The sequence below is a fragment of the Sorex fumeus genome, unplaced genomic scaffold (assembly GCF_029834395.1).
Source record: "Sorex fumeus unplaced genomic scaffold, SorFum_2.1 ptg000036l, whole genome shotgun sequence".
NCBI classification, from domain to species: domain Eukaryota; kingdom Metazoa; phylum Chordata; class Mammalia; order Eulipotyphla; family Soricidae; genus Sorex; species Sorex fumeus.
In genome coordinates, this window is record NW_026606093.1 from 18041 (window position 1) to 160272 (window position 142232).

At 52.9% G+C, this 142232-nt stretch overlaps 1 pseudogene; it reads left to right on the top strand.

Moving 5' to 3' along the window:
- Positions 1 to 4326: 4326 nt before the first annotated feature.
- LOC130027096 (vacuolar protein sorting-associated protein 33A-like) lies at positions 4327 to 104167 on the top strand (annotated as a pseudogene).
- Positions 104168 to 142232: the final 38065 nt, after the last annotated feature.

Sequence of the window (142232 nt, forward strand, 5' to 3'; positions counted from 1 at the left end):
CTAAGTCCTGAAAAGCTCTTCAGGGCTCACTGTCATAAAATACAGATGGTGCTTCCCAGGAAGCTCCTTGTGGGAAAATGTGATGAATTTTCAGTGCAAGGACAGCTATGTTACACACAGATGACAGCATGCTATCCCTGAAACTTCCTGTGGCCAAACACAGGAAATAAAGCAATGGCGATCATACCCAGGGGGTGAGCTCTGCAGGCTTATGTAGGATAACATTGCCACAGGGAGCTTATGTTTATTGGTTACGCCTATCACAGTCACTTCCATTTGTCAGTATTTATCTGCAAACTCTTCTCTGTGCTCTCCTCCCCAATCGGCTAATCACCTTTTCTCCCTAATCAGATTCTGTTAGCTTATAAGGTCAGATCCTTCTAAGAACACTGAACTTGTAAGTTAAGTCTCAAAGCAATGTCCTTTCTGTATGGACACAGGAAGACAGTTAATGTTATGCTTTTGTAACTTGGGAGTTGATTGACTACAAATAATATTTACTCCTGGGCATCTGCTTTCTTGACTTTGTTGCCCTTAGTTCCTGGCACCTCAAAAGCAGGGTCCCAACGAGGGACTGAATGAACTCAGGGCAAGCGGTGAGCTACCCTGGCATCGAAATGGGCCAGGCCAAAGCACTACGATACTCAACTATAAGTTGAGGGCATGACCATGGACAAATGCTGTCATGATCCAAAAGTAAGTAACAGCAAGACTAGGACCCTGCTGGGGCTAGGAAGGCTAGCCTGGCCTGAGGACTGTAATATATATATTTTGAATATATAGTGAATTTATTATTATATATTGAACACATTATTATATATTTATTCTTATATTATGATAATAATATATTATACATTATGTAGTTTTTATTTATATACATTTATATATTATATATTATAATTATTATATATTTATAATTTTGTTATAATTTATTGTTATATATTGTTATATAATATAACAATATTATATCTTGTTATAATTTATTATTACATATTGTTATAATTTATTATATATTAATTATTCAATATTATATATTGAATATATATTACAGAATATATCATGAGATGTCCTCAGGAAGAACCAAACCTTAAGTTTATATCTCTTACTGTGCTCCTCCAGAATGACATTGCTTGAAATATTGAAAGTAGATTTACTACAAATATTTAAGTGGATTACTGAGGAAAGAACACACCCTTGTTGGGATCCCACCCTTGAGTGGATCGCCTAGTCATCCGGAGTCATCTCTTTAGATGAGATTTTATCCTTGAGTTAATCTCCTGGAGGAGTGGCCTTACCTCTCTCTGTTGATTTGTTAAAGTTCAACCCACATCTGTGTCAACCCACCCTGTGTGATTGCTATATAAACTTAGACTGTAAGATCGGAGGGGGCTCGGGCTCCAGGGGGCAGAGTCAGGGATGAGAGGGGCTCAGGTTTGAGAGAGAGAGAGGGCAGCAGCGGAAGGGGAGTCAAGATTGTAATAAACTACAATTGTTACCGACCAGCCTGGCCCTCGTTCCTTCCTTCACCTACCTATCACTGTAGGCCTCCCTGGGGTGGGGGAAGCGGCCAGAGACCACTGAATGTGGGTGGCAAGAGAGAGAGCGCTGTCGGCCTTTTGAAAACACACAAGCAAGTACACGTGCAAGAAACTAAGGCATAAAAAAGCACGTTCTGTGTCTCTAGGCTTGGGTGTGTGCATGTGTGGTTCGTAAATCATTAGCAAATCCATCATGTGTCACACTGACATGTGCCACAAGAGTGCACATACAGGAACACAGCACTGGAGAAAGTATGAAGTAATGGTGCCTGAGACAAGGATGCAGACACGTTTCTGATCTGACACTGTGATAGAGTTGGGCTGTGAGCTGCGAGGGAAAAGCACCGCCACTATACGCCACATGAGCAGTGATGCTCCGTGTGCGTCTGTCAGAAATCAAAACTTAAAATCTTAAGTTCATTCATCAACATATGCGATTTTAAGTTTTAAAATTAAAACTTAAATGCGAGCCACAAAATCTAAATGCACCGATTGCAAAACAAATTCTGAACAAGGCATGCGATACAGACTGTCGGATGTGACGTCCAGCCAAGAGCCACCAGAGGGACACAGAGCCATGACATGCAAAGTAAGTGCTGCAGAGCATGGAACATACTGCCATTTTTTCTCAAAGAGAATGAGTCATGACTTACTCTTGTGTCCAACAGCCTGCTAGGTAAATGGTGATTTCTGCAAATGCATCTTATGGGAGGGTTGAATTTGTGAGAGCATCTGTGTTTGCTTACATCCCGGTCCTCTGTTCATGAGGCCCCTGACCCCATAATTTTTCTCTCTTACTTCTGTCTCTTTCTGAAATCCTCACAGTGTTACTGCTTCAAAGCCTTTTCACCTTTGACTGGTCCCAGGCTACTGGCACCAGAAGAGGGACCTCAACAGTAAGGACGGTCTGATACAGACTCTAAGCAGAAAACCCCAATAAGCTGTGAGGACTCTGAAGGACCGAATCCCTGCTGAAAGAGTGAGTGATACTCCAAGGGTGAGTGTGTTCTGGGGATTTGTTACGCAGGGTAATAATCAGCCAAAGTACTTCCAAAGACGGGGAGTACCTTCCAGTCCTTTGACAAGACTAAGGTATGTTGTCAGAAGGTTTTAAGAACGTTGAAACCAGCAGGAGGAAAATCAGAGGACTAAAGTTTGCAGTGACATAGGGTACTGCACATAGCAGAAACACCATTGTCATAGCAGAAACGCACACAGCTAAAGTGTGGGGCTACTGCTTTAAACGGAAATACAATCCGAACAACTGCGAGTCATGAGGTGAACTTCACGATAAAAGGACGCTGCAACGGTTAAAAGTGTACAGTAATAGTACGTCACAGCAGACTGGACCACTCGGATGGCTTTATATGCAAATAGAGTTGAGCAAGACAATGGATACTACAAAAGGACCGTAGGTCATACCCATCATTTCCCAACAGCAATCTGAGCATCAGGACAATTTCAAAGTCAGTGAATGACACACATTGGTAACAGTGCCTGGTTCTCTCAAGCTCATTGTGCCCCACCAAAAAACACCTGAAATAAGATCATACAGCAATAGAATATGCAAAGCCAACGCAACAGGCAAAGCAATTATGGCAATGCTGCTTAAGGAAGTGCAGACAGGTCCTCTACCTCCTATCATTTCACTAGGAGTCTCAGGAGCTCCACAAGGGGCAGAATTCAACTGTGGGCAAAGAGCTGTACGTGGCTATTCACAGCATCAATGATCAAAGGTGAGTGAATGCAAGACCCTGGGCAGGTGGAGAAAGTGAGATCTACAGAATCTGCACTACAACTCACTCAGCAATGTGAGAATTACATGGAAGTTCTACAGGACAAGAGGAAAAACTTTCAACAAAATCAAAAGGAAAATAAATCCATTTATTCTAGCATGGTTTTGTACTCAAAGCACACATGCACCTACCAGCCCTCAGGGGTAACGCCTGGATCTGGGCTTGGGATTGTGAAGTCAGTGGCAGGGATGAAGTCCCAACCTCCCAAAAGCTGCAGTGTGTGCTGCCTGGACTCTCACTCATTTAAAATCAAGGGTAAAAATACAAAGAAGAAAACACTTCAGCAAGGGGGCACAGCCCTGGCACATCCAAGATCCAGAGCAAAGTCTCTGGCACGTAGGTCCCAACCACAGCAAGGTCATGTGCAAGCCTGGGGGTTCCTGACCTTCCCACTCTGTGCTTCCAGTGGCCAAGAGTGCCCTGGGGCTACCATGGGCCCATCTGCAGCACCTGGAGGGAAGCAGAGGTCCCACACTCCTGCCTTAGGAGGCATTTCTGGACCATACCCCAGGTGGTCAATGCCTGACCCTATGCATATGCTCGGAATTGAACCCCAGTGCTATTCAGAGGACATGTATAAAGGATGAAACTGGGTGATCTGGAGGCCTATGAGACAACCAGCACCCCGTAATGTGTAGGTCTGGTCCCAGAGTACCAGGACTTTAGGGGGAAAAAACTAGAGCCCGGCAACTGTTACGGCCTATTGATGCAAATGGTGGATTTCTTAAAATCTAATCCCTTATCATGATCTATAGTCATGTCAATGAACAACCCAGGAAACAGCTATAGGATGTAAATGAACACACACAGAAGACATGCAGCAAGGTTCTGTACACGACACAGTTTTCGCTGTATAAAGAGACACTTCATTCCTGAATCATACTTAGCCAGTGTAAAAACTGGAAAAGATTAACCATAGTTGAAGGGGACAAAACTTGTCCACGTGATGTGAAAATGAGCATGTGACACACCTGCGCTGTGTGTGATCGGCGATGACTGACCTGCACAGCGCCTCCACTCAGGCACTCTGGAACAGGAAGCTGACAGTGTTGCGGCAGGAGCAGCCACGTGGGTCTCTGGTGGGACATGATGAGCACCAACCCACGCATGCATGCCGGGGTTCTGGAGGCTGGCAGGAAAACCTAGGAAACAGGCCCGCAATGGTGGCTGAAAAACCTGGATGGATATGGTCAGGACACACGTGTGTGTAAGGGCTAGAGTGATGTCTGCAAGTGGTCACTGGCATGATGCCCAGCACACTCCATCTCTGTGGGTTTCTCCTGGAGCCCTCTTGGGGGGGGGGTGGTCACCCAGTGCTCTCAGACCTGGATGCTCCTATGACTGAATCGATCGCTGTGCAGAGGCAGAGCGATGTGTGAGGACATGGGACACGCCACCCTGCACCTGACAGTGAGCGCGAGCCACTGTCTCAGATGGGGGGAGCGACCCTGCAACGCTACAGTCCCTGGCCTGCCACATGCTAAGCCTGTTGCTTCCCACTGACCCTCACTGCAATGCCTTCGATTCGTGGCAACTGTGAATTAACTGAGAATGGACGCAGTCTGGGAAGGAGTGCTCCCTTCTGCAGTCCACGGTCTTTCAGAGCTGCTCCCCTGAGACCCGGCTAGGGCAGGGCAGTGACCGTCTCAGGGTCACCCTGGTCACCACGCCAAAGGGGAGTGAGAGGCCAGCAGGAGTCCTACCTGGAAGCCCAGGCGCTCTGGCCTCATCCTCTGGAGCCCATCCACAGCTCCCAGTGGACACTAGTGAAGAAGCACGCACTGAGTCAGGTGAGGCCCGTGTCTGGGGCCCTGGGAGGGAAGCTGGGGACGCCGGAGGCGAGAAGTGTGAGCTGCAGAGGGGACCGGGGTGGGGGGGGATGCTCGGATCTCGGGGCTGGCATCCAACCATCAACAACAGCAACTCACTGTGATCCAATGCGAAAGGTAAAAATTAAAAGCAAAAAAAGAGCTCGATTTAAAACAATGAAAGGCAGGGGCAGTTCCGGGCAGTGGCGAGGCGGACCGGGCCTCCCTGGGCGCTGAACCGGGCGGGGGCGGGTGTGCGGGGACCCTGCCCCAGCCCTGAGCCTGGCGCCCGCCTGGCCTAGCCACGACCCGTCGGTCCCCGAGGGCCAGGCCCAGCCATGACCCACCCACCCCCGAGGACCAGGCACCCTCCACACACACTGACCCCTGGGGCAGCCTCTGGCAACCCTCACGTGCGCGACTCTTTGCTCTATTTGCTCTTTTCGCAGACTCCACCCTGAGCGCCCCGAGGCAGCTCCCGGGGAGGCCACGCCCACCCACAGCTCAGAGGTGAGGCCACGCCCCCAGGAGCAGCATGGGTGAGGCCACGCCCCCAGGCGGCTCCAGGGCGAGGCCGTGCCCCCAAGCAGCTCAAGGGTGAGGCCACACCCACACGAGGCTTACGGGGCCACGCCCCCACGAGGAGGCTCATGGGGGACCACGCCCCTAGGCAGCTCACGGGGAGGCCACGTCCCCAGGAGGAGCACAGATGAGGCCACGCCCCCAGGCGGCTCAAGGGGAGGCCATGCCCCCAAGCAGCTCAAGGGTGAGGCCACACCCACACGAGGCTTACGGGGCCACGCCCCCACGAGGAGGCTCATGGGGGACCACGCCCCTAGGCAGCTCACGGGGAGGCCACGCCCCCAGGAGGAGCACGGGTGAGGCCACGCCCCCAGGCCACTCAAGAGCGAGGCCACACCCACAGGAGGCTCACAAGGGCCACGCCCTCAGAAGGAGCACCGGTGAGGCCACGCCCCCAGCACTTCAGAGGTGAGGCCGGCCATGCCCCCAGGCTGCCGAGGCCACACCCACACGAGGCTCACGGGGGCCACGCCCCCACGAGGCACCCATGCGAGGTCACGCCCACTGGCGTCTTAAAGATGCGGCCACGCCCCCACGCCCCCAGGACCCCAGGCGGGGGTGGTGGTGGGGGAACAGGGCCCACCCGCTGGAGGCACCCTGGTCTCTACGCCCCCAGGCCCTTGCAATGGAGTCCCCATGGGCGGGGCTGATCCTGGCACGTGGGCGACCCAGTTGAGGTGTTGGACGCCCCCTTGGTCCCCAGGCACCGCTGGGGGAGGGGGGGAAGATTCGGAGTGGAAGCAGCCAATTGAATATAGGGGGTGGGCAGGGGGCTCCCAGACCCCCGGTCACACCCCGCCTCGCTGTCCGTCCCCCGGGCCCTTCCCCCAGTCTCCCACCGCCTCCGCGTGACCCCCGTACTCTGGGCCTGTCGCTGGGACCCCCCCCACTGCACCGAGTGTCTCCGAGCCCCCAGCCGCGGCCATGGTGCCCCCCTGCGCCCCTCTCCTTATCGCTGCTCGGGCGCCGGAGTCCGGCCTGACCCGAACCTCCACCGGGCCGCTGGCCCCAAGCCACCTGCCCATGCCAGGCCCTGGGGATGCGGAGCCCTACCTGGCGCTGGAAAGTCCGAGAGAGCGAGGAAGTCCGAGAGCCAGCAGGAACAAAGAAGTGGGCCTGCAGGCTGTCTTTTTTCCACTCCGGCCGCCCGCCCCCACAGCCCTCCCAGTCCCACTCTGATTGGCCACGTGTTCCCTGGGCGAGGTTTCCATGGACACACCTGGACACACCTGGCCCACATTAGGGAGCTCTCACTGCCCCCGCCCCCGGCCTTGGCAACGCTCCTAGCAACGGACTTGCTCGGTTTCAAGATACAGTCGTCCTATGTGTGTCATTCTGCTAACCGCGTTGCACCGCCCCCCCCCGCCCCCTTTTTTAACAGTGTGGTAAAGGTTCTATGTTAGTACACATCAAATTGTGTTCATTTTTAAGTGCTTCATACTATTCTATGATTTGGCGATCACAAAATGAATGTGGTTATATTCCTATTTATACGTACGTAGATTGCTTTCACATTAAACTTAAAATTATTTTCTAATTTAAACTTCTTACTGTAAGGATTTCTTGTACAAGATTTGGACCAGGGTTTCTCGAAGATACATCAAAATGTATGAGTGGTTATCATTTCAATAGATGAGTTTTGAGAACTCTTCTTTCAAGAAAATGGCACAAAATGAGTCAAAGTAGTTGTTCTAGTTCTTAACTGCAAACCATCTGGTTCCATTCTCAGGTAATCAACCTCACTATAGTTCAGTTTTCCCAGTTAAGTTGTAGAAAAGCTGAATTTGATGATCTCTTGGTCCCTTTGGATCTAAATTTTTTTTTAAAAGTGTACTAACTTTTCAATGAAAAAAATATTCACCTTAGGTTTTAAAAAGCAAAGGGATTACTTGCTGGCTAATAATATGCGTTTACAAATCGCCGAGTATCTGCAATTATTTTATGTATAATAACTGCTGATTATTTAGAACTAAGCAAAGAAAGAGTAAAACATGATCGCTGCCCTTAAAGAACTCTCTGTTTTTTAAAGTGTGTTAATTAACTCTTTACTATGGAAGATTTCTGCTATAATTGAGCCTTACGGTTTCCCTATCCTCTAGTACACAGATTGTGTTAAGTAAATTATGTGGTTTTAGTTTGCATTGCCTTTGAACACCCCTTTTACGGAAATTCTGTCCACCTTATCTGTTTAATACCTTTCATCTGTCTTAAGTCCGCTAATGTGTTATCTATTTTGTGAACCTTATAAAATTTCACCTCCTCCCTTTTCTTTATTCAAAAAAACTAATTTTGCCGAGTCTAGCAAGAGTAAGGAAGTTTCTGGGCTAGGTAGATTCAGCACTGAGAAAAAAAATTCCTCCTGTCAGTGTGCAGTACATTACATATGGATAAGAATTTCAAAGAGTGAGGCTGGAGTGATAGCACAGCAGGTTGGGTGTTTTCCTTGCATATGGTTGACTCCGGTTTGATTCCCAGCATCCCATATGGTTCCCTGAGCACTGTCAGGAGTAGTTCCTGAGTGCACGAGCCAGGAGCAACCCCTGTGCAACACCGGGTGTGACCCAAAAAAGCAAAAAATAAAGAAAAAGAATTTCAAAGAGTAAATAGAAAAAGGACTCCAAGGGAGGAGTGTTGAAGAGGAGGAATGGGTGCTCTTTTATCAACTGGTCCAAGAAAAACTTACTGATGAAGAAGTTGAGTAGAAATCTGAATGGAAAGCTGTACGCCCCTTGGCTTTCTGGGTGAAGTACTATCAGGTCATTGAGAATAGAAAATGCAGGGCTGGGTCTGAAGAGAGAGTACATCGGGTAAGGAACTTGCCTTGCACATGACCAGCCCAGGTTCTATCATCAGCATCCTATATGGTCCCCTGAGCACTGCGAGGGGTGGTTCCTGAGTGCAGAGGCAGGCGTACCCCCAGAGCATCACAAGATGTGGCCCCAAAACAAACAACAAAAGCAGGACTCTATGACAGAGCATACTTGGCATCCTTGAGGAATCTAAAACATAAATAGAGTGGAATGAACGGAGGGAAAGGATAAAGATAAAGTCGGAATTTCTGGCGAGATGGTGGAGGTAGTACAGTACAAATCATTTCCTCCTAGTTTCTGAGCTGCTAATCTGGCATGAATTTTTCACATCACATAGTCATTGGGTGACCTATCTGCATACATACCTGAAAAACTGTTTATGAGACCCAGGCTTCCCTTAAACAAGAGGTGCTTGTTTACATGAGTTGATGAACGTTGGTGGTTTCATGGGAGAACCAACTGCCATTTGCTGAGGATTGTCTTTCTCTTTCCAGTGCCTAAAATGAGCTTGCTTCCAAGGCATTACTTAAATGAAATGAAGAACTGAAGAATAATAATTGATGCAGGACTGGAGCAATAGTACAGCGGGTAGGGCCTTTGCCTTGCATGTAGCCAAGCTGGGTTCAATCTCTGGCATCCCATATGGTCCCCTGAGCACTGCCAGGACTAATTCCTGAGTGCAGAGCCAGGAATAACCCCTGAGCACTGCCAGGTGTGACACCCCCCAAAATAATAATTGGTGCAACAAAACTGCCCCCACCATGGAGGTAACATTTGAACTCAGCTTTTAAAATGAAGACATCCATGAGAAGAGAAGCCCATAAATAACTAATAACCACTCTTAAAAGGCCTCGTCTCCAAACTGAGCTGTGACTGGATAGGAAAGGTATGACTAGATAGTGAAGCTGATAACTAGATAGTAAAGATACCTTTATTTCCTAATTCACCCAGGGATATGTCAAAGATATAAATGGGAGATATTATACAGTATATGTGCTGCCAAAGCGAGCACAAATATAAATATAAGCGAGCATAAATATAAAAGTATAACCTCAAAGCTGGTGATGTGGCTTAATGGTAAACTATAATATACCTTGCATGCAAAAGATCTGGGTTCAGTTCCTTGCACCAAAATTCATATACCCACATAGACGTGTGTGTGTAGAGTATTGAATGTATTACTGTATTTTTCCCTTATTATAGGTTAAGTTTCATTTGGTTCTTCACAAAGCAAATGACAAATCATCAGTTGAAATTAACTCTATAAAATACTAAAAGGGAGTGCTTATTAGATGATACATAGAAAATAATTTCCTAGACTTATTTTAATGGTAAAAATTAAATGAAATAGCCATTCTTTGCCTTTAGTAGACAGCAAGTATCCATAAATGTGATAGATACAAGTAAATGTGGTTTGAATGAATAGGGAGTAGTTAAAATCACATTTTTATCAGGTAAATCTATTCACCTTATGTGTATAATCTTAGCAGGAGTTCGCCTGACTCTGCCATAATAACCACTGAGAGCTTGAAATAACTGTTCTCTAGATTCTCTACTCTTTGCTGTCCATCATGTGAGATTTTTTAAAAAGTTTCCACTCAGCTATTTTTGAAAGTCTCAGAACTTTATTGTTTTTCTGGTTCATTACCGCAAGTGTTCAAAGGGTAATCATGGTTTAGTGGTCAGCAGTCAATGATCATTCCTCTCAGTGCTCAGGGGACCATGCTATATTGGGATGTAACCAAGGCCTCCTGCTTTCAAACCATGTGCTCATATTTAGAGCTGTGTCTCTACCCTCAACCTTTTAAGTCATTTTTGTGGGGCTGGAGTGGTAGTACACCGGGTAGGGCATTGGCACGCAGCTGACCTGAATTGGATCTCCAACATCCTATATGGTCTCCCGAGAACCACCAAGAGTAACCGCTCAGCATTTCCAGATGTGACCCCAAATGTCAAATAAATAAATAAATAAATAAATAATTGATATTATAAATTAATAACAGAGGATCCAGTGGCTTTCAATTTCTCTATCAGACTATTCTTTGAACTCAGAACAAGCCACTCATTGGATGCTTTCGCTGATAGCTCTCTTGGAAATAGGTCAAATTTATGCTCAAGCCAAAATGTGTGCATTCCTTCCAAAACCTGCCCTTTCCTACTCCCATCCAACCATTTGTTCTAGTGAAAATGTATCCACCCCGAAACCTATCTTTTTGAGTGGGTCGAGTAAAAGGACCTTTTAGCAACAGGCCTACAGATAGGAAGATACTGTACCTGTGGCCTAAAAGCAACAACCTTGTCTGCATGTGCACAAGAAGGAGTTTATAGGAAAAGAACAAGGATCAGCCTTGTTCAAGGTGAATGGCTTAACCTCTGCACTATTTCTCTGGTTATTTTAGATTCTCTTGAAGGTAAGGCTGTGGCTTATTTTTCTTTGTACCTTTATTTTTCTTTGTACTTTTGTCCAATATGGAACCTGAAATGTTTTATATATTGATTAAATTTTGGTTGAATATATAAGTTATTATATATTGGATTGAATGATATGGATTGAATATTTATTTAACACAGTTACTGAGCACCTGTCACATCTTAGTGTTGGGGATCCCAGCTCTCTGGCACACTAGAACAAATATATTATTTTATTATTTTTGGTTTGGGGTCACACTTGGCAGTGCTCAGGGGTTACTCGTAGCTCTGTGCTCAGGAAGTACTCCTGGTGTGCTCAGGAGTCCGTACGGGCTGCCAGAGATAGAACCTGGGTCGGTTGCATGAAAGCCAAAGGCCCTCCCCACTGTACTATCACTCCAAACCCCTAGAACAAATATGTTAAAGAAAACACGTATGTTCAAATTTAGTCAAAGATATTCCAATTATTAGCAGATATACCAACTGATGTTTGTCTGTTAAGGGGATCAGCGGGACGATAGGGTAATGGAATGATGGTGCTGAGTTAGAAAATTCTCACATGGAAGATGTCATTGAAATCAATAATGTTTGAATGGTTAGGAAGATGACAAAAGTGAAAAAAGTGTAAACTCGACCTGTCGGTTCGTTATGTAGGTATGCAACCAAGTTAACAGTGCTCTCTATGACAATAAGCTACACATTAGAAGACATGACATGGTGGTTGTTTTTATGTTCTGTAGTGGCTCTGAGTTCAGATGAATAAAGTGATTACTTTTATTATTTTTTAATTTATTTTGTCATTGAACATAATGTTAGACATGGGTTTCCTATAGGTGATGAACCTGAGGTCTGTTCCTTTATGACTGACTTGTTGAGAGTTTTTAGGTTTTTAATTTATTTATTAAATCGCCACGAGATAGTGACACCTTTAATGTTAGAGCTTCAGTCACACAATGATCGAAAACCAATTCCTACACCAGTGTAGCTTTTCCACCACCAGTGTCGCCAATATGTCTCCCGCCACCCCCACTCCACCACACCCCTGCCTCTATGGCAGGTAGTTTCCTTCTTACTTTCTCTCTCTACTTTGGGATATGATGATTTACAATACAATTCCTGAGAGGCCATTATGTTTGGTCCTTGGTCAACTTTTGGCTCACATCGCCTACCCCAAGCGATCCTCCAACCATCACTGACTTGGTGGTCCCTTCTCTATTCCAGCTGCCTTCTCCCAGAGCACTTGAGGCAGGCTTCCAACGACGGACCAATCCCCCTGGCCCTTGTGTGTACTCTCAGTAGCTTGCCAGGCTCTCCGAGAGGGGCGGAGGAATCGAACTCGGGTCGGCCGTGTCGGCCATGTGCAAGGCAAATGCCCTACCCGCTGTGCTATCGAGCACGGCAATAGTGATATTTGTTAATCCTATTTGCAGTGCTGCTTTGTGAATAAAAATCATTTCAACTTATAGATCCCAACATATTAGTTGAGTATTGTATTTATCATTGGAAGGAAATAGATTTGCAGGATCAGAAGTTGTTCTTTACTTACTGAAAAGGGGGAAAGCATAAGCATTGAGGAGAAGACCAGCTGGGCCTGAATTGTATCAATATTTCTATCAACGTCTAAGTCCACCATCTTTTTTGTCTGTTTTTTGTTTGGGGCCATAACTGGCTATGCACTCAGGGTTCACTGCTGACAGGCTGAGGTGTCCATCAAGGGTGCCAGGGATCAAACCTGGGTGAGCCACGGGCAAGCATTTGCCCTACTTGATGTACTATCGCTCCAGCCGCTAAGTCTCCCAGGTTTTGTTTTCTGAATTGTCCAAGGGAAAGTTGTGTTGTGGGTAGTTCTGTTCACTGTTGGAATGATAATCTTCCAAACAATGATCAAGTTAGGGCTAGAGCAATAGTATAGCAGGAAGGGAATTTGCCTCGCACATGGCCAACCCAAGTTCGATTCGCAGCATCTCCTATGGTCCCCTGAGCACCACCAGGAATAATTTGGAGTGCAGAGCCAGGAGTAGCTCCTGAGCAGCACCAGGTGTGACCCCAAAAGTCAAAATAATAATAATAACGGGAAAATAATTGTAAAAAACCCCAATGATGAATTTGGGAGTGAGAACTCAGGTTCATTCTTTAAAAAGCACTGAACATTGCTATTTGTCTTGAATTTTGGGTTGAGTTCATTTAATGAACTTGTTTATTATTTTTAATATGCTTTTTTGGGCAGTCTCCGAAACTCAGGACCTACTCCCAGCCCATTACTTTAGATTTCACTCCTGGTGATAATATGAGGGTTGGAGTACTGGGGATTGAATCCAGAATTACCTCATACTTGAGCAGAGGAAACCTATACTATGTCTCTCTGACCCTCATTTGTTGTAAAAGTGTTAATACATACATGTAAAATATCTAAATAGTCACCGTACATAGAAAACATTCTTTAAATTCTTCTGTTATTGGAAACTGTTACCATTTCTCAATTTATTTTTTCTTTCATCGGGGAAGAACTTCAGGGAGTCTGTAACTGTAAGTTCAGTGTTCTAGATCTCTTGGGTACAGGGTGAACCCAATAATAGTTACCACGTGAAGAGAAGATTCCAGAAGAGGGAAGACCTACTCATCAGATTTCTACACTCTTCTGGACCTTCTGTTGTCATTAGCACAAAAAAAGTGCTACCCTAAAAATTTAGAATTGTGTCCTGGGTTGCTATTGGCCTGACGTCTCTAGGCTGCTCACTTATTCATTAAATATGTGTTGATGCAAAGCATGATTGGTGCTGAAAATACAGTAGTAACCAGAGTAGGCTCAGTGTCACAGCATATGGAATATTCAGTCCAGAGCAGAAGTTGACTGGGTGCGTGGGTGCCTGAAACACGAAGTTCATGTGATTGATCTGTGCAACAGAAACTTAACAACATATGTCATTTACTTATTTAATGAGTAAATGAGTAATTACTTATTTAATTAAGGGCCACACTCAGGGTCCAGGAGCACCACCCTCTGGAAGACTACATAGTGTTGGGTAATCAAACGCACTGATGTGAATAATGCTGGGCACGTACTCTACCTCATGAGCCGTCTTCCCAGCCCTGTCTATTATTTGAGAGAGAGGTTAAGCCACACCTGGCAGTGCTCCGCCTGGCTCTGTGCTCAGAGATCCCTCCTGGCATATGTGGCATGAGGGAGTTGAACCGGGTTGGGCCATGTGCAAGGCAAGTTTCTTAACTCCTGCTCTTTCCATCCCCACCTGCATGTTAGTTTTGATTGAAGGAGCGTTATAAACATGAAGCCAAATTTCTTTTCCTCCTTTTCTTCAAGAAAAAAAACAAAAAAAGATAACTTTTGTAACGTGGTTACCATAGTGTTAGCGCTTTTTAATTCTGAACAAGGTTACTGCACCTTGACTATCCCCAAAGTGCCAAAAAGCCTCCACCACTGGCCTTGTGTGCCTTTGGGTCCTTCTGTCACTTCTACTTTGGCTCTGTTTCTGCCTTACAACCCCCTCCCCCTGCTGCTTGCCGTTCTTACTTTAGAAATCGAAAGCCAAAGATTTGTTATCACTTGATATTGTCTGATCCCTGGTTTTGTTTCTCTACAGATCACAGTTACTGACCCAGACTGCAAGGGGCCTTCCCCAGGTCGTCACTGTAAATTTATGTCTTCTTGTCTGCTTAAATAGGAGCAGTGGGACCTCATGGAGACAACTTGGTAGAAAAGATTCTATCAGAGCTCCCGCAGTTTCCCGGCCACACGAGTGATGGGATGGTCAGCATAGCTGGGCTTACGGCCCTCCAGGCTGAAGACAAGAATCATAACATGGTCACACCGGGCTGTCTGGCACAATCCCAGTGAGTTATCTTCCCCTCATCCTCCTCACTGTTCCTTTTCTTTTTCTCTCCGAGGCTAAGCTTTCCTCTAGAAATGAAACATCAGCCTGCTGGAGAAATTTGATGGATTTCATGTCGGAAAAAAAAGTCACATTTTCTTAACTTTGAAAGAACCATATCCTTTAGCCAACACTGAGCCACAAAGCATGGGGTTTTGCAGCGGTATCATTTAGATGTAATAGAAGCTTGTTCCCAGGGTGAGTCAAGTTAGTGTATAAATCTCCATTTCATAGACAATTTCATATGGGACTGAAGATAGGCTTTCCCTTTCCCCAATGGGCGTTCCTACCCGGCCAAACAACAGCCTACGCAGCTGTGAGATGCTGCCGTCTCTTATCTGCACGTGATACGCTCTGGGGCAGCAGTGGCCAAGTTTCGATCTGTGTGTGTATTTCTTCTCATGGTTAGACAAATCACAGCAAGATGATGGTGTGCTTTCTGTCATGCAGTTTCTAACATAAAAGAACATTTCTCGGCAAGGTTGACAATGAAAAGGTACAGTACTGATCGTCTCCACTTTGTTCTTCAACAATTCCTAGGAGGGGAAAAAATTAATTGGGAGGGGAAAAATATATCTCAGAATATCTGTTTCTCATCTCCATGTTTTTTTAATTTTTGAACAAGACAAGACCTCTGGCGTGATCATGTCAGTGCTTCACAGTAACAGATGCAGTGGGAATTTCCTAAGATGATTGGAATTAGATTTTTCCTCTTAACTTTGTGTTCGTATTTTAAAACTTATTTCCAAAACTCACAGGAAAACAGAATTTTCAACTCTTGAAATTTACAAGGTAGTTTTCTTTTGATTGTTGTTGTTCTGTGTTTGTTTTTTGTGGGGAGAGAGATATTTATTGAGTACCAGGTATGTGGGGAAAAAGACAAACTTCTGTCCCCAGTCTTTTTTTGTTTTTATGTATAATATATATAGATACTTACATATATATGTTTATTTATATATATGTCTATATATATTTTTGCTCGATTTGCTCGAGCGGGCCCAGTAACGTCTCCATTGGAGATTTTGTTGTTACTGTGTTTGGCATATCAAATACATCACGGGTGTATATATATATATATATTTGGTCATACTGCAACTTGAGCTTGACACACACATACCAGCTAAGTGTTCTGCCACTGGGTCACATCCCTGGCACCTTTGTGCGCATGATAAAGAGCACCGGCCATGTGCTCACCGTGGCGGCACTTATTCCAAAACATACACCTCAGAAAGTGTACCGAGAAATAGCTGTGAATAGAAATACTTTTTGCTCGTTAGTGATCCCTTAAAGTGTTAATTATTATTATCTTTATTGAATCACTATGAATTATAGTTACAAAATTATTCAGTATTAAAGTTTCAGGTTTACAATTTTCCAATTCCAACACCAGCCCCTTCTCCAGGTTCTTCTTCCCTCCTCCAGAGTCCCCAGTGTCCTTCCCACTTGTCAGTCTGCCTCTGTGGCAGGCACTTTCCCCTCCACCATTATTCTAGTGTTCCCTTCCCCAACTTATCCCCCTCACCCCTGCTCCACAGTAAGCTTCATGCTGAAGACCACTTCTCCTGCTCTTTGTTTCTCTTGCCTTTGGGCATTTGTTATTCCTATGAAGTTTCTTTATATCCCACGTATGAGAGACCATTCTGAGTTGTCCCTCTCCCTCTTACTAACATCACTCAACATGATAACACTCTGATCCATCCACTTAGCAAATTGCCTGACTCCATCTTTTTCTTATGGTTGCGTAGTATTCCGTTGTGTTCTGTGTATGTGCCACAGCTTCTCTGTCCAGTCATCTGTTCTTGGACACTTGGGTTGTTTTCAGATTTTGGCTATTATGAATAGTGCTACAGTGAACGCAGGGGTGCAGATGTCTGTCTTGCATTGTGCTTTGGACCCTTGGGATGTCTTCCAGGGAGTGGAATTGCTGAGTCATATAAAACTTCAATTGCTAGTCTTTTGAGGAATGTCTTTATTGTCTTCCAAAAAGTCTGGTCCTATGGACATTCCCACCGGCAGTGAATGAAGGCTGCTTTTCCCCACATCCTCTTCAATACTAGGTTTTTGTGTTTGTTTGTTTCTTTTTTTGTTTGATGAGTGTCGGTCTTGCTGCTGTAGGTGTGATAGCTCATTGTTTTGATTTACGTTTCCCTGATTATTGATGATGTAGTGTATTTTTTAAAACATGCATTTTGGCCATATGTATTTCTTCTTTGAGTAACTTCTATTTATTTCTCTTTCTCATTTTTGATAGAATCAGATACATTTTTTCTTGTAGAGTTCTATTAATGCTTTATATGTCCTGGATATTGATCTTTTATCAGATGAGTGATGGGCAAATAATTTCTCAATCTGGGGGCCTTTGTTCTGGTCATTGTTTCCTGTGACGTGCAGAAGCTAATTTTATGTACTAATTTTATATAGTCCCATTTGTTGCGAAAGCACAGTGGGTCGGGCGTTTGCCTTGCACGTGGCTGTCCCTCTCGGAGAGCCCAACATGCCACTGAGAGTATTGCGCTCGCATGGCATATCATATTCGATATTCCATAAACAGCACCAACAAGTCTCACAATGCAGACATTACTGGTGCTCACCCCAGCAAATCAATGAGCAACAGGAGGACAGTGCTACAGTGTTACCATTTGTTTATATTTCGTTTCACTTGCTTGGTCAGTGGCATTTCCTTCTTTAAGTTGCCTCTAGCTTCAATGTCGTGGAGAGTTTCTGCCTGTGTTTTCTTTGTCTTATAGATTCAAGTCTGCTATCAAGGTCTTTGATCCATTTTGATTTGATTTTTGTGCATGACAATTGAAAGAGGTCTGAGTTTATTTATTTATTTTTTTTGCACATGATTGACCAGTTTTCTCAGCACCTTTTTATCAAAGATTAACTAACCATATATATACTCAAGGGTCTGTTTCTGAATTTTCAACCCTATCTCATTGATTTATGGGTCTGTCTTTATTCCAGTGCCATGCTGTTATAATTACTGCTGCTTTGTAGTGCCTTTTGAAGTTGTGCAATGCCTCCCATCTTCTTTTACCCCCAGGTTTACTTTGGCTCTTGGGCAGGGGTTAGAGAGAGAATAAAGTGGTGATTTTTAAGGCTGACTGTGAGTACTACGAGGCTTGAACAGAGCTGTATTCCTGAGTCCAAGCACAGCACCGTACTACCCACTTGATTGATATTATCAGGAGTGTCCCCTGAGCGTTGCTTGGGAGGCTTCTCCACCCCCAAACTCTCAATATGTAAAATAACATTCTTACCTTCAAGGAATGATTTTATCATTGGGGTAGTGATGTTTTGCACACTTTTCACAATAAAAAAGAAAGAAAGAAAGACCCATAATCATGGCTTATGGGTCTGCGCCAGATTATAATTTCTGCAAGTCAAGTGTTAGTTGAATGTGCACTTGGCAGAACTGTGTGAACCTTATGGAAATGGTGGTGCTTGAACTCTTTCCAGGGATTTAGATAAGGAGAGAAAAGATCCTTGAGAGCAATCATGGCCTCCTAAGCCAGGCAACTTCGCTTCACTACCACTGCCATCATCTCCATAAGCACTTCTCAGGACTGAACTGTGTGCCAAGAGCCCTGGCAGTTTACCTTTGGAAATTCATATACGTTTTATAATGACTTAAAAATGTAGGTATTGTTCTTCTCCATCTTGCAGGGGAGGAAACTGAGGCTGGGGTGCATCAACTCACATAGTTAAGAGGATACAGAGCTAGAAATGGAGCCCAAAATCTTGACTACAGAGCCATCTCTCTCAAATTCTAGAGTAGCTCTATAGGAGTCAGAGAAGAGCAAGGCTCATGGGTAGCTATAAAGAGATAATGAGATGGGATGGGGTGAGGCTGGCTCTTCCCTCCCACAGCCCAAAGAGACCCCAGTCACCACCCACAAATGGACCCTCTGGCTACTCAACAAACCGCTTTGGCCATGATACCAGAGACTCAGAAAGAAATCTTGGAACCCAGCGGCTTTTGGCAGAAATCCCTCCAGATCTAATTGTTAAGATTTCAGAAATCCAAAATCGTTATTCATGATCAGCAATAGAAAACAAATTGCCTAATGTTGCCTTTTCCGCAGATGTGAGTACAATCCCAAATAATAATGGTGGGTCTGGTGTCGAAATATTGAATGTAATCAAAATAGAGAGAGAGAGTAATGAAGAAACCATCTGCCACACAGGTAGGGGGAGGATGTGGGCTGGGGGGTATAGTGGGGGTTTTGGTGGTGGTAAATGTGCACTGGTGAAGGGATGGGTGTTTCATCATTGTATGACCGAGACTTAAACCCAAAAGCTTTGTAACTGCTCTCACGATGAGTCAATAAATAACTTTAAAGAGAGAGAGAAATAATGAGATATTAAACAAATATAAAGTTACTGTGTGATTTGATTTTAGGAGTTCTGTCCATTCAGCATAATTATAACATAAACAACAGAAATTATTCATCTTGGCCAATTGCAGCAGAAATGAATATTGCAAATGGAATGGAAACAAAGGAAGATTTTTTTTCCAAAGGAAGGCTTTTAATCAGATTTTGGAAAGGACAACACAGATCCAAGGATTGAGGAACTAAGAACTCAACAAAGGTTTCTCCAAGGCCTGAATATTAGAGAGGCTGCATTTTAGCTGCTCTCTGTGCGGAGTCCTCCATCATCCTTTGAAGATTCAGATTTCAATCAATAAGCTAAGATTGGCCTCTCTTGGGTCTTATGCCCACTCTTTGCCCAGCAGGCTTTGGAATGGTTAAACAAAGGTTTTCATACTAACAAGGTTTCTATACTAATTTAACAAAGGTTCCTATATTAATAAAGGTATATTATAACAAGGGTTTCTATACTAATTTGACCTGTCGTCCCCTTTCAGAAAAAAGAAAAAAATTAATCCATTGCACCCCTGGGAGTACTTGGTGGAGCACGCAGGATCAGGGCCAGTCCAGAATGGCCAGCCAAACTTCATAGTTTTTCAATTATTTTATCAAATAGCCATGAGATAGAGTTACAAGCTTTCATGTTTGCGTTACAATCATAAAATGATCAAACACCCAACCCTCCACCAGTGCACATTCCCCACCACCAATCGCCCCAGTACATCCCCCCTTTCCCACCCTCCCCCTGCCTCCATGGCAGACCGTTTCCCCATACTCTCTCTCTACTTTGGGGCATTATGGTTTGCAATACAAATTCTGACAGGTTATCATGTTTGGTCTTTTATCTACTTTCAGCACACATCTCCCATCCCAACCAATCCCTCTAACCATCATTTTCTTAGTGATTCCTTCTCTATTCCAGCTGCCTTCCCCCTCCGTCTTCCCCACCATGAGGCAGGCTTCCAACTGTGGAGCAATCTTCCTGGCCCTTGTGTCTACTGTCCTTGAGTGTCAGTCTCATGTTATCTTGTTTTATACTCCATAAATGAGTGCAGTCCTTCTATGTCGATACCATTCTTTCTGACTCATTTCACTTAGCATGATACTCTCCATGTCTATCCACTTGTAAGCAGATTTCATGACTTCATCTTCTCCTAACAGCTGCATAGTATTCCATTGTGTAGATGTACCAAAGTTTCTTTAACCAGTCGTCTGTTCTCGGGCATTCAGGTTGTTTCCAGATTTTGGCTATTGTGAACAGTGCTACAATGAATGTATAGGTGCAGATGTCATTACTACTGTGCTTTTTTGCACCCTCGGGATATATTCCCAGAAGTGGTATTGTGGAGTCATACGGAAGCTCAATTTCTAGTTTTTGAAGGAATGTTTGTATTGTTTTCCAGAAAGGCTGGAGCAGTCGGCATTCCCACCAACAGTGAAAGAGCGTCCCTTTTTCCCTACATCCATGCCAGCACTGGTTGCTTTTGCTGTTTAGAATCAAACCTCATCTTATTGCCCACTGTAATTTTCACCAAGTCCAGGAACTTGTTGTATTCTTCTGCCAGTTCATTGGCTTTAGTTACTTCTATTCTACCTATTTGTGAAACTATTCCTTAATTGTCTTTGACCTTCTTATGTATTTAGTTTAGCATAATCACCTTAAGTTCCATCTGCTTTGTCCGAAATGGCACAAATTCATTAGTTTGCCTTTGAGTATATCTAGCCCAGCTTCTTTATACAACCACAGTCATTGGGAATTTAGGTGGAAAATGGGAGTGCTGTATGCTGTTCGACTATGAGGGGGTGCTTATAAAGGTCGCACTTTAGTGAATAGTGAGACTGAAAATCCTGGCTGTAAAATACGAAGAGAAAATGATAAGGAAAAAGTCTGAGGCAGCAATTTGGAGAAAAATGGTAGTTTCTTTGCAGTTGCTTGCAAGGCTGAGGATTATACTTTTTTTTGAAAGAGAAATTGAAATAAATTACAGCTTTCTAAGTATTTCCATCAAAATAACAATTACTTCTATTGTCTCCAACATCATTTCCAGAAGCTTCACAATGAAATGAGTTAGCACGAAAAGTTAGTACAGAAGTGCAAAAACAGACAGGCTCTCTAGCATTAAATATTTTTCCTGCAATGGGATGATCTTTTTAAATAAGTCTAGGGCCAGGACAATAGCCCAAAGGTCTGGAGCACATATTTTGCATGTGGGAGACCGGATACGATTCCCAGCACCCCACGTTCCCCTCAAGAACTCCTGGGAGTGATTCCCAGAGCATCAAGCTGGTGGTAGCCCCTGAACACCAGGTATAATCCACAAACCAATCCAAACAAGAAATAAAAGTACCAGTCCAAAATTGTGGAGTAATAAGGAGGAGTAAGCCTGGTGCATCACCTGGAGTGGCCCTCAAGAAAAAGAACAAACTAACCCTCAGATTCACGCCTCTTTAAAGTGCCCCTCCCCCTCCCCAGGACCCTGAGCTGCAGAAACACCCTTCACCCCTTCACCCCATTGGCTTTGCCATGGGGCCCCAGGGCATGTGTTTGACACAAATGGGCTTTATTTATTGGAAAAGAGCCTCTGTTTGCAGCAATGGGGGAAGTGTGAGAAATTCCTGAGTTTGTTCCTGGCACCTTGGGGTCAGGGAACATGGACCGTGGGGGTGGAAGTACCGATAACCCCGCCCACCGCCCCACGTGGTTTGATGTCTGCAATCTACAAATTCATCTGCTCTTGAAACAGCCCCTGCGCTAAAACACTGCCAAGCAAAGCCTTTGGGCAATTGTACTGGAAGAGCAGAGGAGAGGAGAGTCAGCACAAAGGATGCCTCAGATGGGAATAAAAGTCTAATCCTGGGGCAGAACCCATGGCACTGCGGGGAGGACCCAGCCTTGCCTGAGACTGACCTGGGCTCAATCCCTGGTGTCCCATGTGGTTCCTAAGCTCTGGCAGGAGTAAGCCCTGAGCACAACTAGGTAGGACCCATAAACAGAAGCAAAAAAAAATTTATAAATCAAATATTATTTAGCAATACAGACTTTTGAACCCAGTGGCAGCAGTAGAATCTGCAGTCTTATTACTTCAGTAAGAAGACCGTACGACCAACCAGAAAAGTGACGACCAAAAATTCTGTAGTGACCAGATCTGGAAGGGGAAGAAAATAACCACTTTTTCTGTACACAAATTTTTCTTTCTTTTTTTTTAAATGACATGCTAGGGGCTGGAATGATACTACAACGTACAACAGCCTGGGCGTTTGCATATTTAATCCCCAGCATCCCATATGGTCCCCCATGCACCAGCAGGAGTAATTCCTAAGTGCAGAGCCAGGCGTAACCCCTGAGCTTCGCCGGGTGTGACCCAAAAAGCAAAAAATAAAATAAAATAAAAAAATGAATAACGTGCTAGTGTTATTTTCATTAAAAACTACATATTCCCTTGCATGTAAAAACGTTGTTGTTGTTTTTTTTTTTTTCACTTTTATCACTCTATGGGGCTGGAGTGATATCACAGCGGGAAGGCTCTTGCCTTGCTTTTTGTCTGACTCAGGTGTGATTCCCGCACTCCATATGGTCCCCTGAGCACCGCCAGGAGTGCTCTCTGAGCACAGAGCCAGGAGTAAGCCCCGAACACCGCCAAATGTGCCACCAAACAAAAAGAACTATCTTGTTACAGATTCATTTTCTGCATTTACTGTTACGACTCAGGAGAACAAAAACTTCAACCAGAGTACCAGGAGAAAAAGACATAGTTCCACAGGATGGAAAACATCTTGAACTGAGGTGGAGCAGATAAACCCAGAATTTGAACTTGCTGCAGAAATGCAAACGAAAGTCAGAATGAAAAGGACAAATAGGGGAGCTGCAGGATAGCACAGCGGGCAGGGAACTTGCCTTGTTTGAGGCCAACCCAGGGTCCATCCCCGGCATCCCAGGTGGATCCTCCCCCAGCCAGGAGTGATCCTTGAGCACAACGCCAGGAGTAAGCCCCTCACATCACCAGGTGTGGCCCCAAAACAAAAGAAAAGAAAGAGGCAGATGGGTCTAAGCATATCTGAGCTTTGCTCTGAAGTCTGGGGCCGCAGGGAGCACAGGCTTTGCAGGAGGCAGAGTTCCCTCCCTCCACCCAGCCCCCAGCAAGGAGCCATGAGTATCCCCAAGGCCAGCCCACTGCCAGGCTGCTGAAGATGGAGGACACAAGGAAGGGAAATGTGTTTCCCATGAAATCTACTGTGCTATAATTCCCTGTGACACAGCGCACCCGCCACCCCACCCCACTGTGAGTTCTGGTTGCGGGGAGACCCCCTCCTCTGTACTGTTGAGTGGCGATTGTCGGGGTCTGTTGCACGTCCATGGTTGCCGCCTATCTCAGCTCCTTCCCTCTGCTCATCCTCCCAGCCCCCCAGTGCTGGTCCCAAATGGTCGGTTCATCCCTGGTGCTATTTGCAGGAGACAGCTCCCAAGTTGGGGGCACACAGACACCAGAGTCCCGTCCTCCCCTGCGCTCCCCACAGCGCACATCCCCCCAGAATCATGACTGGTGCCCTGGCTTGAGGAGGCAACTGTCGGTCAGAAGGCGAAGCAGTTTTTTGTTCCATTTTGGTTTTGTTTTTTAAGACACTCGTCTTGGCATGCAACTTAGTACTGGAGCGGTAGCACAGCGGGGTAGGGCGTTTGCCTTGCACGCGGCTGACCCGGGTTCGATTCCCAGCATCCCATATGGTCTCCTGAGCAGCACCAGGAGTAATTCCTTAGAGCAAAGCCAGGAGTAACCCCTGTGCGTTGCCGGGCGTGACCCCCGGCAAAAATAGATACATAAATTTTAAAAAATAAATGACCAATTTAACCACTTGTCCATTTCCCTCTGCTGTCTCATCGCCTCTGCTCCCCGCCCCCCACCCACACCCCGATGTCCCAGGAATGTTTATGCAGCCATCCATGGAAAGTCACTCTTTCAGGGGCCAGGGAAGTCCTAGAACTGGTATGATCTTGTCTTGTACAAAGCTGAACTGGGTTCAATCCCTGGCACCCCATGTGGTACCGTGAGCCCAGAGCCAGGGTAAATCCTGAGCATGGCCAGGTGTGCACCCATCCACCCCGAAGAAAAAAAACTTTCAGTGAATCTAAGGAACAAATGACGACTTTATTTTCTTTGTGTGTGCGAGTAAAAAAATGTAAAACGTGGTCTCAAATATTGAACTGTTTCTTCTCGTTAATCACGGCAAGTTGTGTCCAATTTAGAAATCTGAAGACGACTCTATTGTAGCTAATCTCAGGATCTTAATCGCCAGGTAGAGATTGTAAAGGATCCAGATGTAGGTCTGAGTGTGATGGTAGATAAAGTGCTAAAGGAATTTGCTCTGCTCTCAGGTTGAAAGCCTGGGAAGGGTCTAGGTCAAGATTCCCTGGGTTCATGCAGAAACCGCTGCCTGCCCCCAAGGGCCTTGGTGTCGTGCAGTGCTGATGGCGGAGGCTCTCTCCATCCTGGGCTCCCACACGGAGGCTGCCTCTGAGCGAGGAAGTCAGCTCCACTCACCCAGCCCCTGGGTTTGCTGCGGGTTTTCCCCAGACTGTTGTTATCTCCAGCTTAGCTGCACGCGATGTGTGCCAAAGGCGTGTCTCTGCACTTTGTGAAAGTCAGCGTTTCTCTCGGGAGCTTGTCTCCAAGTTAGGTTTTTGAAAGGTTCAAAACAGGTCCAGCTGCGGAAGACAGGGCCAGTCCTCCCCTGCTCAGACCACTGCTAAAGCCAGAGCAGACGGGGTGGGGGGGGGGGGTGGTCCTGTTCTGCGTCCCCCACTTCCCTGAAGGCCAAGGACAGATACCAGAACCAGAATGTCAGGCGCGGCCTTTGGTCAGGAACTCTGCGGGGCCGGGAGGCAGTCTCCACGGTCCTGAGCTCACTGTGGGTGCTGATGTCTGGCTGTCTCCGCGCTCGCTCGCTGCCGTGCTCACCTCACCCTCTCCTTTCCCTCCCACTCCTGCTTCCTTTGCTCTCTTTGTGTGTCTTTGATGGTAAGACTAAAGAAAGTCTATCCACGTTATAATAAATAAATTTCATATATATTTTTTAGTAAACCAAGTCGTTGTATATATATATTTTTGGCTGCCTTCGTCCCTCTGTGTCTTGCATTTGTTTCGCAAAATACTCTCGACAACATACACAACACACATTCACACACACACATGAGCACTCACCCTTTAAGATCAAGCCACAGCAAAGAACTTCAGTGCCAATTTAGTTCTCCTGGCTGTATTTGCATTTCTCTTCCTGTTTCTAATATTTGGTTCTTGTTATTTGCATTTTGAAAGGTTCCCCAGTAACACTTTAAGGTATTTGCATCATGACTGCGATTTATTTCTTATGTAAGTTGTAAGGAAAGAATCTGGATAGTGTGATCCCTTGGGAAAGGTTTCTGGCCCCGGAGACCTCCCTTCCGGCTCTCCTCCCTCTGCTGTTGCTCAGGACACCAACTCTAAAGCGTGTGGCTTTAAAGGGGCCCATGTATTTGTGACCCGGGCATCGGTAAAGAGGCCCGATGTCCTCTAGCCACTTGTGGCTTGCACGGTAGAAGTCAGAGCTGAGAGGAGACAAAGGGAATTAGCCGTGAGGACTGGTCAGCAGGAGCAGCTGCCGGGGTCTGTTTGGCCGTGTCCATGTAGGGGTCGCCACACATGCCCTGTCATAGACAGCCAGCCGGGAGATTGTGCAATGTTCCAGGCTTGTGTCAGGAACATGCCAAGGAAGCTTCCCTCTCCTCCTGCCTCAGAGCTCATGGCTCAGGCAAGTTGGATAGTCCTGACCAAAGAATGGGGATCTGGGACTGGAGCGACATTCCAGTGTGGAGAGCAGTTGCCTTGCACACGGCCAACTGGGTTTGAGCCTCGGCATCACATATGGTCCCCCTGAGCACTGCCAGGAGTAATTCCTGAGTGCAGAACTAGGAGGAACCCCTGAGATCTCCCGGTATAACCCCCTTCCCCCCAAAAAATCAGAATCTGCTCATCTTCCTTAAACCCCTTCACTTTGAATAAACATTCAAAATCAGATTTTCTAAGTGTGTGTTAGATTTAGAGCAAGGAACTCTTAAAATAATCTTATGGTGGGATCAGTTACCAAATAAGTTTGCTTTGCTTTGCTTTGGAGATGCAGTGCTCTGCTGTCATTCCCACCTCCAGAGACCATGCAGTGGTAGGGACCAACCCAGTTCTCCTGTCTGTGAAGTGTAGACCCCAGCCCATCCCTCAAACACATGCCATAGGAAAGTCAAGATTCCTGACCCACAGGGTTGCATCAGAGATTGCCTTTCCTCTAAAACCCTCTTATTTCCACCTAAACAAGATCCTGTTTCCTAGCGAGGAGTTACTCATGTAATAGCTTAACTGCACCACCCTTTCTGGTGTACGTCCAGCCCTTGGAGTTGAATACAAGAGATCTCTGTTAGTCTCAGATTCTTTTCTTACTACTTAATGATCTGGAGTGTAAGTGTGAGCCACACACTGAGATAAATACACACTTCTCTTTTCATCTCTGTGAGAATTTCCGTTTGCCGTAACCCCATGAGAATTCTGTAATGTGTGTGCGGATATCTTGGATCTCACTAACCAGACATACATTCTGCCATTTCTAACATGGGCCTCAGTCTTCGATTCCTCCTGTCAATTTTTGGAGGGATCCGACCCTCGGAATATGCTCCTCGTTCACCCACTCACCCGGGCACCAGGGAGACTCGGCTTGTTGCTGTAAGTTACGCCTCCTTCACTGTGTCACCTGCCCGCATCACTGGTGCTATGGCCCAGTGCATGTGATCTAAACATGCATGACCCAGTGCCGCAAGGTGGATGGAGGGAGTTCCCATTGGCCCTCCCCACTTCTCCCAGGGCTGCACATTCCCTCCGTCCCCAAGGCACACAGATTTGAACCAGTGAGTAGGACATGAACATCCACAGCTGTCCTGGACCCCGGACTTTAATGAGATCCCCCATTTCACACACACTTCTGTCTCTCTAGAAATATGCATCCCAGGAGCCACACTTCTGTCCCCTCTCATGTCCTTTCCAAGCTGTGGCATTGCCCAGTTTTGACTGGCCATCCGTCCCCGCCCTGTGCTCCCCCACACACGTCCTTTTGTGGTGTAAATGCTCTCTCTCTCTCTCTCTCACACACACACACACACACAGCCATACACGCACCCGTTGGGTTGTATCTATTGTGTCTTTGCTCCTTCTCTGTCTTGCCGCACTCTCTCCCCAGGCCAGGTCCTCCTCCTCCTGCTCTGCAAGCCAGTCCGGAGGAGAGTCTGGCCGAGGGTGTGAGGCCACCCACTCTGTATGTCCTGAGCTCTCATCCTCTACCGGAAACCCATGTTCATCTTTCTGTTCTGGCCTTTTGCGAATTGCCGTTTTGTTTAAAGCAACTCACTTTGGTCCTCTCCAGAGTCTGGATGAAAATCATTCTCTGTTGGATTAGTCGGAACAATCTTTGCCCCTGTTCTGGCTCAGAAAGGTTTCAAAAACAAAATCTCCAAACTTGCTGAAAGTTACTGAAATGACTGAGAATCAATGGATACTCCCAGCATAAAGCCGCTCTGCATGACATTCATATAATTGCTTTGCATGTGTGTGTTTTAATTGTTGTCATAGCTTGGTAATAATTTATTCAAGATATTGCACTTCAACCTGGGATTAGCTGTTTAAAAGAATTATTTGGGGGGGGGGTGTGGGTGCAACAAGTCCTTTTTTTTCTCTTTCTGTTCTCCATCTCCCAAAGTTATTAACTTGTTTCTTTAAATTCAAATGGACAGAATGATACGCAGGTTCTGGCATGTACACATAGTCAAACTTTTTCTCCCTCACAGTCAGTAAAATTTCACTAAACTTCTGCAAGCATCAAAGCCTCGGCCCCTCCCCCTGCAACAGTCCTGGGAGTCGTTGAGCCTCGGTTCTAGGGCAGTAGTGCACTGGCCTCTCTCTGGCTTGATTTCTGGCATTTTGAACTCTTTGGTCTTTTCGAGAATCCGAGTTCATAAGAGACTCCGATGAAGAGAAAGCTTCCCTGCAGAAATCCATCAGTATTACCAATGCTTTGCTCAGGGAGAAGGACGCAGAGCCGGAGAAGCTGAGAAATGAGGTCGAGTCCCGGCCCCACCCACGTGGACCCAAGCCACGCCCATCTCCGCCGGGCCACGCCCACACGGGCCGAGCCACGCCCATCTCTCTGAACCACGCCCACATAGGCCTGAACCACGCCCACCCCTAGGACTGGGGGGGGGCTGGGCGGAACCAAGAGGCGGAACGCCAGACCCCGAAGAGGCACGGGGTCCCCGGCTGCTTCCGGCTTCCGGAGGAGGCGTGACGTCAGGATGTTCACGTGACCCGCGCATCACGTGGCGGCGGGGCTGGGCGGCGCCGAGATCGCACCTGTCCTCCGCGCGCGGGAGACCCTGGACTCCCTGCGCGTTTCCCGGGCGAGTGCGCGGGCAGCGAGGGGAGGGCCGGGGCTGGCAGCAGCCTCTGGAGCCGGGGGCGTCCCCCAGTGCAGCCCGAGAGAGGGGGCGTTGCGCTCCCCGCCCTGCGGCCCGGCCCTGGGAGGGAAACGGGGCGACTCGAGTCCCTCTGGCAGGCCGAGCGCAGCCCCGCGTCCAGGCCCTTCCCGCTGTCCCGCGTGCAGGGTGTAGCGGCCTGCGACCCTGGAGCCACTTTTCCAGCTACCTGCTCCTCCAGGGTCTCCTTGGCAGTTCACTCGCGGGGTCCATGACCCCAGTCTGACCCCAGGACCCTGCAGACACACTCTTTGTGGAGGACAGTGATTGCTTCCGAGGCCAGTCGCGCCCCTTGCCCTGATGCTGTTTTTCTTCAGGCCAGGAATATGAGTGTGTCAGCTGTTGCTAACTGCAAGCTTTGTTTGTCCAGAGTTTGTTTGTCCAAATGGCTGTTGTTTGTTGCTGGCCGTTACTGAAATTCCTTTTACTCAAAGGACGGGATGCTTCTCCCTCCCGCAGGCAGTAGTTTGGGATGAGCATCTCACAGGACCAAATAGCTTGCTTGCACAGTGCTCACTTCTAAAGGTAAAAGTGTTTTGGTTATTTTTTTTTGCAACTGTCATTCTGGACTCTAGCAAGAGTAATATGATGTTCCACTTCTGGAGTAACTGGTGTGCAGAGCTGTCTGGTTTTTAGAATCACTGACGCTTGTATGAGTGGTAAATATTTTATCTTCTGTGGACCTTTTGTTTATTTATTTGAAGGAAAAAACCTTTTATTTGGTGACTTTTAGGAAGAGGACGAGCGGAGAGAGAGTAACATTTCAAGAGAGACCGTGGGCTTCTCCAAAGGCAGAGAGAGCCCCTACACACATCCCAAGATTAGACAGGAAAGCAAAAAAGCCCCCATCTCAAGGAGAGCTGCGGGCACCGCATTGGCTCGGCTACATGGGCACAGGCAGCTCAGGGGCTTGGGCAGCATAGGAGCCTTCAGTGGACCTTTCAAGGGTGGGTGTGCTCCCCCCTCTTCTCGACGGATCGGCATGTCTTCTGATTGTTACTTAATGTGGCTCAAAGTTTTTCAGACACAGGATTGGTTACTTCAGCCTGAATTTATACACCTGACTTTGGGGAATCTAAATTTTTATACTAAAGTGGTTTTGAATTTTATTTGGAGGCTCATGCCAGGCAGTGCTCAGGACTTACTCCTGGCTTTGCACTCAGGATCACTCCTGGCAGTGCTCAGTGGACAGTATGGGGTGCTGGGGATAGAACCCCGGGTCAGCTGAATGCAAAGCAAGCACCTTCCCCGCTCTACTTTCTCCCTGGCCCCGGGTCTCCTGAGCACTGCCCCAGGGCACCTCCTGGTGGTGATTCTTAGCAGTTCGATGATGCTTGGTGCTGTGGTGGCAGGGATATCCCAGGCCACTCCAGTGGCCTCTCTTGGGCTGCACATGGCAATGCTTGAGAGCCTTGTGGTGCCAGGGGGCGAAGTTGGCAGTCATGTGTCAGGCATGTACCTTAACCTCTGCACTCTCCGACTCAACACTAAAGTATACTGTGCTTTGGAGTGGGAGTGTTACAACACCTGAGTTTTTGTTGTTGGTCTGTTTTGTTTGGGCCTCCCCTGGCAGTGCTCAGTCTTACCCCTGGCTCTGCACTCACGATTGACTCCTGGTGGTGTTTGGGGACGGTGTGGGAGGCCAGCAGTCCAACCCAGGTTGGCTGCCTGCAGTGATGCCCAAGTTTGGGTCGGCTGGTAAGTTTTAGGGGTTCTGTTCACCATTTGTATGTGTGCTTTCCTAGGAACATGAGGTGGAGAAAATGTTCACACTCAAAAGAAGCCTCTTGCCAGCAGCCGATGTCAAGAATATCAATTTTTTCGTCAGACCCCGGCTAGAACTGATGGATATAATGGCTGAAAATGTGCTTAGGTATCTCAGAGCTGATGCTGGGTCCATACGGAATCATTCCTCTAGTGGTTTGAGTGCTCATCAGGACACCTTTGCTTGCCAGCGCTTTAGGAAGTGGATCTTTGGACAGATGTGAGAGTGTGTCGGAGGAGAATGGGGGGTCAGGAGCAGGATACTCTGCAGTCAGCCAAGGATAGATCCTCGGAACCCAGTGCGGTCCCCAAGTCTTCCGGGAATGACTTCTGAGTGCATAGCCAGGAGTTATCCCTGAGCACCTGCCGGGGTGGCCCAAAAACTATAAATAGAGAATGGGAAACTTTGTGTATTGGGGCTTGGGGAGACAGGGCAAACCACATAAACCCCCTGTCTCAGGACAGTAGAAAGCTCCGGCCTGTCTCAGTAGGCCCTCCCGTTGATCGTTGATTTGCTCGAGCGGGCCCAGTAATGTCTCCATTGGAGACTTTGTTGTTACTGTGTCTGGCATATCGAATACTCTCGGAAGCTTGCCGGGCTCTCCGAGAGGGGCCGAGGAATCAAACTCGGGTCGGCCATGTTGGCCGCTTGTAAGGCGAACGCCCTACCCGCTGTGCTAGAAGGACCCAAATTTCTTTATAAAAAGAAAAACAGCTAATGGTTCTTTTTCAAGTACTGAATACCATATGCTCAAACTTCATAAGCAAAGTCAGGAGAAGCTGATTAAAATTTAATGCTGCAGCATCTATGGAGGAAGTGCACCAGCCCAGTCTGCATTACGTTTGATCGACGTGGCCCCTAAGGACTTAAAAGCATACGGGGTATTTGAGCAAAATCGGGCACGGTGTGGAGCAACCTTTTATTTTCCTAGAGACATCGCTTGATTAAATAGAAACATTTTTTTCTGCAAGAAACAGATGTCCGTTGCAATAACCCTGAGAGGTTTTTTTTTTTTCCTTTTTTTTGGGTGACACCTGGCAATGCACAGAGGTTACTCCTGGCTCTGTACTCAGGAATTACCCCCGGTGGTGCTCACGGGTCCATATTGGATGCTGGGACATAGGAATCCAACCCGGGTCGGCCCGCATGCAAGGCAAACGCCCTACCCGCTGTGCTGTTGCTCCAGCCCCAACCCTGAGAGTTTTCATGTCCCATTAATGGCCCAAGAGAAACTAACACTGCCCCTTGGCAGAGCACAGGTCAGCGGTTTCCAGAAAAAGCATCAAAATCAAGAGAGCAAGAAAACTAGAATCTTGGGCCGAGTCAGTGGTGGGGGGTAGCTTATAAGCGTCTCTTTACAGCCCACTGTGTGTCAGGCACAGGGAGGGCCCTGGGGAGCAGTCCTCGCCTCGGGGCCTCAGGCTAATGCACGGTCCTTCTCTTGCAGTGAAGACAGATGTGGCCTCATAAGAGATTTCCACATCTTGTTTGTGCCTCAGCGTCGCCTGCTGTGTGAGCAGCGGCTAAAGGACCGGGGCGTCCTGGGCTCCTTCATCCACAGGGAGGAGTACAGCCTGGACCTCATTCCCTTCGACGGGGACCTTCTTTCCATGGAGTCGGAGGGCGCCTTCTGAGTAAGTTCAGTGTTTGCCCTTTGAACTTGACGCTCTTTCTGCCTCGTTTGTGATGGTGACACTGACACTGGCATTTCAGTGATTCCTGGAAGCCTCCAGTTTCTTCCTTTTGGGGAGAGACGGGAGTTGTGCCACACCCAGCAGTGCTCAAGGTTTACTCCTGGTTCTGTGCTCAAGGATCACTCCTGCCCATGCTCGGGGACCATATGTGCTGCCAGGGATAGAACCCAGGTTGGCTGCGTGCAAGACCAGCGCCTTCCCCTGTGCTGTCTCTCGGGCCGCTGCTCCTCTTGCTTATGGAGACCCTCCTGTTTCAACAAATTGGCTTAAAATTGTTAATGCCCTTACTGAATTCTCAAAAATCAATTGTCCTTAAATGTGTTTATTTCTGGTGTTTCTCTGCTGCTGGTCGATGTTTGTCCTTGTGCCCGTCCCACCCTGACTTGACTGTGGCTGGGGAGGAAGCTTCGAGAGTGGAAGGCAGGGCTGCTCCAGCCAGAAATACTCAAGTCTGTCACTGCGTTTTTCCAGTTAGCCATTTGTGAGGGATTTTGTTTTCGTGACCACCTTTCCCCTTGATTGAGTCTTGGCAAGACCTGAAGACTCTAATCTTACATTCTCATTTTCTAGAAATACAATTGCCTCCATTTTTCATTCAAACTCTTGAGGTTCTGCAGTGTGACCTCAGGGCTGGGTGCAGGGTGTGCGGGAGATTCTGTTTCTCCCACACGCCCGTCCCAGCCTGTTTCCTACTGGTTATTTTCAGCACATATTTATTTGTTTGCTTTTCTTTGGTTTTTGCTTGGAGCCTCACCTGGTGATGCTCAGGGATTACTCTTAGGGGTTCTCAGGGATCCATATTTGACTCTTTGATACCAGGGAAGCACCTTCGCACTGAACTACCTATCTGCCCCCCCCCCCCGGAGTTTTTCTTTTTTAAATGTTGTCTTTTTCTGAAAGGTGGTTTTTTGTTTGCAAATATGATTTTAACTATAAGTTAAGAGTTTGATCATAGGCAAATGCTGTCATGATCCAAAAGTAACGACGAGACTAGGACCCTGCTGCTAGGAATAGGAAAGATATCTGGCCTGAGCACTGCAGTCTGAGATCGAGATGGCCCTAGGAGAGCAATTCTATAAGCTCAAAGTATTTCTTACTGTGTCCATACAAAATTATATGTATGCTTATATGTTGGTTGGACAAGGAGAGGAGAAACACGTCCTAGAAGCAGTTTCCCTGTGTGTCCTGACTAGCTTGGATGAGACTGAACTTTCTCCCCTTCAAACTGCCTTCAGTAAATGATTTCAGTATATTGAGGCAGTTTCCCTTAGCTCACAGGAACCTAGCTGGCCTTAGGTATGCAGATCCCAGGTGGTAAGCCAGGCCTGATCTTTGGGATGTAGATGCCTGGCTCCAGGCAGGCTGATGTAGATTTCAAGCTCTAGGGACTGGTCTTTGTTGTGCTAATCCAAGTGCTTGTAGCTTGTAAAAGGTGAGGCCAGGATTCCTGGCCTGCACTTGTAAAGAAACAGTGTGGATATAAAGAAACAATGTATGGTTTGCTGCCTCAATGTTCTTTCTGTAACTCCTTTTGATGACATCATTATATTGCGCCCTTTAGAGGTACTGTGATCTATATAAGGGAGATTTAAGGGCTCTCTGGGGGGACATGTGCATCAGAGAACCTGGGAAGATGGGGCTGAGGACAGAAGCTGAGAGAACAAAGGAGCACATGCTTGAGAGATCCTGGGGCCTCCATGACATACATCTCTTCCCTGTAATAAACTGCTGCTAAGACCAACCAGCCTGGTCCCCGTTTCCTTCCTTCGCCTGACCAACGCCATCCACCTCCCTGGATTGGGAAACGGCCTGAGACCACCGAACGCGGGCAGCGGGAGAGATAGACCACCGGCCCTTTTATTTTTTGTGTGTTTACACATTCAACCAGATGTTTTTCCTATGACATATTATTCACTGTAAATAGGGAAAATTGTGCATGGCTGGAGTTCTGGCAGCCCGAGTGAGACCCCCCGCCCCCAAGTGGGTAACCACCACCTAGAGTGTGTGACCCTCAGCCTCAGCGAGAAAGGGAGGGAAAGGGAAAATAAGTACCGGAATGAAGGGGAAGATGCAAGTGGGAAACACATCAGCTTGATAATGTCCTCTAAAAACGGCGTACCAGGGCCAGAGAGATAGTAAGGTGGGTAGGGCACTTGCCTTGCCCCTGGCCGACACGGGTTCATTCCCTGGCACCCCATATGGTCCTCCAAGCCTCTCCTGGTGTGACCCCCAGTGCTAAGCCAGGGAGTCAGCCTGAACCCGTGCCCAGCCCCAATGCTCCCGGCGCCAATCATGAGGCGGGACTGAGTAAAAATGTGTGTATGTCATATCAGCGAGTTTGGCACTGGGCCCTCGCAAATGCCCTGGGGGCTAAACGGCCCTGTGAAATCCACTGAGAAGAGTAGAACTGGGCTGATAATGCAAAGGTTCACCCCACTCCCAGTTACAGCAGAGCAGATCATGCAGGGTAGACACGTGTTGTTAACGTGTGTGTGTGTGGGAAGCTGGCCCTTTAACTGACCAAGGCCTAAGTGCCTGTATGGTCATCCTGACCTACGGACACCACGGCAGGCACAGCCTGTGCTATGTATGGTCATCTTGACCTACGTGACCCCGCAACAGGCAAAACCAGTGCTATGTATGGTTATCTTGATGTATGGTTATCCTGAGAGAACATCTGTCATGGCTGTCAGTAATAACAAGAAGTAACTATCTCGTGTCTGGTAGGTGATGCATGTAAATTTTATAAATCATATGGACATGGCTCTTTGTGTATCTACCTCATGTCTGGTAAATCATATGGACATGGCCCTTTGTGTAATCACCTCGTGTCTGGTACCAGATACACATAAACCTTGTAATGCATGATAGGTGAAAACAAACCTTCCTAACCATATATGGGCACGACCTTTTGTGTAGCTGCCTCACTAATGGATATATACCCTGATTGCCCCCAATAAAGTCCTGTCCCTTTTTCTCTCTGTTTCTGAGCTGTATTCTGTCTCTTGTGTCTCGTGTTCATTCGGTCGGTCCTTCCCAGCACCTACGGATCCTAGGGCCACCTCCGCAGGCCGGAGAGTGGTCTGGCGGGGCCCCCCGCATGTGTGTGTGTGTGTGTGTGTGTGAGAGAGAGAGAGAGAGAGAGAGAGAGAGAGAGAGAGAGAGAGAGAGAGAGAGAGAAACATCTGGCGATGCTCAGAGGTTACTCCTGGCACTCTAGTAGCCTGGCATTGGTCACTATCGCTCTGGCCTCTGTTGTTAGCACTGTAGCACTGTCCTCCCATTGTTCATCGATTTGCTGGAACGGGCACCAGTAACGTCTCTATTCTGAGACTTGTTGTTACTGTTTTTGGCACATCGAATATGCCACAGGGAGCTTGCCAGGCTCTGCCATGCGGGGAGGATACTCTCGGTAGCTTGCCGGGCTCTCCGAGAAGGAGGAGGAATCTCACCTGGGTAGGCCATGTGCAAGGTAAACGCCCTACCCGCTGTGCCATCGGCCCCTGTGGTTAACTTCAAAAAAAAATTTTTTAATACAGAATTATGGGTGGTGGGGATATAGCTTAGAGGGCTAGAGCCCCAACATCACCTGGGGAGCCCCGGGTTCAGGACAGGAGGGACCCACACACCACCAGATATGACCCTAGGGGCTTTTAAAGAGGAATTACAAGGGCTGGAGCAATATACATTGGGAGGGCATTTGCCTTGCACGCAGCTGACCCAGGTTCAATCCCCAGCATCCCATATGGTCCCCAAAGCACCACCAGAATAATTCCTGAGTGCAGAGCCTATCCCTTGAGCCTCGCCGGGTGGGAGTTGTTAGAGGTGTCTCTGTAGTAATACGCCGTTTTTAAACATGAATGTTTTGTTTGGGTGCTCGGGGCTGGGCAGGGCCGGGCAGGAGCCGGCTTAGCTGTCCGCAGGCAGACACAGTTCCCGCTCTGAACAGTCACCTGGGCCCCTGAGCAGTTCGAAAGAGGCCCCCTAATGCTTTCCTTCCCCTGCATCATCCTCTGTGGTCTGCTCCAATGCAGAGTTTCCGGTTCTTTTCTGAGGACTCTTTGGACATCCTGACCAGGGTGGCTTAGACTCAAGTGTGAGGCTGCACCCCAGACCTGGAGGAGCCATCCTACGGGGTCTTTGGGGATGTTAGGCTCACTCTGGGCCAGGCTCTCTGGGAGGTCTCCCTCTGCACCCCGCCCCCAGTCTGCACACCTCCACGGTGTTATCTTTTTATTGTTAATTTTTTCAACCGGAGATGCACGGGGGTTACTCCTGGCTGTGCAGTCAGGATTTACTCCTGGCGGTGCTCAGGGGACCATATGGGATGCCGGGATTTGAACCCAGGTTGGCTGCATGAAAGGCAAATGCCCTCCCCGCTGTACTATCATTCCAGCCCCAACACTAGAAGCTTCGACCTGGGGATCCTTGTTCCTTCAGCTCTTTTGCATGGAAGGGCGTGTGTGAGTCAGACCTGAGCGGCTGTGAGCGTTGGGGGGATTCCATGGCATGTGGGGTGTCCGTGAGTTTTCTGAGGCATGTGGGGTGTCCCCTGGTGGGTTCTGCAGGGCAGCTGGGGCTGGGACCCGGGTTAGGCCAGAGACCGGCCTCACGTCCGGTCACCTTCTCTCAGTCCTGTTTGCCGGCTTGCTCTTCTCTTCGAGCTCTTGCTAACTCTGATTTTCCCCCCTGACACATAAAAGTTTCCTCTATCTGGATATTTTGAAGTTGAATGCCAGCATGAGACGGGTGACGAGGCTCGCTGATGACAGTGAATAGATGCCGTTTGCATATGTCCTGTGCCTTCAGGCTGTATATAGTCTTGAACTGTGTCTGCAGCTCCTGAAATTTTCTTTGGAACAGAAGACTGATTTTTATGTAACTTCCTGATAGAATGTCATGCGGTGCTGCCTGAGGGGTAAGGGGTCCTCGGAGTCCTAAGGGGGAAAAATGACCCAAATTGAGGTGCTTCCTGTGTGCCAGTGTCCCATCATGCCACACCTCCCAGGGCTGGTGTTTCCCTGTCCAGAAGATGCTGGACAGACGTGAGCCAAAGCTCTAGCAAGGAGGAAGCATTTGTGCTGCAGGATGAAATAGAACTGCCTTCGGAAACCCCAGCTTTGAGTCCAGCTGACATTTTCAAGAAATACAAAACAGACTTTTTTTTCCCATTTTTAGTACCAGAGCAGATAATCCCCTAAGGTTATTTGCTTCCCTGAGAGATATTTAGCTTACCCTTTCAAGGTTCATTTAGAGCAGATCTTGGCGTTAAATCAGAGTTGGGTGCTAACCGAGTTCAGAGTGTTTGCGTATTTGTGGCCTTCTTTGTCTCTTAAGAGGAGCCGTAGTTACAGGCCTCCAGAGAAAACAAAACACAAGCACCCGCTTCCTCCAGGCTTGGTTCCTCTGGTCTCAACCCCTGGCCACTTGTCTATGCATCGTCCCCAGAGCAGGTGGGGGACAGAGGCAGAGAAGTTCTGAGCAGCCCCTGCATGGTGCTCCCCGAGCAGGGCTCCCCATCTTTGTGGCTTCTGTTGAGGTTCTGAAGTGAATCATCAGGTTCTAGTGACAAATGTCTCATGTATGGCGTGAAACAAAGATGGAGTTTGTGCCATCAGTCCCCGGGGTGGGAGGAGGGAGCGTCGGGTTTTGGGGGTCAGTGGCAGGAGGATGTGACCCATAGCATGTCGGCTTTATCTCGGGTGGGGGAAAATGGATCGTTTGGGGAGGAGTGTGCTTGGGGTACAGATTTGCCGTGTTTTTCTGGATTTCTCTCTCTCTTTTTTTTATTTAGGAGTACTGCTATTTATCCAGCCACTGATTAGCTGATTGAATTGTGCATGAACTCCACCTTACTTTTTTTTCATTTTTTATGATTTTATTTATTGAATCACCATGAGAGCAGTTACAAAGCTTTCAGGTCTAAGTCTTGGTCATACAATGAAACACCCATACCTTCACCAGCGCCCATTTTGCACCACCAACAACCCCAGTATATCCCCATCCCACACCCTCCCCCTACGTGTGGGGCAGATGATTTCCAAATTATTTTCTCTCGACTTTGATCACATTCGATATTTTGACACCAGACCCACAATTATTGTTTGAGATTTTACCCCAACACTCAGATCTACTGAAAAGGCAACAGTAGACAGTTTGTTTTCTATTGCTGGTTATGAATAACCTATGATGTTGTGTGGCTGTAGTAGTGGCCACGTGATTTTGAAATTCCAAATTTGAACACTTCAATCTGGAGGGATTGCTGCCCAAACCTGCTGAGTTCCGAGATTTGCTCCTGAGTCTCTGGCATCCTGGTCATTAAGCAGCTTGATCAGGAGTCAGAGAGGCCATTCATGGACGATGACTTGGGGTCTCGTTGGGACAGGGAGGACAGGACTGGCTCCACCCCCATCCTGTGAGGCCCAACAAGTTTTGTCACTGAGGGCCCAAGCCTGACTGTCCAGTGACCTCTGGAGGATAGCGGCCACCTGGCTGCCAGGGGGAACAGGCCAAGGCATGAACCCATGGGCCCAGCACTGCAGGGACCAGATGCCTTTCTGCCAAAAGCCCCTGGGTTTCGAGATTTGTTTCTGAGTCTCTGGGATCATGGCCATTGAGCAGTTCAACCAGGAAGCAGAGAGGCCATGCCTCGAATGACATAGCTGAGCCGGAGGTGGCTTGTGGGTGTGTTTCCCACATACCTAACTTTGGCTGTTTACTTACTTGGTAAACTTTGCCCCAAGTTTTTGGGGTCTGGCCAAAGGCACAGCAGCAATTTTGGGGTATCTGGAGTCTGAAGGTGCCATCAGGCTGCTGATGCACTCGCCTCACAACTACAGTGTGTTTCGTTTGTTTGTTTGTTTTTAATGTAGGAGTACTGCTATTTATTCAGCCACCGATTAGCTGATTGAATTGGGCTTGAACTCCACCTTACTTTTTTTTGTTTTTCATAATGTTATTTATTTATTTATTTTATTGAATCACCGTGGGAAAAGTTACAAAGCTTTCAGATTTAAGTCTCGGTCATGCAATAATCAAACACCTTTCCCTTCACCCTTCACCAGTGCTCATTTTTCACCACCAAGAACCCCACTATACCCCAGCTCCCACCCACCCAATGCCTGTGAGGCAGATGATTTCTACTTAACACTTCTCTACATTGATTACATTCATTGTTTCGACAAAAGATGCAGATGCACCATGATTGTTTAGAATTTACCCCCCAACAATCAGAATGGCTGAAAAGGCATTGTGAAATACATTGTTTTCTATATAAAGTTTGGAGTTCTGGGGCTGGAGAGATAGCACAGTGGGTAGGGCTTTTGCCTTTGATGTGGCCAACTCGCTTCCAGTCCCAGCATCCATATGGTCCCCTGAGCAATGCAGGAGTAACTCCTGAGTGCAGAGCCAGGAGTCACTCCTGAGTGCAGAGCCAGGAGTAACCCCTGTGAGTGCAGAGCCAGGAATAACCCTTGTGCATCCCCAGGTGTGACCCAAAAAGCCAAAAAAAAAGTTTGGTGTTCCTCCCCTCCAAACACAGGTGTGAGGTGCTGCATTTCGCTGAGCAAGCAGAGAGCTCGGGCCCAGTGGTTGATGCAGATTGCTGGGCCGGGCCGTCGAGCAAGGGAAATTTGGGGATCTCTGGGACCCCTCCTCGGGCCCAGTGCTCTCCGGGGCCCCTAGCTTGGTCGTGTCCTACGAGTTGGGGGTGAGCCTGGCCTTTGTGCTTGCGTTGCGTTTGGATGGGCAGGTGGGGTGTTCAGGGCCCAGCTGCTGACACCTGATCCCGCCCTGGCCAGGTGGGAGGACGGAGATTGGCGGCTGGCCCCGGAGATGCCCAAGGTAACCAGTCAAGGAGATAACCAGAGTCAGTCCCAGTCGAGTTGGGTGATAGGCTGAGATAACGCACCGAGCCACTGAGACAGATCCTGTCTGGGGACGCTCGGGCACCTTGATCCCAGGCCGGCCTGGCCTGGTGGGGGGCGGGGGCGAATGGGCGCCAACCTCGGCATTTCCGTGGCTCGGAGCTTCCGGGCCCTTCCGCTTGCTCTGCTGTTGTTTTGTTTTTGGGTCACACCTCGCCATGCTCCAGGGTCACTCCTGGCTCTGCACTCAGGACTTACTCCTGGAGGTGCTCTGGGGTCCCTATGGGATGCCGGGATTGAACCCGGGTCAGTTGTGTGCAAGGCAAACGCCCACCCCGCTGTACTAGAGTTCTGGCCCCATGGCCCAAAACTTAAAGAAAAATCCTTGCTGGGGTTGCCCTGTCCCTGGCGCCCTGTCAGCCTCGTGGGTCTGCACACGGCTTGTGCGACTGCCTCGAGTGGCCCGTGACAAGGGGCGCCCGCCTGGCCTCCTGCTCCCCAGGGCTGCTCTCTGCCCGGTGCTCCCGGGCCTGCAGCCCTCAACTCCTGCCCTGTGTTCCCTCCTCCTTTCTGTGGTGTCCACCTCCTCTCTCGGTGGCCCTTCTCCTGGGGTCACCCCCCTTCCTGCTTGGTGCTGGGACAGCAGAGCTGCCTGGTTTGTGCCGGCTTTGTGCCAGGTGCACGTGTGACCCCGGGGACTTGGACTCAGGACCTCATGCTTGTGAGGCCATGCTCAAAACCCCCTCTCGGACATTCCTCCCCTCCAAGCTGAAGGAACGGACTTGACCCACGTTCAGGCTCACACCTCTGCTTCCTGCCGAGTCACTGCCAGCTGCTAGCAGGCCAGGACCCGTGTGCCATGCCTGTGTGAAGCAGGGATGTTCTAGGGTGTGAGCCTGCTAGTGCCTTTGTCATGGACACATGTGGTCCCATCACAGGATTTAGGGTCATGTTCCAAACACAGGAGCATGGGGGTGAGGGGGTCGGGGCTTGTTCAGGCCGGAGACTCTACTGGGCTCACACACGGCATTAAGTGCTCAAGTCTCAGGGAGACAGTGAGGCTCAAACACATTTTCTTTTTTTTCTTTTTTTTTTATAATTTATTTATTTATTTATTGAATCACTGTGGGAAAAGTTACAGAGCTTTCAGGTTTAGGTCTCAGTCGTGTAAATATCAAACACATTTCCCTTTACCAATACTTATTTTTAATCACGAACCCCAATAGAACGCCACAACCCACCCCTCCCAATTCCTGTGAGGCAGATGAGTTCTAGTTAACACTCTGTCTACTTTGACTAGATTCATTGTTTCGATAAAAGATGCACCATTATTTTTTAGAGTTTACGACCCCCCCCCCCAAATCAGACATCCTGAAAAAGTGTTCTGAAATGATTTGCTTTCTACAGCTGGGTTTGGATTTCTGCTCTTTTACTTATTAACCCTGGAAATATTTCTATTAAAAGTTAGATAATTAAGAGATTGGTTTCTGTGCTCTGGAGTCGTGGCCGTGCCAGAGAGCCGCTCGTGGGGGGCAACTGGCGACCTCGGTAGGGCGTGAAGCTCAAACACATTTTCTTTAGCGCTGTTTTTTTCTTTTTTTTGGCTTTTTGGGTCGCACTCAGTGATGCTCAGGAATTACTCCTGGCAGTGCTCAGGACTGGTGATCGAATCTTGGTCAGCCGTGAGCAAGGCAAACCCCTCCCCACTGTGCTCTCACTTCAGCCCCTCCTTTCACATCTTTTTGTGTTTTTTCAGAATTGATTGACTTCCTCGTAGCCTTTGCTGTCCCTGACGTTCTCTGTAGAGTCCCTTGTTGCACACTGTGTTTCGTGGGCACCTTGGCATCAAGACTTGGCGCTTGCCTGGTGCATGGCTCACCCCATAGGTCCCCTGAGCACCGCCAGGAGTGATTCCCGAGTGCAGACCCAGGAGTAACCCTGAGCACTGCCGGGTGTCCCAAGAAACAAAAGGAAAGATAGAAAATAGGTATCCTTGCCCGGAAGGGTAGCCCAGGGCCAAGGAGCCTGCCTTGCCTGCGACTGACCCCACCCCACCCTGTACGTCACCCCCACCAGGTCCTGCCAGGATGATCCCCGATGACTGGATCAGAGTCGGCCCTGAGCACCGCCAGGTGTCCCGTCCAGGTGTCCTGTCCAGGTGTCCCGTCCTGAGCCCCCAGGTTAGGTCACTCCGCCCTCCCCACCTCCCCACCACTCCCCCATTCCTGCTCACTCATCCTCGAGGGGACCCGCACTCATTCAGCTTGTGCTCCCATCCGGAGCAGGCCAGGCCATACTCCTCTGTACAGCTCTCAGGCCTTAGTGGGCTGGGCCACTCCCTGGCCACGGTGCGGCAGGTGTTGCTCACAGCACTGGGGTCACAGAGAGCAGGGCTGTCAGGGTCCGGCTCAGGGCCTCTGCCCTGTCGCTCTGCCCCTCCGCCCACCCCCCCCCGCCCACAGATTTTATGGCCCGGCTCCTGAGGAGGGCCCTGGGCACGGTCATTGAGTCCAGGTCCCACTCAGGGGACACCGAATGACCTCAGTTGGAGATCTGTAACTGATAAACATTTGTCAAACGTTTTCTGAAACCACTTTCTCAGGGCCCAGGAGTCCAGAACTGGGCCCCGCAGGGACCAGAGGCACATTGGCCACCTAGTGCTGACGTCTGCAGGGCAGCCCTCCGGAGCCTCAGCCAGACCCTGGCGTCACGAAGGGTGACGCCTGCACCTTTAAGAAGGGCCCATGATGCCCTCCTCCTTGCTGAATTCTCATTCTACCTTGGAACACTCTAGACTCCAAGTGCCATTTTCAGTCTCTGTAGGAGACTGGCACGAGCCTGTTTGGCAGAGATCAGTTCTTTAAGCTGCGAGTGCAGTGTGACACAGGTGAATCTGAGTCTCTGGGCTTTTTCCCCGCGTGCGGTTGGCTTTTTTCTCTTAACAGTTCTTTAGTGTATGATAGTTTTTAATCTGTTGTTCGTTTAAGTTTTTTTAGTAGTTATATATATATTTTGGGGGGGTGGGGTGGGGGTTGGGTGGGGTGGGGTGGGGTGGCCATACCTGGCTGTGCCCAGGGATCACCCTGGCCGGCTAACGTCCCTGTGCTGACGGAGATCGAGCCCAGGACAACTGGATAGAAGGCAAGTGCCCTCCCCACTGTCCTGCCTCTCTGCCCCCTGCGGACTTTTCTATTCAATGTGGAATGACTCTGAAGTCAGTGGGCCCTCATGGGGGGCTGATGAGAAGCAGAGGAGAAGATGTCACTCCCCCGGGACTGGCTGGAGCGCTGGCACTGATGAGCGCGATGAGCCCTGCCAGCCCCACAACGCCCACTAGGCCTTCCCGGGGTCTCGGGCCGGAGTGAGGGGTTGCCCTTTTCAGGGAAAGGGAGTCGAATCTCGACCTCCTCAGGCCCCCGGGCCTTTGTCCTTCTCGCAGAAAAGCATTTCAGGAGATGAGCATGAAGCAGGAACATTTTATTTGGAGACTTTTAGGAAGGGGAAATGAGGGAGGGAGTAACACGCTCGAGAGAGAGTGCGGCTTCTCCAGAGGTGCAGAAAGCCACTGAACACGTTAGGTTGCTAGGTTGCGTTCGGTCCGAAAGTCCACACCTCAGGAGGGGAGAAGCCCGTGACATGACCGACCTCGTAGGCAAGAGCAGTCCCTGGGCTCGGGCACACATGAGCGCCCTCCCTTGGTTCAAGGTGGCTAATCTCAGGTTTTCCCCAGGCTGCCCCTGGTGGGAGTTTCTAGCTACCTAGAGTCCATTGCTAGGGTGGTTGCCAAGGGGGTAGAGTTGAGTGGTCCAAGGTTCTCTTAGAAATTCCTTTCCTGGCCTTTGTTCCTATTCCCTCGGGGGGTCCAGCCTGCTCTGGGCCTCCTAATGTGGGCTAATTTTGACCAGACCTTGGGTCCCGTGCCCTCAGGTGGTCTTTTGGTGGCCATGAAGCTTTTGTTGACTTCCTCAGAGTTCCATTGCCATGGCGACGCTTCCCCCATCCACCTGTCTGCCTCAGTTCTGTGGGTTAAGAAACGGAGTTAATACTGGCTTGTGGTTATCAAACTTGGGCAGCGTCACAAGGAACGAAGGAAACGCCAAAACCTCCTTCGCTCCCCTTTGGCGCAATTTTTTTTTCCTTTTTGGGTCACACCTGGTGATGCACAGGGTTTACTCCTGGGTCTGCACTCAGGAATCAGTCCTGGCAGAGCTCAGGGGACCATATGGGATGCTGGGAATCGAACCTGGGTCGGCCGCGTGCAAGGCAAACGCCCTACCACTGTGCTATCGCTCTCCAGCCCCCCTTTGGCGCAGTCTTGCTGGGCCCTTTTCCCTGGCAGTTCTCAGCCCATAGTAAAAAGTGTGCGTGTTGCTTGCCTTAGCTTCTGTGTGTAACCCTGGCCTCTCACACACACACATACGCACACGCGCACACACAAGACCAGCGATCACTGCTGAGTCGCCTCCCGGCTAGTCAGTGTCTGGACAGGGAGGTGGTCAGTGACACTCGCAGTGCTCAGGGACGATTTCTGGCTCCTGAATGTGTTTGGGGGTGGGTGTGATGCCAGGGAGGGCGTGAGGGTCAGCTGCCCGCAGGGCAAGTACCTGTCCCCTCTGCCCTCTGGCCCCGAATCTGCAGTTGTTTGTTTGTCTGTTTTGGATTGAGTTTTTGCACAGGAATGACACTTGATGGGCTCAGGGGGCTGTGCGGGAGGCTGGGGGTCGCACTCGGGGTGGCGAGTGTCAGACTGGCAGCTCTCTGGGCTCCGGAAGCTGCTGTGGTCGCTCCCCTGAGACAGACTCTCTCCTCTGCTCTTCAGAGATTTATCCCTGAGAACAAGTGTGCCTCAGAAGGCCCCACAGTGGGCTCGACGGTCAGGGCCCAGTAGTGGCCGCGGCAGCGTCTGACCACCTGACCATGAGTCTGCTGAGGCCCAGCGGGCTGAAGGCCCCCACCAAGAACCTCAAGCATGGGAGCTGGGCCCTGAAGGCGCCCTCGGCCAGTAAGTGCGCTCAGCCCGGTCCAGGGGAGACTCATTCCCACCCGGGAACCCCCTCCCGAGTCCTCGCCTGGGAAGTGCTCCCTGAGCTGTAGGCACGTTCATGGCTCTGGGGACAGCTCTCACACACGAGTCTCACGTTGTGTGACTTTAGTGTCACGGCAACTGGTGACAGCTGAGGCGACCAACACGCTCCCTCCTAACTGCTAGCCCCCTCGCCCGGGTTGGGGACAGGCTGAGGGAGGTGGACTCACCTGGACTAAAGGGCCTCATTGCCGGCCGTAGCCACAGGACAGTGGGGAGGGCAACCGGCACCCCATGGGACTCTCCAGCCTCAACCTCACATGAGTGACCCTGAGCGCAGAGCCAGAAATAGGCCCTGAGGACTCGCTGGGGTGCTCCCCCCCTAAAAGTAAAAGAAGATGGGCCAGTGGACACAGCAGAAATAAGACACTGGGTTGGAGCTTTCGCCTGGCTTGCTCCGTAGCATCACGGGGTGTGTCCAAAGATTTCCCCTCAGCTGCCCAGATATGACTGCGGCCTGGGATGCTGCAGTAGGTAGGCACGTCCCCTTCACAGCGGGCCCAGCCAGGCTTCACCACAAGCAGCCCCCAGCATTGACTGGGAGTAGCCCCAAGCACTGCTGGGTGTGCCCCCCCAACCACACTTTAACTGGACCTGGACAGACTCTTCCTGACCCTTCTGACCCTTCTGACCCTTTCTGCTCTTCCAGCGGCTGCTCCCGTTGAGGAGTCCGTGCCGGGGGAGAAAACCCCCAGCGCCCCCTCCTCGGAGACGCAGGAGGAATTTGTGGACGACTTCCAGGTCGGGGAACGAGTCTGGGTGAAGGGGAACAAGCCTGGATTCATCCAGTTCCTCGGGGAGACCCAGTTTGCCCCTGGTCAGTGGGCTGGCATCGTCTTGGACGAGCCCATCGGCAAGAACGACGGCTCGGTGGCGGGTGTGCGCTACTTCCAGTGCGAGCCGCTGAAGGGCATCTTCACCCGGCCATCCAAGCTGAGCAGGAGCTTGCAGGCCGACGATGAGACCAACGGCCTACAGCCAGCGCCTGCTGCCCGGGCCACACCGCACCTGTCGGCCTCCCCGGCCCCTGCCGCCACCCCGAAGGCGCCCCAGCCCTCCGCGAAGGAGGCACCGGCCACCCCTCACATCAGCAACCTGACCAGGACGGCCAGCGAGTCCATCTCCAACCTCTCAGAGGCTGGCTCCCTCAAGAACAGGGAGCAGGAGCTGAAGCTCGGGGACCGGGTGCTGGTGAGTGCCGAGGGCAGCGGTCGTGGGTGGGTGTCCATTCGCCTGTCTGGTCCATCTGCTTTTGCAGACTCGTGGTTTGGGTGGAAGCACGAGCAGCCGGGACGCCTGGTCCTGCAGTTTCCAGTGTGATGGATGCGTGCGGGGATGCTGCCAGTTTTACCAGTTTAGCCAAAACAGGGTGGAGGGGTCATGCCGTGTGGAGGCCGTGTGCTTTGGACGCCTCTGACCCGGGGTTTAAGTCTTGGTCCCATGTACAGTCCCCCAAGCACATCCCGGAGTGATCCCTGAGCACCAAGCCAAGAGTAAGCCCTAAGCACTATGACTGTGACTCAAAAAACAAACCAATGAACGAAGTTGGAAATCGGTTCCATTTCTCTGGTTTGTGATGTTTGTGTTTGGGGCGTCACAGGGCTCATCCCGAGCCGCTCCGGGCCATTCCGTGCGCAAGCCCTGAGCCGTCTCTCCAGACGTGTGTGGTTTGGTGTTTGGGCCACACCTGGCCGTGCTCAGGGCTTCCTCCTGGTGCTGAACTCAGGAATCACTCCTGGTAGGGCTCAGGGGACCATCTGGGGTGTCGGGGATGGACCCTGGGTAGGCCACGGGTAGGGACCCGTCTCCGGAACATTCTCAAAAGTATGTTTTGCTGACTTGATTGCTCGATCTTCAGACTCAGCACCTGCTCTTGTGTTTCTCTGAGCAGCTCCTGGAAGGCCTTTGGTGGGGGCGAGGGGGCACCCCCGTGAGATGAGTTTCTGGTGGGGGTCACCAGGTCCCTGCACGTGGCATCCTCAGTCCACCCCAAGCCCATTCCTCTGCACAGGTCCCCAAAGCAGAGGCGCTTGGCTGTAGACAACTGTTCTCCCCCAGCAGAAGCACTCAATAACGCTTTCAGAACCCGTGGGAAGTGGCCAGGAAATGTCCCCTTGGGGACGTCTGAGACGGGCGGCTCTGACCAGACAGACTGGGGGCTGGCCCAGAGCCAGTGGCTTCCCAGGGACCACAGGGATGGCCACCGCCAGGCCGGTGTCTGAGCGGTGGAGGCAGGAGAGGAGAGCAGTGAGGGGACCCGCCTGCAGGCACAGGGTGGCCCTCGGAAGGTCCTGGAGGGTCACGGTCGGGGTTCGGGGGTGGCCAAAGAGTAACACGGGGAGGGAATTGGAGCTGGAGGAGACACACGGTTTAAAGACTGTTTGGGGGGCTGGAGCAGTAGTACAGCGGAGAGGGCGTTTGCCTTGCACTCAGCAAACCTGGGTTCCCCGGTATCCCATAGGGTCCCCGAAGCATCGCAGGAATGATTCCTGAATGCAGAGCCAGGAGTCACCCCTGAGCATCGCCAGGTGTCAGCCAAAGACCCAAAGAAGAAAAAAGACTTTTTTTTTTAACTTGCATTCACAACCGTCCACACCCGGACACGGGGACACCAGTGTTGTTGGAACAAGGGAGCGGGGACACCGCCACTGGCTTTGCGGTGAATAACTCTGATCAGTTATTTATTTATTGGTGGTGGTGCTCAGGGCTGAGTCCTGGCCCTGTGCTCAGGGACCACATCCGGGCAGGTGTGTGCAAGGCCAATGTCCTGCCCTCTGTGCTGTTCCATCGCTCCATACCTCAGCTACAGCACGCCTTTCAAAAAAAAGTTTTTGAGGGTTTTTTTGGGGGACCACAACCAGCATAAGAGCTGTTTTCTGAAAGAAGAAGGGGGAAAAAAGAAAACCCAAACACTTTATTTGGTCTTTTTCCTAATTCAAGGAAGGTTTGCTTGGCACTCCACGGCCTAACGCAGCTGGGGTCAGGAGGCCGTGGCGAGTGGGGGCTGGCCTCGGGGCACTGAGGCGAAGCTCCCGTGTAGGACTGGCGCCCTCCCGGCTCTCCAAAGGGCCTCCTGCCCTTTGCCCCATTCTTCCCTGCGCACAGGAAGTCCAGGTTCTGCGCCAGCTGGCCCTGATGCTTACGGGACTGACCTCCGAGGAGCCCTTCGAAGGCTCTGACATGGCTGTTCCAGCTTCCAGGCCTGTGGAAGATGGTCCCCTGCCCCCGGCACTCCCTGTCACTGGCAGTGGACAGACTGCCCCCATGCTTGTGCTACTTTGGTTCTCTCTGGAGACTCAGGGACCCTTATTGGGGTCACTGGAAATGCCCAGCTCTGACCTCAAGTCCCGTCTGTGCTCGCAAGTAGGCAGGGGTCGCAGAGCGGGACAGTCAGTCGCTCTGGTCAGTCTTATGGTGTCTCAGAGCGGGAGGTCACTCTGTCCGTCCTGTGGCGTCTCAGAGTCCAACCGTGAAGAGCTTCTCCGGGCTGATGTGCGGTGGTTCTCCTGAACTTGGGAGATCACTTCCCTTCTCTCCAGCTGAGCTCTGACAGAATGTTCTGGAGACAGGCTTGCAGCAGTTTTGGGCAGATGATATTTCCAGGATATAATGTCAGGGTCTTGAGAGACTTGACTGGCTTCCAGCTGTGCTGTTCCAGGAGGCTGCTTCCGGGTCAGGGACGGCATGTTCTGTGCCGATGACCAGCTGTGAGACAGGAACTTTGCAGCCTCTTCTCACCCCAGGGCTGCCACCCCAGCCACCTCTCTCTTGCTGTTTTATTCCTTGTCACACTCACAGTGCCCAGGGCCCACATCTGGCCATGGAGGCTGTGCCAGAGCCTTTGCAGATGGCACTTCAGGACTCACAGAGACAGTCCTGGGTGACGCTGCTACCCCTCGTGCTGCGAGTGACCCCCGACCACGTGAACCCAGTCCTACCCCAGACCCGAAAAAAGAAAACCACGCTCTCGGGCATTATTAGTTGAGGTTCCTCTCTCTCTCTCTCTCTCTCTCTCTCTCTCTCTCTCTTTCTCTCTCTCCTTTCTGTTTCGACTTTTTGGTTTTGGGGCCACTCCTGGCAGTGCTTATGGGTCACTCAGGCTTTGCACTGAGGAATCACTCTTGGCGGGCTAGGGGGACCATCTTGGGTGTTGAGGATTGAACCCAGGTGGCCGCACACAAAGCAAGTGCCCTTCCCCCGGTGCTCTGGCCCTTTTTGTCAGCATTCCCATCAGTGTCCAGCGTTGTGATTCTGTTTTGCTCTGCATCCCAGGGGCCAAGCATCAAGCCAAGGCATAGTGAAGGAGAATTGGAAAATCGAACTCCGCTAAGATATGAGAACAGTCATTTTCCTTTAGCTGGTTTCTGACTGAATTGTTCTCCAGCGGTGGGGTTGCCGGGGCTCCGCTCCCACACCCGCGGGGCAGCGACCCCCTGGCCACACCAGGTGGCTGTCCTGGGTCAGAGATTCCCAGGGGTGTGGTCAGCCAGGCCGCCAGTGACAGCGAGTGGGTGTGAACGCCGCTGCCTTGCATGGACACTGAGCAGCAGCGTCTGCTCACGCCGTAGGGGTTGCGGGGGGAAGTGGCACCTTGACCTTTGGGGTTTCTTAAGGAAATACCTACTCTGAAGCCAGAATGTTCCTTCTCGGGGGTGGGGGCACTGTGCGCAGTCCATGGTGCCTGACCCGCGTCCCTCCGGCAGGTGGGAGGCGTGAAGGCCGGTGTGGTGCGCTTTCTCGGGGAGACGGACTTCGCTAAGGGGAATTGGTGTGGCGTGGAGCTGGACAAGCCGCTGGGCAAGAACGATGGCGCCGTGGCTAGAACGAGGTGGGTCCTCCTGCCCCCCCAGACAGCCTGGGGCAATTCACGGTGCCCGGGAGGTGGTGAGGGGACTGCAGGCCACTTCACTTGGTTCTTAGGCGGGGCCACTTCCGGTGGCACTCGGGAACCCTGCAGGGATGTGGGGACAGCCTGGGGCTCCCACATGCAGCTGTGCTCGGCCCGCAGGAACCCCCCGGCCTGCTGTCGCCCTTCAGATGCCGGGGAGGCTGCTTCGAATCGCCCTTGGTTTGCGCGGTGGGGGTGGGCGGCGTGCGAGGGAGTGTGTGTGTGAATGTATGAATGTGTGTGCTTCGGAGTGTGGATATGTATGTAGGAGGGTGTGTGTATGTGAGCGTGTGAGTGTGGGGCTGTGAGAGTGTTGGTGAGGGCATGAGCATGTGAGTGTTGGTGGGGGTGTGAGCATGTTTGTGAGGGAATGAGAGTGTGTCATTGTTGGTTTGAGAGCGTGCAAGTGTTGGTTGGGTGTGCGTGTGTGTGACTGTGGAGCTGTGGGAGTGTGGGAGTGTTTGTTGGGGTTTGAGTGTGAGTGTGTTTTTGTTGGCGTGTGAGTGTTTGTGAGTGTGGGACGTTGGGAGTGTGGGAGTGTTAGTTGGGGTTTGAGTGTGTGGGAGTGTGGGAATATCGTTTGGGGTGTGAGTGTGTGTGTTAGTTGGGGTGTGCGTGCGTGAGTGTGGGGCTGTGGGAGGGTATGAGTGCTTGTTGGGGTTGAGTGTGTGTGAGTGTGGGGCTGTGGAAATGTGGGTGTGTTTGTTGTGCTGTGAGTGTGTGTATGTTGGGGTGGGAGTGTGAGAGTGTGGGAGTGTTGGTTGGGGTGTGAGTGTGTGTGTTTCTTGGGGTGAGGGAGTGTTTATTGGGGTGAGAGTGTTTGGGAGTGTTGGTTGGGGAGTAAGTGTGTGTTAGTTGGGGTTTGAGTGTGTGTGAGTGTGGGGCTGTGGAAATGTGGGTGTGTTTGTTGTGCTGTGAGTATGTGTGTATGTTGGGGTGGGAGTGTGAGAGTGTGGGAGTGTTGGTTGGGGTGTGAGTGTGTGTGTTTCTTGGGGTGAGTCTGGGAGTGTTTGTTGGGGTGAGAGTGTTTGGGAGTGTTGGTTGGGGTGTAAGTGTGTGTTAGTTGGGGTTTGAGAGTGCGTGAGTGTGGGGCTGTGGGAGGGTATGAGAAATGTGGGAGTGTGTGTTGGGGTGTGAGTGTGTGTATTTGTAGGGGTGGAAGTGTGAGAGTGTGGGAGTGTTGGTTGCGATGTGAGTGTGTGTGTTTCTTGGGGTGAGTCTGGGAGTGTTTGTTGGGGTGTGAGTGTGTGTTGGTTAGGGTGTGAGAGTGTGGGAGTGTTGGTTGTGTGTGAGTGGGTGTTTCTTGGGGAGTGAGTGTGTGTGAGTGTGGGGATGTGGACATGTGGGATTGTTTGTTGGCGTGTGAGTGTGTGGGAGTGTTGGTTGGGGTGTGAGTGTGTGTGTTTGTTGGGGAGTGAGTGTGTATGAGTGTGGGGCTGTGGAAATGTGGGAGTGTTGGTTGGGGTGTGAGTGTGTTTGTTGAGGTGAGTGGGAGTGTGAGAGTGTGGGACTGTTGGTTGGGGTGTGAGAGTGTGGGAGTGTTTGTTGGGGTGGGAGTGTAGGGCTGTGGGAGCGTGTTAGTTTGTGGGGGTGTGAGACTGTGGGACTCAGTGGCCTCCACGGTCGGCGCCTGTCTCTCTTGCCAAAGGTGTTTTTTGTCCCTCCCCTCCTCGTGGTCCGCAGGTACTTCCAGTGTCAGCCCAAGTGTGGCTTGTTTGTTCGCATTCACAAAGTCACCAAGATCGACTTCCCCTCCACGATGCTGGCCAAGGCCAAGGTGGCCCCCGTGAGGCCTGTGATGGCCACCACCCCCGCCAGCCTGAAGCGCCGCCCGTCGGCCTCCTCGCTCAGCTCCGTGAGCTCCGTGGCCTCATCCGTGAGCAGCAGGCCCAGCCACACGGGACTAGTAAGCAGCCCCCTCCCCGCCCTGTGCGATGCTCAGGCCCCCACAGACTCCCAGGCCCCAGGGGCGAGAGGCGGAACAGGACCGGGTGGGCTGAGCAGCTCCGGGGGGCAGGCGAGTGGCTTCCCAGCCACCTCCGGTGACAGGAGCAGGGATGGGCCTTTCCTCCGGTGCTCAGGGCTCAGGCCGCCTTAGGGCTGAAGTGGGGGAGCTGAAGGGGGCATCTGAGGGTCAGAGTGGGGCCCAGAGACTCTGGGGAACGCTTGGCGCTTGGCGTTGCTTGTTTGCTCTCTCCGTCCCTCCCTGCTCCCTCCTGTCCCTCTGCACCCCTGTCGACATGCAGAGGGGCCTCGACTTCTGTCCATTGCGGGGCCGCAAGTCAAAGCTGGGGCCTCGTGGCTTCTCCCCTCACGTCTCTCTGAGTCCTAAACACTAAAGTGTGTCCGAATATGCAAGGGTGTCCTGAGATATTGTCCACAGGGAAACGGGCCCACGATGGAGACGTGTCCCGGGGGGCTGGCTTTGCTGGGGGCTGCGCTTCCTGCCGCCTCCTCTGCTCCCTGCATTGACCCTCGATGCGGAAGAGGAGGGAGTGAGTGTGTGTGCAACGGAAGATACAAAACAGATGACACGGGAACGGGAGCCAGGAGGCCACGCGCCGTGGGCACAGGCCTGGGGCCAGTCCTGTCTTGCTCGACCACCACCAGGTTTCCCTGCCCTGCCTCCATCCTCACGTCCGACTCCTCCTTCCCCTCGCCTCGCCATTTAGGAGGGGAGCAGACTCAGAAGCCCCTCTCCTTCCCTCACGAGCCAGCCCGTTTGTGGAATTCGGTTTTGTTTTTCTGCTTGACTGTGGGCCACACCCTGCAGTGCTTCAAGAGGCCGTTTGCAGTGCTGGGGTTGAGCCGGGGCCTCCCACATCCGAGCAAGAGCCCCACGCCTGAGCCGTATCTCCAGCCTCCCCCTGCTGTCTTGTTTTGTTCTGTTCTGGGGTCACACCTGGCAGAGCCCAGGGCTTTCTCCCACCTCTGTGCTCGGGATTATTCCTGGCGGGCCTCCGGGATTGAGCCTGGGCAGCGCTGGGGCTTCGCTCTCCAGCTCTTTGGCCCCTGCTTTGCATATCTTTACGCAGGGTGGAGCTCACTCCTAAACTGCACATCACCGTTAGCACATATGACAGGACTATAGAATGATTCTGTGTGACTTCATGGAAATATACCTCGACAACATAATTCCATATGTGCACACACAAGCGTTCACACACACACAGAGCCACTCATACATGTACACGTAGTGCATACCGTATATACACAGGCTTATGGGCATATACACACAGGCACGTACATGCATAAACACAACGCACACATGCACACGGGTTTGTGTAGACATGCCCACAGGAACATATATGCATGCATTCATACATGCACACAGGTCCGTGCGTGCCCTGTGGGAGGCCTCCCGGTTCGCTTGTTGGCTGAGTTGCTCTTCTGAGGTACCAGGCTTCCACAGAGGGTCTGGCCTTGCTGGCATGGAGCCTGGGGCCTCACACACCACGCACAGGGCAGAGGCTTTGGCATCAACATCCTGAGTTCAGTTCGTGGCCCCAGCCCCTCAGCACCCGCCTCCCCCCATGCCAGGGGTGCTGCTTTCTCCCTGCTCCGGCGCCTGAACCTCACAGTCTCCATGGTTTGCTTAAAGCCCTTCCCTCCCGTGCTGGTTTCCTCAGGGAGCTGTCTCGGACCCAGGAAGCGCATGCGTCCGGCCTGCCCCGCCCGCTCAGGCCAGGAGGCTCAGGGAACACCGCCGCCCGCCTTTCCTAGTTTTTATTTTTGCTCTTTGGTTTTGGGGCTCACCTGGCAGTGCTCAGGGACTCCAGGCGTGGTGCTTGGGGGCTGCTCCCGGTGGAGGGGGTTTAAGTCCTGGTCTTGGTGGAGACCCCCAAGGCTGTCAAGCTCTTCCCAGCCACCCCTTGAAATCAGAGTTTAGTGCACTTCCCGGCAGCACTGCACATGGCTGGGCCCGAGAGCTCGTGTGCTCCTAGAAATTTTATTTATTTATTATTTGGTTTTGGGGCCACACTCAGGGGTGCTCAGGGCTTTTTCCTGGCTCTCTGCTCTTGGGGTCACTCCTGACGGTGCTGGATCTTGAACCTCTGCAAGCACCTTCCCCCCCCCAAAAAAAAAAAAACTCTTTGGCCCTGGGGAGAGCATTTACTCTGACCAATATACTTTAAGTGTATTGGGGAGTCACGGCCAGATCCTTACGCAGAGGCAAGGATGAGCTGCTCCCCGGACAGAACCAGGTAGCTCGAGAGCTCCCAGCAGGCAAAGCAGCGGTGGACAGCCTGAGCCCTGCTGGGCCCGTCAGTCAGCAGGCAATTGGCAGCAGCTCAGATGATGCAGGGAAGCGGCAAGAGACCCTGCGGCTGGCTCGCAGCAGGGCAATGGGTCAGGGGTGGCCGGGCAGAAGGACCGGACGTCCTCGGCCACCCCCGCCCCAGCCCCCGCCACCGTGTGCCTGAAGAATGAAGACCAGGTCCCGCTGTGTCCCTGCCTGCAGGGGCCGTTGTGCCGCAAGGAAACTGGTCCGCAGAGCGACCATGAGCGACCACGAGCCCAGGACACAACGGACAGGACCCCCGGTCCCCGCGGCCCTCCAGCCCACTCCCCTCCCCTCCTCACTGTCTTTGCCTCTTCTCTCCTTCCCTTTGTGCTTGGTCTTCCCCTGAGCTGCCCTTGCTGTCCTGCTCGCTGGGCGTGAGCCCTCACACATGCTCAACCACCACTTGTTCCTTTTTTTCCTGGACTTTGGCCCACACCCCAGCAATGCTCAGGACTTCCTCCGGGCTCTGCACTCAGGAGTCACTCCTGGTGGGCTCGGGACCCTATGGGGTGGGTACCTGGGATCCAGCTCTGGTCAGCGGCGTGCAAGGCCAGCGCCTTCCCCGCAACTTTACCATTCTAGCCTCTCATCCCCCACTTTCGAAGGCAGATGGCACAGGGGTCTTTTATGGGGTCACACCCAGTGACCCTCAGGGGCACGAGGCCATTCCCAGAGACAAGAGTTTCTGGTTACTGCTATTCAGGCCTGGGGCGGGTGCTGGGGAGAGCGAGGTGAGCTGGAAGGAAGAGGAAGAGAGAAGGGCCAGGCTGCCCTGGGGAGACCCTGACTGACGGACGTGCAAGGCTGAAGATGCTGGAGTCGGCCTCAAGCTCAAGCCAAGGGCTCAGCCTTAAGGAAGCTCAGGCCAGAGCGGGCTGTGGAGGGGGCTGCCTCCGGCTCTGCAGAAGAGTCTCTGGATTCCCACGAGGCCCGTCAGTGGAGCCCAGGTCCCGTCCAAGGATCTTCGGGAAGGTTTCAAGACGCTTCTGCTGAGAGTCGCTGGCCCAAATGCAAGGATGCAGCGCTGCTCCATGTGCTTTGCCGAGGATCACCGCGTGCATGCCCGCGCCCGCCGCCCCCACCCCCTTCACGTCTCTTTTTCCTTTGCAGTTGCCGGAAACTTCCTCCCGCCGCGCCCGCAAGATCTCCGGCACCACCGCCCTCCAGGAGGCGCTGAAGGAGAAGCAGCAGCACATTGAGCAGCTGCTGGCCGAGCGAGACCTGAAGCGGGTGGAGGTGGCCAAGGCCACGAGCCATGTGGGGGAGATAGAGCAGGAGCTGGCCCTGGCTGGGACGGGCACGACCAGGTGACGTCTGTGCAGACGGCAGTGCCGGGTCCGAGAGACGCCTGCGGCAGAGACTGGGCGCGAGCTTGGTGCAGGCGGTGCAGGGAGAGGCCGTGGGTCCCCGTCTGCCGTCGTTGCGGTGGCGTCCGCCACGTGGTTTGATCGCATGCACCTTCTGCTCGCCCCGTGGGGGTTCAGGGAGCGCCGAGTTGTGCCCGCCGGTGCTTTCGTGGTGTGTTTCCCTTCCCGCCTTCCAGAAATGCTGCAGCTGAGGTGGGAGACGCGTTCAGCGTGCCGCGGTGGCAGGTGGCGGTGCCAGCCCAGAGAGGGCTGTCGGGGGCGGGTGAGGACACTCACGCGCAGTTGCCTCCACAGCATGTCCTGGAGCTGGAGGCCAAGATGGACGAGCTGCGGGCCATGCTGGAAGCGAGCGACTGGGAGAAGGTGGAGCTGCTGAACCAGCTGGAGGAGGAGAAGAGGTGAGGCCGTGCCAGGAGCTGGGGGGCTGCCTCGGGTGGGGTGCTCCTGGCCTTCCAGGGCTGTGAGAACCACAAACCAGCGGGTGCCCAGTCCTGAGAGTGGCCTCATTGGGGGGGATGGGGGGTAGCTCACTGGAGCCCAGCCACCCCCGGCCCTCCCTGCTGTGTCCACGTGGACTGGTGTTCAGGAGACATGTGCTGGGTGGCCGGGAACTGTCGTATCCCAGTGGGGCCCTGTGGGAGTCCCTGGGGTTAAGTCCTGGGTGGGAGGAAACCCGCAGCACCCATGGGGCACGGCAGCAGACAGGCAGGGCTCAGGCCAGGCTGCAGACAGACGGACACGGGGTGCCGGCCAAGACCGTCTTCTCAGATGGGCTCCCGGCAGTGTGGTGCCCAGGGTCACTGCCAGTGCACGACTCAGCCTCTCAGCTCCACATGCTGAACTTGCCACGTCCCCTGGGAGCCCCTCCTGCCCCCCCCCCCCCCCGCCGCCCTGGCCCCGAGTCATTTGCTGCTTCTCCCCCAGGGGCTCAGTTGTTGTCCCGATGCGGGGACAGGCGCTGGCTGGGAGGGACTGGCACGCACACCTGGTCAGTCTTTAACCACCTCTGTTAGCTGCGAGGCAGAAAAGGCTGATATGACAGTGCGCCTGGCGTTGGCTCGACAGAGCTTCCTCCTGTAGCCTGCGGGTCCCACCCAGTGCTCGCAGCCGAGGGGACTCGCTGACTTTGTTTTTTTTCTTTTTGGGTCAACCCAGCGATGCTCAGGGGTTACTCCTGCCTCGGCACTCAGGAATTACTCCTGGCATTGCTCAGGGGACCATAATGGGATGCTGGAAATTGAACCCGGGTCGGCCACGTGTAAGACAAATGCCCTGCCCGCTGTACTCTCGCTCTGGCCCTCGCTGACTCTCAGCCCTCCTGTGTGTGGAGGCGGGGGCTGGGTCAGGCGCGCATCTACAGGATGGTGGCCCTCATGGGGGGCAGCAGTGACGCCCCTCACAACTCTCCCTCTCCCCCACAGGAAAGTGGAGGACCTCCAGTTCCGAGTCGAAGAGGAGTCCATCACCAAAGGCGACCTGGAGGTAAAGCCCGGGCAGGTCAAGAGGCTTGCAGGGTGCAGGCAAGGATGCGGGGTGGCCTGGCTGACCCCGCCGGGACCACTTCTGCTGGAGACTCCGAATCAGACAGGGATACCTGGGGTCATGCACCTGGCAGGGCCCGGCGGAGGCACCTCTGCTCCTTGGGGCCAGAGGCTGCTGTTGATGAGCGTTTTTCTCTCGTTCTGACAGTTGGGTCTACGCCTTTGCCTCAGCTTTGATTTTCAGTCGAGCAGCACAAATCAAATCCTTTAGAACCCCAGTTTTTTGGAAGGTATTCCTTAAAACAAGAAGAAGCAAACAGTCAGTTTGCAAAAGAATAATTTCTATTTCTGCTACTTTTCCTTCCTGTTTTAAGTTCATGGAAATTTTGTTTTCCCACCAGGAGGTGAAGGCCCTGCAGGCGGCCTCCGAGAAGCTCGCCAAGGAGAACGAGTGGGGGAGGACCAAGCTGGACCACGCGAACGAGGAGAACACGGACGTGATCGCCCTGTGGAAGTCCAAGCTGAAGACGGCCATCGCCCCACACCAACAGGCCACGGGCGAGCCGAAGGCGTCCGTGAGCCGGGGCGTGGGCGCCGAGGCAGCCGAGCTGACCGAGCTCAAGATGCAGACGGAGAGGCTGCAGTTCGAGTCCCAGCAGGAGGTAGAGAGCCTGAAGGCCCAGCTGGCGGCTGAGCGTGCAGCACATGCCTCTGAGCTGCAGATGCTCAGGTCGCGGCTGGTCAGGACGGCCCAGGAGCAGAAGAACAGCCTGGAGGCCGCGCGGGCCAAGCTCGACCAGACCGAGGACCAGCACCTGGTGGAGATGGAGGACGCCCTGAACAAGCTGCAGGAGGCGGAGACGAAGGTAAAGCACCTGGAGGGGTTGCGGGCCATGTGTATTCAGCAAGCCCAGGCCCTGGCCGACGCCACGGAGCAGCTGGAGGCCACCCAGCAGAAGCTCTTGCAGCTCGATGGGCTCCGGAAGGCCAGTTCCGAGGTAAATTGGAAATGGAGAAGCTCAGGCAGCAGCTCCAGGTGGCTGAGTGGCAGATTCAGGAGTTAGAGAATGCAAAGCGGGCCGCACCGGGCGCCCTCGCCCACTTCCACGCTCGCTCCCTGCATGCTGTGTGTCAGTGTGCTCGCCGCCGTGTTCCGGCTTGGTGCTGACAGGTCTCCCAGTCACGTCCCGTGCGGTTCCCTCTGATGTGACTGAGAACGTGTCGGCACGATTCTGGGACTGTCATTGGTCCCCAGCACCCGGATGCCGTGCTAGCCTTGACCCCGGCTAATCGGGCCCGTCTGGGGTCTTTCTGAAACTGAGAACTCTTCACAAGGCCAGTGAGAAAACAAGATAGGAGCCCCCAAAGCAAACCTCGGCCCCCCCGCCTTGGGCCCCCTGCGTACTCGCCAAGTCCGCCCAGACCCTCAGGCTCGAGTCTGGCCGCAGGGGTCTTTCCCTGACCTTGCTGACCACCTGCTCATGTGACTGGCTTTGCCATCCTGTCCCCGAGGTGCCTCAGTTTCCAGCTGGTGCTCAATGCCTCTGAACCTCTGAGCTCCCTCAGGGCTGGTGACGTGGCCCATCTTGGTATTTCTCATTGCCGGCCCCTCCCTGCCTGCAGCACAAGCACCCGCCCAGCCCTGCAGAGATTTCATCTCTTTCAGCCTCTAAGGGGTGCTTGGGCCAAGTCCGCCTTCCAGCATGGCCTCCTGCTGGCCATGGGCATGGACTCTCATGGTAGCCCTGACCCTGGGGAAGGACAAGACAGTGAGATCTGGGCCAAGCCGAGGAAGCTGCAGTTCTCACCAAGGAGCCCCAAGAAATGCCCTTTTCCTCCTATAAGATTGTGGTGGCAGAGACGCGCCCTCCCAGCCGCCCCCCTCCCACTCCCCTGGCGCTGTGCACTTTGTTGGAGAAACTTCTCTGTTGGCCAAGTTGGAAGGGCTGTGGGATTTGTAGACAGGACTGACAGACATAACAGAAGGACCCAGAGACCCCCGGGAGTTCCTCTCAGGACTCAGGACTCCTTAGCTGGCATTCCAGAAACACCGGCTGAAACAAACGGAATCAATTCCTAGGACACAGCAGGGGATAGTTGACCCACTTTCGCATCAAGATTAGAGGTTCTTCATTTTAAATTTCATATTGAAACCCTTCAAACTTTTAAATTCACAGAACAAGAAACTACAAGAAAGTAAATCTTGGGGGCCAGAGTGATAGTACAGTGGGAAGGGCATTTGCCTTGCACACGGCTTATGTAAGTTTGATCTCCAGCATCCCATAGGGTCACTGTCATTGTCACTGTCCTCCCGTTGTTCATCGATTAGCTCGAGCAGGCCAAAAAAAAAAAAAGATAAACCTTTTCTTCCCTCCCTCCCCCCCCCTTTCTCTTTCTTCCCTGTTTCCTCCCTCCCTCCTTCCTATCCTTAGCCTCCCTCCTCCCTTGCTTGACGTCCTTCTTCCTCGCCAAGCCATGCTCTTGGCTCTGGGGTCCTCCCGCCCAGCAGTTGTGGGGCTTTTCAGCTTGTGGACCAATCTCAGGCTCGCCCAGTGGTGCTGCAGTTCAAACTCGAGCCTGGTGTGTACTCCAGCCCTTTGTGTCGTCTCCCCGCCCCTGGAAAGTCACTCTTTCTCATAGGCTGTCTTATTTTCTGGTCACTCCAAATGTAGGTCTAGAAAACGCCTCTGTTTGAGCCGTTTTCAATAACCACTAGACAGTCATCACAGAACTGACGGCGCCAAGGCCTTGGCTTCGAGAGCTTCAGGCAATCACGCTCACCTCACGCCTCTTCTTCGGGGTTGTGTTGGGTCATGGGCTTCTCATACGTGTTTTCTGTTTTGTTTTCCCCTTCCCGTTCCTGTTCGTCTTTTTGGTCCATTCACTCCATCCTTGTCACTCTGGTAGGCCGATAGCCTGGCCGAGGAGCTGCAGGGGAAGGAGCTAGCGCTCCGTAGTCTTCAGGAGAACTTGAACGAAGTCAGTCGAGTGAAGGAGGCTTTGGAGAAAGAGCTTCGGAGTTTGGTGAGTACCAGGGGAGTCGGACGCTGATCTTTCCCTTGCTGAGGGTAAAGCGAAGCCTCCTCAGGCGAGCTCGGCCCCTGTCGCCTCTGAGGCTCATGAGCGTGTCAGCTAGAAAGCCCCAGGGGCTGCGCGAGCCCCCATTGGGGCAGCAAAGGTAGGTGCGCTGCTCTGTCCGCGCTGTGCCCTCCGCCTCTGCCTGATCAGTGAGTGGCCAGCGATGCTCCCTGAGTGCCGGGCTCCTTCCTCCCCTCAGCAGCGCCTCAGGCTCCTCTCCCGTGCCCCTGCCCCCTCGGCTCTGTCTCCCCTGGCAGCCGGAAGCACTGGGGGCTCACATCAAGGGGAGGGGGTGAGAGACATGCACTGGGAAGGCCACTTTTCTGGAACCTTCCAGACACCTTCCTGCACTGGATCAAGGTGTGTTTTCTGGTTTTCTTTTTAGGATTTTTTTTTTGTGTGTGTGTGTTTGTTTTTTTGTGTGTGTGAGTTTGGGGTAGATTATTTTTGTTTTCTGGTTTTTTTTTGTTCCTGTTGTAATTCTTGTTGTTTTTTGTCTTTTTTTGTCACAGTTGGGGACGTTCAGGGGTCACTCCTGGCTCTGCACTCAGGAAATACTACTGACGGTGCATCCCCTATGGGATGCTGGGGATCAAAGGCGGGTCAGCCTAGTGCAAGACAAACACCCTCCCCACTGGGTGATCGCTCTGGCCCTGGGGTGTGTATATATATATATACATATATATATATATTTTTTGTTGTTGGTGGTGGTGGTGGGGGGGGGGGGACTAGTGCCATGCCTGTCAGTCCTTGGAGGCGACTCCTGGCTTTGTGCTCAGGATATTCCTGTTAGTGCCGGGATTCAAACCAGGGCCAAGTGGCCTTACTCAGTGCTCTCTCTCTCCCAGCCCCCAGATGATCACCATGTTTATTGGGGCTCCCCCCAAACTCGGTGGTACTCCTGGCTCAGGGTCTAACCGGCTGGCTGTTCTCGGGCGCCTGGACCCTGTGCCAGCCCTTCAGCCCCCAATATCTATGTTCTAAGTGCAAGTTCATTTTCATGAACATTGTGTGTGTGTGCTGGTGAGCAGAGCAGAGTCGCCCGTGTGTGTGCGGGTATGTTTCTGTGTTTGTGTGCGTTGTGTGTGTGTGTGTGTGTGTGTGTGCGCGCGCACGTGTGTGTGCTGGGGGCAGGCAGGGGGCCCGTGGCTGACGTTGGCCCCCGGCTCCCCGCAGGAGGAGAAGGTGAACGTGAGCCACAGCCAGTCCCAGGCTCTGTAGGACGACAATGCCAAGTCCACCACGGAGAGCCAGGTGCAGCACGAGGAGGTGCTGCAGGCCCTGCAGAAGCTGCTGCTGCAGGCGGAGGAGAAGCTGCAGGCGGTGCAGGCAGAGAACGGGAGCCTGCTGTGGGAGGTGTCCGAGCTGAAGACGCAAGCTGACAAGGCCAAGGTGTGTGGGCGCAGGGCCGCCGTTTCGGGGTCGGGCTCTGTTGGGGGCCTCGGCCTGCAGCCTCAGACACTTCCTCCGCCCGTTGGCGCCTGTGAGAGCTGGAAGGGGGTTACTCCCGGGGCGCCCGGCAGAGCACATAGAAGCCCAGGGACCCCAGCTTGGGTTGTCTGTTTTGTCTTTAGCTGGCTCGGTAAGTTCAGGCCTTCGTGTTTTCACTTGATTGCTCAAAGGCATTTTTTAGTGTATCAGAGAAATGTTAAGGTTCGAAGCTCAGTGGGGAGAAATAGAGCGGCTGGAACTAGTGCAGTGAGAGGGCACTTGCTGTGCACGTGACCCCCCGGGGGATCCCCAGCATCCCCCAGGGTCCCCCAAGCACCCAGGAGGAAGCCGTGACCTCTGCCGGGTGTGAACCCCAAAACAAAAAGGAAAAAATGTACACACACATATATGTGTGTACATACATAACATGTACATATGTGTACATCTTTATATCCATATAATAAGTGTATTTTAATTCATATGTACATATTTTGATACACTTTTAGTTTTACACGCTTGGTCCCATGTATAGTTTATACATATATGTGTATGCCTATACATATATGTGCTTGTATGTATATGTGTGTGTATACATATCTATAAGCCAATGCAAAGAAAACGGAAGCGAGCTTACATCAGCGGAAACCAGGGCTGCTGAGTGGCGGCCATGGCCCGCGTGTGTGTTGGTGCCCGGCCTCTTTCCACCACGCACCAGAGCCAGGGCTACATCTCCTCTCTGGACCACCTGCACGGCCCAGTTCTGTGGCCAGCAGCCTCGTGTGCATGCTCAGGTCAGTCCCATTCCGGTAACCTGACCGTCAGCGGTCAGCTGCCCAGCGCACGCCAGTAGCCTGCTGTGGCTCATGGCTGCTGAGCTGGACAGAGAAGATAGCCCTTGCTGCAGAAAGTTCTGGAAAGTACATGGAGGTTAAACTATGGTGTGCATTGAGACTCAGAAACGAAAATGCACAACCCGTTGCTGACGGGCAGGGAGAGCAGGTGAGGGAGACCCTGGCCCGTGTGCGGCCACTCCTCCTGGAGCCCCTGGGCCCCTCCCAAATTACTGCAAACACTGCCCTCCCATTGTTCATCGATTTGCTTGAGCGGGCCCACTAATGTCTCCATTTTGAGACTTGTTACTGTGTTTGGCAAGCAAAACCTGTTGGCTTCAGTTTCCAAAGCTTGGTGGATTAGTCAGGATTTTCTATAAAGTGTATAACTTTTGGGACTAAGTCCATTTTCTGCCTCTGTTTGTCCCTGTGAAAATCGTTTGACAACCAGTGGTTGCTTTTCCCTTCCCCTTCTGCACAAAGTTCAAAAACAAAATACTTTTTGTGGTTCTTTGAATTGTACTGAAAACTAGTTTTTTAATGCATCCCTTCTGTGACAGAGTGATGGATTTTATAATAGAAGAATTGAAGTGGGGGGAAAAAATCTTATGCCCCAATGTCAAGATCCAACTGTCCAAACTTCCGGGGAGCTGTCAGGAATAATTTCAGACAGCATTTCAAAAATAAAATCGGCTGATAGTAGAATGGGTAGGGTGCTGCCTTGTACTCGGCCAACCCGGAGTTGATCCCCAGCATCCCGTATGGTGCTCCGGCCCTGCCAGCAGTGATCCCTGAGCACAGATCACTGAGCGAGACCCGAACACCACCAGGTGTGGGGCCCCCATCCACAAAATAGGCAGGTAGATATGTTGAGCCTAAGAAGCTAACTGTGTTTGAGCCTCTCCATCCTGCGAGTGTGTGTGTGTGTGTGTGGGAGTGTGTGTGTGTGTGTGTGAGTGTGTGCGCGTGCGTATACACCGTGTGCAGATAAGACTACTCTGCCATTTTCATTTCTGGTATTTAGGCCGAGTGTAAGAAGGGCCTGGAGGAGAGGGGCCAGCTGGAGGAGCATGTCAAGAAGCTGGTTCTGGAGAACCTATCCCTGGCCAAAGACAAGGACAACATCATCCAGAAGCTGCAGTGCTCCTACGAGGAGCTGGCTCGGGATCAGAAGTCGCTGGTGCAAGAGATCGAGGAGCTCACGGCCGAGAAGAAGTCGGTCCTCGAGAATCAGTCAGCCCTCGAGGCGGCGCTGCAGGAGGCCCGGGACGCGGCCCGCAGCCTGGAGAAGACACACGCCAGCGTGCTGCAGGCCAAGGAGGCGCTCGACGCCGAGCGGCAGGAGGAGTGCCGGCGGCTGGCGGAGGACAGGCTCACGGCACAGCAGGCCCTGGTGCAGGAGCAGGAGGCCCGCACCCAGGAGACCCAGGCGGCCGCCCACGAGGCCAGCCAGCTGCGAGTCCGCCTGGGGCTGCTGGAGCAGGAGGTGGAGGAGCTGCGGGCGCGTGCCCAGGGGCTACAGGCCAAGCACCTGGACCTGCTGGAGGAGAAGGCGCGGTCAGACCAGAAGGTGGCCGAGATCCTGCGGGAGAAGGAGCAGCTGGCCGGCAGTTACTTCCTCCTCCAGAAGGAGGTCAGTCGGCTGGCCCAGACCAGCAGCCACGTCTCGGCCAACCTTCTGGAGGCCCAGAAGGAGAACCGCCTGCTGAGGAAGGACAAGATCAGGCTCGCCGTTAAAATCAGAGAGCTCAAGACGCTGCCAGCATTCACGGTAAAGTGGAGCAGGCCCGACCCCCGTTGGCCCCGGGCACCCCCTTTTAGCGGTTAAGAGGATTGCTCTTCGTCGGAACAAGGAGCGGTGGATCCCCACGGAACCCGTGTGTCACGGGCTGTTTGCTGCGGGCGCAGGGACAGCTCGTCACCACGTGCCTGCTGATCTCTAGGACAAGGCATAAGCTGTGAATAAAACCAAAAAGAACAGTATGTTCATATCCGGGGGGAGTTCTCACGGAAGATTGCACTGTGGCTCTTCAAGACGTAAGGGAAGTCATGAGAGAGGCACTGAATTGTAAAGTAAAGCGGTGTCTTCCGGGGGGACTTTGAGCGGTTGCCCTGAGTCTGCTCACTTGGGACTCGGGGGTGCCCTGTGCCACCAGCAGTGTGCCCGGTGCAGGGCGGCCTGGACTCGAGGGTGCCTGGTGCCGGGCAGGTGTTCTCTCTTCCCAGATCACTCAGGGTTTGCCTTTCTCCCACTCCCACACCGGTGCTCACGGCTCACATCTCCTCTCCTTCCTTTCCCCCCTCCCCCCAATGCTTTCCAACCAGGCCTGCTTAGCTGTCCGCTCATGTCATTTTTATTCTGTGTGAGGAATGGAGGCTCTTGGGAGCACTAAGCTGTTTCGGGGCATCAGTCTTGCCGCTGAGCGGTTTAGACGTGAGTCCCCACGGGGTGAGCGGCACCCAGCGGGGGCCGGAACCCCTGTGGCAGGTTTGTGTGGCATTTCGCGCTGTGCTCTGCCACTGTGGCCAACACCTCCCTGGCCCCCCGGCGTGGCTCAACGAGGTTTCTCTCTCCAGGCTGTGCAGACAGCGGAAGATGCCAGGCATTTTATGGAGCAACTGTCCCAAGAGAAGACAGAGACCCTGGCCTCCCTGGAGGACACCAGGAACACCAATGCAAACTTGCAGAATGAGGTGGGTGATGGTGGTAACCAGGGCGTGTAGGCCCGGCCTCAGCCTTGAGAGAAACCATATCCTGGGCCAGAGTGATAGCACAGCGGGGAGGGCGTTTGACTTACACACGCCAGACCCAGGTTCAATCCCCGGCATCCCAAAAGGTCCCCTGAGCACCGCCAGGAATAATTGGTCCCTGGTTCTCGCATGGGACAGGAGGGGAAGTGTACCCCTGCGTGACCCCTGTATGACCCCTGGGGAGGTGCTGCGCGGAGTGACCACACAGGATCCGGGGGACATGGGGCGGCCTGGCGAGATCACTGAACAGCTGACCACTCCCAGACTGCTCGGAGGAGCAATGAGCCCCGCAGGGACTGGATGCCCCAGTTAGCTCGCCCAGAGCCTGGGCCGGGACAGGAAGAGAAGCCACATGTGTTGACATACGCAGCGTCTCAAGGCTCTTTGATGACCGTGAGAAGGCCAGCCACTGCCCTCTGACCATACAGCCCCACTTTCCTGGGCTCGAGTGACTGCTGACGGCCTGGACTGCTCCTCCCTCGTCAGGAGTGATCCCTGAGAACAGAGCCAGGGCTCAGTCCCCACCCCACCAAACTAACCAAACTAACTACCCACAAAGGTTATAGATAAGCATGTATACATACACAGACATGTACATATGTATATATGCGTGTACGCTTCAAAAGAGTCGGGGAATATCTACCATTTAAGATATCCGAGAATGGGGCCGCAGCTATAGCACAGCAGGTAGGGAGTTTGCCTTGCACATGGCCCACCCAGGTTCCATCCCTGGCATCCTATATGGTCCCCGAAGCACAGCCAGGAGTAATTCCGGAGTGCAGAGCCAGGAGTCACTCCTGAGCAACGCCCGGTTGTGACCCCAAAATCCCCCCTCCCAAATTAATTGATTAATTAAAATAACAAAAGCCAAAAAGAAGGAAGCTGAGGAAGAAGGGACTGTGCTCACCTGGCACCCGTGAGAACCAGGGCCCGGGCACCTGCTGCCAGAACCCCACCCCCACACGCTCCCAGCACAAGAGGTGATGCTTACGGAGTGAAAGGCCCCATGGACAAGGACACATCCCTTCAGTCAAGGGGTCACGTCCTTGCCAGAGCCGAGAAGCCAGACCCCTCCACTGCCCTTACTCCTGCTGCTCTCCCAGAACCTGGGCTTCGGGCTCCCATCAAATTGGCAAATCTTCACTTTGCCAGAGTCGAACACCACTTTGGAGGGCCTCCTTCCCATCAGGAAGGTCCGGTCGCAAATGGAAACGTCCAGCAACATGTGACTGTCCCAGCCACGTTGCGCATGCTCTGGGTGCAGAGCTGGGGGAGTCTGGTCCTCTGGGCCGCCTTCCTGCTTCTTGCTCCTGTCGAGGGAGACAGCTGGGTGGGGTCCTCTGGGGTGTGCACACTTGGCTGCAGACCCCAGTGCCCGCACCTACCATCAGCAGGCTCACGTCTGGCCTGCGGCAGGAGTCAGCCTTGGGGCCTCCTTGATGTCTCTCCTTCCCCAACCCTCTTCCATCACACCCGGGCCAGCAGCGCTTTACAGTTTGAATCCTCTCTGAGGAAGGGGACCATCTGGGTCCCCGTGCCCTGTGGAGTTCCCGCACACCCTCACTTCCTGCACTTCTGTACTTAACAGCCGGTGGCCCTGGACGGCACATGTGGGCTGAAGTGAACTTTACATGTGGGCTGTGGACGTGGACCCTGCATGGGCTTGTTGGGAACTGAACATTTCCATGTTTTTTTTTGTTTTTTTTTTTCAGCTGGAGGAAGAGAGATCTGTGTTTCTTGGCCCAGTGTGGGGGGGCCTGGGCACTCTCAGAGACTCCTCATCAGAACTTGCCCTGAGGGAGAAAAAGAATCAGTCTGTTTTTCTGGTTTTCTTTCTTCTTTCTTTGGGGGCCACACCTGGCGATACTCCGGGCTTCCTCCTGGCTCTGCACTCAGGAATCACTCCTGGCTGCTCTCCGCTGGCCCCTATGGGATGCCAGGGATCAAACCTGGGTTGGCTGCGTGCGAGGCAAGCACCTTTCCCGCTGTGCTATCACTCAGACACAAACCTGCCAGTTTTTAAGTGAAACGTGAAGGTTTGTGCCTACAGTCATACTTGCTTTTGTAAAGTGGAATTTTTGGGGATTTTTTTTTCCCCCATCGATTTTAAAGAAGTGAGTCTGTCTTTGTAGGAGAGGGAAGGCCCTCTTGACTCCCTGTTCTGAGAGGAACCGAGGGGGCCCAGCATCTCCTCGGGTCTTCCCTGGGGCACCCGGGAGATTGTGCTCAGGAAGGGAAAGGGGAGCTCTGGCTGCCTCAAACCTGGGGCGGGGACTGGAACCGGGGCCCAGCCTCCTCTGTGGCAGGCTCCGATGGCTCCCGCAGATGGCTCACCGTCTCACGCTCTCCTTTAACACAGATTGATTTCCTGAATTCCGTGATTGTGGACCTCCAAAGAAAGAATCGAGACCTCAACAATAAAGTGGAGATGATGTCCAAGGCCGCTCTCCAGGAAGGGGGACGACCTCAACAATTGAACAATTACGACAACAACAGTTTCGGCCCGGCCACCCCATTCTCTGCACTGTGCAGAAATCTCCAGCAGTTGATGGATGACATAACAGTCTACTTGTGAAACACCTAAAATAACCAATTTACTGTTTTTATAAGCTTTACTTTTTTTGACTGTGCGTTTAGATGATGTATGATGAGAAATTCAACATTAATTCTTTTGGATTTTCTTATCACAAAAAAATTAAATGAAGGACCTCAACCATCAGAAGTTTATCATCCAGTTTGAATCTATTTTTTTTACTTGAATGTTTTCTAGTTCTGTAAAAAGTGATAAGTAATGTACCATCCAGGCTACATGTATAATAAGAACTTCTATCATTGCATATATGCTTTTGATGTATTTTCCTCTGGAGATTATCAACTGTCTTACAAGTGAAAGATCTGTATCAATTGAAATTTTTAGTAATAACCATTATTGAAATTGTTTCACAAACTATGTAAAGCAGTATTAAAATTTGAGCAAACAAGTGTCCTATATCTACTTTAATAAAATTATTTCTTTTTGCCAGTGATAACTGATTATGCTCAGGTTCATTTATAAAAGAGTTTTGGCTAACAATCAAGAATTATAGAGTCAAATAAGTCAAACAGTTTCTACAATGGAATTCTGATACACCAATTTCTTTTTGTTTCTTTATGTTTGTGCCACACCTGGTGATGTCTTAGGGCTTATTCATGGCTCTGCACTCAGGAATCACTCCTGACAGTGCTTGGGCAGACTATATGGAATGTCAGGGATTGAAGCCAGATTGGCCAAAGCAAATGCCCTACCAGCTGCACTATTGCTCTGGATCTGTAAACCATTTTCTTAAAAGTGTTTATCTTGGGCTAAAGAGATAGTGCAGTGAGTAGGGTACTTGCATGTGGCTGATCTGGGTTCAATGGCAGGAATCCCATCCAGTCATCTGTGCCCTGGCAGGAGCAATGTCTAAGTGCAGAGGCAGGAGTAAACCCTAAGAAGCACTGGGTTGGGGGTATGGTGCCACCAGCAGGTCAGTCTGTACCTGTGAGGCGAGTGCATCAGCAGCCTGATGGCGCCTTCAGACTTCCAGGTACCCCAAATTGCTGCCGTGCGTTTGGCCAGACCCCAAAAACTTGAGGCAGAGTTGACCAAGAAAGTAAACAGGTAAAAGATATGTGGGAGATACACCCACAAACCACCTCCAGTTCAGCTATATAATTGGAGACATGGCCTCTCTGGTTCCTGATTGAACTGCTTAACAGCCATGATCCCAGAGACTCAGAAACAAATCTCAAAACCCAATGGTTTTTGGCAGAGATGTGTCCAGTCCCTGCAGTAGGTTAGAGGTGCTGGGCCACCCCAGGTGGGAATAGATTTCGTGCCCTGGCCTGTTCTCCCTGGCAGCCCACTGGCCGCCATCCTCCAGAGGACACTGGACAATCAGGTTTAGGCCCAAAGTGACGAGACACGTAGAGCCTCATGGGATGGGGGTGGAGCTGGCCCTTTCCTCCCCAACGAGACTCCCAAGTTGTCACCCACAAACGGCCTCTCTGGCTTCTGATCAAGCTGTTTAACGGCCATGATCCCAGAGACTCAGACACAAATCTCAGAATCCAGTGGCTTTTGGCAGAAATGCATCCAGACCCTGCAGTACATTACTGTCGCTGGGCCATTCCAGGGAGGAAAGGGTGCTGTCCCTCCACCTGCTCCCCCTTGGCGGCTCGGTGGCTGCCATCCTCCAGAGGCCACTGGACAGTCAGGTTTGGGCCCTCAGTGATGAGACACGTGGGGCCTCAAGGTATGGGGGTGGGACCAGCCCTTTCCTCCCCATCCCAACAAGACCCCTAGTCGCCGCCCACTAACGGCCTTTGTGGCTCCAATCAAGCTGCTTAACGGCCATGATCCCCGAGACTCAGGAACAAATCTTGGAACCCAGCAGGTTTTGGCAAGAAATCCCTCCAGATTTCATTGTTACAATTTTGGAATTTCAAAATCGCGCAGCCACTACTACAACCACGCAACATCATATGTTATTCATAACCAGGAATAGAAAACAAATTGTCTACTGTTGCCTTTTCAGGAGATCTGAGTGTTGGGGTAAAATCCCAAATAATAATAGTGGATCCGGTGTCAAAATATTGAATGTAATCAAAGTAGAGAGAGAGTAATGTGGAAATCATCTCCTCCACAGGTAAGGGGAGGTGTAGGATGGGGGTATACTAGGGGTTTTGGTGGTGAAGAATGGGCACTGGTGAAGGTACGGGTGTTTCATTGTATGACCAAGACTTAAACCCGAAAGCTTTGTAACTGCTATCATGGTGATTCAATAAATAAAATTATAAAAAATGAAAAAAAGAACCACTGGTGAGGTTTAAAGGTAAAATAAACCCTACACAGGGGGCTGGAGAGATAGCACAGCGGGTAGGACATTTGCCTTGCACACAGTGGACCCGGGTTCAATTCCCAGCATCCCACATGATCCCCTGAGCACCGCCAGGAATAATTCTTGAGTGCAGAGACAGGAGTAACCCCTGTGCATCGCCAGGTGTGACCCAAAAAGCAAAAAAAAAAAAAACCCAAAACAAATAAAACCTTTATTGTATTATTGCAAAGCTTCCTAACCAACGTAGCCTAAAATGAATACCTTCAGTGATTCTCCATAGCTCTTTCACAAGACGAAACTAAAGGGACACCATGCATTGCAAGCACCATCAATCCATAAAATCTGGGAAAGAAACTGGAAGTTGCTATATTATTAACCCAAAATTAACAGATCCAAAGATGTTTATAAGCACCAACTCCTGTACGTTTGACGCACGTGTCCTCAGGTTGATTTTTCTGGAGAAAGAGCTTGAGCAAGACCGTTACTTTTAGCCTACATAATCCCCAATAGCAGCCCTTGACTTTAGAATCTATGGTAGGGAATTCACACGGTCTATACGTGAATCATGGTTACTTTGCAGGATATCCAAATATTACATCGTACTGTGAATATTCTGTAATACTAGGTTGTAACTCAGTAAACTGTAGATTGGAGAGAGAGCCCTGGGGCAAGGCTGATGCCTAGCAAGCAGCAAACCCAGATTCTTTTCCCTGGCACTTCCTATGGTCCCCAGCATCCCCTCCAGGAGTGATGCCTGAGCAGAGCTCGGAGGAGCCTCAGCACTGCTGGATATAGTTCCCGAGTCCCTTCACAAATATAAGTAAGCACCCATTTTGTGGATTATAGTATATATGGTCACGGTCCTCCCGCTTTTCATCGATTTGCTTGAGTGGGTCCAGTAACGTCTCCATCGTGAGACTTGTTACTGTGTTTGGCATATTGAATACATCATGGGTAGCTTTCCAGGCTTTGCCATGTGGGCGAGATACCCTCAGTAGCTTGCCGGGCTCTCCGAGAGGGGCGGAGCGTGCAAGGCAAACGCCCTACCCGCTGTGCTATTGCTCCAGCCCATAATATACATCAGGATCAGGATCAGGATCATCCTGTTGTCCGTCGATTTCCTTGAGCAGGCAACAGTAACGTCTCTTTCTTCCTAGCCCTGAGATTTTAAAAGAGCCATTTCAATGCTCTTTTGGATTAGGAAAATGAGCCCCGTCATGGTTACTGGTATTTGGCATATTGAGTACGACACGGGAAGTTTGCCAGACTCTGCCATGTGGGCAGGATACTTTCAGTTAGCCTGCCGGGTTCTCCAAAGTAAGAACGCAATAATAAGATGTCATTATTCTGGGAGCTGTGTTTTATAGTCTCTGGATTTTGGCCGTTGATGGGACCAACCTGGCGCTGGTGGCAGCTGGTGGGTGTGACGTTTACCTACTGGAAGATGGGGAAGGGGTCTGGGTGGAGAAGGCCCAGTCCCGATCTGAGTAGGCTTGGAGACCTCAGCCCCGGGACCCGCATGCCTGGGTTCCTCTGCCAGTTCTTTCATGCATGAGGCCCGTCCGGACATGTGGAGAGTGGGCCCAGCATGGCCGTGGCTGGCACCAGAGGTCCTCAGCTGCTATGGCTCTGCGTGGGGCGGGGCGGGGCAGGGGGAGAGAAACTCAACCCTCCCCCCTCCAAGGGGCCCCAGTGAGGAGAGCCAGGCGCGGGGGCAGGAGACTCTGCTCAGACAAGAGCTAGATCATCAAGATCAGGCCAGAGCCAGCCCGCCAGCGAGAAGGGCGCCCTCCTGTGGCATCTTGGGAGAACAGCAGCTCAGACACAGGCTAGAGAATCAAGATCAGGCCACGGCCACCCTGCCAGCGAGAAGCGCGCCCTCCCGTGGCAGATTTGGAGAACTGCAACTCAGACACCAGCTGGAAAATTAAGAGCAGGCAAGGGCCACCCCCGCCAGCGAGAAGGCCGCCCTCCCGTGGCAGTTCGGGAGAACTGCAGCTCAGACAAGTGCTGGATCATCAAGGTCTGGCCAGATCACCCCCGCCAGCGAGAAGCGCGCCCTCCCGTGGCAGATTTGGAGAACTGCAACTCAGACAGAAGCTGGATAATTAAAAGCAGGCCAGGGCCACCCCCCCCCAGCGAGAAGGGCGCCCTCCCGTGGCAGTTCGGCGGAACTGCAGCTCAGACAAGAGCTGTATAATCAAGGTCTGGCCAGATCACCCCCGCCAGCGAGAAGCGCGCCCTCCTGTGGCAGCTTTGGAGAACTGCAACTCAGACAGGAGCTGGATAATTAAAAGCAGGCCAGGGCCACCCCCGCCAGCGAGAAGGGCGCCCTCCCGTGGCATTTCGGCAGAACTGCAGCTTACACAAGAGCTGGATCAAATCAAGATCTGATCAGATCACCCCCGCCAGCGAGAAGCGCGCCCTCCTGTGGCAGCTTGGGAGAACTGCAGCTTATTCAAAGGCCGGGGAGTCAAGATCTGGCCAGCCACCCCTGCCTTTGCCCCCAGGTGACCCTGTCTGCCTTGTTTCATCCAGCCCCCCGTGATCTCTTTCTCACCCCCTCACATTTCTCTAACTTTCTTTCAATAAAAACATTTTACTGAAGAATTTTATTGAAAATCTTTTTTCGATAAAAAGACATCAGAATCCTTGCATTATATTGCCGATGTTGCCAGTATCATGGCCATGTTTACCATACAGCCACCAAATTTCACCAAATTTGCCACGTCACCAAGCCCACCAAATTCGTGCCACAGCAAACCAAAACGGAAACGCCCCCCCAAAAAAGCAGTGGCAAATGTTACCAAATTCACCATACCAACACCAGATTCACCATGTTTGTGCCACAGTGTACCAAATTCACCAGATCTGTGTCAAAGCCAAACAAAATCGGAAATATAAAACAGCAGTGCCAAACCTCACCAAATTTTACCACAGTGTGCCAAATTCACCAGATTTGTGCCACGTTCAACCAAAACACAAAGAGCAAAATAGTGGTGCCAAACATCACCACATTTTCCATAACATCACCAAACTTGCCAGATTTGTGCCACAGCCAATCAAAACAGAAATAGCAAAAAATAGCGATGCCAAACTTCACTGAATGTACCAGTTCACCAAATTAACCAGAATTGTGCCACAGCCAACCAAAACAAATACAAAAAACAGCAGAGACAAGCGTCACCAAATTTGCCATAGCATCACCAAAGTCACCGGATTTGTGCCACAGCCAACCAAAACCAAACTACCCCAAAAGCACTAGTGCCAAAGTCACCAAATTTGCCATAGCATTGCCAAATTCACCAAATTTGTGCTACAGTCAAACAAAACGGAAATACCCCCATAATAGCCACGCCAAAAGTCACTAAACTTGCCATATCATCACCAAATTCACCATATCGTCACCAAGAGTCATCGAACTTGTGCATGACTTCATTTCATGCCCGACATCATGATTACCACCACCACCTAAATGACCATGACCAGCCTCAGACCATGATCACCAGATCACCAGCATAATCTGATCGGCAGAGCGTCCCGCCAGTTCTGTCCGCATCACCATGTCACCATCATCACCGCAACTGCATCCCCAACAATGCTGCCATTTTCACCACCAAAGCATCATCACCACAGCACCATGCGACAGCTATTCCTGCCACCATCACCACCTCCACAATCTTTGGCATTGCCATTGCTGCCTCAATAACCGTCACCATTGTCGTTCCACCAGCTCAGCCTATCCCAGTGCCCCCCATGAGTGTGACTGATGTGCTGGGGGTGCCTCCCTCCATGACGAGTTCCGCTGTGCCGAGATGGATGCCTGTGTGTCTGGGACGTCCCTGCCCCCTGCCAGGCATGGGCACTCTGAGCTGAGGGGTGCGGGCAAAGGTCCGTTTTCTTGCTCTTGGGGGCCCGAAAATGGGGCAGCTGCAGGGAGCCAGTTTCTCTGATGATCACTGATGACAGTCCGGTGCTTGCTGGGCTCCAGAACTCTGGGAAGAGAGAGACACACACAGCGAGAGATCACTCACAGGCGTTTTGCTGACAGCTGCGTCCCCTGAGCAGAAATGATAATAATATACATATATACATATATATGAGATTGATATCCAAGGGAAGGAAAATGGGTCCAGGAGGACTGGTCAATGGTTGGAAGCTCCCACAAGCATCGGGGACAGAGGGTAGTTAGGATAGAGTAGGGACCAGTCTGGCAATAATGCTTGGAAATGGTTGGAAATCACTTTGGAGGGGAACTGGGTGTTGAAAGTAGGTAAGGAGATAGACATAATAACCTTTCAATATCTGTATTGTAAACCAAAAGGTGTGTGTGTGAGAGAGATGGGGAGAGAGAAAAGAGGGAGAGAGGGGGTAGAGAGAGAGCACTGCAGAAAGGAGGAGGGAGAGAGAGGTGCCTTGCCTGTCTGGGGGAGTAGGGAGACCGGGAAGATTCGTGGTGAGCAATGTACACTGGTTGAAGGGACAGGTGTTGGGACATGATATGACTGAAATCCAATCATGATCAACTCTGTGTATTTCACTAGGATTGAAAAAATTCACAAAGAAAATAACATTTTAAATAAGACAAAACAAATCTAAGTCAATTGTGAAATTTTGAGCGAGCAGCAGTGCAGTGGGCTGGTGAGCGGTGCTAGCAGAGCCTCACCTGGCAGCTGTGATGGGAGTCAGCTCCCACACTCCAGAAGCTTCTGAAGCTTGGCACCCTCTCCCTGGCCCAAACTGAGCCTTACTCATCAGCGTTCCTTTGGGGGCTGCAGGGGCTGACGCATATGAAGCACATCCCTCCTGCAGGCAAATGCCTTAGTCCCTGTGCTATTGTAAGGCCAGAGATGGAAATGTAAGGGCCGCCTGGGCTAATAGTCATGAAAGAGTTAAGTGGTAGGAAAGCGTTCACCAGAGAACTGTAAAAGCTGTGAAACTAGAGCTGCAAAAGCTGGCTCAAAAGAGTCATAAGGTAGCTCCCACCTACACCCTGCTATGACCTTGTGGCTGGGCCGGATATGGGGACATGTGCTCAGATGTTCCGAAGAAGTTCATCTTGTCAAGTGTCGTGCTGTTCTTGGTAAAGCTGCAGATTGCTGTACTGTCAGATTCCTTTGTTTATTCTTGGTTATAAAACCCCACTGTGCTTTGATTCGGGGCTCTCTGCCTCTGTCCTGTTTTCGGGACATGTAGTGAGCCCCAGCATGCTTGGACAATAAACCCTGTGCGTGTTGCATGAGAAAGTCTCTTGGAGTCTCCTTCACGGGCGGCGATCGTCTCGACCCTAACATTTGGAGGTCCCACCGAGATCTGCTCTGCTGCCCCGGCCGTCTCCAACGGGCTCTTCTCGGGGTAAGTAAGGCGCCCCGAAACTGGGAATCGCCATCGCGTAAGGCCAGGTCCTGACTGGCATGGTGACTGTCGGTGCAAGGCGTGAGCCTTCTCGGACTGTGGCTGACAGTCGTGTCCGGGAGCCACAGGTCACGCCCCCGGGGGCGCCCTGGTGGTGTGGTAAAGGAGCTCTGGGAACGCCTGGATGTCTCCTAGGAGGCGGGTGCTGCGACTTTGTTGCCAGCAAAGTCAGGGAGGCTGCTAATGGTTTAGTTTCAACATGAGTTTCTAGAGTTATAAAATGGGTTCATCTCAGATGTCAGCTTGCTGTAATAGTTTCTGAGAATGGAGAATTTCATGGGAAATTTTACTAACTATATTGTGAGTCAGCATGTCCAGTGCTTGAAAGTACATGCTACTATTTTGATAACTTTATTCCATGCAAAGCCTTGTCACCAGCCCGGATCTCCAGAGAGCTTTGTACACAAGTGTGAAATCCTTAATGTTGCATGATAATCTAGGAGTGTTTTAATCTTTTTCCTGGAAATCAAAATTTTAAGATGTCTTCTGGTTAACTTCCAATGTCAAGTGATCTTTTGCCCAGTGAATACACCTTGTAAGAGCTTTAATTGTGAGCATTTTTAAGACTTTTTGAATAGCTCTAGAACTGATCTAATGCTTCTGAAATAGCACTGCAGAGTACAGTTTTGTTATGTTAAGTGAGATTATTGGTAGCTGTGTCCAAACTTGGGAGATCGTGTTGAACTAAGATCAGTAAAATAAGAGTTCAAACTTGTGGGATGACAGGAATATAGATGTATGTCTTAAGTCAGAAAGATAAATGATGGAGATATCGTCAGTGGGAAAAGGGAAAGGGATCCTGTTAAAGTGAAGATGGTTTTTTACAGGACGGAATGAATGTTAAGGAATGTGCAGAAGGTTAGAGGTTGTCAAACTGTATTGTTATTAGAAAATTTGAATTACACCCGCGGAATTGTTCTAGTGAATTTTTGGTAAGCTCTATGGAAAAGATATTGGACAGATTGGCTAGACTCCTGGTACAGTGCTCTTAGAAAATGGAAGTCAAGGTTTAAACATGATGTCAAATTGTATCCTTTATCGCTACAGATTTGAGCTTCTTTTGACTAGGACCCACAGCAAATGGGTGGATTGCACCTCACCGTGAGTAAGGTGAAATGCTTGCTCTTCTCTTCTTTTATACCTTCAGTATGTTCTTTAATGCTCCATGGCACTATGTTGGTTTGTATGAATCTAGGTAAGTCTTTCCTCTCTGTAATAAGAGTGATCCTTGAGCGCACCGCCAGGAGTAAGCCCCTCACATCACCAGGTGTGGCCCGAAAAGAAAAGAAAGGAAAAGAAAAGAAAAGAAAAGAAAAGAAAAGAAAAGAAAGAGGCAGATGGGCCTAAGCATATCTGAGCTTTGCTCTGAAGTCTGGGGCAGCAGGGAGCACAGGCTTTGCAGGAGGCAGAGTTCCCTCCCTCCACCCAGCCCCCAGCAAGGAGCCAGGAGTATCCCCAAGGCCAGCCCACTGCCAGGCTGCCGAAGATGGAGGACACGAGGAAGGGAAATGTGTTTCCCATGAAATCTACTGTGCTGTAATTCCCTGTGAAACAGAGCACCCGCCACCCCACCCCACTGTGAGTTCTGGTTTCGGGGAGACCCCCTCCTCTGTACTCTTGAGTGGCGATTGTCGGGGTCTGCTGCGCGTCCATGGTTGCCGCCCGTCTCAGCTCCTTCCATCCGCTCATCCTCCCAGCCCCCCAGAGCTGGTCCCAAATGGTCCCAAATGGTCGGTTCATCCATGGTGCTATTTGCAGGAGACAGCTCCCAAGTTGGGGGCACACAGACACCAGAGTCTTGTACACAGCTGAGCTGGGTTCAATCCCTGGCACCCCATGTGGTACCGTGAGCCCAGAGCCAGGGTAAATCCTGAGCATGGCCAGGTGTGCATACTTCCACCCTGAAGAAAAAAAACTTTCAGTGAATCTAAGGAATAAATGATGACTTTATTTTCTTTGTGTGTGCGAGTAAAAAAATTTGAAACGTGATCTCAAATATTAACTTTTTCTTCTCCTTATTCATGGCAAGTTGTGTCTGATTTAGAAATCTGAAGACGACTCTATTGTAGCTAATCCCAGGATCTTAATCGCCAGGTAGAGATTGTAAAGGATCCAGGTGTAGGTCTGAGTGTGATGGTAGATAAAGTGCTAAAAGGAATTTGCTCTGCTCTCAGGTTGAAAGCCTGGGAAGGGTCTAGGTCCAGATTCCCTGGGTTCATGCAGAAACCGCTGCCTGCCCCCAGGGGCCTTGGTGTCGTGCAGTGCTGATGGCGGAGGATCTCTCCATCCTGGGCTCCCACACGGAGGCGCAGAACTGCTGCCTCTGAGCGAGGAAGTCGGCTACACTCACCCAGCCCCTGGGTTTGCTGCGGGTTTTCCCCAGACTGTTGTTATCTCCAGCTTAGCTGCACGCGATGTGTGCCAAAGGTGTGTCTCTGCACTTTGTGAAAGTCAGCGTTTCTCTCGGGAGCTTGTCTCCAAGTTAGGTTTTCAGACAGGCTCAAAACAGGTCCAGCTGCGGAAGGCAGGACCAGTCCTGCCCTGCTCAGACCACTGCTAAAGCCAGAGTGGACGCAGGGGGCGGGGGACTCCTGTTCTGCGTCCCCCACTTCCCTGACAGCCAAGGACAGATACCAGAACCAGAATGTCAGGCGTGGCCTTTGGTCAGGAACTCTGCAGGGCCGGGAGGCAGTCTCCACGGTCCTGAGCTCACTGTGGGTGCTGATGTCTGGCTGTCTCCGCGCTCACACGCTCACACGCTCACACGCTCACATCCAGTTCTCCTGGATGTATTTGCATTTCTCTTCCTGTTTCTAATATTTGGTTCTTGTTATTTGCATTTTGAAAGGTTGCCCAGTAACACTTTAAGGTGTTTGCATCATGACTGATTTATTTCTTATGTAAGTCGTACGGAAAGAATCTAAATAGTGTGATCCCTTGGGAAAGGTTTCTGGCCCCGGAGACCTCCCTTCCGGCTCTCCTCCCTCTGCTGTTGCTCAGGACACCAACTCTAAAGCGTGTGGCTTTAAAGGGGCCCATGTATTTGTGACCCGGGCATCGGTAAAGAGGCCCGATGTCCTCTAGCCACTTGTGGCTTGCACGGTAGAAGTCAGAGCTGAGAGGAGACCAAGGGAATTAGCCGTGAGGACTGGTCAGCAGGAGCAGCTGCCGGGGTGTGTTTGGCCGTGTCCATGTAGGGGTCGCCACACATGCCCTGTCATGGACAGCCGGCTGGGAGATTGTGCAATGTTCCAGGCTTGTGTCAGGAACACGCCAAGGAAGCTGCCCTCTCCTCCTGCCTCAGAGCTCATGGCTCAGGCAAGTTGGATAGTCCTGACCGAAGAATGGGGCTCTGGCACTGGAGCGACATTCCAGCGTGGAGAGCATTTGCCTTGCACACGGCCAACTGGGTTCGATCCTCGTCATCACATATGGTCCCCCTGAGCACTGCCAGGAGTAATTCCTGAGTGCAGAACCAGGAAGAACCCCTGAGATCTCCCGGTATAACCCCCCTTCCCCCCAAAAAATCAGAATCTGCTCATCTTCCTTAAACCCCTTCACTTTGAATAAACATTCAAAATCAGATTTTCTAAGTGTGTGTTAGATTTAGAGCAAGGAACTCTTAAAATAATCTTATGGTGGCATCAGTTACCAAATAAGTTTGTTTTGCTTTGCTTTGGGGACGCAGATGCTCTGCAGTCATTCCCGCCTCCAGAGACCATGCAGTGCTGGGGACCAACCCAGCTCTCCTGTCTGTGAAGTGTAGACCCCAGTCCAGCCCCCAAACACATGCCATAGGAAAGTCAAGATTCCTGACCCACGGGATTGCATCAGAGATTTCCTTTCCTCTAAAACCCTCTTATTTCCACCTAAACAAGATCCTGTTTCCTAGCGAGGAGTTACTCATGTAATAGCTTAACTGCACTGAAGTCCACCCTTTCTGGTGTACGTCCAGCCCTTGGGGTTGAATTCAAGAGATCTCTGTTAGTCTCAGATTCTTTTCTTACTACTTAATGATCTGGAGTGTAAGTGTGAGCCACACACTGAGATAAATACACACTTCTCTTTTCATCTCTGTGAGAATTTCAGTTTGTTGTAAACCCGTGAGAATTCTGTAATGTGTGTGCAGATATCTTGGATCTCACTAACCAGACGTACATTCTGCCATTTCTAATGTGGGCCTCAGTCTCCGATTCCTCCTGTCAGTTTTTGGAGGGATCCGACCCTCGGAACATGCTCCTCGTTCACCCACTCACCCGCGGACCAGGGAGACTCAGCTTGTTGCTGTAAGTTACGCCTCCTTCACTGTGTCACCTGCCCGCATCACTGGTGCTATGGCCCAGTGCATGTGATCTAAACATGCATGACCCAGTGCCGCAAGGTGGATGGAGGGAGTTCCCATTGGCCCTCCCGACTTCTCCCAGGGCTGCAATTCCCTCTGTCTCCAAGGCACACAGATTTGAACCAGTGAGCAGGACATGAACATCCACAGCTGTCCTGGACCCCAGACTTTAATGAGATCCCCCACTTCACACGCACCTCTGTCTCTCTCCAAATATGCATCCCAGGAGCCACACTTCTGTCCCCTCTCATGTCCTTTCCAGGCTGTGGCATTGCCCAGTCTTGACTGGCCGTCCGTCCCCGCCCTGTGCTCCCCCACACACGTCCTTTTGTGGTGTAAATGCTCTCTCTCTCACACACACACTCACACACAGCCACAGACACACCCGTTGGGTTGTATCTATTGTGTCTTTGCTCCTTCTCTGTCTTGCCGCCCTCTCTCCCGAGGCCAGGTCCTCCATCTCCGCCTCTGCAAGCCAGCCTTGAGGCGAGTCTGGCCGTTTAAGAGCAACTCACTTTGGTCCTCTCCAGAGTCTGGATGAAAATCATTCTCTGTTGGATTAGTCTGAACAATCTTTGCCCCTGTTCTGGCTCAGAAAAGTTTCAAAAACACGTTCTCCGAACTTGCTGAAAGTTACTGAAATGACTGAGAACCAATGGATACTCCCAGCATAAAGCCGCTCTGCATGACATTCATATAATTGCTTTGCATGTGTGTGTGATTTAATTGTTGTCATAGCTTGGTAATAATTTATTCAAGAAATAGCACTTCAACCTGGGATTACCTGTTCAAAAGAATTCTTTTTTGGGGGGGGGGGGTGTGTGGGTGCAACAAGTCCTTTTTTTTCTCTTTCTGTTCTCCATCTCCCAAAGTTATTAACTTGTTTCTTTAAATTCAAATGGACAGAATGATACGCAGGTTCTGGCATGTACACATAGTCAAACTTTTTCTCCCTCACAGTCAGTAAAATTTCACTAAACTTCTGCAAGCATCAAAGCCTCGGCCCCTCCCCCTGCAACAGTCCTGGGAGCCAACTGCACTGGCCTCTCTCTGGGTTGATTTCTGGCATTTTGAACTCTTTGGTCTTTTAGAGAATCCGTGTTCATAAGAGACCCCGATAAAGAGAAAGCTTCCCTGCAGAAATCCATCAGTATTACCAGCGCTTTGCTCACAGAGAAGGACACAGAGCTGGAGAAGCTGAGAAATGAGATTGAATCCCGGCCCCGCCCATGTGGACCCGAGCCACGCCCATATCCGCCCAGGCCACGCCTACCTGGGGGCCGAGCCACGCCCATTTCCCTGGACCACGCCCACATTGGCCTGAGCCACGCCCACCCCTAGGGCCTGAGGTGGGTTAGTCGGGGCTGGGCGGAACCAAGAGGCGGAACCCCGGACCCGAAAGAGGCAAGGGGTCCCAGGCCGCTTCCTGCGGAGGCGTGACGTCACGATGTTCACGTGACCCACGCATCACATGGCGGCGGGGCTGGGCGGCTCCGAGGCCGCACCTGTCCTCGCGCTGGAGACCCTGTACTCCCTGCGCGATTCCCGGGCGAGTGCGCGGGCAGCGAGGGGAGGGCCAGGGCTGGCGGCGGCCTCTGGAGCCGGGGGTGCCCCCAGTGCAGCCCGAGAGAGGGGGCGTTGCGCTCCTGCCCTGCGGCCCGGCCCTGGGAGGGAAAACGGGGCGACTCGAGTCCCTCTGGCAGGCCGAGCGCAGCCCCGCGTCCAGGCCCTCCCCGCTGTCCCGCAACAGGACAGGGGCCTGCCCGGCCCTGTGTGGCGACAGGACTCGGGGTTCACCTTCCATGCGAGTCATTGCTTGTCTGGGAGTGGCCTCTCTGCTCCTTCTGTTCCCAGTCAGCAGTGCGGAAGCATTGAGGAAGCGGCTTGGTCACCCCGCCTGAGGGTAGGGGCTGTCTCGGTCACACCCAGGGTCGCTCCTGGCCCTGCGCGGGCGGGGTGGGTCCATCCCAACAGACAGATCCGAGACAGCTCGGAACCAAGGGCCCCACATCCCCCCGTGGATGCTGTATTCACATCTTCTCTCCCGCCCTGAGCCACGACGGCCCCCGAGCCGGCATCCCGGCGGGGGTAGCCACGGCTCTGCTCACCTGAGCTGCTCGCAGGGGCCCTCACTTCGGGTAGTCTGCTCAAGGGACCCCAGAACATGGGCACTCTGGTGTGTGTCATGTGAGCAGTCAGATTGGGTTCGGCGCGCTGAGGGCGTCACCCAGCCCGGGTGGAGTTTGCCAAGGGCCCCGGAGCCCTCACCAAGCCTCTCTGAGGCTTCCTTGTGTGAATATGAGGGACCTTCCAGCCCTCACAGGACGGAGTCTGCTGCTCGTGTCCAACCCCCCCCCCCCCCCCGCACACACACACGGAGCCCCCCGCAGTCAGCTTCATGGAGTAGAGGATGCCAGGGGTCGGGATCTGTGTGCAGGGACGGGCTCATCCGTCTGTCTGTTCACTGTCCCTCTACGTGACAGTCGGCAGCTGAGAGGAAATGCCTGGCGTGACCAGACCTGCCGGGGCTCCCTCAGGGGCTTTGCAGACTCCAGCCCTCAGCTTCCTGTGTTGACTCACGGTTCTGCTGAGCCATGTGGTCCCCAAAGCACCACCAGAATAATTCCTGAGTGCAGAGCCAGGGTATCCCCTGAGCCTCGCCGGGTGGGAGTTGTTTGAGGTGTCTCTGTAGTAATAAACCATTTTTTAAAATGAATGTTTTGTTTGGGTGCTCGGGGCTGGGCAGGGCCGGGCAGGAACCGGCTTTGCTGTCCGCAGGCAGACACAGTTCCAGCTCTGAACAGTCTCCTGAGCCTCTGAGCAGTTTGAAAGATGCCCCCTAATGCTTTCCTTCCCCTGAATCTTCCTCTCTGCTCTGCTCCAATGAGGAATTTCTGGTCCTTTTCTGAGGACTCTTTGGACATCCCGACCAGGATGTTTTGGACTGAAGTGTCCCAGACTTGGAACCCCAGACTTGACAGAGACATCCTACGGGACCTTTGGCGATACTGTGCTCACTCTGGGCCAGGCTCTCTGGGAGGTCTCCCTCTGCACCCCGCCCCCAGTCTGCACCCCTCGTCCTCATGCCTTTGGGGTGCACGCCTGTTGGCCGCTTCCTTAGAAAGGGTCAAAGATTCCACGATGAGGGGCTGGAGCAATAGCACAGCGGGTGGGGCGTTTGCCTTGCATGTGGCCAACCCGGGTTCGATTCCCAGCATCCCATAGGGTCCCCCGAGCACCACTAGGAGTAGTCCCTGAGTGCATGAGCCAGGAGTAACCCCTGTGCATTGCCGGGTGTGACCCAAAAAGGAAAAAAATAAAGAGAGTCCCGCGATGGGCACCAGCAGTGCCGCCACATCAGGTGGAGTGCAGGTGAAGCACGTTGCGTGGTTTCCCTCCTCTGGTCTCTGCACTTGCTGGATGAAGGGATTGAGGCGCAGGAGTGATCTTGAGGCCCCACTGGGGACCGTGTGTGCTCTGTCAGCCCTGCTGAACCGCCCGGCTGGGGGCGCGTACGTGCTCTTCCCTCTTTCTGGGCCAAAGATGTTTCTTTTTGTCTGTGTGTTAAATGGACCTTGTGGCTCTTCTCCGAGACCGTGTCCTCCTGTCCCCTGTGACACTCGCTGCTGTATGTGGGAGAGGCTGCCTGCCCTTCTGCAAGTCCAGCGTGTTCTGCTGTGTGGTCACGTGGGCATGCAGAGGCCAGCCTTTCCTCGCCCGCCCAGCGATGCTTGCCCCCAGTACAGGCGCTGTCTTGGGGCCTCGGTGCTGACTCGCAGAGCCTGTGCCCACGCGCCCGGCCCTCTCCCACAGGAGTGCTACCTGGACAGCGACCAGACGAGCCTGTACCACGCGGCCAAGTACCTGATGACGCTGCAGGCCCTGTACGGGACCATCCCCCAGATCTTCGGGAAGGGCGAGTGCGCCAGGGTGTGCCGGGGCGGGGAGGGGGGCTTCTCTCCTGCGGGTGGAGATTGGGGCTCCACCTCGCAGTGCTCTTGGCTCTGTGCTCGGGCCACCAAACTGAGGCTGTCTGCATGCAAGGCGTGACCCCTGGCCCCTCTGCTGTCTCCCAGCCCTCTTTCCTTTTCTCTTTTCTGTTCTTTATCTTTTCTTTTCCATCCCTACTCTCCCTCCCTCTCTCGCACTCTCCCTCCTCCCACCCTCTCCATACCCAGCAGTGCTCGGGGCTCACTCCTGGCAGGGTTTGAGGGATCGTATGTGGTGCCAGGAATTGAACCTGGGTCAGCCACCTGCAAGGCAAGCATCCTACCCACCATACTGTCTCAGGCCTGTCTTGTTTTATTTTATTGTTCCATTTTTTTCCGTCTTATTTTTAAATTTTGGATTGCCGGGCTCTTTTTAGCTTCATTAAAAAATCCGCCCATTGCTAAAAAGGCTCTGCCTGGTTCTGTACTTTGTTTCCAGCAAGTGGCCAATATGATGATCAGGATGAAGAGAGAGTTTGCAGGAAGCCAGAATTCAGTATTTCCTGTTTTTGATAACCTCTTGTTGCTTGATTGAAATGTGGATTTATTAACGCCCCTTGCGACTCAGCTGACATACGAGGGACTCATCGATGAAATCTATGGCATCCAGAACAGTAAGTGAAGTGACATCAGTTACTAATAGGTTAGCTGAGTAAAATCAATCTCAAAAGTTTTCGAAGGTGCGGCCTTTGTGTGTAAGTCAGAATATTTGAAAATGTCAGGCACTGACTTTCAGCCCAAGGTTAAAGCGAGCTCGAGCCAGGACACCATCGGGGAAACCGAGGCGAAGGCCTTGTGCAGAGGGCCATGCGGTGTGCAGCCCCGCTGCTTGGGGCCGCCCAGGGAGGCGTGAAGAATAGAGTGTTTCTGAGGGGTGCCTGGGTCCAAGGTCAGGGGGGTTTGGCCCCGGATGTTAGATTCTGTAGCATTTCAGATCTGAGTGGGGGCTAGGAAAACTCACGGGGCTAGTGCCAGGCGCACAGCCAGCGCTCAGTTCCATCCACACTCCTGCCTCGTCCAGTGAGCACTGAGCCGGGAGTAGCTCCTGCTGGGATACAGTCTGAGAAGTTTCCCACAGTCTGATTTGTGTCTTTTCTTCAGAACAGGGAGCCCTAGGCCTCACGAGGGGTAATTCCGGCGCCTTCAGGAGTGGCCCTGGTTGTGGGCTGGGGAAACAGCCCTGGGGATGGAGCCCCGGTCTGGAAGGACGGGGATGCAGCTAACTGCATGGGGTCTCTCTGGGGACACAGAGCCCTGCAGCCGCTGAGTGCTGGTCGAGTCCGGACAGTGCTGTCTGTCCAGTGTGCCAAGCTTGTTATTGCAGAGTGGATTGCGATGGCTTGTGTGTGTGTGTGTGTGTGTGTGTGTGTGTGTGTGTGTTTCTGCAGTGGTGAATGTGTGGCTCAGTGATGGCGGCCACGGAAGCAGAGCAGGACCACATGTGGAGGCATTTCCACACAACAACCCGTTTTCCTGCTCTTTAATGATTATGAAGGTGTTTCCGGTTTGTTTTTTACCAGTTGTTCCGAAGGATAACCTCTTAAGTTGTTTCCTTTTGTGGGGACAGTCGTAAGCAGTGCCCAAGGGGCCGTGGGGCTGATCTCGGTGATTTTCTGCTCTGTGGGGCCAGTCTGTGGCCCTGGAGCCACCAGGGCTGTGCCTGGCAGCAACTGGGGGTGATGCCACACACACAGCCCCTCCCCAGACTCCTGCTCCGAGCTGTCCTGGCACGGGAGCACCCTGTGCGAGGGGTCCCCACCTCCTGGTGCTTCTGCAAGTCTCGGGGGATCTGGCAGAGGTGCTGGGGTTGGGGGTGCGGAGGTGTGAGAGATGGGACTCGTGGGGTGCCTCCGGGAGGAAGGAGTTTCAGGAACTCACAGTCTCTTCATATCACACACTTCCTGCTGATCAAACATTTAATTAAGGGAGAGGGCTGGAGTGATAGCAGAGCGGGTAGGGCATTTGCCTTGCACGCGGCTCAGCCCGGGTTCGATTCCCAGCATCCCATATGGTCCCCTGAGCACCACCAGGAGTAATTCCTGAGTGCAGAGCCAGGAGTAATTCCAATGCATCGCTGGGTGTACCCCCCCAAAAGAAACCGTTAAGAGAAATCTGAAAAACAAGGGGAAATTGGGCTTCCCCATAACCCCCCAGCTCTGCGCCCATGGCTGGACCGAGGGCGATGGCAGGCCCGTGCAGGAGCTGCGTGCAGGCTGCCTGGGCCAGCGGCTGCCCCTCTGCTTTGAGCAGGAATGCGAGGTCTTGCTGACCTCATGTATCTCAGCATGTGCTCAGGCCCCGGGTCCCGCGGCCACCGTGGCGTGCTGTCTCCAGACGCTGGCGCCCGGGCTGTTCGGAGGGGCTTAGGATTTGGAAAGCACCGAGAAGTATTTTCCTTCCGTCGGTCCCTTTCTCTCCCCACATTCTCCGATGCAGGAGTTCTTGTTGCTTTATGATTCTCAGCTCCACCCCACAGTGCTCAGGGCCCACACGGGGCAGTGCTCAGAGGAACAGACAGCTGGACTTGAGCGTGTGCTGCCCCCGATGACCCGTCTCTCTGGACCCACAGCAGTGGAGCTGATTGTGTGTAGACACGTCGGGATTTGTGTTGAAACTGGAGATGTTTTTTTGAAAGGAACCAATTTGGAGCTAGAGGCAGAGCAGCAGTTAGGGTGAGTTTGGTCCCCAGGACCGCATATGGTTCCCCCAGTCACTGCCAAGAATAAGCCCAGAGCACAGAGCCAGGAATAAGCCTTGAGCACTGACAGGTGTGGCCCAAATATCAGAGAAAGGAAAAAGAAAGGAAAGAAGCCGTCGGAGCTGTCTCCCGCCCTCATGCACACTTCCATGCTGAGGTGATTCCTGGGATCTTCTTTTTCTTTTTTTTTTCTTTTTCGAAGAGTATCTTGCCTGCACGGCAAAGCCTGGCAAGCTACCCGTGACGTGTTCGATATGCCAAACACAGTAACAAGTCTCAAAATGGAGACGTTACTGGGCCTGCTTGAGCAAAATCGATGAACAATGGAAGGACAGTGACAGGGGTTACACTCGGGAATGCACAGGGGTTACTCCTGGTGCTGCTCTCAGGAGTTACTCCTGGCGGTGCTCAGGGGGCCATATGGGATGCTGGGAATCGAACCAGGGTCTGCCCGGTGCAAGGCAAACACCCTCCCTGCTGTGCTATCACTCCAGCCCCATCCTGGGCTCCTCTTGGCTTGTTGAGATGTCGGTGTAGACTGCATGCACTTGCACGCACCAGCAGGACAGACATTGGGCCGCCCTGGGGCATGTTTCCTCGGGTGGCCCCATCCTGAGTTCGGTTTGGGCTGGCAGTGGCAGGAGGCGGCCCACGGGCCAGGCCAGGGAAGCCGTGCGTGAAAAGTGTGAGCGTCCTCCGCTCGTGCACAACTAGTGACTCAAAGCCCAGTGCTCTCCCCTGACAGGAAGTCTCTGGAGTCTCACTTGGGGTGTCCCCTCCCGTGCAGGTCATGTAAAGTTGCCGCCCAAGAAATTCGCCCCGAAGAGGCAGGGTGACGGGCAGGACCTGCCCACAGAGGCCAAGAAGCTGCCGCTGAACTCAGCTGAGGAGCTCTACGTCGAGATCCGAGACTGCAACTTCAACGCCGTGGGCGCCGTGCTCAGCAAGAAGGCCAAGGTCATCTCGGCCGCCTTTGAGGTGACTGGGGCCTGGGGCCAGGTGGCAGGCGGGCTGCGGGCGCCTGGGGAAAGGTGGTGCCAGGCCCTTTCCTGGTATCAGGTCCTTTGCCAGTCACCGTCCGCACTCCCTGTCCCTCTCTCCTTCCTCCCAGCTGCTGGTGGTAGCGGCATCTCTGCTAGCTCCTGCATCTAGGGAATCCGGGATCATCCCGAGCAGGCTGGGTGATACTGAGAGCACAGTCCCCGGCCCCCAGCTTCCTTAGCACCTCGCGCCCTCCTGCTGCTCTTTATTCTGGGTTCAGCTCACTTTTGAAACCTGAATCAGTAAAATGATAGAAGCTGAATTTTTTAACTCTGGGGAAGTTTTTAAAAATCACTTTTTCCCTTGAAGGATGGATTTCCTGATTTCATCTTTTTTAGGAGTTATCTCCACTGTATCAGTATTTGTATTTGTATTTCTTTGGATTTTGGGGGGGGGAGGGTTTGAGGGTTTGAGGGGAGGCACACCCAGAGGTGCTCAGGGCTAACCCCTGGCTCTGCGCTCAGGGATCACTTCTGGTGGGCTGAGGCAACCCCATGGGATGCTGGGGATCGAACCCAGGCTGGCCGCATGCAAGGCAAGCACCTCGCCACTGTTCTGTCACTCTGACCCCATGGTTGTTGTATTTCTGAAGTTGCTTTTGTTCACTTGGGTTTTGTTCCTCAATTTTTTATTTCCTCACCGTGACTTATAAAGCTATGGATAAGAAGTGTCGGGCATTCACTGTGCCAGCTCCGAGCTCGCCGTGGTGTCCACTTCCCTCCCTTCCCGCTGCCAGTGCTCAGGGCTGGCTCCTGGCAGGCCTCGGGGTTCTGTGGGGAGGCCGGGCACTGAGCAAGCGCCTCCCCCACTGTATAGCTTGGACCCAGGAAACGTTTTACACTTGATTTGCTATTGTTGAGGTCTCAGGCTATACGAGCGTTAGCTTTTGTGGCTTCAAGGCAGTTTGCTGAGCTCCACATCCCTGGCAGGGACCATGCAGTGTCAGGTGTGGCCTGCGTGGGCCCTGGGCTCCCTCCCTGTCCACATGGTCTCCCAGTGCTGCAGGATGTGGCTGTCACAGTCCCTGGACCCACCAATCTGCCTTTTCTATTTTCCTGTGGCTGTGGGATCTGGTTATAGCCTAATTCGTTTTGTGTCCGTTTCTCACACTAAAAATTAATTTGGGGGAGCCGGAGGGATAGCACAACGGGCCAGGCGCTTACCTTGCATGCAGCTGACCTGGGTTCACTCCCCAGCATTCCATGTGGTCCCGGTGCAGGCCAGGAGTGATCCTTGAGCTCCAGGCCAGGAGGAAGCCTGGGGCACTGCCTTGCATGTGATTCAAACGTGCCCTGGGCAACCCAAAGACCTAAACTCTTAGAAATGCACTCTTGGCAGCCAGGGCTGGGGCTGAGGCACAGTGTGTGTGTGTGTGTGTGTGTGTGTGTGTGTGTGTGTGTGTGTGGCCTTGGGTACCTCCCCAGCACTGCTGTGGCTGTGACTGGGGCACGCCCTGTGTGTGTGTGTGTGTGTGTGTGTGTGTGTGTGTGTGTGTGGCCCTGAGTGCTGTCCCCAGTACTGTCGTGACCTTCTCCCCTCCCTCAGGAAAGGCACAACGCCAAGACGGTGGGCGAGATCAAGCAGTTCGTCTCCCAGCTACCCCACATGCAGGCGGCGCGGGGCTCCCTGGCCAACCACACCTCCATCGCCGAGCTCATCCAGGACGTGACGAGTGAGTGCCCTGTCCCGGGCTCAGGCTCAGGGTGTGTCACTGGCTCCCTGCTACTTCTGGGGGCCCCGGCTACTGTTTCACTTGTGCATTGTTCCCTGTGCTAGCCGCTGTGTCCTCGCAGAAATGTTCCGAGTGTGACTGTTGGGTTCTGCGGGGTCAGGTGGTGCAGCAGGGCTCTCCCAGGCTCCGGGTGGCGCCAGCACTGCTTCGCCAGACCTGGCACTACTTGCTGAGTTGGTTTCAGTCGGATGTTGCAAGGAGCTGGAGTTGGAGCGGTACTGCAGTGCCTGGCACACAGCCGGCCCGGGTTGGATCCCGGAGTCCATATGGTCTCCGAAGCCGGCCAGGAGTGATCCCTGAGCACCACCGGGGGTGGCCCCCAAACGAACCAAAGTAAAATGCCCTTGGGAAATTGCTTTAATTAGTGTGAAGGGGGAGCTGCTAGGGCCCAGGCCCCAGGGCTCTGTGTCTAGGCGCACCTCGGGGCACAGGCCGTCGGCCTCACTGTTCTGGAAGGTGCCTTCCCGGTGATGACTTAAACTTGGTGCTTGCTTGCTACTTTGCATGCCTCTGGGAGAAATGAGCATTTCTCCCACTTCTGAGATGCTCGTGTGTTAATTATGTTTCAGCATCTGAAGACTTCTTTGATAAGTTAACCGTGGAGCAGGAGTTTATGTCCGGAATAGACACCGATAAGGTACGTGAACACTAAAACCGTTTTAGCCGATAGTTAACCAGATTGGCAAACAGAACTCGAGGTAGGAAAGGAATCGCTTTGATTCCCGTGTCTGGCCTAAATACCTGCCAGGGCAGTGCAAAATGTGCGGAAAGAGATTCTGCCAAGGGATAGGTTTCTGTTGACCGGGGGTGGTGTGTGTGTGTGTGTGTGTGTGTGTTCCATGGTGTGTGTGTGTGTGTGTGTGTGTGTTCCATTGCTGTTCGCTGTCCTCAGAGAAACAAGACCCAGTGTGTGTGTGTGTGTGTGTGTGTGTGTGTGTGTTCCATTGCTGTTCGCTGTCCTCAGAGAAACAAGACCCAGCCTTGAAGCGGAAAGAGATTCTGCCAAGGGATAGGTTTCTGTTGACCGGGGGTGGTGTGTGTGTGTGTGTGTGTGTGTGTGTGTGTGTGTTCCATTGTGTGTGTGTGTGCATGTGTTCCATTGCTGTTCGCTCTCCTCAGAGAAACAAGACCCAGCCCTGAAGCCCAAGACTATTGAAGCCCATCACGGATAATATAAGAGCGTGGGTTATATGATCGCTTTTCCTGTCTGCCCGTCAATAAATCCCGCATTCTCACTTGCAGCAAGCAAGCGCCCAAATTCCCCACAGTCCCTGCTACTTTACTGATGCTGCTCAGGTGTCGCTGACAAGTGGGACAGTTGCACCCGCCCGCAGCCCCTGGAGCTTAGGTTGTCCAGGGAGTGTGGGCAGGAGCGTGAGCCAATCTCCAGTCTCTCTTTGATCGGGCCTCTGAGGGCCCGGGGACGCCCAGGCCTGCAGGCCCAGTCCCGGTGCTCACGCACAAACCTGCCATGACTCTAGGTCAACAGTTATATCGAGGACTGCATCGCCCAGAAGCATCCACTCATCAAGGTGCTCAGGCTCATTTGCCTGCAGTCGGTGTGCAACAGTGGGCTCAAGCAGAAGGTTCTGGATTATTACAAAAGAGAAATTCTCCAGGTCAGTGTTTCTAAGTGACTCATTTGCCAAGGGAGAAATTTTTTAAAAAAGCAGTTGGTCTTGTTGGGGCTGGAGCGATAGCACAGCGGATAGGGCGTTTGCCTTGCACGTGACTGACCCGGGTTCGATTCCCAGCATCCCATATGGTCCCCTGAGCACCGCCAGGAGTTATTCCTGAGTGCAGAGCCAGGAGTAACCCCTGTGCATCGCCGGGTGAGACCCAAAAAAGCAGTTGGCCTTGCACGTGGCCCACCTGGGCTTGATCCCCAGCATGCATATGGGTCCCCTGAGCCCACCAGCACTGATCCACGCAAATGGGTCCCCTGAGCCCCACCAGCACTGATCCCTGAGCATGGGGGGTGTGCAGAAGCAAACAAAACAAAGGAGACATCTGGAAAACAGCACGGCAGGAGGTGTGGTTGGCCTCCTTTTCCTACTCAGTCATTTGAGTACACTGTCATCTATCTTCCTTACGTTGGGCCCATGCATTCTGATTTAAAGTGAAAATGTGGGGTCCAAAGAGCTCGAAAGGGGCTGGAGCAATAGCAGAGCGGGTAGGGCGTTTGCCTTGCACGCAGCCGACCCTGGTTCAATTCCCAGCATCCCATATGGTTTCCCGAGCACCTCCAGGAGTGATTCCTGAGTGCAAAGCCAGGAGTAACCCCTGAGCATCGCCGGGTGTGACTCGAAAAGAAAAAAAAACAAAAACAAACCAAGAGCTAGAAAGGGGTAAGGCACTTGTCTTGGATGCTGCCGGGTATGACTCAAAAACAGTAGTATCAAAATGAGAGTGAAAATGTTCGCTCCCTCTTCGGAAGTGGGAGATCTAGCAGGCTCCCCAACTTCTCTTGCAGACATACGGCTACGAGCACATCCTGACGTTACAGAACCTGGAGAAGGCCGGGCTGCTGCGGCCCCAGCAGGGGGGCAGGAACAGCTACCCCACCATCCGGAAGACCCTGCGCCTCTGGATGGACAATGTGAATGAGCAGGTGAGCCGAGTCTTCGAGCACACGCAGGCACATGCACGCCATCTAATAGGCGAGCCGAGCCTTCACGCACATGCACGCGCGCCAGCACACACACAGACACGTACATAGACACACACACATTTCCCCAGTGGTGTGGCGTCCTGCTGGTGGGAAGGCGCTGCCCTTGCAGAAGCCAGGACTGAGTGGGGCTTGTTGGGGGACACTTTTTGAAGATGGGGGCTGGGGGTGGGAAGCGGGGGCCCTTGTCCACTTAGGCCTCAGGGCGGGGGAGGCTGGTCTGGGCTCAAGGAAGCCTCTGGTCAGCGAAAAGGCCAGCCTCAAGTAAGAGGATTGGGGACCAACACAACTGACTCACCGTGGGCAGTTGGGGCTGCTGGACTCAGAGTCACTGTCAGAGAGGGGGGGTTTCAGACTGGGGGTCACTGTGATGCTAGGGGCTGTCACTCTCACCCTTGGGAGATTTGGGTGTGGCTGTGCCCTGGGGCCTCGGCCCCTGGAAGAATGCCTGAGAGTAGCTTGGCTGGGCTTAGAGCTCTCCACATTCCCTCCCCCCAGTGGGCCAAGTTTCCATAGGAGAAGTTTCTCACCAAATCGATGAACAGTTTTTCTTCTGTGGGGGTCGGATGGAATCTTTCCCGGGCAGACCATTGAATGTTCGGACCCAGCGGTGCTGGGGTTTGGCCACGCCCCTGCCCTCTGCACGGGCTGCCGGGCACTGGCACCTTCCAGCACACAAGGACACCAAGCAGCTTTCTGAGATTGGTTTGAGACAGAAGGACTCAGGGCCAGGAGAGGTGAGGGCAGAGCCATGCGTCAGCTCTGCACCACCAGGTCTGATGCATAAAGCTGTAGGGGTGGGGGTGGGGGGGAGAGAGAGAAGGAGAGAAGAGAGAGATTGGGAATTGGGTAGAGGGTGGAGATGGCAGGGCTCAGCGGGGTAGGCTGGAGCACACTGTGTTCCTCCCAAAAGTCAAATCCAGGACGGCAGCGTGGAGGACATTTGCCTTTAATGTGGCCGACCCAGGTTGTGTTCCCTGAGTGCAGCACCAGGAGGGAGCCCTGAGCACCGCAGGGTATGGCCTCCGCAAAAAAAAAAAAAAAAAAAAAAAAAAAAAAAAAAAAAAAAGATCCCATGGCCCATTAGGCAGAGAGGAGTTGGTTGACTCCAGGTGTCCCTCTCGAATCCTCCGCAGAACCCCACGGACATCTCGGCTATGCCCCCCTCAGCATGCGGCTGGCCCAGCTGCTCTCCCGGCCTGGTTGGCGCAGAATCGAGGAAGTTCTGCGCATTCTCCCGGGCCCCCACTTCGAGGAGCGCAGCCGCTGTCCACGGGCCTGCAGAAGAAACGTAGGTTTGTGAGTGATTTTGTTTTCGTGACCCGCCTTTCCCCTTGATTGAGTCTTGGCAAGACCTGAAGCCTCTAACCTTACATTCTCATTTTCTAGAAATACAATTGCCTACATTTTTCATTCAAACTCTTGAGGTTCTGCAGTGTGACCTCAGGGCTGGATGCAGGGTGTGCGGGAAATTCTGTTTCTCCCACACGCCCGTCCCAGCCTGTTTCCTACTGGTTATTTTCAGCACATGTTTATTTGTTTGCTTTGCTTTGGTTTTTGCTTGGGGCCTCACCTGGTGATGCTCAGGGATTACTCTTGGGGGTCCTCAGGGGTCCATATTTGACTCTTTGATATCAGGAAAGCACCTTCGCACTGAACTGTCTATCTGGCCCCCCAGAGTTTTTCTTTTTTAAATGTTGTCTTTTTCTGAAAGGTGGTTTCTTGTTTGCAAATATGATTTTATATGTTTTCTTTACTATCTTTATGTCAGGGAGCACTTCTGAAATATTTCTCTTTCAAAGTGTCAGCTTGGCTCTTAGGGGCGCCCGGGCCAGAACTCTGGCTCTTTCTTCTGTGCGGTGAGGTTTCTCCATGCTTAGTCCCTTAAGACAATCTCTGGACCCAAAAGCATTGATTTATGTGAGTTTTCAACCAGATGCTTTTCCTATGACGTACTTTTCACTGGAAATAGGGAAAAGTGGGCATGGCTGGAGCTCTGGCAGGCCGAGTGGAAACCTCCCCCCCCCCAAAGTGGGTAACCACCACCTAGAGTGTGCGACCCTCAGCCTCAGCGAGAAAGGGAGGGAAAGAGAAAATAAATACCGGAATGAAGGGGAAGATGCAAGGGGGAAACACATCAGCTTGATAATGTCCTCTAAAAACGGCGTACCAGGGCCAAAGAGATAGTAAGGTGGGTAGGGCACTTGCCTTGCCCCTGGCAGACCCGGGTTCGTTCCCTGGCACCCCATATGGTCCTCCAAGCCCCTCCTGGTGTGACCCCCAGTGCCAAGCCAGGGAGTCAGCTTGAACCCGTGCATGGCCCCAGCGCTCCTGGTGCCTGTCTGCGCCCTCTGCGCCCTCTGCCATTGGAAGCTTGTGCAGGTGTGTTTGAGACGCGATCGCATTTCCCTGCGTTCTTGGGCGTGTGAGTTGATTTGTGGTACTGCTGCTGTTGGTCTCAAGACTTGACCTTTCGAGAACGCAGGTGCATCACCAGATTTCCAGGCCCCCATTCCCTCAGCATGTTGGTCTCAGCAGCACCTTAAGAGAAAGAACCTGGGGCTCGCTTGGTTTCTGGGCTGCTGTCAACCAGCTCCCCGTGGGTTTGCTCACGTCCCTGGGCTTCGGCCTGTGGAATCCAGAACTTTCCTGGGCTCCCCCGATGGTCTCTCCCCACCCCAGTCTTGGAGCAGGGAAGGGCTTGCATGCCCTTGTGTGGTGATAGGACAGGGGCCTGCCCGACCCTGTGTGGTGACAGGACTTGGGGTTCACCTTCCATGTGAGTCATTGCATGTCTGGGAGAGGCCTCTCTGCTCCTTCTGTTCCCAGTCAGCAGTGCGGAAGCTTTGAGGAAGCGGCTTGGTCACCCCAGCTGAGTATAGGGGCTGTCTCAGTCACACCCAGGGTCGTTCCTAGCCCAGTGCGGGCGGGCTGGGGCCATCCCAACAGGCAGACCCAACACAGGTCGGAACCAAGGGCCCCAGATCCCCCCGTGGATGCTGCATTCACATCTTCTCTCCCGCACTGAGCCACGATGGCCCCCAAGTCAGCATCCCGGCAGGGGTAGCCACGGCTCTGCTCACCTGAGCTGCTCACAGTGGCCCTCACTCCGGGTATTCTGCTCGAGGGACCCCAGAACTTGGGCACCCTGGCGTGTGTCATGTGAGCAGTTAGATTGGGCTCAAGGCGCTGGGGGGCTCCCAAAGAACCACCAGAATAATTCCTGAGTGCAGAGCCTATCCCTTGAGCCTCGCCGGGTGGGAGTTGTTAGAGGTGTCTCTGTAGTAATACGCCGTTTTTAAAAATGAATGTTTTGTTTGGGTGCTCGGGGCTGGGCAGGGCCGGGCAGGAGCCGGCTTAGCTGTCCGCAGGCAGACACAGTTCCCGCTCTGAACAGTCACCTGGGCCCCTGAGCAGTTCGAAAGAGGCCCCCTAATGCTTTCCTTCCCCTGCATCATCCTCTGTGGTCTGCTCCAATGCAGAGTTTCCGGTTCTTTTCTGAGGACTCTTTGGACATCCTGACCAGGGTGGCTTAGACTCAAGTGTGAGGCTGCACCCCAGACCTGGCGGAGCCATCCTACGGGGTCTTTGGGGATGTTATGCTCACTCTGGGCCAGGCTCTCTGGGAGGTCTCCCTCTGCACCCCGCCCCCAGTCTGCACACCTCCACGGTGTTATCTTTTTATTGTTAATTTTTTCACCCGGAGATGCACGGGGGTTACTCCTGGCTGTGCAGTCAGGATTTACTCCTGGCGGTGCTCAGGGGACCATATGGGATGCCAGGATTTGAACCCAGGTTGGCTGCATGCAAGGCAAATGCCCTCCCCGCTGTACTATCGTTCCAGCCCCGACACTAGAAGCTTCGACCTGGGGATCCTTGTTCCTTCAGGTCTTTTGCATGGAAGGGCGGGTGTGAGTCAGTACTCAGCGGCTGTGAGCGTTGGGGGGATTCCATGTCATGTGGGGTGTCCGTGAGTTTTCCGAGGCATGTGGGGTATCCCCTGGCGGCTTCTGCAGGGCAGCTGGGGCTGGGACCCGGGTTAGGCCAGAGACGACCGGCCTCACCTGCGGTCACCTTCTCTCAGTCCTGTTTGCCGGCTTGCTCTTCTCTTCGAGCTCTTGCTAACTCTGATTTTTCCCCCTGACACATAAAAATTTCCTCTATCTGGATATTTTGAAGTTGAATGCCAGCGTAAGGCGGGTGACGGGGCTCGCTGATGACAGTGAATAGATGCCGTTTGCATATGTCCTGTGCGTTCAGGCTGTATATAGTCTTGAACTGTGTCTGCAGCTCCTGAAATTTTGTTTGGAATGGAAGACTGATTTTTATGTAACTTCCTGATAGAATGTCATGTGGCGCTGCCCGAGGGGTAAGGGGTCCTCGGAGTCCTGAGAGGGGAAAATGACCCAAATTGAGGTGCTTCCTGTGTGCCAGTGTCCCATCACGCCACACCTCCCAGGGCTGGTGTTTCCCTGTCCAGAAGACGCTCGACAGACGTGAGCCAAAGCTCTAGCAGGGAGGAAGCATTTGTGCTGCGGGATGAAACAGAACTGCCTTCGGAACCCCCAGCTTTGAGTCAAGCTGACATTTTCAAGAAATACAAAACAGACTTTTTTCCCCCCCCATTTTTAGTGAGAGCAGATAATTCCCTAAGGTTATTTGCTTCCCTGAGAGATATTTAGCTTACCCTTTCAAGGTTCATTTAGAGCAGATCTTGGCGGTAGATCAGAGTTGGGTGCTAACCGAGTTCAGAGTGTTTGCCTATTTGCGGCCTTCTTTGTCTCTTAAGAGGAGCCGTAGTTAGAGGCCTCCAGAGAAAACAAAACACAAGCACCCGCTTCCTCCAGGCTTGGTTCCTCTGGTCTCAAGCCCTGGCCACTTGTCTATGCGTCGTCCCCAGAGCAGGTGGGGGACAGAGGCAGAGAGGGTCTGAGCAGCCTCTGCATGGTGCTCCCCGAGCAGTGCTCCCTATCTTTGTGGCTTCTGTTGAGGGTCTGAAGTGAGTCATCAGGTTCTAGTGACAAATGTCTCATGTATGGCGTGACACAAAGATGGAGTTTGTGCCATCAGTCCCCGGGGTGGGAGGAGGGAGTGTCGGGTTTTGGGGGTCAGTGGCAGGAGGATGTGACCCATAGCATGTCGGCTTTATCTCGGGTGGGGGAAAATGGATCGTTTGGGGAGGAGTGTGCTTGGAGTACAGATTTGCCGTGTTTTTCTGGATTTCTCTCTCTCTCTTTTTTTTTTTTTTATTTAGGAGTACTGCTATTTATCCAGCCACGGATTAGCTGATTGAATTGTGCATGAACTCCACCTAACTTTTTTTTCATTTTTTATGATTTTATTTATTGAATCACCATGAGAGCAGTTACAAAGCTTTCAGGTCTAAGTCTCGGTCATACAATGAAACACCCGTACCTTCACCAGTGCCCATTCTTCACCAACAACAACCCCAATATACCCCCCTCCCCCCCCGCCAGGTCCTGCCAGGATGAGCCCCGATGACTGCATCAGAGTCGGCCCTCAGCCCCTAGGTTAGGTCACTCCGCCCTCCCCTCCTCCCCACCACTCCCCCGTTCCTGCTCACTCATCCTCGAGGGGACCCGCACTCATTCAGCTTGTGCTCCCAGTCGGAGCAGGCCAAGCCATACGCCTCTGTACAGCTCTCAGGCCTTAGTGGGCTTGGCCACTCCCTGGCCACGGTGCGGCAGGTGTTGCTTACAGCACTGGGGTCACAGAGAGCAGGGCTGTCAGGGTCGGGCTCAGGGCCTCTGCCCTGTCGCCCTGCCCCTCGCCCCCCCCTCCCGTCCACAGATTTTGTGGCCCGGCTCCTGAGGAGGGCCCTGGGCACGGTCACTGGGTCCAGGTCCCACTCGGGGGATGCCGAATGACCTCAGCTGGAGATCTGTAACTGCCAAACATTTGTCAAACGTTTTCTGAAACCACTTTCTCAGGGCCCAGGGGTCCAGAACTGGGCCCCGCAGGGACCAGAGGCACATTGGCCAGCTAGTGCTGGCGTCTGCAGGGCAGCCCTCCGGAGCCTCAGCCGGACGCTGGCGTCACGAAGGTGGCGCCTGCCCCTTTAAGAAGGGCCCATGATGCCCTCCTCCTTGCTTAATTCTCATTCTACCTTGGAACGTTCTAGACTCCAAGTGCCATTTTCAGTCTCTGTAGGAGACTGGCACGAGCCTGTTTGTCAGAGCTCAGTTCTCTAAGCTGCGAGTGCAGTGTGACACAGGTGAATCTGAGTCTTAGGGCTTTTTGCCCGCGTGGGGGCGGCTTTTTTCTCTAACAGTTCTTTAGTGTATGATAGTTTTTAATCTTTAGTTTGTTTAAGTTTTTTTAGTAGTTATATATATATTTTTGGGGGTTGGGCTGGGGGTTGGGTGGTGTGGGGTGGGGTGGCCATACCTGGCTGTGCCCAGGGGTCGCCCTGGCCGGCTAACGTCCCTGTGCTGACGGAGATCGAGCCCAGGACAACTGGATAGAAGGCAAGTGCCCTCCCCACTGTCCTGCCTCTCTGCCCCCTGCGGACTTTTCTATTCAATATGGAATGACTCTGAAGTTAGTGGGCCCTCATGGGGGGCTGATGAGAAAGAAGCAGAGGAGAAGATGTCACTCCCCCGGGACTGGTTGGAGCGCTGGCACTGATGAGCGCGACGAGCCCTGCCAGCCCCACGACGCCCACTAGGCCTTCCCGGGGTCTCGGGCCGGAGTGAGGGGTTGCCCTTTTCAGGGAAAGGGAGTCGATCCTCGACCTCCTCAGGCCCCCGGGCCTTTGTCCTTCTCGCAGAAAAGCATTTCAGGAGATGAGCTTGAAGCAGGAACATTTTATTTGGAGGCTTTTAGGAAGGGGAAATGAGGGAGGGAGTAACAGGCTCGAGAGAGAGTGCGGCTTCTCCAGAGGCGCAGAAAGCCACTGAACACGTTAGGTTGCTAGGTTGCGTTTGGTCCGAGAAAGTCCACACCTCAGGAGGGGAGAAGCCCGTGACATGACCGACCTTGTAGGCAAGAGCAGTCCCTGGGCTCGGGCACACATGAGCGCCCTCCCTTGGTTCAAGGTGGCTAATCTCGGGTTTTCCCCAGGCTGCCCCTGGTGGGAGTTTCTAGCTACCTAGAGTCCGTTGCTAGGGTGGTTGCCAAGGGGGTAGAGTTGAGTGGTCCAAGGTCCTCTTAGAAATTCCTTTCCTGGCCTTTGTTCCTATTCCCTCGGGGGGTCCAGCCTGCTCTGGGCCTCCTAATGTGGGTTAATTTTGACCAGACCTTGGGTCCTGTGCCCTCAGGTGGTCTTTTGGTGGCCATGAAGCTTTTGTTGACTTCCTCGGAGTTCCATTGCCATGGCGACGCTTCCCCCATCCACATGTCTGCCTCAGTTCTGTGGGTTAAGAAATGGAGTTAATACTGGCTTGTGGTTATCAAACTTGGACAGCGTCACAGGGAACGAAAGAAACGCCAAAACCTCCTTCGCTCCCCTTTGGCGCAATTTTTTTTTCTTTCTGGGTCACACCTGGTGATGCACAGGATTTACTCCTGGGTCTGCACTCGGGAATCAGTCCTGGCAGTGCTCAGGGGACCATATGGGATGCTGGGAATCGAACCTGGGTCGGCCGTGTGCAAGGCAAATGCCCTACCCACTGTGCTATCGCTCTCCAGCCCCCCTTTGGCGCAGTCTTGCTGGGCCCTTTTCCCTGGCAGTTCTCAGCCCATAGAAAAAAGTGTGTGTGTTGCTTGCCTTAGCTTCTGTGTGTAACCACGGGCCTCTCTCACACACACATACGCACACACGCACACACATGTCCAGTGATCACTGCTGAGTCGCCTCCCGGCTAGTCAGTGTCTGGACGGGGAGGTGGTCAGTGACACTCGCAGTGCTCAGGGACGATTTCTGGCTCCTGAATGTGTTTGGGGGTGGGTGTGATGCCAGGGAGGGCGTGAGGGTCAGCTGCCCGCAGGGCAAGTACCTGTCCCCTCTGCCCTCTGGCCCCGAATCTGCAATTGTTTGCTTGTCTGTTTGGGATTGAGTTTTTGCGCAGGAATGACACTTGGTGGGCTCAGGGGGCTGTGCGGGAGGCTGGGGGTCGCACTCGGGGTGGCGAGTGTCAGACTGGCAGCTCTCTGGGCTCCGGAAGCTGCTGTGGTCGCTTCCCTGAGACAGAATCTCTCCTCTGCTCTTCAGAGATTTATCCCTGAGAACGAGTGCGCCTCAGAAGGCCCCACAGTGGGCTCGATGGTCAGGGCCCGGTAGTGGCCGCGGCAGCATCTGACCACCTGACCATGAGTCTGCTGAGGCCCAGCGGGCTGAAGGCCCCCACCAAGATCCTCAAGCATGGGAGCTGGGCCCTGAAGGCGCCCTCGGCCGGTAAGTGCGCTCAGCCCGGGCCAGGGGAGACTCATTCCCACCCGGGAACCCCCTCCCGAGTCCTCGCCCGGAAAGGGCTCCCTGAGCTGTAGGCACGTTCATGGCTCTGGGGACAGCTCTCACACACAAGTGTCACATTCTGTGACTTTAGTGTCACGGCAACTGGTGTCAGCTGAGGCGACCAACACGCTCCCTCCTAACTGCTAGCCCCCTCGCCCGGGCTTGGGGACAGGCTGAGGGAGGTGGACTCACCTGGATTAAAGGGCCTCATTGCCGGCCGTAGCCACAGGACAGTGGGGAGGGCAACCGGGACCCCATGGGACTCTCCATCCTCAACCTCACATGAGTGACCCTGAGCGCAGAGCCAGAAATAGGCCCTGCGGACTGGCTGGGGTGCTCCCCCGCTAAAAGAAAAAGAAGATGGGCCAGTGGACACAGCAGAAATAAGACACTGGGTTGGAGCTTTCGCCTGGCTTGGTCCCTAGCATCACGGGGTGTGTCCAAAGATTTCCCCTCAGCTGCCCAAATATGACTGCGGCCTGGGATGCTGCAGTAGGTAGGCACATCCCCTTCACAGCGGGCCTGGCCAGGCTTCGCCACAAGCAGCCCCCAGCATTGGCTGGGAGAAGCCCCAAGCACTGCTGGGTGTCCCTCCCCCCACCACCACACTTTAACTGGACCTGGACAGGCCCTTCCTGACCATTCTGACCCTTCTGACCCTTTCTGCTGTTCCAGCTGCTGCTCCCGTTGAGGAGTCCGTGCCTGGGGAGAAAACCCCCAGCGCCCCCTCCTCGGACACGCAGGAGGAGTTTGTGGACGACTTCCAGGTCGGGGAACGAGTCTGGGTGAAGGGGAACACGCCTGGATTCATCCAGTTCCTCGGGGAGACCCAGTTTGCCCCTGGTCAGTGGGCCGGGATCGTGTTGGACGAGCCCATCGGCAAGAACGACGGCTCGGTGGTGGGTGTGCGCTACTTCCAGTGCGAGCCGCTGAAGGGCATCTTCACCCAGCCGTCCAAGCTGAGCAGGAGCTTGCAGGCCGACGATGAGACCAACGGCCTGCAGCCAGCGCCTGCTGCCCGGGTCACACCGCCCCTGTCGGCCTCCCCGGCCCCTGCCGCCGCCCCGAAGGCGCCCCAGCCCTCCACAAAGGAGGCACCGGCCACCACTCACATCAGCAACCTGACCAGGACGGCCAGCGAGTCCATCTCCAACCTCTCGGAGGCTGGCTCCCTCAAGAACGGGGAGCAGGAGCTGAAGCTCGGGGACCGGGTGCTGGTGAGTGCCGATGGCAGCGGTCGCGGGTGGGTGTCCATTCACCTGTCTGGTCCATCAGGTTTTGCAGACTCGCGGTTTGGGTGGAAGGACGAGCAGCCGGGACGCCTGGTCCTGCAGTTTCCAGCGTGATGGATGCGTGCGGGGATGCTGCCAGTTTTACCAGTTTAGCCAAAACAGGATGGAGGGGTCATGCCGTGGGGAGGCCGCGTGCTTTGCACGCCTCTGACCCGGGGTTTAAGTCTTGGTCCCATGTACAGTCTCCCATGCACATCCCGTAGTGATCCCTGAGCACCAAGCCAGAAGTAAGCCCTGAGCACTCTGACTGTGACTCAGAAAACAAACCAACGAACAAATTTGGAAATCGGTTCCATTTCTCTGGTTTGTGATGTTTGTGTTTGGGGCGTCACAGGGCTCACCCCGAGCCGCTCGGGCCATTCCGTGCCCGGCTGTGCGCAAGCCCTGAGCCGTCTCTCCAAACGTGTGTGGTTTGGTGTTTGGGCCACACCTGGCCGTGCTCAGGGCTTCCTCCTGGTGGTGAACTCAGGGATCACTCTTGGTAGGGTTCAGTGGACCATCTGGGGTGTCGAGGATGGACCCTGAGTAGGCCACGGGTCGGGTCCCGTCTCCCGAACATTCTCAAGAGTATGTTTTGCTGTCTTGGTTGCTTGATCTTCAGACACAGCACCTGCTCTTGTGTTTCTCTGAGCAGCTACTGGAAGGTGGGGGCGAGGGGGCACCCCCATGAGATGAGTTTCTGGTGGGGGTCACCAGGTCCCTGCACATGGCATCCTCAGTCCACCCCAAGCCCATTCCTCTGCACAGGTTCCCAAAGCAGAGGCGCTTGGCTGTAGACAACTGTTCTCCCCCAGCAGAAGCACTCAATAACTCTTTCAGAACCCGTGGGAAGCGGCCAGGAAAAGTCCCCTTGGGCATGTCTGAGGCGGGCGGCTCTGGACAGACTGGGGGATGGCCCGGAGCCAGTGGCTTCCCGGGGACCACAGGGATGGCCACCGCCAGGCCAGTGTCCGAGCTGTGGAGGCCGGAGAGGAGAGCAGTGAGGTGACCCGCCTGCAGGCACAGGGTGGCCCTCGGAGAGTCCTGGAGGGTCACGGTCGGGGTTCGGGGATGGCCAAAGAATAACACGGGGAGGGAATTGGAGCTGGAGGAGACTCACGGTTTAAAGACTGGGGGGCTGGAGCAGTAGTACAGCAGAGAGGGCGTTTGCCTTGCACTCAGCAAACCTGGGTTCCCCGGTATCCCATAGGGTCCCCCAAGCATCGCAGGAATGATTCCTGAGTGTAGAGCCAGGAGTCACCCCTGAGCATCGCCAGGTGTGAGCCAAAGACCCAAAGAAGAAAAAAGACTTTTTTTTTTTAACTTGCTTTCACAACCGTCCACACCCGGACACAGGGACACCATGTCGTTGGAACAAGGGAGCGGGGACACCGCCACTGGCTCTGTGGTGAATAACTCTGATCAGTTATTCATTTATTGGTGGTCGTGCTGAGGGCTGAGTCCTGGCCCTGTGCTCAGGGACCACATCTGGGCAGGTGTGTGCAAGGCCAACGCCCTGCCCACTGTGCTGTTCCATCGCTCCATACCTCAGCTAGAGCACGCCTTTCAAAAAAAAGTTTTTGAGGGTTTTTTGGGGGAACCACAACCAGCATAATGGCTGTTTTCTGAAAGAAGAAGGGGGAAAAAAGAAAACCCAAACACTTTCTTTGGTCTTTTTCCTAATTCAAGGAAGGTTTGCTTGGCGCTCCATGGCCTAACGCAGCCGTGGTCAGGAGGCCGTGGCGAGTGGGGGCTGGCCTTGGGGCACTGAGGCGAAGCTCCTGTGCAGGGCTGGCGCCCTCCCGGCTCTCCAAAGGCCCTCCTGCCCTTTGCCCCATTCTTCCCTGCGCACAGGAAGTCTAGGTTCTGCGCCAGCTGGCCCCGATGTTTACGGGACTGACCTCCGAGGAGCCCTTCGAAGGCTCTGACATGGCTGTTCCAGGATTAGGCCTGTGGAAGACGGTCCCCTGCCCCTGGCACTCCCCATCCCTGGCAGTGGACAGGTTGCCCCCATGCTTGTGCTACTTTGGTTCTCTTTGGAGACTCAGGGACCCTCATTGGGGTCACTGGAAATGCCCAGCTCTGACCTCAAGTCCCGTCTGTGCTCGCAAGTAGGCAGGGGTCGCAGAGCGGGACAGTCAGTCTCTCTGGTCAGTCTTATGGTGTCTCAGAGCGGGAGGTCACTCTGTCCGTCCTGTGGCGTCTCAGAGTCCAACCGTGAAGAGCTTCTCCGGGCTGATGTGCGGTGGTTCTCCTGACCTTGGGAGATCACTTCCCTTCTCTCCAGCTGAGCTCTGACAGAATGTTCTGGAGACAGGCTTGCAGCAGTTTTGGGCAGATGATATTTCCAGGTTATGACGCCAGGGTCTTGAGAGAATTGACTGGCTTCCAGTTGTCCTGTTAGAGGAGGCTGTTTCCGGGTCGGGGACGGCATGTTTTGTGCCAAATTCTTCGCCGATGACCAGCTGTGAGACAGGAACTTTGCAGCCTCTTCTCAGCCCAGGGCCGCCACCCCAGCCCCCTGTCTCTTGTTCTTTTATTCCTTGTCACACTCACAGTGCCCAGGGCCCACGCCTGGCCACGGAGGCTGTGCCAGGGCCTTTGCAGATGGCACTTCAGGACTCGCAGAGACAGTCCTGGGTGACGCTGCTACCCCTCGTGCTGCGAGTGACCCCCTAGCACGTGAACCCAGTCCTACCCCAGACCCGAAAAAAGAAAACTGCGCTCTCGGGCATTATTAGTTGAGGTTTCTCTCTCTCTCTCTCTCTCTCTCTCTCTCTCTCTCTCCTTTCTGTTTTGACTTTTTGGTTTTGGGGTCACTCAGGCTTTGCACTCAGGAATCAGTCTTGGCGGGCTAGGGGGACCATCTTGGGTGCTGAGGATTGAACCCAGGGTGGCCACACACAAAGCAAGTGCCCTTCTCCTGTGCTCCAGCCCTATTTGTCAGCATTCCCGTCAGTGTCCAACGCTGTGATTCTGCTTTGCTCTGCGTCCCAGGGGCCAAGCATGAAGCCAAGGCATAGTGAAGGAGAACTGGAAAATGGAAGTCCGCTAAGATATGAGAACAGTCATTTTCCTTTAGCTGGTTTCTGGCTTAATTGTTCTCCAGCGGTGGGGTTGCCACGGCTCCGCTCCCACACCCACGGGGCAGCGACCCCCTCGCCACACCAGGTGGCTGGCCTGGGTCAGAGATTCCTGGGGGTGTGGTCAGCCAGGCCACCGGTGTCAGCGAGTGGGTGTGAACACCGCTGCCTTGCATGGACACTGAGCAGCAGCGTCTGCTCACGCTGTAGGGGTTGCGGGGGGAAGTGGCACCTTGACCTTTGGGGTTTCTTCCGGAAATCCCTACTCTGAAGCCAGAATGTTCCTTTGCGGGGGTGGGGGCGCTGTGCGCAGTCCAGGGTGCCTGACCCGCGTCCCTCCGGCAGGTGGGAGGCGTGAAGGCCGTTGTGGTGCGCTTCCTCGGGGAGATGGACTTCGCCAAGGGGGATTGGTGTGGCGTGGAGCTGGACAAGCCGCTGGGCAAGAACGATGGCGCCGTGGCCGGAACGAGGTGGGTCCTCCTGCCCCCCCCAGACAGCCTGGGGCAATGCACGGTGCCCGGGCGGCGCTGAGGGGACTGCAGGCCACTTCACTTGGTTCTTAGGCGGGGCCACTTCCGGTGGCACTTGGGGACCCTGCAGGGATGTGGGGACAGCCTGGGGCTCCCACATGCAGCTGTGCTCGGCCCGCAGGAACCCCCCGGGCCTGCTGTCGCCCTTCAGATGCCGGGGAGGCTGCTTGGAATCGCCCCTGGTTTGCACGGTGGGGGTGGGCGGCGTGCGAGGGAGTGTGTGTATGAATGTTTGAATGTGTGTGCTTCGGAGTGTGGATATGTATGTATGAGGGTGTGTGTATGTGAGCGTGTGAGTGTGGGGCTGTGAGAGTGTTGGTGAGGGCATGAGCATGTAAGTGTTGGTGGGGGTGTGAGCATGTTTGTGAGGGAATGAGAGCGTGTCATTGTTGGTTTGAGAGCGTGCAAGTGTTGGTTGGGGTGTGCGTGTGTGTGACTGGGGCTGTGGGAGTGTGGGAGTGTTGGTTGGGGTGTGAGTGTGAGTGTATTTTTGTTGGGGTGTGAGTGTGGGGCTGAGGAAATGTGGGAGTATTTGTTAGGGTGTGGATATGTATGTATGAGGGGTGTGTATATGAGTGTGTGACTGTGGGACTGTGGGAGTGTTGGTTGGGATGTGAGTGTGAGTGTGTGTTTTAGGGGGTGTGTTTGTGAGTGTGGGACATTGGGAATGTGGGAGTGTTGGTTGGGGTGTGAGTGTGTGTGAGTGTGGGACTGTGGAAATGTGGGAGTGTTTGTTGTGGTGTGTGTGTTTGTTGGGGTGGGAGAGTGAGAGTGTGGGAATGTTGGTTGGGTTGTGAATGTGTGTGCTTCTTGGGGTGAGTGTGGGAGTGTTTGTTGGGGAGTGAGTGTGAGTGACTGGGGCTGTGGACATGTGGGAGTGTTTTTTGGGGTGTGAGTGTGTGTTTTTTGGGGTGGGAGTGTGAGAGTTTGGGAGTGTTGGTTGGGGGCTGAGTGTGTACTTGTTGGGGTGTGAGTGTGTGAGAGTGTTGGTTGAGGTGTAAGTGTGAGTGTGTGTTGGTTGGGGTGTGAGTGGGAGTTTTGGTTGGGGGTGTGAGTGTGTGTGTTTGTTGGGTGAGAGTGTTTGTGAGTGTGGTGCTGTGGGAGGGTATGATGTTTGTTGGGGAGTGAGTATGTGTGAGTGTGGGGCTGTAGAAATGTGGGAGTCTTTGTTGTGGTGTGTGTGTTTGTTGGGGTGGGAGTGTGAGAGTGTGGGAATGTTGGTTGGGTTGTGAGTGTGTGTGTTTCTTGGGGTGAGTGTGGGAGTGTTTGTTGGGATGTGAGTATGTGTTTGTTGGGGTGTGAGTGTGTGTTGGGGTGTGAGTGTGTGGGAGTGTTGGTTGGGGTATGAGTGTGAGTTTGTGTTGGTTGGGGTGTGAGTGTGTGTTTGTTGGGTGAGAGTGTGTGTGGGGGGGCTGTGTGAGGGTATGATGTTTGTTGGGGAGTGAGTGTGTGTGAGTGTGGGGCTGTGGAAATGTGGGAGTGTTGGTTGGGGTGTGAGTGTGTTTGTTGGGGTGAGTGGGAGTGTGAGAGTATGGGACTGTTGGTTGGGGTGTGAGAGTGTGGGAGTGTTTGTTGGGGTGTGAGTGTGTGGGAGTGTGGGGCTGTGGGAGCGTGTTAGTCTGTGGGCGTGTGAGACTGTGGGACTCAGTGGACGCCTCGGTCGGCGCCTATCTCTCTTGCCAAAGGGGTCTTTTGTCCCCCCCTCCTCGTTGTCGCAGGTACTTCCAGTGTCAGCCCAAGTACGGCTTGTTTGCTCCCATTCACAAAGTCACCAAGATCGGCTTCCCCTCCACGACGCCGGCCAAGGCCAAGGCGGCCCCCGCGAGGCGTGTGATGGCCACCACCCCCGCCAGCCTGAAGCGCCGCCCGTCGGCCTCCTTGCTCAGCTCCGTGAGCTCCGTGGCCTCATCCGTGAGCAGCAGGCTCAGCCGCGTGGGACTAGTAAGAAGCTCCCCCCACCCCGCGCGGTGCTCGGGCCCCCACAGACTCCCACGGCCCCAGGGGCGAGAGGCGGAGCAGGACTGGGTGGGCTGAGCAGCTCCGGGGGGGCAGGCGAGTGGCTTCCCAGCCACCACCGGTGACAGGAGCAGGGATGGGCCTTTCCTCGGGTGCTCAGGGCTCAGGCCGCCTTAGGGCTGAAGTGGGGGAGCTGAAGGGGGCGTCGGAGGGTCAGAGCGGGAACCAGAGACTCTGGGGAACACTTGGCGCTTGGCGTTGCTTGTTTGCTCTCTCCGTCCCTCCCTGCTCCCTCCTGTCCCTCTGCACCCCTGTCGACATGCAGAGGGGCCTCGACTTCTGTCCATTGCGGGGCCGCAAGTCAAAGCTGGGGCCTCGTGGCTTCTCCCCTCACGTCTCTCTGAGTCCTAAACACTAAAGTGTGTCCGAATATGCAAGGGTGTCCTGAGATATTGTCCACAGGGAAACGGGCCCACGATGGAGATGTGTCCCAGGGGGCTGGCTTTGCTGGGGGCTGCGCTTCCTGCCGCCCCCTCTGCTCCGTGCCTTGACCCTCGATGCGGAAGAGGAGGGAGTGAGTGTGTGTGCAACGGAAGATACAAAACAGATGACGCGGGAACGGGAGCCAGGAGGCCACGCGCCGTGGGCACAGGCCTGAGGCCAGTCCTGTCTTGCTTGACCACCTCCAGGTTTCCCTGCCCTGCCTCCATCCTCACATCCGACTCCTCCTTCCCCTCGACTCGCCATTCAGGAGGGGAGCAGACTCAGAAGCCCCTCTCCTTCCCTCGCGAGCCAGCCCATTTGTGGAATTCGGTTTTGTTTTTCTGCTTGACTGTGGGCCACACCCTGCAGTGCTTCAAGAGGCCGTTTGCAGTGCTGGGGTTGAGCCGGGGCCTCCCACATCCGAGCAAGAGCCCCACGCCTGAGCCGTATCTCCAGCCTCCCCCTCACTGTCTTGTTTTGTTCTGTTCTGGGGTCACACCTGGCAGAGCCCAGGGCTTTCTCTCGTTTCTGTGCTCGGGATTATTCCTGGCGGCCTCCGGGATTGAGCCTGGGCAGCGCTGGGGCTTCGCTCTCCAGCCCTTTGGCCCCTGCCTTGCATATCTTTACGCAGGGTGGAGCTCACCCCTACACTGCACATCACCGTTAGCACATATGACAGGAATATAGAATGAGTCTGTGTGGCTTCATGGAAGTATACCTCCACAACGTAATTCCATACGTGCACACACAAGCGTTCACACACACAGCGACTCATACATGTACACGTAGTGCATACCGTATGTACACAGGCTTATGGGTGTATACACACAGGCACGCACCTGCATAGACACAATGCGCGTGTGCACACAGGTGTGTGTAGACATGCCCAGAGGAACGTACGTGCATGCATACATACATGCACACAGGTCCGGGCGTGCCCTGTGGGAGCCTCCCGGTTCGCTTGTTGGCTGAGTTGCTCTCTGAGGTACCAGGCTCCCACACAGGGTCTGGCCTTGCTGGCATGGAGCCTGGGGCCTCACACACCACGCACAGGGCAGAGGCTTTGGCATCAACATCCTGAGTTCAGTTCGTGGCCCCCACCTTGCCCAGCCCCTCAGCGCCCGCCTCCCCCCATGCCAGGGGTGCTGATTTCTCTCTGCTCCGGCGCCTGAACTCACAGTCTCGTTCGTCTCCACGGTTGGCTGAAAGAAGCCGTTCGCTCCCAGGCTGGTTTCCTCAGGGAGCTGTCTCGGGCCCAGGAAGCGCATGCGTGCCCCACTGCTCAGGCCAGGAGGCTCAGGGAACACCGCCGCCCGCCTTTCCTAGTTTTTATTTTTGCTCTTTGGTTTTGGGGCTCACCTGGCAGTGCTCAGGGACTCCAGGCGTGGTGCTTGGGGGCTGCTCCTGGTGGAGGGGGTTTGAGCCCAGGTCTTGTTGGAGACCCCCAAGGCTGTCAAGCTCTTCCCAGCCACCCCTTGAAATCAGAGTTGAGTGCACTTCCCGACAGCACTGCACATGGCTGGGCCCGAGAGCTCGTGTGCTCCTAGAAATTTTATTTATTTATTATTTGGTTTTGGGGCCACACTCAGGGGTGCTCAGGGCTTATTCCTGGCTCTCTGCAGGGGGGTGGTGTCACTCCTGACGTTGCTGGATCTTGAACCTCTGAAAGTACCTTCCCCCACCCCCCCCACCCCACAATAGACTCTTTGGCCCTGGGGAGAGCATTTAGTAAGTAAAGCAAGTAAAGGCCCTCCCGTTGATCATCGATTTGCTCGAGTGGGCCCAGTAATGTCTCCATTGGAAACTTTATTGTTACTGTGTCTGGCATATCGAATACTCTCGGTAGCTTGCCGGGCTTTTAATCTGACCAATATACTTTAAGTGTATTGGGAAGTCACGGCCAGATCCTTACGCAGAGGCAAGGATGAGCTGCTCCCCGGACAGAACCAGGAAGCTCGAGAGCTCCCAGCAGGCAAAGCAGCAGTGGACAGCCTGGGCCCTGCTGGGCCCGTCGGTCAGGAGGCAATTGGCAGCAGCTCAGATGACGCAGGGAAGTGGCAAGAGCAGGGCGATGGGTCAGGCATGGCCGGGCAGAAGGAGCGGATGTCCTCGGCCACCCCCGCCCCAGCCCCCGCCACCGTGTGCCTGAAGAATGAAGACCAAGTCCCGCTGTGTCCCCGCCTGCAGGGGCCGTTGTGCCGCAAGGAAACTGGGTCTGCAGAGCGACCATGAGCGACCACGAGCCCAGGACAGAACGGACAGGACCCCCGGTCCCCGCGGCCCTCCAGCCCACCCCCTCCCCTCCTCACTGTCTTTGCCTCTTCTCTCCTTCCCTTTGTGCTTGGTCTTCCCCTGAGCTGCCCTTGCGGTCCTGCTCGCTGGGCGTGAGCCCTCACACATGCTCACCCACCACTTGTTCCTTTTTTTCCTGGATTTTGGGCCACACCCCAGCAATGCTCAGGACTTCCTCCGGGCTCTGCACTCAGGACTCACTCCTGGTGGGCTCGGGAACCTATGGGGTGGGTATCTGGGATCCAGCTCGGGTCAGCGACCTGCAAGGCCAGCGCCTTCCCCGCAACTTTACCATTCTAGCCTCTCATCCCCCACTTTCGAAGGCAGATGGCACAGGGGTTTTTTATGGGGTCACACCTAATGACCCTCAGGGGCACGGGGCCATTCCCAGAGACAAGAGTCTCTGGTTAGTGCTATTCAGGCCTGGGGCGGGTGCTGGGGAGAGCGAGGTGAGCTGGAAGGAAGAGGAAGAGAGAAGGGCCAGGCTGCCCTGGGAGACCCAGACGGACCTGCAAGGCTGAAGATGCTGGAGCCGGCCTCAAGCTCATGCCAAGGGCTCAGCCTTAAGGAAGCTCAAGCCAGAGTGGGCTGTGGAGGGGGCTGCCTCCGGCTCTCCAGAAGAGTCTCTGGATTCCCACTAAGCCGGTCAGTGGAGCTCAGGTCCTGTCCAAGGATCTTCGGGAAGGTTTCAAGATGCTTCTGCTAAGAGTCGCTGGCCCATATGCACGGATGCAGCGCTGCTCCATCTGCTTTGCTGAGGATAGCCGTGTGCATGCCCGCGTCCGCCACCCCCACCCCCTTCACGTCTCTTTTTCCTTTGCAGTTGCCAGAAACCTCCTCTCGCTATGCCTGCAAGATCTCCAGCACCACTGCCCTCCAAGAGGCACTGAAGGAGAAGCAGCAGCACATTCAGCAGCTGCTGGCCCAGCGGGACCTGGAGAGGGTGGAGGTGGCCAAGGCCACGAGCCATGTGGGGGTGATAGAGCAGGAGCTGGCCCTGGCCGGGACGGGCACGACCAGGTGACGTCTGTGCAGACGGCAGTGCCGGGGCCAAGAGACGCTTGCAGCAAATGCTGGGTGCGACCTTGGTGCAGGCGGTGCAGGGAGAGGCCGTGGGTCCCCGTCTGCCGTCGTTGCGGTGGCATCCGGCGCGTGGTTTGATCGCATGCACCTTCTTCTTGCCCCGTGGGGGTTCAGGGAGCGCCGAGTTATCCCCGCCGGTGCTTTTGTGGTGTGGTTCCCCCCCGGCCTTCCAGAAACGCTGCAGCTTAGGTGGGAGACTCGTTCAGTATGCCGCGGTGGCAGGTGGCGGTGCCAGCCCACAGAGGGCTGTCGAGGGCGGGCGAGGACACTCACGCGCAGTTGCCTCCACAGCACGTCCTGGAGCTAGGGGCCAAGATGGACAAGCAGCGGGCCATGCTGGAAGCGAGCGACCGGGAGAAGGTGGAGCTGCTGAACCAGCTGGAGGAGGAGAAGAGGTGAGGCCGTGCCCCAAGCTGGGGAACTGCCTCGGGCGGGGCGCGCCGGCCTTCCAGGGCTGTGAGAACCAGAAACCACCGGGTGCCCAGTCCTGAGCGTGGCCTCATGGGGAGGAATGGGGGGAGCTCACTGGAGCCCAGGTACCCCCGGCCCTCACTGCTGTGTCCACGTGGACTGGTGTTCAGGAGACATGTGCTGGGTGGCTGGGAACTGTCGTATCCCAGTGGGGCCCTGTGGGAGTCCCTGGGGTTAATCCTGGGCGGGAGGAAACCCACAGCACCCATGGGGCACGGCAGCAGACAGGCAGGGCTCAGGCCAGGCTGCAGACAGACGGACACGGGGTGCCGGCCAAGACGGTCTTCTCAGATGGGCTCCCGGCAGTGTGGTGCCCAGGGGCACTGCCAGTACCCGGCTCAGCTCCTCAGCTGCACATGCCAAACACTCCACGTCCCCTGGGAGCCCCTCCTGCCCCCCCAGCCCTGAGTCGTTTGCTGCTTCTCCCCCAGGGGCTCCGTTGTTGTCCCGATGTGGGGACAGGAGCTGGCTGACAGGAACTAGTATGCGTCCCGGGTCAGTCTTTAATGACCTCTGTTAGCTGCGAGGCAGAAAAGGCTGATATGACACTGCACCTGGTGTTGGCTCGAAAGAGCTTCCTCCTGTAGCCTGCGGGTCCCACCCAGTGCTCGCAGCCGAGGGGACTCACCGACTTTCTTTTTTTTCTTTTTGGGTCAACCCAGCGATGCTCAGGGGTTACTCCTGCCTCGGCACTCAGGAATTACTCCTGGCATTGCTCAGGGGACCATAATGGGATGCTGGAAATTGAACCCGGGTCGGCCACGTGCAAGACAAATGCCCTGCCCGCTGTACTCTCGCTCTGGCCCTCGCTGACTCTCTCAGCCCTCCTGTGTGTGGAGGCGGGGGCTGGGTCAGGCGCGCATCTACAGGATGGTGGCCCTCATGGGGGGCAGCAGTGACGCCCCTCACAACTCTCCCTCTCCCCCACAGGAAAGTGGAGGACCTCCAGTTCCGAGTCGAAGAGGAGTCCATCACCAAAGGCGACCTGGAGGTAAAGCCCGGGCAGGTCCCAGAGGCTTGCAGGGTGCAGGCAAGGATGCGGGGTGGCCTGGCCGACCCCGCCGGGACCACTTCTGCTGGAGACTCCGAATCAGACAGGGATACCTGGGATCATGCACCTGGCAGGGCCCGGCTGAGGCACCTCTGCTCCTTGGGGCTGGAGGCTGCTCTTGATGAGCGTTTTTCTCTCGTTCTGACAGTTGGGTCTACGAGTTTGCCTCAGCTTTGATTTTCAGTCGAGCAGCACAAATCAAATCCTTTAGAACCCCAGTTTTTTGAAGGTATTCCTTAAAACAAGAAGAAGCAAACAGTTTGCAAAAGAATAATTTCTGTTTCTGCTTCTTTTCCTTCCTGTTTTAAGCTCATGGAAATTTTGTTTTCCCACCAGAAGGAGGTGAAGGAAGGCCCTGCAGGCGGCCTCCGAGAAGCTCGCCAAGGAGAGCGAGTGGCTGAGGACCAAGCTGGACCATGCCAACAAGGAGAACGCGGACGTGATCGCCCTGTGGAAGTCCAAGCTGGAGACGGCCATCGCCCCGCACCAACAGGCCATGGGCGAGCCGAAGGCGGCAGTGAGCCGGGGCGTGGACGCCAAGGCGGCCGAGCTGGCCGAGCTCAAGATGCAGATGGAGAGGCTACAGTTCGAGTCCCAGCAGGAGGTAGAGAGCCTGAAGGCCCAGCTGGCGGCTGAGCGTGCAGCGCACGCCTTTGAGCTGCAGACGCTCAGGTCGCGGCTGGTCAGGATGGCCCAGGAGCAGAAGAACAGCCTGGAGGCCGCGCGGGCCAAGCTCGACCAGACCAAGGACCAGCACCTGGTGGAGATGGAGGACGCCCTGAACAAGCTGCAGGAGGCGGAGACGAAGGTAAAGCACCTGGAGGGGTTGCGGGCCATGTGTAGTCAGCAAGCCCCAGGCGCTGGCCAACGCCACGGCACAGCTGGAGGCCACCCAGCAGAAGCTCTTGCAGTTCGATGGGCTCTGGAAGGCCAGTTCCGAAGGTAAATTGGAAATGGAGAAGCTCAGGCAGCAGCTCCAGGTGACTGAGCGGCAGATTCAGGAGTTAGAGAATGCAAAGCGGGCCGAGAGCGGCAGGTTGGTACCCGGGCGCCCTCGCCCTCTTCCACGCTCGCTCCCTGCATGCTGTGTCTCTGTGTACTTGCCGCCGTGTTCCGGCTTGGTGCTGACAGGTCTCCCGGTCACGTCCCGTGCGGTTCCCTCTGATGGGACTGAGAACGTGTCGGCACGATTCTGGGCGGTCATTGGTCCCCAGCACCCAGATGCCGTGCAAGCCTTGGCCCCGGCTAATCGGGCCCGTCTGGGGTCTTTCTGAAAAAGAGAACTCTTCACAAGGCCAGTGAGAAAACAAGATAGGAGCCCCCAAAGCAAACCTCGGCCCCCCCGCCTTGGGCCCCCTGCGTACTCGCCGAGTCTGCCCAGACCCTTGGGCTCGAGGGTGGCCGCAGGGGTCTTTCCCTGACCTTGCTGACCACCTGCTCGTGTGACTGCTTTGCTGTCCTCTCCCCGAGGTGCCTCAGTTTCCAGCTGGTGCTCAATGCCTCTGAACCTCTGAGCTCCCTCAGGGCTGGTGACGTGGCCCATCTTGGTATTTCTCATTGCCGACCCCTCCCTGCCTGCAGCACAAGCCCCAGCCCAGCCCTGCAGAGATTTCAGCCCTTTCAGCTTCTAAGGGGTGCTTGGGCCAAGTCCGCCTTCCAGCATGGCCTCCTGCTGGCCACGGGCATGGACTCTCATGGTAGCCCTCACCCTGGGGAAGGACAAGACAGTGAGATCTGGGCCAAGCCGAGGAAGCTGCAGTTCTCACCAAGGGGCCCCGAGAAATGCCCTTTTCCTCCTATAGGATTGTGGTGGCAGAGACGCGCCCTCCCAGCCGCCCCCCTCCCACCCCCCTGGCGCTAGGCGCTTTGTTGGAGAAACTTCTCTGTTGGCCAAGTTGGAAGGGCTGTGGGATTTGTAGACAGGACTGACAGACATAACAGAAGGACCCAGAGACCCCCGGGAGTTCCTCTCAGGACTCAGGACTCCTTAGCTGGCATTCCAGAAACAAATGGAATCAATTCCTAGGACACAGCAGGGGATAGTTGACCCACTTGTTCGCATCAAGATGTAACAAACGTCCAGTTCTGGTGACTGCTGTCTAGTGGATTAGAGGTTCTTGGATTTAAATTTCATATTGAAACACCTCAGACTTTTAAAGTCACAGACAAGAAACTACAAGAAAGTAAATCTTGGGGGCCAGAGTGATAGTACAGTGGGAAGGGCATTTGCCTTGCACACGGCCTAAGTGAGTTCGATCTCCAGCATCCCATAGGGTCACTGTCATTGTCACTGTCCTCCCGTTGTTCATCGATTAGCTCGAGCGGGCCAAAAAAAAAAAAAAGATAACCTGTTCTTCCCTCCTTCCCCTCCCTTTCCCTTTCTTCCCTGTTTCCTCCCTCCCTCCTTCGTATCCTTAGCCTCCCTCCTCCCTTGCTTACGTCCTTCTTCCTCGCCAAGCCATGCTCTCGGCTCTGGGGTCCTCCCGCCCAGCAGTAGTGGGTCTTTTCAGCTTGTGGACCGATCTCAGGCTCGCCCAGTGGTGCTGCAGTTCCAACTCGGGCCTGGTGTGTACTCCAGCCCTTTGTGCCGTCTCCCCACCCCTGGAAAGTCAGTCTTTCTCATAGGCTTTCTTATTTTCTGGTCGCTCCAAATTTAGGTCTAGAAAACGCCTCTGTTTGAGCCGTTTTCAGTAACCACTAGACAGTCATCACCAGAACTGATGGCCCCAAGGCCTTGGCTTCGAGAGCTTCAGGCAATCGCGCTCACCTCACGCCTCTGTTCTTTGGGGTTGTGTTGGGTCATGGGCTTCTCATACGTGTTTTCTGTTTTGTTTTCCCCTTCCTGTTTCTGTTCGTCCCCTTGGTCCATTCACTCCATCCTTGTGACTCTGGTAGGCCGATAGCCTGGCCAAGGAGCTGCAGGGGAAGGAGCTAGCGCTTCGTCGTCTTCAGGAGAACTTGAACGAAGCCGGCCAAGTGAAGGAGGCTTTGGAGAAAGAGCTTTGGAGTTTGGTGAGTACCAGGGGAGTCGGACGCTGATCTTCACCTTGCTGAGGGCAAAGCGAAGCCTCCTCAGGCGAGCTCGGCCCTATCGCCTCTGAGGCTCACGAGCGTGTCAGCTAGAAAGCCCCAGGGGCTGCGCGAGCCCCCATTGGGGCAGCAAAGGTAGGTGCGCTGCTCTGTCCGCGCTGTGCCCTCCGCCTCTGCCTGATCAGTGAGTGGCCAGCGATGCTCCCTGAGTGCCGGGCTCCTTCCTCCCCTCAGCAGCGCCTCAGGCTCCTCTCCCGTGCCCCCTGCTCCCTCGGCTCTGTCTCCCCTACCAGCCGGGAGCACTGGGGGCTCACAGCAAGGGGAGGGGGTGAGAGACATGCGCTGGGAAGGCCGCTTTTCTGGAACCTTCCAGACACCTTCCTGCACTGGATCAAAGTGTGTTTTCTGGTTTTCTTTTTAGGATTTGTGTGTGTGTGTGTTTGTTTGTTTGTGTCTTGGGTTTTTTAGTATTCAGCTGTGCTGAGACCTTCACCTGGTGGCCCTCAGGGGACCACGTGGAATGCTGGGTATTGAACCTGGGTTGGGCACATACAAAGCAAAACACCTAAAGTATCTGGTTGTTTTTGTTTTTGTTTTCTTTTTTGGCTTTTTGGGTCACACCTGGTGATGCTCAGAGGTTACTCCTAGCTCTGCACTCAGGAATTTCTCCTGGCAGAGCTTGGGGGACTACATGGGATTCCGGGGATTGAACCTGGGTCAGCCACGTGCAAGGCAAACGCCCTCCCCACTGTCCCATCACTCCGGCGCTGGACCTTGATGAACTGGGCCTTTCCATTGAGACAGTACTGACGGGGTCCCGTCAGGACCCGAGACTGAGCCCTGAAGGAGCCATTCAGAACCCTGCGGGAGGTTTCCAAGGGAATCGTCCTTGCCGGGGCAGCATGGGCCCAGCACACGCAGCATCACAGTCTATCTGTGTATGCTCGAGAACATGTGTACACACGTGTGTCCACAGCCATGCACACACCCCAGTATACACACATGGGCTTCTGTCATGTGCAGACTCATACATGTCCTTGGACATGCAAGCAAATACATACATACTTGCACAACTCACTCGTGTTTGCCAGGCAGGTACACACTGGGCATTGATAGCTGAGTTTGGGGTGGATTATTTTTGTTTTCTGGGTTTTTTGTTCTTGTTGTTCTTGTTTTTTGTCTTTTTGGGTCACAGCTGGGGACATTCAGGGGTCAATCCTGGCTCTGCACTCAGGAATTACTACTGATGGTGCATCCCCCTATGGGATGCTGGGGATCAAAGGCGGGTCAGCCTTGTGCAAGACAAACACCCTCCCCGCTGGGCTATTGCTCTGCCCCTGGGGTGTGTGTATATATATATATATATATATATATATATATATTTTTTTTTTTTTGGTGGTGGTGGTGGGGGACTAGTGCCATGCCTGTCAGTCCTTGGAGGCGACTCCTGGCTTTGTGCTCAGGATATTTCTGTTAGTGCCGGGATTCAGACCGGGGCCAAGTGGCATTACTCAGTGCTTTCTCTCTCCCAGCCCCCAGATGATCACCATGTTTATTGGGGCTCCCCCCAAACTCGGTGATACTCCTGGCTCAGGGTCTAACCGTCTGGCTGTTCTCGGGCACCTGGACCCTGTGCCAGCCCTTCAGCCCCAATATCTATGTTCTAAGTGCAAGTTCATTTTCATGAACATTGTGTGTGTGCTGTTGAGCAGAGCAGAGTCGCCATGTGTGTGCGGGTATGTTTGTTTGTGTGCGTTGTGTGTGTGTGTGTGTGTGTGCGCGCGCGCGCATGTGTGCGCGTGTGTGCTGGGGGCAGGCAGGGGGCCTGTGGCTGATGATGGCCCCCGGCTCCCCGCAGGGGGAGAAGGTGGACGTGAGCCGCAGCCAGTTCCAGGCTCTGCAGGCCGAGCACGCCAAGTCCACCACGGAGAGCCAGGCGCAGCACGAGGAGGCGCTGCAGGCCCTGCAGAAGCTGCGGCTGCAGGCGGAGAAGCTGCAGGCGGTGCAGGCGGAGAACGGGAGCCTGCTGCGGGAGGTGGCCGAGCTGAAGACGCAAGCCGACGAGGCCAAGGTGTGTGGGCGCAGGGGCCTCGGCCTGCAGCCTCAGACACTTCCTCCGCCCGTGGGCGCCTGTGAGAGCCGGAAGGGGGTTGCTCCCGGGGCGCCCGGCAGAGCACATAGAAGCCCAGGGACCCCAGCTTAGGTTGTCTGTTTTGTCTTTAGCTGGCTCGGTAAGTTCAGGCCTTCGTGTTTTCACTTGATTGCTCAAAGGCATTTTTTAGTGTATCAGAGAAATGTTAAGGTTCGAAGCTCAGTGGGGAGAAATAGAGCGGCTGGAACTAGTGCAGTGAGAGGGCACTTGCTGTGCACGTGATCCCCCGGGGGATCCCCAGCATCCCCCAGGGTCCCCCAAGCACCCAGGAGGAAGCCGTGACCTCTGCCGGGTGTGAACCCCAAAACAAGAAGGAAAATAATGTACACACACATATATGTGTGTACATACATAACATGTACATATGTGTACATCTTTATATCCATATAATAAGTGTATTTTAATTCATATGTACATATTTTGATACATTTTTAGTTTTACACGCTTGGTCCCATGTATAGTTTATACATATATGTGCTTGTATGTATATACATATCTATAAGCCAATGGAAAGAAAACGGAAGCGAGCTTACATCAGAGGAAACCAGGGCTGCTGAGTGGCAGCCATGGCCCGCGTGTGTGTTGGTGCCCGGCCTCTTTCCACCACGCACCAGAGCCAGGGCTACGTCTCCTCTCTGGACCACCTGCACGGCCCAGTTCTGTGGCCAGCAGCCTCGTGTGCATGCTCAGGTCAGTCCCATTCCAGTAACCTGACCGTCAGCGGTCAGCTGCCCAGCACATGCCAGTAGCCTGCTGCGGCTCATGGCTCTGGAGCTGGACAGAGAAGATAGCCCTTGCTGCAGAAAGTTCTGGAAAGTACATGGCGGTTAAACTATGGTGTGCATTGAGACTCAGAAACGAAGACGCACAACCCGTTGCTGACGGGCAGGGAGAGCAGGTGAGGGAGACCCTGGCCCGTGTGCGGCCACTCCTCCTGGAGCCCCTGGGCCCCTCCCAAATTACTGCAAACACTGCCTCCCATTGCTCATCGATTTGCTCGAGCGGGCCCACTAATGTCTCCATTTTGAGACTTGTTGTTACTCTGTTTGGCAAGCAAAACCTGTTGGCTTCAGTCTCCAAAGCTGGTGGATTAGTCTGGATTTTCTATAAAGTGTAAAACTTTTGGGACTAAGTCCATTTCCTGCCTCTGTTTGTCCCTGTGAAAATCGTTTGGCAAGTAGTGGTTGCTTTTCCCTTCCCCTCCTGCACAAAGTTCAAAAACAAAATACTTTTTGTAGTTCTTTGAATTGTACTGAAAACTAGTTTTTTAATGCATTCCTTCTATGACAGAGTGATGGATTTTATAATAGAAGAATTGAAGTGGGGGGAAAAAATCTTATGCCCCAATGTCAAGATCCAACTGTCCAAACTTCTGGGAAGCTGTCAGGAATAATTTCAGATGGCATTTCAAAAATAAAATTGGCTGCTAGTAGAATGGGTAGGGTACAGCCTTGTACTCGGCCAACCCAGGGTTGATCCCCAGCATCCCGTATGGTCCTCCGGCCCTGCCAGCAGTGATCCCTGAGCACAGAACACTGAGCGAGACCCGAACATCACCAGGTGTGGGACCCCCATCCACAAAATAGGCAGGTAGTTATGTTGACCCTAAGAAGCTAACTGTGTTAAAGCCTCTCCATCCTGCGTGTGTGTGTGCGTGTGTGAGTGTGTGTGTGTGTGTGTGCGCGCGCGTATACACGCGTGTGCAGGTAAGACTACTCTGCCATTTTCATTTCTGGTATCTAGGCCACATTACATGCTTGGCTTGCTTGTGCCTGCTTGATCTCATTCTTGTTTCCATTCTTCCCCGCTTTTTGTTTCTGTAGTCATTAACTTACCTAATAACATCAGAGGAAATTGAGCTGACGTCGAAGGATCGCAGGGCCCTGAGGTCAGAGAATCAATTGCTGGCGAAGGAGAAGCTCTCTCTGAAGTCAGAGAGAGGGTCGTTGCTACTGAAACAAACAGAAGCCAAGGCCAAAAACTCTTCGCTGCGGGAAGAGCAGAGGAAGCTCTGGCTGTTGAGCCAAGCGATTCAATTAGAAAAAGAGAAGGTCATCGAGGCCAGGCGGGCCGCAGAGAAGCTCTGGCAGGAGGAGCGGCTCCGCCAAGAAGCCCTCGAGGCGGAGAAAGAGAAAGTGCTGGAATTGGGCAGGGCGGTGCAGGAGGAGCTCCAGAGGGTGCGCACAGAGAATGAAGCACTGCAGGTCACTGCAGGTCGCCAAGGTGGGGCTGCAGGCCCTGGTGGAGGAGCTGCGGATGAGCAAGAGCGGCCTGGTGGCCGAGTGTAAGAAGGGCCTGGAGGAGAGGGGCCAGCTGGAGGAGCATGTCAAGAAGCTGGTTCTGGAGAAATTCAACATTAATACTTTTGGATTTTCTTATCACAAAAAAATTAAATGAAGGACCTCACCATCAGAAGTTTATCATCCAGTTTGAATCTATTTTTGTTCACTTGAATGTTTTCTAGTTCTGTCAAAAGTGATAAATAATGTACCATCCAGGCTACATGTCTAATAAGAACTTCTATAATTATATGTATGATTTTGATGTATTTTCCTCTGGAGATTATCAACTGTCTGACAAGTGAAAGATCTGTATCAATTGAAATTTTTAGTAATAACCATTATTGAATTTGTTTCACAAACTATGTAAAGCAGTATTAAAACTTGAGCGAACAAGTGTCCTATATCTACTTTAATAAAATTATTTCTTTTTTGCCAGTGATAACTGATTATTCTTAGGTTTATTTAGAAAAGATTTTTGGCTAGCAATGAAGAACTATAGAGTCAAATGAGTCAAACAGTTTCTACAATGGAATTCTGATACACCAATTTCTTTTTGTTTCTTTATGTTTGTGCCACCCCTGGTGATGTCTTAGGGCTTATTTATGGCTCTGCACTCAGGAATCACTCCTGGCAGTGCTTGGGCGGACTATAGGGAATGTCAGGGATTGAAGCCAGATTGGCCACCTGCAAAGCAAATGCCCTACCAGCTGCACTATTGCTCTGGACCTGTAAACCATTTTCTTAAAAGTGTTTATCTTGGGCTAAAGAGATAGTGCAGTGAGTAGGGTACTTGCATGTGGCCGATCTGGGTTTAATCGCAGGAATCCCATCCAGTCATCTGTGCCCTGGCAGGAGCAATCTCTAAGTGCAGAGGCAGGAGTAAACCCTAAGAAGCACTGGGTTGGGAGTATGGTGCCGCCAGCAGGTCAGTCTGTACCTGTGAGTCGAGTGCATCAGCAGCCTGATGGCGCCTTCAGACGTCCAGGTACCCCCAAATTGCTGCCATGCGTTTGGCCAGACCCCAAAAGGTTGGGGCAGAGTTGACCAAGAAAGTAAACAGGAAAAAGTTAGGTATGTGGGAGATACACCCACACCACCTCCAGTTCAGCTATATAATTAGAGGCATGGCCTCTCTGGTCCCTGATCGAGCTGTTTAACGGCCATGATCTCAGAGACTCAGAAACAAATCTCGAAACTCAGCAACTTTTGGCAGAAATGCATCCAGCTCGCACAATAGGTTACTGTTGCCGGGCCACCCCAGGGGGGAAAGGGTGCTGTCCCTCCGCCTGCTCCCCCTTGGGGGCTCAGTGGCCACCATCCGCCAGAGGTCATTGGACAGTCAGGTTTGGGCCCACAGTGATGAGACATGTGGGGCCTCATGGGATGGGGGTGGAGCCAGCCTTTTCCTCCCCGTCTCAATGTGACCCCAAGTCGCCGCCCATGAACGGCCTCTCTGGCTCCTGATTAAGGTGCTTAATGACTATGATCCCAGAGACTCAGACACAAATCTCGGAATCCAGTGGCTTTTGGCAGAAATGCATCTGAACCCTGCAGTAGGTTACTGTCGCTGGGCCATTCCAGGGAGGAAAGGGTGCTGTCCCTCCACCTGCTCCCCCTTGGTGGCTCGGTGGCCGCCATCCTCCAGAAGCCATTGGACAGTAAGGTTTGGGCCCACAGTAATGAGACATGTGGGGCCTCACGGGATGGGGGTGGGACCAGCCCTTCCCTCCCCATCCCAGCAAGACCCCTAGTCACCGCCCACTAATGGCCTTTCTGGCTCCCGATCAATCTGCTTACCGGCCATGATCCCACAGACTCAGGAACAAATCTTGGAACCCAGCAGGTTTTGGCAAGAAATCCCTCCAGATTTAATTGTTAAAATTTTGGAATTTCAAAATCGCGCAGCCACTACTACAACCACGCGACATCATATGTTATTTACAACCAGGAATAGAAAACAAATTGTCTACTGTTGCCTTTTCAGCAGCTCTGAGTGTTGGGGTAAAATCCCAAATAATAGTGGTGTGTCCAGTGTCAAAATATAGAATGTAATCAAAGTAGAGAGAGCGTAATGTGAAAATCATCTCTCCACAGGTAGGGGAGGGTGTGGGATGGGTGTATACTGGGGGTTTTGGTGGTGGAGAATGGCACTGGTGAAGGTTTTTATAACCAAGATTTAAACCCGAAAGCTTTGTAACTGCTCTCATGGTGATTCAATAAATAAAATTATAAAAGATGAAAAAAAATAGAACCACTGGGTGAGGTTTAAAGGCAAAAAACCCAAAACAAATAAAACCTCTATTGCATTATTGCAAAGATTCATGACCAATGTAGCCTAAAATGAATACCTTCAGTGATTCTCCATAGCTATTTGACAAGACGAAAATAAAGGGACACCATGCAGTACAGACACCATCAATCCATAAAGTCTGGGAAAGAAACTGGAAGTTGCTATATTATTAACCCAAAATTAACAGAACCAACGATGCTTATAAGCACCAACTCCTTTACGTTTGAGGCACATATGTCCTCAGGTTGATTTTTCTGGAAAAAGAACTTGAGCAAGAACGTTACTTTTAGCCTACATAATTGAATACCTGAAAGATAGCTCCATGACAATTGGGCCCTAGAAAAGCAAGTCCCAGCCCATATCCTGCCCTGCAGCTGCGTCCTGTTGATAGCACCAAGGACCCCCATCTTCTTGTTGCCCCTGGAATTCACCAAATAAGGTCATGGGGCCAGAGAAGGCCTGATTGGCTGCCTGCGTGCAGCATCTAATGTGATCATTCGAAGGTATTGGGTGATTTGTGCGCTGGCTTTTCTGAGACGGCGGGAAGTTGCCCTATAAGAAGTTCCCTCTGAGGAGGCTCGGGGCTCTCAGCCACTGACGGTTTGTGGTCATGCTGTGAGCCCGAGCATGCTCGAATAAACCTCTTGCTTTTGCGTGGACTTGGTCTCTCAGAGTTTTCCTTGACAGGTGAGGCTGTCCTGAGCTCGGACCATAACAAAGCAAACAGTCAGATTGCAAAAGAAAAATTTCTATGTCTGCTTCTTTTCCTTCCTGTTTTAAGTTCATGGAAATTTTGTTTTCCCACCAGAAGTAGGCAAAGGCCCTGCAGTCGGCCTCCGAGAAGCTCGCCAAGGAGAGCGAGTGACTGAGGACCAAGCTGGACCATGCCAACAAGGAGAACGCAGACGTGATCGCCCCGTGGAAGTCCAAACTGGAGACGGCCATCGCCCCGCACCAACAGGCCATGGGCGAGCCGAAGGCGGCCGTGAGCCGGGGCGTGGGCGCCGAGGCGGCCGAGCTGGCCGAGCTCAAGATGCAGATGGAGAGGCTGCAGTTCGAGTACCAGCAGGAGGTAGAGAGCCTGAAGGCCCAGCTGGCGGCTGAGCGTGCGGCACATGCCTCTGAGCTGCAGACGCTCAGGTCGCGGCTGGTCAGGACGGCCCAGGAGCAGAAGAACAGCCTGGAGGCCGCGCGGGCCAAGCTCGACCAGACCGAGGACCAGCACCTGGTGGAGATGGAGGACGCCCTGAACAAGCTGCAGGAGGCGAAGACGAAGGTAAAGCACGTGGAGGGGTTGCGGGCCATGTGTAGTCAGCAAGCCCAGGCCCTGGCCAATGCCACGGCGCAGCTGGAGGTCAACCAGCAGAAGCTCTTGCAGCTCGATGGGCTCCGGAAGGCCAGTTCCGAGGTCAATTGGGAATGGAGAAGCTCAGGCAGCAGCTCCAGGTGACTGAGCGGCAGATTCAGGAGTTAGAGAATGCAGAGCGGGCCGAGAGCGGCAGGTTGGTACCCGGGCGCCCTCGCCCACTTCCACGTTCGCTCCCTGCATGCTGTGTGTCAGTCTGCTCTCCGCCGTGTTCCGGCTTGGTGCTGACAGGTCTCCCGGTCACGTCCCGTGCGGTTCCCTCTGATGGGACTGAGAACGTGTCGGCACGATTCTGGGGCTGTCATTGGTGCCCAGCACCCGGATGCCGTGCTAGCCTTGGCCCCGGCTAATCGGGCCCGTCTGGGGTCTTTCTGAAACTGAGAACTCTTCACAAGGCCAGTGAGAAAACAAGATAGGAGCCCCCAAATCAAACCTCAGCCCCCCCACTTGGGTCCCCTGCGTACTAGCCGAGTCCTCCCAGACACTTGGGCTCGAGGCTGGCCGCGAGGGTCTTTCCCTGACCTTGCTGACCACCTGCTCGTGTGACTGGTTTTGCCGTCCTCTCCCCGAGGCGCCTCAGTTTCCAGCTGTTGCTCAATGCCTCTGAACCTCTGAGCTCCCTCAGGGCTGGTGACATGGTCCATCTTGGTATTTCTCATTGCCGGCCCCTCCCTGCCTGCAGCACAAGCCCCAGCCCAGCCCTGCAGAGATTTCAGCCCTTTCAGCCTCTAAGGGGTGCTTGGGCCTCGTCTGCCTTCCACATGGCCTCCTGCTGGCCACGGGCATGGACTCTCATGGCAGTGATGTCGGTGGGCCCCACGGGTGACTTAGTGAAGCGGGGAGGAGAAAGACGGTCACTTTCTCCCCACCCGCCTCTGCCACCCGGGACCCAGGGTTACTGGGTACTTGTCTCGCCTCACAGAAAGGAATTTCAGGAGTAGACAAGCAGTGAAACAAATAGATTTTATTTGGAGGATTTTTGGAGAGGGAGAGAAAGGGATAAGCAGATCAGTGGGGGAATGGAGAGTAAGAGAGAGAGTAACGCGTCCAGAGAGAACGCGGGCTTCTCCGAGGGTGGAGAGAGCCCCTCCACACATCCCAGCATTCGACACGAAAGCATGAAAGTACACATCTCAAGAGGGGAGATGCGGGCGACACATGTGCTCAGCCACGTGGACGTAAGCACACATGGGCTCAGGCAGCATGTGCGCACCCTGCCTTTCTTCCAGGTGGCCTTTATAGGGTTCTCCAGCCTGTCACCACGTGGAGCTTCTTCCCGGGTAAAAGTCCGGTTGCTAAGGAGATTACCAGGGAGGTCCAAAAGGAGGAATTTCATGGGGAGGCCCATGTCCTGAGGGTCTGCGGATGGTCTTATCAGGCCTTTGCTTTCTGTATCCACAAGGTGGGTCCTTCCTAGAATTCTTCTTCCATGAAACTGTGTTTCATTGCAAAGGGCCTTTCCCTGTCTACTTACCCACATCAGTAGCCCTGATCCTGGGGAAGGACAAGAGAGTGAGTTCTGGGCCAAGCCAAGCGAGCTGCATTTCTCACCAAGGAGCCCTGAGAAGTGCCCTTTTCCTCCTATAGGATTGTGGTGGCAGGGACGCGCCCTCCCAGCCCCCCCCCCCCCCCCCCCCCCCGGCTTGGAGAAAGTTCTCTGTTGGCCAAGTTGGAAGGGCTGTGGGATTTGTAGACAGGACTGACAGACATAACAGAAGGACCCAGAGACCCCCGGGAGTTCCTCTCAGGACTCAGGACTCCTTAGCTGGCATTCCAGAAACAAACGGAATCAATTCCTAGGACACAGCAGGGGATAGTTGACCCACTTGTTCGCATCAAGATGTAACAAACGTCAAGTTCTGGTGACTGCTGTCTAGTGGATTAGAGGTTCTTCAATTTAAATTTCATATTGAAACCCCTCAAACTTTTAAAGTTACAGACAAGAAACTACAAGAAAGTAAATCTTGGGGGCCAGAGTGATAGTACAGTGGGAAGGGCATTTGCCTTGCACACGGCCTACGTGAGTTCGATCTCCAGGATCCCATAGGGTCACTGTCATTGTCACTGTCCTCCCGTTGTTCATCGATTAGCTCGAGCGGGCCAAAAAAAAAAAAAAAAGAGAACCTTTTCTTCCCTCCCTCGCCTCCCTTTCCCTTTCTTCCCTGTTTCCTCCCTCCCTCCTTCGTATCCTTAGCCTCCCTCCTCCCTTGCTTACTTCCTTCTTCCTCAACAAGCCATGGTCTGGGCTCTGGGGTCCTCCCGCCCAGCAGTAGTGGGTCTTTTCAGCTTGTGGACCGATCTCAGGCTCGCCCAGCGAGTCCCAACGGGGTGAGCGGCGCCCAGCGGGGCCCGGAACCACTGTGGCAGGTTTGTGTGGCGTTTCGCGCTGTGCTCTGCCACTGAGGCCAACCCCTCCCTAGCCCCCCGGCGTGGCTCAACGAGGTTTCTCCCTCCAGGCTGTGCAGACAGCGGAAGATGCCAGGCAGCTCATGGAGCAAATGACCCAAGAGAAGACAGAGACCCTGGCCTCCCTGGAGGACGCCAGGAACACCAATGCGAAGTTGCAGAGTGAGGTGGGTGATGGTGGTGACCAGGGCTGTGTAGGCCCGGCCTCAGCCTTGAGAGAAACCATATCCTGGGCCAGAGCGATAGCACAGCGGGGAGGGCGTTTGACTCACACACGGCAGACCCAGGTTCAATCCCCGGCATCCCATATGATCCCCTGAGCACCGCCAGGTGTAATTCCTTGAGTGCAGAGCTAGGAGGCATCCCTGTGCATTGCTGGGTGTGACCCAAAAAGAAAAGAAAGAAAAACCATATCCTTAGTCACTCAGCGAATACACTCAGGGCTTGGGAGGAGCATTCTTCATTCCGAGTCCTCTTTGTCTCTGTCAGGAGCCTCTAGTGTCCGTTCTTTTTCGGTCTTTTAAGCCACCACCAACAGTGCTCAGGGTCTGCTTCCTACAGACGGGGCTTCCTGCACGGGTGCGCTGCAGGACGCCCCTGAGCCGCGTGTCTCCGGCCCTTTGCTATTCAAACTTGCGTCTTCACGTCTGATTTGTGTCCCCATCCATGCCACTGGAAAACAGAAGCATTTGACCAGGTTTCTTTTCTCTTGGTCTCGAAGTCGGATCCCTTAAAGAAAACAACTTGAAGAATGTGGAAGAGCTGAAGAAATCGAAAGAGCGTCTGACTGTAGAGAATCAAGAGATGAAAGAATTCAAGAAAGAAATATAAGTTTATGTCCTATGAGAGAAATTGCTTAATTAAATCACTTCAGTTTGGACCGGAGCCATAGTCCAGCCGGTAGGGCGTTTGCCTTGCAAGTGGCTGACCCAGGTTCAATCCCTGGCATCCCATGTGGTCCCCCGAGCACCCCCAGGATGGATTCCTGATTGCAGAGCCAGGAGTAACCCCTGAGCATCGCTGGGTGTAACCCAAAAAAGAGAAAAAAACACTTTATTTTAGGCAGCAAAAGTGAAAGCAATTGCTGGGTTTTTTTGTTTGTTTTTTTTGGGGGGGGGACACACCCAGTAGTGCTCAGGCACCATTCCTGGCCGGCTCGGGGACCATAGGGGGTGCCAGGGATCCAACGCACGTTTGCAGCCTGCAAGGCAAGCACCCTGCCTGCCCTACTGCCACTCCAGCTCCAATGCTGCTTTTTAAAAATATATATGGGAGGTTCGTAAAGTGGAATGGACAGTTCCCATCCCCCCACACCTGTGGGGGCGCTGGCAGCCTTCCCCGTGGGCGTTCAGGAGCAGAGCTCCATGCGAAGTAGAGACACGAATGTGGCTGAGGGGATGACTGGTGGCCTTGGGGACCCAAAGATCCTTCTGGAACTGCAAGTGGATCGGGAGTCACTGTGTGGCTCCCACGGGAGACTGAGCAGTCTCCCCAAAGCAGGCACCACCTGCAACCAGGTTTGCTGGTGACCATTTGCTAAGTGAAAGCTGCTCATTTGTCAGGAGATGGAGATAGGGAGAGAGAAAGGGAGGGAGGGAGATTTTTCATCCATAATTAAAATTAAATCTCCCAGCTCCTATATGACTTATTAGCTCAGGCCTGAAATACCTCCCCCCCCATCACTAAATAAATAGCTCTGAAACATGCCTCATTTAATCATTGAGAGCATTTTGATGTGGATTTGACCCCCTAAAGCTTCATGGGGTCACCCTAGTGTGCAAAGTATGGGGGATGGGAATTAACAAATCAAGAGAACTGAAAGGGGCCGAACGAACGCCACCACCCATTAGACTCTGCAGGTTAAAAATAGTTGTGTTCAGGCATGACAGATGGATCCAGCCCTCGGTGACTGGATCGGCACACAGTCAGCGTGACAGCTCGCATGGGGTTCAGCCAACACAGACAGTCTCACCGTCACCGCAACCTTTTATGGCATAAACCAGAAATGCAACCCTCATATGAAGTATTTGTAACATCCTTGTAAGAACAGTAGTTTGGGAGGAGTGGGGCCAAGACACACTACAGTGAGTAAGGCACTTGCCTTGCGTGCGGCCACCCTGGGCCTGACCCCTAGCACAGCTGTGTGTATGCCACTCCCACCCCCAATTGTTTGGGATGTGTATTTTGAAATAACCAATAATGGGAGGCTGATTGAATTTATTTACACTGTTCACATTGGATCTGCGTGCATTGGCCTTGCAGGGTCTCTCTTTTTAAATCATCGTTTTATTTTACTTTTTTTTGGGGGGGGGGGCTACACTTGGCTGTGCTCAGGGCTTACTCCTGGCTCTGCGCTCAGGTTTCACTCCTGGTGGGGTTGGGGGGGGTCCTCTCTGGTGCCGGGGATGGAACCCAGGTCTGCTGTGTGCAAGGCCAACACCCTCCCCGCTGTGCTCTGGCCCAGGCTCCTGGAGGTACTTTTCCCGACTCCACCCTGGCACCCACCTGCTGGGGAGAGAGCTGACCGCCTTTCCTTCAGGCGTTTCACCTGAGTCAGGTGCAGTCTGTGTCCCCACCGCCGCTGCCGTGGCACCAGGAGAAAAATCAGCTGCCTGAGTCCCGGATTCCGTGGGCTTGTGTGTTTGCTGTGTCTGAGAACATCTTGTGCCTGGAACCGGAGTCGCGTCCCAGGCCAGCCGCGGTGCCCGTGGTGAGCTCTGCCAGAGGCCTCGTTTCAGCAGTGTGACACTTCTGGGTGTGAGCGAAGGCCCATGCCGGAGTCAGCGTGTGCTTTGCGGTTCTCTGTCTCCTGAGTGGTTTCGGAAGGAAAAGGGACCTTTTCCAGTGTGTCCTGTTACTCCTTTGTGATGGTGTAACTCCTCCCCTCCCCGTCGCCTCCCACCGTGTCTCCGTGTGAGTCCAGCTGGCACCACCAGCATCGGCCTCGCAGCCAGAACACGTAACTGCCTGATTGCGTGCTCCCAGGCGCAGCTTGGACTCGGAGGTCCAGAGGTTCATCCTGCCCACGCGAAGCGTTTGTCTGTGGATGACAATGCAAACATGGGGGTCCGAGAGCTAGGAGAGCAGCTGGTAGGGCACTCGCCTTGCCTGAGGCTGATGGGGCTTTGATCCCTGGCCTGGCATAGGGTCCTGAGGACCTCCAGAAGTGACCCCTGAGTGCAGTCAGGAACAAGTTCTGAGCACCGCCTGGTGAGGCCCAGAAAAAAAAAAGAGGAAAGAAGGAAACTGTTCCACCGACATGGGGTTCAAGTTTACTCTTTGGGGTTCTGGGGCCACTGGAGCCGTTCCCCACATGAGTCTACCACTTGAGCCCATCTCTCGACTGCACTTTTGCTTTTCATAGTTAAAAGAGTTGAATTGTGAATCTACTTTGCCCTCACCACCCAAAGTAAGAATTTTGACCAGAAGAATGACTTTGTGCTCCTGAGTCTGTTTTATACTAAAGGGCTTGAGTTCTGTTTCTCGGCACGGTTATTGGTACGAACTTCACCATCTTTTGATGTCTCTGGGGTGTAGGGCCGGGATGGAACCCAGCGCCCCCCCCCACAACACGCATACACACGGAGGCACCTGATATGTTGGGCCCCATCGCCAACCCACACTTTGCCACTTCTGAACCCTCCTGAGGTGTGTGAAAGTCTCAGAACAGAGTGAAGACGAGGGTCAGAGCAAGTCAACATCAGCATGAAGGCGAAGGCAGTGTGTCCGAGTGTCTGAGGATCCAGTTTCGGGTCAGAGGTTGCTGATTTCAGGCCTGTCCTTTCTCACCGTTAGAGCGGGTGTAAAGGGGTGATGGAAGAGCCCGTTTGGCAGGTTGGCTGGGTGGCATCGAGACATCGGGCCTGGTCTTGACAGAGACTCTCCAGACTTGGTCCCCGGGCCTATAAGCACGGCCACCCCCCAATCCCTCGCAAAATAAAACGCAAATCAGACAGATTGTTTTTTTATTTGAACATTAAATATTGACCAGTATCTCAGCATCTTCTTTTCCTCTTTAAAATGCATTTATGGGGGCTGGAGTGATAGCACAGCGGGTAGGGCTTTTGCCTTGCACACAGCCGACCCGAGTTCGATTCCCAGCATCCCATATGGTTCCCTGAGCACCACCAGGAGTAATTCCTGAGTGCAGAGCCAGGAGTAATCCCTGTGCATCGCCAGGTCTGACCCAAAAAGCAATAAATAAATAAATAAATAAATAAATAAAATGCATTTATGTTTAAGTTTATGCATTTAGGAATAAAATGGGGGCTTTTTTTTGTTTGTTTGCTCATAGGAGTTTTCGTTGCAATGAGTATTAAATAGATTCACCTCATTCTTTTTCTTTTTAAAGTTTTATTAGTGAAACACCATGAGGTACGATTGTGGACTTACAAGTTTTTGTGCTTGGATTTTAGTTATACAATGATCAAGTACCCATCCCTCCACCAGTGCCCATTCTCCGTCACTAATGATCCCAGTAACCCTCCCACCCCCCAACCCCCCCACCTCATCCCCCCCATCCCATCTCTGTCGTAGGACATTCCCTTTTGTTCTTTCTCTCTCCTTTTGGATGTTGTGGTTTGCAAAAGAGGAATTGAGTTCACCACCGTGTTCGGTCTATAGTCTACTTTCAGTATGCATCTCACAACCCAAGTGGATCCTCCAAACACCCGATTCACTTCATTCTTGAATCCTCGCCCTTTTGGTCTGGGATACTGGACTTAAGGATGAGGTGTGTCCTTCCAGCATCTGCTTCTGAAACCTTGGGCATTTCGTGCACATTCCATGCATCTGTGTATTTCTGGAGGGAAGATTTTTGGTTTCACAGTTTCAGAAGAAAAGCTATTTGGACATTCCCAATAAAATTATTTCTGCTCAAAAAAAATAAACCATTAGCCAGTGTGTTAAGTCTATGTATATTATATAATCTCACTCTGAACTGTCCTTCTCCAGTACCCCCCAGACAAGTAAACAGTTATTTCATCATTTTTTATTTTTCCATAAAAGTAGATGTATATGTTTATAAGCATATGTAAGCCAAGCCTAAATGTTTTCTTTTTGACTTAAATATTTTCATTTTACATGAAATGGTCTGAGCTTAGCTCTCTTAATAGCTGCTTACTATTCTATTCTATGGATTGCTGTAATTTCATCAAATTTGAAATTAATCTAGGATAAACCCCTAGAAACAGAATTGCTCCACCTAAAACTTCCTTTATATTTGGCTACTTGACTTCATTTCTCCTCTGCTGAATGGAGGGGCCATCTCAGCTTCTGTCCCAGACACCCAGCGCCTCCTGGGACTTAGCTCTGCCCAGTGGGGGCGGCGAGCCCGGAGCTTCCTGGGGTGTCTCACTGTCCTGGGCATGAGGAGCCCAGCGAGCCTTGTTTTCTCTCTCCTTTAAGCACCCACTGGCCTTGTTTTCTCTCTCCTTTAAGCACCCGCTGGCCTTGTTTTCTCTCTCCTTTAAGCACCCACTGGCCTTGTTTTCTCTCTCCTTTGCCTCTGCTTCCGCTTGTGCCTCCTGCTGCCGCCAACACTTTCCTCCTAAGCAGCAAATGCTTTGTTGTCTTCCTCACTTGTGAGTGTGTGTGCATGTGTGAACATGTGTGTGTGCTCACGCAAGCACTGGGGAGCGTGTCTGTGTGTGTGTCCGGGTGTGTCCACGTGTAAGCGTGTCTGGCTTTCCCCTCTAGATTTGAATCCCTGCTCTGGCCTTTTCCTCTTCCTGAACGGTAGCTCCCAACAGGGCCGTGTCTCGGAGGGAAGTGGGAATCGTTTCTTGGCTCCAGTGTGGGAGGGCCTGGGCCCTCTCAGAGACTCGTCGTCAGAACTTGCCCTGAGGGAGAAAAAGAATCAGTCTGTTTTTCTGGTTTTCTTTACACTTCCTTTGGGGGCCACACCTGGCAATACTCCGGGCTTCCTCCTGGCTCTGCACTCAGGAATCACTCCTGGCTGCTCTCCGCTGGCCCCTGTGGGATGCCAGGGATCAAACCTGGGTTGGCTGCGTGCGAGGCAAGCACCTTTCCCGCTGTGCTATCACTCAGACCCAAACCTGCCATTTTTTAAATGAAACATGAATGTTTGTGCCATGTTTGCCTTTGTGTCATGCTTGCTTTTGTAAAGTGGGATTTTTCCCCCCCTGGATTTTAAAGAAGTGAGTCTGTCTTTGTAGGAGAGGGAAGGCCCTCTTGACTCCCTGCTCTGAGAGGAACCGAGGGGGCCCAGCATGTCCTCCTGGGGTCTTCCCTGGGGCACCCGGGAGCTTGTGCTCAGGAAGGGAAAGGGGAGCTCTGGCTGCCTCCAACCTTGGGGCGGGGACTGGAAGCGGGGCCCAGCCTTCTCTGTGGCGGGCTCCGATGGCTCCCGCAGATGGCTCACCATCTCACGCTCTCCTTTACCACAGATTGATTTCCTGAATTCCGTGATTGTGGACCTCCAAAGAAAGAATCGGGACCTCAACATGAAAGTGGAGATGATATCCGAGGTGGCTCTCGACGGGAACGGGGACGACCTCAACAATTACGACAACAACTTCGGCCCGGCCACCCCATTCTCTGCACTGTGCAGAAATCACCAGCACTTGATGGATGACATAACAAGCTACTTGTGAAACACCTAAAATAACCAATTTACTGTCTTTACAAGATTTACATTTTTCACTGTGGTTTTAGATGAATGTATGATGAGAAATTCAACATTACTAATTTTGGATTTTCTTATCACAAAAAAATTGAATGAAGGACCTCAACCATCAGAAGTTTATCATCCAGTTTGAATGTATTTCTCTTTATTTGAATATTTTCTAGTTCTGTAAAAAGTGATAAATAATGTACCATCCAGGCTACATGTATAATAAGAACTTCTATAATTGTATGTATGATTTTGATGTATTTTCCTCTGGAGATTATCAACTGTCTGACAAGTGAAAGATCTGGATCAATTGAAATTTTTTGTAATAACCATTATTGAAATTGTTTCACAAACTATGTAAAGCAGTATTAAAATTTGAGCAAACAGGTGTTCTATATCTACTTTAATAAAATTATTTCTTTTTTGCCAGTGATAACTGATTATTCTCAGGTTTATTTATAAAAGATTTTTGGCTAGCAATGAAGAACTATAGAGTCAAATGAGTCAAACAGTTTCTACAACGGAATTCTGATACACCAATTTCTTTTTGTTTCTTTATGTTTGTGCCACACCTGGTGATGTCTTAGGGCTTATTCATGGCTCTGCACTCAGGAATCACTCCTGGCAGTGCTTGGGCGGACTATAGGGAATGTCAGGGATTGAAGCCAGATTGGCCAAAGCAAATGCCCTACCAGCTGCACTATTGCTCTGGGTCTGTATACCATTTTCTTAAAAGCGTTTATCTTGGCTAAAGAGATAGTCCAGTGAGTAGGGTACTTACCTTGCATGTGGCTGATCTGGGTTCAATGGCAGGAATCCCATCCAGTCATCTGTGCCCTGGCAGGAGCAATCTCTAAGTGCAGAGGCAGGAGTAAACCCTAAGAAGCACTGGGTTGGGGGTATGGTGCCACCAGCAGGTCAGTCTGTACCTGTGAGGCGAGTGCATCAGCAGCCTGATGGCGCTTCAGACTTCCAGGTACCCCCAAATTGCTGCCGTGCATTTGGCCAGGCCCCAGAAATTTGGGGCAGAGTTGACCAAGAAAGTAAACAGGCAAAAGTTAGTTATGTGGGAGATACACCCACAAACCACCTCCAATTAAGCTATATAATTGGAGGCATGGCCACTCTGGTTCCTGATTGAACTGCATAACGGCCATGATCCCAGAGACTCAGAAACAAATCTCGAAACCCAACGGTTTTTGGCAGAGATGTGTCCAGTCCCTGCAGTAAGTTAGAGGCGCTGGGCCACCCCAGGTGGGAATAGATTTCATGCCCTGGCCTGTTCTCCCTGGCAGCCCGCTGGCCGCCATCCTCCAGAGGCCACTGGACAGTCAGGTTTGGGCCCACAGTTACGAGACACGTAAGGCCTCACGGGATGGGGGTGGAGCTGGCCCTTTCCTCCCCAACGAGACTCCCAAGTTGTCACCCAAAAACGGCCTCTCTGGATTCTGATCGAGCTGTTTAATGGCCATGATCTCAGAGACTCAGAAACAAATCTCGAAACTCAGCAACTTTTGCCAGAAATGCGTCCAGACCACATAATAGGTTACTGTTGCCGGGCCACCCCGGGGGGGAAAGGGTGCTGTCCCTCCGCCTGCTCCCCATTAGGGGCTCAGTGGCCACCATCCGCCAGAGGTCATTGGACAGTCAGGTTTGGGCCCACAGTGATGAGACACGTGGGGCCTCATGGGATGGGGGTGGAGCTGCCTTTTCCTCCCCGACTCAACGAGACCCCAAGTTGCAGCCCATGAATGGCCTCTCTGGCTCCTGATTAAGGTGCTTAATGACTATGATCCCAGAGATTCAGACACAAATCTCAGAATCCAGTGGCTTTTGGCAGAAATGCATCTGGACCCTTGTAGTAGGTTACTGTCGCTGGGCCATTCCAGGGAGGAAAGGGTGCTATCCCTCCACCTGCTCCCCCTTGGCGGCTCTGTGGCCACCATACTCCAGAAGCCATTGGACAGTCAGGTTTGGGCCCTCAGTGATGAGACCTGTGGGGCCTCATGGGACGGGGGTGGGACCATCCCTTTCCTCCCCATCCCAGCAAGACCCCTAGTCACCGCCCACTAATGGCCTTTCTGGCTCCCGATCAACCTGCTTAACGGCCATGATCCCACAGACTCAGGAACAAATCTTTGAATCCAGCAGGTTTTGAGAAGAAATCCCTCCAGGTTTATTGTTAAAATTTTGGAATTTCAAAATCGCGCAGCCACTACTACAGCCACGCGACATCATATGTTATTCATAACCAGGAATAGAAGACAAATTGTCTACTGTTGCCCTTTCAGCAGATCTGAGTGCTGGGGTAAAATCCCAAATAATAACGGTGGGTCAAGTGTCAAAACATTGAATGTAATCAAAGTAGAGAGTGCGTAATGTGGAAATCATCTCTCCACTGGTAGGGGGAGGGTGTGGGATGGGGGTATACTGGGGTTTTTGGTGGAGGAGAATGGCACTGGTGAAGGTACGGGTCTTTCATTTTATAACCAAGATTTAAACCCAAAAGCTTTGTAACTGCTCTCATGGTGATTCAATAAATAAAATTATAAAACATGAAAAAAATAGAACCACTGGGTGAGGTTTAAAGGCAAAAAACCCCAAAACAAATAAAACCTCTATTGCATTATTGCAAAGCTTCATAGCCAATGTAGCCTAAAATGAATACCTTCAGTGATTCTCCATAGATATTTGACAAGACGAAAATAAAGGAACACCATGCAGTACAGACACCATCAATCCATAAAGTCTGGGAAAGAAACTGGAAGTTGCTATAGTATTAACTCAAAATTAACAGAACCAAAGATGCTTATAAGCACCAACTCCTTTACGTTTGAAGCACGTGTCCTCAGATTGATTTTTCTGGAAAAAGAACTTGAGCAAGAACGTTACTTTTAGCCTACATAATTGAATACCTGAAAGATAGCTCCATGACAATTGGGCCCTAGAAAAGCAAGTCCCAGCCCATATCCTGCCCTGCAGCTGTGTCCTGTTGATAGCACCAAGGACCCCCATCTTCTTCTTGTTGCCCCTGGAATTCACCAAATAAGGTCATGGTGCCAGAGAAGGCCTGATTGGCTGCCTGCGTGCAGCATCAAATGCCTTGTTACAAAGTGATTGGCTGCCTGCGTGCAGCATCTAATGTGATAATTCGAATGTATGGGGTGATTTGTGCGCTGGCTTTTCTGAGACGGCGGGAAGTTGCCCTATAAAAAGCTACTTCTGAAGAGGCTCGGGGCTCTCAGCCACTGACGGTTTGCGGTCATGCTGTGAGCCCGAGCATGCTCGAATAAACCTCTTGCTTTTGCATGGGCTTGGTCTCTCAGAGATTTCCTTGACAGGTGAGGCTGTCCTGAGCTCGGACCCTAACAAAGCAAACAGTCAGTTTGCAAAAGAAAAATTTTCTATGTCTGTTTCTTTGCCTTCCTGCTTTAAGCTCATGGAAATTTTGTTTTCCCACCAGAAGGAGGCGAAGGCCCTGCAGGCGGCCTCTGAGAAGCTCCCCAAGGAGAACAAGTGACTGAGGACCAAGCTGGACCATGCCAACAAGGAGAACGCGGATGTGATCGCCCTGTGGAAGTCCAAGCTGGAGACGGCCATCGCCCCGCACCAACAGGCCATGGGCGAGCCGAAGGCGTTCGTGAGCCGGGGCGTGGGTGCCGAGGCGGCCGAGCTGGCCGAGCTCAAGATGCAGATGGAGAGGCTGCAGTTCGAGTCCCAGCAGGAGGTGGAGAGCCTGAAGGCCCAGCGGGCGGCCGAGCGTGCTGTGCACGCCTCCGAGCTGCAGATGCTCAGGTCGCGGCTGGTCAGGACGGCCCAGGAGCAGAAGAATAGCCTGGAGGCCACGCGGGCCAAGCTCGACCAGACCGAGGACCAGCACCTGGTGGAGATGGAGGACGCCCTGAACAAGCTGCAGGAGGCGGAGACGAAGGTAAAGCACCTGGAGGGGTTGCGGGCCATGTGTAGTCAGCAAGCCCAGGCCCTGGCCAACGCCACGGCACAGCTGGAGGCCACCCAGCAGAAGCTCTTGCAGCTCGATGGGCTCCGGAAGGCCAGTTCCGAGGTCAATTGGGAATGGAGAAGCTCAGGCAGCAGCTCCAGGTGGCTGAGCGGCAGATTCAGGAGTTAGAGAATGCAAAGCGGGCCGAGAGCGGCAGGTTGGTACCCGGGCACCCTCGCCCACTTCCACGCTCGCTCCCTGCATGCTGTGTGTCCGTCTGCTTGCCGCCGTGTTCTGGCTTGGTGTTGACAGGTCTCCCGGTCACGTCCCGTGCGGTTCCCTCTGATGGGACTGTGAACGTGTCAGCACAATTCTGGGGCTGTCATTGGTCCCCAGCACCCGGATGCTGTGCTAGCCTTGGCCCCGTCTAATCGGTCCCGTCTGGGGTCTTTCTGAAATGGAGAACTCTTCACCGAGGCCAGTGAGAAAACAAGATAGGAGCCCCCAGAGCAAACTTCTGCCCCAGCCCTTGGGTCCCCTGCGTACTCGCCAAGTCCGCCCAGACCCTTGGGCTCGAGGCTGGCCGCGAGGGTCTTTCGCTGACCTTGCTGACCACCTGCTCATGTGACTGGCTTTGCCATCCTGTCCCGAGGCGCCTCAGTTTCCAGCTGGTGCTCAATGCCTCTGAGCTCCCTCAGGGCTGGTGACGTGGCCCATCTTGGTATTTCTCATTGCCGGTCCCTCCCTGCCTGCAGCACAAGCCCCCGCCCAGCCCTGCAGAGATTTCAGCCCTTTCAGCTTCTAAGGGGTGCTTGGGCCAAGTCCGCCTTCCAGCATGGCCTCCTGCTGGCCACGGGCATGGACTCTCATGGCAGTGATGTCGGTGGGTCCCACAGGTGACTTATGTACAGCGGGGAGGAGAAAGACGGTCACTTTCTCCCCACCCGCCTCTGCCACCCGGGACCCAGGGTTACTGGGTACTTGTCTCACCTCACAGAAAGGAATTTCAGGAGTAGACAAGCAGTGAAACAAATAGATTTTATTTGGAGGATTTATGGAGAGGGAGAGAAAGGGATAAGCAGATAAGCGGGGGAATGGAGAGTAAGAGAGAGAGTAACAAGTCCAGAGAGAGCATGGGCTTCTCCGAGGGTGGAGAGAGCCCCTCCACACATCCCAGCATTCGACACGAAAGCATGAAAGTACACATCTCAAGAGGGGAGATGCGGGCGACACATGTGCTCAGGCACCACATGTGCTCAGCCACGTGGACGTACCACACATGGGCTCAGGCAGCATGTGCGCACCCTGCCTTTCTTCCAGGTGGCCTTTATAGGGTTTCTCCAGCCTGTCCCCACGTGAAGCTTCTTCCCGGGTAAAAGTCCGGTTGCTAAGGAGATTACCAGGGAGGTCCAAAAGGAGGAATTTCATGGGGAGGCCCATGTCCTGAGGGTCTGCGGATGGTCTTATCAGGCCTTTGCTTTCTGTATCCACAAGGTGGGTCCTTCCTAGAATTCTTCTTCCATGAAACTGTGTTTCATTGCAAAGGGCCTTTCCCTGTCTACTTACCCACATCAGTAGCCCTGATCCTGGGGAAGGACAAGAGAGTGAGTTCTGGGCCAAGCCAAGCGAGCTGCATTTCTCACCAAGGAGCCCTGAGAAATGCCCTTTTCCTCCTATAGGATTGTGGTGGCAGGGACGCGCCCTCCCCCTCCCCCCTGCGCCCCCCAGCGCTGGGCGCTTTGTTGGAGAAACTTCTCTGTTGGCCAAGATGGAAGGGCTGTGGGATTTGTAGACAGGAGTGACAGACATAACAGAAGGACCCAGAGACCCCCGGGAGTTCCTCTCAGGACTCAGGACTCCTTAGCTGGCATTCCAGAAACAAACGGAATCAATTCCTAGGACACAGCAGGGGATAGTTGACCCACTTGTTCGCATCAAGATGTAACAAACGTCAAGTTCTGGTGACTGCTGTCTAGTGGATTAGAGGTTCTTGGATTTAAATTTCATATTGAAACACCTCAGACTTTTAAAGTCACAGACAAGAAACTACAAGAAAGTAAATCTTGGGGGCCAGAGTGATAGTACAGTGGGAAGGGCATTTGCTTTGCACATAGCCTATGTGAGGTCGACCTCCAGCATCCCATAGGGTCACTATCATTGTCACTGTCCTCCCGTTGTTCATCGATTAGCTCGAGCGGGCCAAAAAAAAAAAAAAGATAACCTTTTCTTCCCTCCCTCGCCTCCCTTTCCCTTTCTTCCCTGTTTCCTCCCTCCCTCCTTCCTATCCTTAGCCTCCCTCCTCCCTTGCTTACTTCCTTCTTCCTCACCAAGCCATGGTCTGGGCTCTGGGGTCCTCCCGCCCAGCAGTACTGGGTCTTTTCAGCTTGTGGACCGATCTCAGTCTTGCCCAGTGGTGCTGCAGTTCTACCTCGGACCTGGTGTGTACTCCAGCCCTTTGTACCGTCTCTCCGCCAGCCACATGAACAAGGCTTTGGAGAAAGAGCTTCGGAGTTTGGTGAGTACCAGGGGAGTCGGGCGCTGATCTTTACCTTGCTGAGGCTAAAGCGAAGCCTCCTCAGGCGAGCTTGGCCCTGTGGCGTCTGAGGCTCACGAGCGTGTCAGCTGGAAACCCCAGGGGCTGCGCAAGCCCCCGTTGGGGCAGCAAAGGTAGGTGGGCTGATCTGTCCCCGCTATGCCCTCCGCCTCTGCCTGATCAGTGACCGGCCAGCGATGCTCCCGGAGTGCCGGGCTCCTTGCTCCCCTCAGAAGCGCCTCCTGCCCCCTCAGCTCTGTCTCCCCTGCCAGCCGGGAGCACTGGGGGCTCACAGCAAGGGGAGGAAGGTGAGAGACATGCGCTGGGAAGGCCGCTTTTCTGGAACCTTCCAGACACCTTCGTGGGGTGGATCAAAGTGTGTTTTCTTGTTTTCTTTTTAGGATGTTTTTTGTTTGTATTTGTTTTTTTGGTTTGTGTCTTGGGTTTTCTTGTATTCAGCTGTGCTGAGACTTTCTCCTGGCTCTGTACTCAGGGATCATTCCTGGTGGCCCTCAGGGGACCACGTGGAATGCTGGGGATTTAACCTGGGTTGAATACATACAAAGCAAAACACCTAAAGTATCTCGTTGTTTTTGTTTTCTTGGTATTTTTTTTTTTTGGCTTTTTGGGTCACACCTGGTGATGCTCAGAGGTTACTCCCAGCTCTGCACACAGGAATTACTCCTGGTGGAGTTTCGGGGACCCAATGGGATCTGGGGATTTAACCTGGGTCAGCCACGTGCAAGGCAAATGCTCTTCCCGCTGTCCTGTCACTCTGTCTCTGGGCCTGGGTGAGCCGGGCCTTTCTGCTGAGACAGTGCTGACTGGATCCTGTCAGGACCCGGGACTGAGCACTTAGGAGCCTTTCAGAACCTGCAGGAGGATTCCAAGGGAAGCGTCCTTGCTGGGGCAGCATGGGCCAAGCACAAGCGGCATCACATTCTATCTGTGTGTGGTCGAGAACATGTGTACACACGTGTGTCCACAGCCATGCACACACCCCAGTATACACACATGGGCTTCTGTCATGTGCAGACTCATACATGTCCTTGGACATGCAAGCAAGTACATACATACTTGCACAACTCACTCATGTTTGCCAGGCAGATACACACTGGGCATTGATAACTAAGTTTGGGGTGGATTATTTTTGTTTTCTGGGTTTTTTTGTTCTTGTTGTAGTTCTTGTTTTTTGTCTTTTTGTGTCACAGTTGGGGATGTTCAGGGGTCACTCCTGGCTCTGCACTCAGGAATTACTACTGACGGTGCATCCCCTATGGGATGCTGGGGATCAAAGGTGGGTCAGCCTTGTGCAAGACAAACACCCTCCCCGCTGGGCGATCGCTCTGGCCCTGGGATATACATATATATATATATATATAATGTATATATATGTATATGTATATATTTTTTTTGGTGGTGGTGGTGGGGGACTAGTGGCATGCCTGTCAGTCCTTGGAGGCGACTCCTGGCTTTGTGCTCAGGATATTCCTGTTAGTGCCGCGATTCAAGCAGGGCCAAGTGGCCTTACCCAGTGCTCTCTCCCAGCCCCCAGATGTTCACCGTGTTTATCGGGGCTCCCCCCTAACTTGGTGGTACTCCTGCTCAGGGTCTTACCGGCTGGCTGTACTCGGGCACCTGGACCCTGTGCCAGCCCTTCAGCCCCCAATATCTACGTTTGGAGTGCAAGTTCATTTTCATGAACAGCATCACAAAATGGAGTGTCTCCCATGTCGTTGATTGGAAGCTACTTTGCACCCTCCTGGTCTGAATATCTGATTCTGTTTCTCTAGAAAGAAAAGTTCGCAGAGGCTTCAGAAGAGTCAGCCTCTATTCAGAAAAACATGCAAGGTGGGTGCGGGACATCGGGTGGCTGTGCCGGGGCCGGGGCTCTGGGGTCCCACGCTCAGGGCTCTGCCCGCTCATTTCCCGCAGCTGACTTCCTCCGGCTCTTTCCTCTTTGACTTAAAGTTCATTCCCAGAGACCCGAGCAGGCCAGGCACTTGCCTTGCTCACTGCCAAGCTGGTATCCATCCCTGATACCAGCAGGCTGATCCCTGAGTGTAGAGCCAGGAGGTACCCTGCGCGTAGCATGTACGCGCACAAAGCCCCCCCCCCCGCCCACACACACATCACACACATACACATTTTTTTAATTTATTTTTTTGTTAATAATGTAGGAGTACTACTAATTATTCAGCCATTGATGAAGCTGATTTAATTGGGCATGAACTCCACATTACTTATTTTTTTTAAATTCTGTTCTGAATGTTAATTTTATTTTATTATTTTATTATTATTATATTTCCCTCCTTTTTTGATTCATGTGAGATATAGTTACAAAGCTTTCATATTTGAGTTTCGGTCATACAATCATCAAACACCAGTCCCATCACCAGTGCACATTTTCCACCACCAAAATCCCCAGAATTCCACCAGCCCCACCCTTGTGCCAACCCTTCCCCTGCCTGTGTGGCAAGCAGACAATTTCCCCCATACTCTCTCTCTACTTTGGTTACATCCGATATTTTGACACCAGTCCCACCAGCACTCAAACCTGCTGAAAAGGCAATGCTAGATGATTTGTTTCATATTGCTTCTTATGGCTAGAATATAATGACCAGGAATATCTGTGTCATTCTCTTCCGGGAGCTGTACTGTATAGTCTCTGGGTCTTGGCCATTGACGAGATTACGTGGTGCTGGGGGGCAGTTTGTGGGTGTGACTGCCAAGCTACTGGAAAACTGGGAATGTGGCGGGAGGAGGCCCAGTCCTGATCTGAGCAAGCTTGGAGCTCTCAGTCACGGGTTCCCGTTTACCTCCGGGCCACTGACCCTAACTGCATCTTTTGATCTCTTTTGAGATGTATGGGTCTCTGAAATAAGGCCAATAAATGAGCTTACATAGCTTATATAGCTTATATAGTGTTTTGTGGATGTGTCTCCCACATACTG